The sequence below is a fragment of the Vidua macroura genome, chromosome 1 (genome assembly GCF_024509145.1).
Source record: "Vidua macroura isolate BioBank_ID:100142 chromosome 1, ASM2450914v1, whole genome shotgun sequence".
NCBI lineage: Eukaryota > Metazoa > Chordata > Aves > Passeriformes > Viduidae > Vidua > Vidua macroura.
Genome location: NC_071571.1, coordinates 15,404,352 through 15,548,530, shown reverse-complemented (window position 1 = coordinate 15,548,530; position 144,179 = coordinate 15,404,352). Strand labels below are relative to the sequence as shown.

The 144,179-nt window shown below is 43.5% G+C and overlaps 2 protein-coding genes across 2 annotated transcripts; one reads left to right on the top strand and one right to left on the bottom strand.

Moving 5' to 3' along the window:
* Window positions 1–83,730: 83,730 nt before the first annotated feature.
* On the bottom strand, window positions 83,731–103,805 carry MAP3K8 (mitogen-activated protein kinase kinase kinase 8). Its single transcript, XM_053979722.1, has 9 exons — window positions 103,731–103,805; window positions 100,528–100,654; window positions 99,281–99,641; window positions 96,028–96,192; window positions 94,305–94,566; window positions 91,628–91,734; window positions 87,495–87,647; window positions 86,624–86,870; window positions 83,731–85,146 (listed from the first exon to the last, which is right to left on the bottom strand). Exons 2-9 carry the CDS (start codon window positions 100,560–100,562, stop codon window positions 85,013–85,015), a joined length of 1,464 nt encoding a protein of 487 aa, XP_053835697.1. The 5' UTR covers window positions 100,563–100,654; window positions 103,731–103,805; the 3' UTR covers window positions 83,731–85,012.
* A 3,715-nt stretch (window positions 103,806–107,520) lies between these two features.
* Window positions 107,521–129,168, top strand: MTPAP (mitochondrial poly(A) polymerase). Its single transcript, XM_053978031.1, has 9 exons — window positions 107,521–107,659; window positions 109,413–109,585; window positions 110,147–110,380; window positions 110,719–110,943; window positions 113,960–114,171; window positions 116,351–116,577; window positions 117,769–117,861; window positions 117,960–118,033; window positions 119,717–129,168. The coding sequence occupies exons 1-9, from the start codon at window positions 107,521–107,523 to the stop codon at window positions 120,053–120,055; spliced, it is 1,716 nt and encodes a 571-aa protein (XP_053834006.1). The 3' UTR covers window positions 120,056–129,168.
* The last annotated feature ends 15,011 nt before the right edge of the window (window positions 129,169–144,179 follow it).

Here is a 144,179-nt window from a genome sequence, read left to right as displayed (position 1 = left end):
AAACAGGGTCCTACAGGAAGAGACACAAGAGGCCAGAATTTTTTATCCCAAGAACAGAGCTTTCAGCTCCTCTGTTTGAACCTTTACCAAACTGTAGTAGCAAACCAAGGGAAACAGCTAGCTGGATCAAAACTGAAAATGTTCATCCCCTTATCTGAAAGCTGAGGATGTGTGCTTCCACCTTCTACAGACACATGGCAGTGGGAGGTGAGAGCCCATGTAAGAGTCAAGGTGGCTCAGAGAGCAGCAGCAGTGTGGTTTCAGGGCAGAGAAAGGCATGCACAGTAGTCTAATTGAAGCCTTCTGAGAGTGAATGGTTGTGGAAATTCAGTTACAGTTTTCAGCAGGATGGTTATCTTACTTTAATCAACTGGAAGCAATCACTGTCCAAACTAGTCTCTGTTAACTTTGCATGCAGTTTCTGTTCACAACAACCAAACTCCTGCTTGGAGCCTCAGCAGTTTGAGTCAACCATACTTCAGTAACAATAATTTCAACATTATGCCACAACTTACCCAAGAACAAAAAATTCATCCCATGCCAAACTTGTCCTTGGTTCACCGCTAAACTCCGTGAAGTTATTCCAGCCATGGTCTTGACATAGAAGTGGTTTAAGTTTCCAGGCTGGTCGAATTTACTGCTATGTCTGATATTCTGTTTCACATATATTGAGTACTTGTCTCTTTGATCTTGTGAGCTGTTTATTTTATATCTGCCTTGTTATTGTGGTTCTTATTTACAAGCTGCAGTCTGGCATTGCACGCACACATGCCCAGACATACACAGATGCACAGACCAGATCACTGCTGGACTTGATCAACTTTTACTTCTGAGAACTTTTCCATCTTCTTTCATAAGTGAAATAGACAAGTGTTGTCTATTTCAAACAAGCACTGCAGTTTACAGAAACACTGCTAAGAAACAAAACATTAGGCTCACACACTGCATTTTCAGCTAAGACATGCCTGGAAAATACAGACAGCTTTCAGGCAGCATTTTCAGTGTGAGTGTGCAAATATCTTGTCTACACCACCTGTATGGCATGTTGAGAAACCTCGTGAAACAGAAAAGACAAAAACCTCTTTTAGAGAAAAGAATGAAATGAAAAAAAAATCCCCAAAAGCCTGAGAATAAAGCATTAGCAAGATGCAAGAACTCAAACTGTTAAAAAACACATAAAAAAAGAAAATTTCTAGGGGTAACAACCCTTTAAGTGGTGGCTTCATAATAACAATGACAAAAGTTTGTAATTATATGGTGCCTTTCATCTGAGAGATTCATCAGCACTTAGCCATTACTGACTATTAATTTGACACCACTTCTTCTCACAAGTGCACAGCTGCTGTGTTTGAAGGAGAAGAGATAGGGAAGTGTTCGCCTAGGAGCAGCACATGTCTGAACTGCAGTTGTTCAGACTTTTAAGGAAAGCTTACCTAAGTGTCTGCCCCTAAGCTGAACTAAAACATCTGCAATCCAAAACCTTTCCTGCTTACTCATTCATGTTGTTAAAGATGCCCATACTTTCAGGCACCTTCTAACTCCCACTCACTTGCCTCAAACCAGAGTGATAACACAGGCGGGAAAGGGCTGTTACGGCTGTGAGTTTAATTGTAATTCAAATATACCTGAATATCAGAACAGCTTTTGATCTAGAGGTAAATACAAGCAAATTGCTTTACCTGACTTAAGTGCATTTCAGACACGTAGATGCAGAAATGGATAGGAAAATGCCTTCTCTTGAAAAGATATTAGTGGCATAATGTGCATGACAGGATCCCAGAGACTCCACGTGCACGGGAGGCACGGAGGTACGGCCAGTTAAGCCATCACTCAGGCATTTCCTGCATGCCCTGTCTTTAGGAGACTCTTCAAAGATTCCTCGCAGGCACCTCTCACACTCAGGGCTTTTGGTAATGCTCTCTGGGCATGGAAGCCATTAGCATGTGTGGCAGTGAAGTCTTGTGAATTATTCTGGGGAGCCAGAGCCTCTCAGTGCACATCCTTGGGCTGCCCCTGATTCACCCAATATTAAGCAAATGCCTTTGCCTCCCTGTTTGGGATAATGAATACCTTTGTCAGGCAGCTGTCAACCAAGTTAACTCAGGGCTTTAAAGACAAATCATGCTAAATAGGCACTGATTTATAGACAACTCCCCATCAGCTGGGGAAATACAGGGCTGGGATTCCCAGTACTGTAAAACTCCTGAAGCGTGATGCACAGATACTTGAGCAACTTTACAAAGACTCAGCTTTGGTCTAGGTTGGCTCCTGCAGAAACCCTTCACTCCTATGCACCTGGTTGTTGCAGGGTAAGCTCACTGGGAGCCAAGCCCAGGCTGTCTCCACAGGCAGGCGCTGTTCCATGCCAGAGCAGCAGGATTTCCGGCACCCCGGAGCGTGAAATATTCAACATAATGGTTCAAGGTTCTGCCTCCACCTCCCTCCCACCCTTCAGGGCTGATGCCAACAGCTCTGGCTTGATTGACTTGAGTTGATTTTGCATTCAGATATCTTTGCATCATCATCTCCAGAACCTGCAAAATGCAAAAATGATACCAAACTGGTCAGGCAGGAAACCATCTCCCATCCACCAGCTTTTACTAGTGCTACTCCTGGCCACACTGAAGTGATGCAACTTCCACACTGTAAGTGTGGGGTCTGAGAGGTGCTTGCTTCTCTTCTGTTTCATACTTTTTCTGTTGGGCTGGACAGTGAATGAGAAACAGTGCTGTGTATGGAGATGAAGATGAAGAGTCAAGGGAAGAAATGGAGGGGGCAAATTAACACACACTGCCTATCTCTTCTTGATACATATATCAAATGTGGGGCACAGGAAGGGACAAAGAAGGTTGTTAGAATATGTGTGGCTGCTCTAACAGTGTCCAGACCAAGCAAACATGCCTTGCTGAGGTGCCAAATGAGGCGGTGAGGGTTATACATATGCAGCACTTCACAGTACCAAGGAGATGAGTGCATGCCTGTGGCTGCCTTCAAACCTTTCCTTTTGTTGCTGTATGTCTGTCCACCCTCAGATAACCACTCAACAGTGTCTTGTGCTTGAGGAGCTATGGGGAGGTTTGCTAATGTAAAACATAATACATGGAATTGTCTTGCTGCTCGTTTATCTGAGACAAGAACTATTTTTTTTCAAGCTGATGCTCAGGCTGACCCATTTATGCAAGTTTGTTTCCACATCTCATTCTCATGTCAGAAACGTGGATTAATCTTATAATGTTAAAGTGATTAGTCAACATCACGGGCCAGACTTGACCCTTGATGTATGGCCTTCACTGGCAGGCTGAAGAGCTGTGGGAAGGGGTCACACAGATTGTTGAAACCAGGGTCTTAAAGCCCCAAGCTTGACAGGTTGTGTATGTGTGTGCACGTGTCTGACTTTGTACAGGCTCTGTGGGGAAGGAACTAAAAAATTTCAATTTACTGTTACAGCCATCAGAAGCTATGATGACCTAATACACTGAGTGCTTTGCAGCCCTGTGTGCCCCTAATTTAAAACTTCTGTTATCTAAAAAAAAAAAAATCCCAGTTCAGGGAAACAGAGACAGACACTGTTGGCAAAGCTGCCAAAAATAGAGAAGAGTCCACTGATGCCATGTGATGACAGATGTCTGCAAACTCACCACATACCATTGTGGATCTGTGCCCAGTAGAGTCAAAGGCATGATCCTGAGTAATAATTCCCAGCCTAAGGAAAAACTTGGTGCCTTTTCAGATTGATCCAAAAAATTCACTAGGAAGCTTGATAAATCATAAAAATGCTGACAAAGGGATAAAATAAATTCTGCATTTCTCTATAGGAATTCAGCGCTTCTCTATGGCTGCATTGGAAGAACCACTACCCAATACAGTTAATGTAGTAAGGTCCTTCACATACTGCAGTGGAAGGAATTCTCATTTCTCCCAAAAAAATCCTAATAATCATGCTCCAGAGCAACTTGTTCTAGGGCTCTTGCATCCTACTGCCGAAGGCGGGCACAACACAGCCAAGGCTGCAGGAGTCAGTGAACAGAAGAGGACAAACAAGAGGCCTGGTTCTGTCAGAGCACTGAGATATCTGGGCTCTTGTTTCTCTCTTCCTGATGCTGTTTGTATGTTGGGAGGAAAAGCCAAGAGACCTGGAGACAAAGTTCAGCAGTCCAGTGAGTTTAACCACCTGAATTTTGCTTGCTTCTTGTTTCAGGCACCATCAACACCATCGCTGAGGATCTCTTGTTGCATTCCTTGCCAGTTGTGACTTCTTACTGACTTTCCATTAAATCAGTTCAGTGTGTTTTCAAACACTCTTGTTCCAAGATGCCAGTGATCTTGCCTGTGTGTTTACTCATCTCAGGGTCTGAGAAGAAGTAGTAAAAATACTCAAGTCAGTTTAGGACTGTGAGATCTTGACTTCCCAAGGAGTTTGCCTGCTGGTAGCTGAGCCCCCAACCTCATTAGTAAGGTATGATGATGATTCAGGTAAACCCAAGTGTTCTGCTGACTTGTTATACCAGCTCAGGTTTCTACGCTGTGCCTTTCCAAGTTGCCTGACTGGACAGGTACCAATTCACACCGGCTTCCTTTGAAGCTTTAATTTGCAGCCTGGATGCACAACTACACCCAGGACCACAACTGGATTTACAAGGCCTGGGAAAAGAACTAGAAATGGAGGTACTTTGCTCTCCTCCCACACTACCTGCAGAGCTCAGGGCTACAGTTTGGCACTGACAAGTGTGAATTTGGCCCATCTGGACAGCCTGAGAGATGAAAGCTCTGGGTGGGAATCTGCATGTCCGGCTGGGTTGGAGCGTGCTAAGAACAAGAACAGGGATCTTATATGCTGGCTTTACCAAGTGGCATATGCATTCACATCTCTAATCCTTTTTTTTCCAGCCTCTCCTGACAAACATAAGAAACTTTTACATCAGACCCCCCGACTTGCCATCCCTCCACAGAATGTATTCACCAACAGAAGGGAGGAAGAAACATGAAAAAAGTTTGCATATTTTTGTGGCCAGCTTCAGACAGAACAAGATGTCTTTACTCTGACATCTCTGCTGCTCAGATGTGCTGCTGGATGTCTCTGGTACATGACTGACAAACAGGCACTTTTCCTATGACAAGCTGTGCTTTCCTGTAACATCGTCACTTTTCTTCTGTACAAATCTGTTTAGAATTTTACAGATTTTTTTACAGGCTTCATGTTACCTGAAGATTGGCATGGGACAACCCTTCAATGTTTTTCCACTAAGATTTTATTGAAAAAATTCAGTGCCTGATTTCAATGAATCAAATGCAACTTTCAGGACATTTTGAATCTGTCTCTAATATCTTCAGCATTTTTTCTGTTGACATCTTTGGTGTTGTTTTCAAATGATGCCGTAATGAGGACGTCAACTGTAACTCTTATAAATCCCAGTGCTGCATCTTTCTTCTTCTCTAGTCTAGAGTAACATTACTGAAACTCAACTAAATGGTCTCATACACCTCATGCTCCCATAAAGAACTTTACCTAAACTAAAGTCAAGGGTATATGGAGGACAGCCTTACACTCCTTGTCAGAAGCTGATTTGGATGAAATGTTGAAAGTAAGTATCCAGAAATCCATTAAATCACCTCTAAAATCCTACTGGCTCAAGTAATTGAATTTGTGATTAAAGACCTGTTGCAGTCATCTGACAGCAACCCTTCCATTGACTCCAGTAAGGCTTGCATCAGAACCCTTTCTTACCTGTTTTTGTGTCTCAACATGCAACATGTGAAGGCCTCCAGAGTCTAAATGTGATCTTGTACCTGGATGCAATAAAAGCTGCAATAAGACCCTTGTGGTGCCTCTTGTGTAATGCTCAGCTTTAAACAATACATCAAGGGAAGACTTTTTATCTCCATTCTGTAGGAAGCAGGGATTAAAGTGGGTTGAAAGACTTCTCTTAAACAAAGAGCTTGAGGGGGTGGGACTAATAACGCTGAGCATGATAAGTGTGGGTTCATGACTAAAGAGAAATCTACATTTCAGGCATAGTATGCAGATATGGCTCCTTGGCAGGGCTGAAAGATAATGCCTTGCTTCTTCTGGAAATCAAATGTATCATTAACAACAATTCTAAAAGACAAGGAGGAGGAGGAGGAGGAGGTGTAGAAGGAAGAGAAAGTGGAGGAGGAGAGAACCACTAAAGCCCAACAGTTTTCAGCCAGACGATGCATTTCCCGTGTAGCACAGGAGCTGTTACACTCTGGCACCCTCTCCTCGTATTGGCCAGGAGTGCTTTGGTAAAGCTGGGAAGGCAGATTTCCACATCTCTTTGCAAGAGACGTGAAACAAACTCCCCAGGCAGATTTCTACTGGCAAACAAGCAGGATGCAGTCTAGAAATAAATAAAGAAATCACTATTAAATCATTCTGTGAAGAATATCATAGCTTGGCATGCAGACATCTCTATCTGGAGGAGACAATGCTTGTCAAGTAAACACACACGGAATTCCCAGCCTATTCTACTATGAGGAGCTAGTTATTACAGTGGTCCAACAAGGATGAAACTAAGTAACATTTCTAAAAGCTTGAACTAACCATCTCACCCCACTGAACAGCATTGCACCTGGGCCTGAATTCCTGAAAAACCTTCAGTGTTTTGGATCTGTCAACAGCAGACTTCAGGAGTCCAAGATCCAGGTTTGAAATCTCTTCCTCTAAGTTGGGTATAGCTTGATCCAGTTTCTGGAGTTGGCTGTCTTTACCTAAAACAAAGAAACACCTACTGTGTGCTGGGATGTGCACCCTGCTGTGATCTCTGCCCTGTGCTTAGGAACATAATATGGAAATGCTTCTTCCAGTGGGATGATCTCTAAGTAGCACCCTGCCTACTTGTACAGAATGATAAAGCTGGGAACACTCCATGGTCTAATCCTGCAAAATCCTTTTTAAAAGCCAGTTTTTGTGTTCATAAACAATCTAAGAAATTTGACTTTTCAGAGCTGTTGTGTTTCCTATGCAGATTCCTTACTGGGCTTGCCAAATTTTGTTGCAGTTTCATAAGAAAGAAAAAATATCAAATACCCCAAGCAAAGGCTTGGGGAGATTTTAGTTATGTGTGTAAATAATTGATTGGGTTAGCAAAGAGGTTTGAGACAGCCTTTTCTCAGCAGTGCCCAGTGACAGGACAAAAGACTATCTGTACAAATTAAAATACAACTAATTCCACTTAAACAAAAGAGAAAACTTTTTTACTCTGGAAGGGGTCAAACTCTGGAGCAGGTTGTCCAGGGAAGTTGCAGAGTCTCCATCCTTGGAGATATGAGAACCCCAACTGGACACAGTCCCAGACAACACGCTCCAGCTGACCATGGTGTGAGCAGGTGGTTGGATTGGATGATCTCCAGAGGTGCCTTCCAACCCCAGCTGTTCTGGGACTCCAGGATTTTCTGACGTGCGAGATGCTGACCTCTCCAGACCCTCTGGGATGCTGCATTTACTGTCCAGCCCAACCAGCAGCCCAAAGGTTTGCTTTTCACGTAAAGTCTGTCTGACCCAGTGAAGCTCTGGGGAGGAGTCAGGAATGACTTCCAAGGAGGCCAAGCCCTGGCTCTTTTTCCTTGGCAGAAGCAGCACAAGCCCCCAGAATACTGGTCCGCTCTGTCAGGTGCTGGCAGCAATTCCGAGCCTTGTGCCCACGGCAGTTTGGGCAGAGTTTTTAAGATGAGCCGGGCAGGGCAGAGCTCAGCCCTCCTGCCCAGGCACAGCCTGCCTTGCCCCGCAGCCCTCTCCCCAGGAGGGCAGCTGGGACGGGCAACTGAGGCAGCTGGAGGCTGCCTGTGGTCCATCCAGGAAACCCCATCCAGGAGTGCCATCTGCTGGGTCCCGGCTGTGCAGCCGTGGGAGCTCCTGGAGCTGCCCTCGCACAGGTGTTGGGAGGCAATGGAGAGCTTCAGCTCCCAGCAGGGTTTCTCCTCTCCTCCCAGGCTGGCTGGGCGTGCCTCTGCCGAGGGCCGTGCCAAAGAAGAGCTGGCTGGTTTTACACAACCTGATAGTCACTGAAATGAGAAATGACAGGAGAGTTAGTCCAAGGAAAGTGTACTTTTTAATAATTTCTCCATCATGCTACTCCATGGAACTCAGAAAATCACCCCAGGGGCTTTCAGCTCCTCCAAGCTGAGTGGGAGCACTCTGCAGTGCTAATCCTGTGAAATCCAATTTTTATGTTCATAAACAATTTAAATACCTGTAGCATTTTCAGAGCTATTTTATTTCTATAGTAGGATCCATACCAGCCCCAGTAACAGGGTTCCTTCTGATGTGACACCCTAGGGAGTATCAGATTCCCAATCTCTCCTCCTAATCACTGCACCCCAGACCAGGCACTGTCAGTGGTGGGTCTTGGTGAGGGAACAGTGGATCATGAGTGCCACAGCGTGGGGAAGAAATCCTGTATGGTTGCTGCCCAGAGGCATGGAAAGCTCACAAGTGAAATCTCTGGCAATTATCAATGATCTGCATTTTTAACCAACTTGTGTACCATCTAGACTGGTGATTCATCCCCTTGTGGTTTTAAAATCACAGTATCTAAGCAGCAAGTTGGAATCCAGGGATGGCATTCAGAACAAATCTCTTATCTGCAGTACTTGGTTTGTCAGCACTACCTTAGCCGTGTGGTTTAACAGCTAAGAGAAAGTCTTTACTGAGAAACATGATCATGTTTGTCCATTTGGTCCCAAATTCTGTGGCTCGCTGCATGGACAGGCTGTGACTTCATTGCCTGCAGTTCTTTGACAGCAAGTCCAGGTCTCAGACTGCCAACTTAGAGATATTTTCTTGGAAAAAAAGAAGAAGAAATAAAAAAAAAAATGTTCGTGCTGACAAAAAGGAATAGTCACAGGAAGAGTCATCATAGAATGGTTTGTGTTAGAAGGGACCTTCAAAGATCATCTAGTCCAATTCCTAAATAAGTCATTGCTGGAGACACAATGTGCATCTTCCCACTGGTGAGCCTCCAGCCAGCTGTGGGTAGCCAGGCCCAGAGACCTGACCAAAGCTCTGCAGCCTGCTGCCAGCCCTTTGCCACCACCACTGTCACATCCCCAGCAAAGTGGATGAGGATCCCCTTTTTTCCCAGCTCAGCCTCATGGTGAGCTAGTGTCAGCCTGTCCTGAGAGCTTGGGACAATATGAGCTGTGGAAAGGAACTGCTAAATCTTTCTGAGGACAAGAAACAATATTTGTTTCTTTTGTGGCCTTTTAGAGGAGTACATTAGATATGCTGTGCTGTCTACATATGATTGCCCTCATCCCTGAGAGAGTGCTGCTCACACAGGAAAAAACTCTGACTGTATAAAGAACAATATTTCCAAAACTATGAATAATAGAACCCATTTGGAAATTATATTGAATTAAAACATTTCAAGAAGGTGTTAAAGCAGTGTGGCTTTGGGCAAGGGAGCATCAGCAGCAGATAAGAGGTATCTGGATGAATGGCAAAAGTACAGGGAATATTCTTCCATACAATACTGAACTATGTCTATTTAGTGAATGTTTCAAGTACTAAACTACTGTGCACACTTTCTTATCACTTGTGCCAACAAGATTTTTATTCTATTGATTAATCTCATTTTAAACAAAAAAGTCCATTCTTGATTCACTGCTTTTATTATTTTACAGGAATTAGAGCTGTGAAATTGCAGTTGCAGTTTTTAATGAAATTAAATATTCTATTCTCAAATGGACAGTTTTTACAGGTTTATGCTGATGTAATCTAGATGGAATCCTGTGTTTATAGAAGCTCAGTGGCACGTAGGCTTGTATCAGACATTGAAATGGGCTCTTTCTCCAGTTCTTGGTTTCAGCATCTTGCCTTCAAGTCAACAAGTGGTGGGTGGGCACTGGACTGAAATACACATCAAAAAGACCCTGATATAGAAAAGCTTCAGGATCTAGTTAAGCTTATGCCTGCTTTTTTGAGTGCAGAAAATGTGTAGCAAGGTGTTTCACCAAACTGGACCCCAAATAAACTTTTCAAGCAATGAGGTAAAACACAGACAAATAAGAGTGGGGGAGAGGGAATTCTACTCTTCTTTTCTATAGGGTTTATGGGGGCACAGATTACTTATGATCCAAATGTTCCTCAGGTGGGAGGAAGGGGATCAGAGTGGGCACTGGTGTTGCCAGCCCTAAGCTGAGCTGCATGAGGACAAAGCCTGGCTCTCACCTACTGCTGGAGCCCAAGGAACTGGACAAACTGGGGCTCTGTACAAACTGGGTGGCAGGGCAGTGGAAACGAGGGCGTGGTTGGCACCTCAGACCCATGGCCAGTCTCCTTCTGCTGTGGGAGCCAGCAGTTCTCCTTTTGCATCTGCTGGAGGGCTCCTGAGAGAGGAGCACTGGGCACTGTGTGGATAAGCACTGAGCACTGTGTGCTCTGAGCCGAGGGGCTGGCAATGCAAGGTAGGCCTGAGCACAGTTGAACATTTTCACTCCTCCTATGTTCTCATTTGAAAGTGTGGTTTTCACAAGGGTTATTTTCCCTTCCCAGAAAGTACCCTAATTGGAGGGACTCTCCTGCCCCAGTAAAAAAAACCCAGAATGACCCATAGGATAAAACTCTTGACCTTAAATGGACATGTTCTTTGCTGAATAGACTGTTGATGAATTTTAGTTTCCATTTTCCATCCTGCTCCGAATAATGTCCATGTTTCTGGCATTTCTAGATATTTTTCCCACCTGTCCTCTTTGAGGGCAGAAAGAAACTTGAGGGCAGGAAACCTCTGGAGCCGGAGTTTTGAGGGGTGGTCAAATATTATGGGAAAACACAGCAGGCTTGTATAAAAGTGCTTCAGCTTAACACCCCTGTACTTTTCCACTGTATCACAGAACATCAGCTGATTAGCAGAGCTTCCACATGATTCAGAAATAACTTCTGAACTCCTAGACCTGACACCGATTTCTGGCCATGGTACAGTGGGAAAAATGTTAATGACAAAATGAGAACATATAAGCATGAAAATATTACAACCATTTTCTACAATGTGTCCTACAGAAATACTCCTTACTTAAAAATGCTTTTAAAGGTAAAAATTTATTTGAAGCTGAGTTGAGATCCCCAACAGAATAGTAAAATGTGCTGTCAGAATTACAAATAAAAAGTGTTACTTTATAGACTAATGGATTTGTTTGCTGGCTTTGCATACTCTGCTTAACACAGTCCCTTTGGTGAGAATTTCCTGATAGTCATTCAACTTCCTGGCGACATTTTTTGTTGTTGTTTTTCTTCTTTTAAATAAATCAACAGTCAGGCTACTGTCCCCGTCCTGTGGAACAAAGCTGAATGCTCTGGGTTTGTCTCTGGGCTGTTTACACGAATGACTTCAGAGGAAATGTTCTCACATTGGCATTAATGGAACCACAAAGGTTCATTGAGATCAGTCTGAAAAGTGGACACTGTGAAGCCTCCTCCAGCTGTCCCCCTGGCACCATTAGGAAGAGTACTTCCTAACTGCCAGGGAGGCTCTGGGAGATGGAGTCAAAGGAAGGCTGGATTTACCTAATCTGGCTCCATATGCTTTGTTAATAGAATTCCTTAAAAGTCCCCCTGAGAAGGTCCAACCACTGAAATCTCTAAACCAGGCTGCCCACCCCAGATGATATGTGTGCCCATTAAGCCTGCCCAACTAATGGGATTGGGAAGGAGTGGGAGGATTGCTGGATCAGGCTGAAGCATAGACTGTGCACAGGCTTCAAACACAAAGATAAGCAAGGCAAGCACTGGGCTCAGCACAAAAGTGTTTCCAAGTTGCTCTGACTTTACCTTGTATGTAATGAAGCTCTTGTTGCTACACATATCCAGATGTTTAACTTTATTCTGCAGGTTGCCTCTTTGGAAAAGCTAATCCCTGTTGAGTTATATGCAGTATGCAATGTGCAGAGGTGCACAAGGTATAAATCAGGGATGAATTCACCCCTTTCTTCCTTTCCCTATAAAAATACTGAGTCTAATCCTCTTTTCCCCATTCAGACCTTATTCAAATATTACCAGGACTGGTAATGAGAGTGCTGCAGGTGACAACAATACCTGAGCTACACCAGCACTGCAGTTGAGGATGCAGCAGCATTTACTTTGTGGCTCCGAGGGCAACCAGAGTCCCACTCTTCCCACACCATCACCAACTTTGCACCTCCTAGATCATCTCTGGGTCCTGTTACCTGTTCTGAGGCCATGGAGATACCCTTACCACCTTTGAAAATTAATTATGTCTTCTGTGCAGCAGTGTACTGATTAATAGAGGAAGGTTTGATTAATAGAAGAAACTTGTGTGCACTGGGAAGATGGAACCATTTTGCAGCCAAGTCAGCTGATGTGGGCACAGGGACTGAGGTAACTTGCATCTTTTATGACTTTCTGTTTGATGTTTTTGCAACAGTGCTTTTCTGGTTCTCCAAGTGCTTGGAGTGTTTGTCACAGTCCCAGGGGAGACAAACGAGGCCTCTGAAAGCAGATTCTGCAAAAATTGCATGTGGGCCAGCCATAAAGCCAGTGCCACCAAGACCCTTGGAGCATCCCCTGCAGAGAAGGATCAGCTGCAGGTGTGTGACTATGAGAGAAGAAAAAGTTTTGCCCCTGAGCTCAGAGGTCCCTAATCATTGGGTTCTGCTGTGTGTCAATGTATCTAGAAATAATACTGCTGCTATTTTAACTTTGCAAAGCCCATCACAGTGCCAGAATCTGGAAGGAGGTTAATATCATGTCCCTTACTTACCTCTGGGATCCATGAGGAACCCCCAAAAACTGGCCCAATGCATGTTCTTTGAGAATGTACAGACTTGAGGTTCAAAGGTTTCCTTTGAACTGCCAGCCATCACATTAAAGGACAACAGGATAAAACAAGCAGACAGCCAGAGACAGGGATTTTCATTCAGTCTCAGATACTGCAGCATGGCACAGCACACCAAGGTGAGCTCATCAGACATACTCATCTTGGCAAAATACAGTTTCCTAGTAAAGCAGATATTTTTCTTAAAGTACATGACCCACTCAGATTTTCCTTTGAAGAAGGAAATTTGGGAACTAAGAGTCAGGCTGGCCCAGTGCCTGCACCAATGGCAGGGCTCCTGCCACACTCTGCAGGTGGCTCTGGGCTAACGGAGGTTTTGCAAAGCCAAGACTCTCCTCAGCTTACATTAAGCCTCCCACGGTATCTCCCTATACTGCAGTTGAAAATCCTATTCTTGAGAAGAACTTATTGATTTGGCAGAGGATTAGAAGGTGAGGAAGCATACCTATGTCCTGACTCACCCACACAGCAGAAATCTTGCATTTCCTGTGAGACTTGCTGTCACAGTCAATGCAATTGACATTTTAACCACTGAAGACTCCTCGAGAGCTTTCAATGTCTTTTTGACACTCTGATGTAATACTGCCCTCCAAACAAGCACAGCTTGAAGCATCTACAGCTCATAAATCACTGGTGTGAGAATTATTAGTTAGGAGACCTTCTAGAGAACCAAATGTCCAGGAAGATGCCTGGTGTATTTTTCATTTGAATGCAACCAAGAACAATTTTATCTTCTACATAACTGGAATACCCCAAATGTTTCAGTCTAGCATCAGGGCACATATGGCAGAGACATTTAATGTCAGTACAGATTTAATGCTATGTTCAGATTTCAGATTTGAACTTCTGCTGCCTTATGTTTCAGTGATATTTTCTCTCAGGCAAACTAGAGGCCCATGTCTGCCATCTGGAAAACCCTAAGTGTCTGCCAAGTGTAACATGGATGAGAGAATAATTGGTTGCCAAGAGAAATTGGGAAGTAACATCAGCGAATTCAGCAAGTCTCTTGAGAGACTTGTTCCCTCACTGACTGGCTCTGTAACACACTGAACAGTGGCTGGGGTGGAAATGTGGAAGCTCCAGCACTTATATTGGTGCACTTGGAGTGGGACAATGTGGGTTGAAGCCACAGTCTGATCATCTTGGCTAGTGATGTTCTGCCTTTTATTGGGATTTTCTTGCACCACCTAAGCAAAGAGAAAGCAAATAAGCTGGCAGACAACTCATATAAGGGTCTTCAGGCATTAGAACAGAGATCTCTGTTGTATTTTCTTGCAAGATTGTTATTTTTCTAGATTAAATAGTGCATGAGACTTTCAATGTCAAAGTGCTTGTGAAACAAGTTTGTATTTTATGTTTCATATCATAAAAGTTATTAAGGAGAAGTGTTAGTCTTTCCTGTCTCTCTACGTCAGAAAGAAATTCCAGGGTTGGTTGTTGTATTTCCTGGGGAGTGTTGCAGGGGAGAGATCGGTGAAAATTGTAACAATCTTAGGGAAAGTCATTTTGTGTATCTGGTACATGGAGCGAACCAGACTTTCCCAATTAGGACCGTGGCATGGGTGAAACAAGCAATTCTTCTTTCTCACAGATAGCTGTAGCCCCAGTTCATTAATCAGCCGTCACTCAGACAGGCTCCAGCAAGGAATGCTGATAGCATCGCGGCCGGAGCGAGGAGGCTGCGGCAGGGAGCGCGACGCTGACAGCGCCCTGTGCCGCAGCTGCCACCGCAGGGGCTGCCAGCATCAAACCCTGCCACGGCTCTGCACTTCTCCACATCCTAAAGGTGAACTACAGGCGATCTCAGATCTGGTTCTGAACTTTTAAACAAAGGGACCTTTAAAGTCGCAACAGGACAGAGTCAGGAGCCCCTCCAACCTATATGAAAGGCTGTCATAATTAAAACCAAACAGAAACCGTCTGAATTCCTTATTAGGGACACTTACTAGAATAATTTTAACCCCTGAGTAGCCTAGAAAGCTTTTAATATTTACAGATGTTGTTAGGAGGGTTTATGCAAAGGCTTTCCTGATTAGTGCCACGGGGCCAAATTCAGTGCTGGTGTAAATGGAAATGTGGGATGCTCTGGCTGTAGCTGACCTAAAAATGTGGCTTGTTTTGATTCTTTTCTTTGATCATCTTTTCCAACACCAGTCTTTGTCACCAAAGTAGAGAGAAAAAAGAAAATGGAAAAAAAAACCCAAATAAACAACAAATTGGAAATCTGTTTCCTTATTTACAAATTAGCTTTCTGGGTTTTTTCCAATCATCAGAATTGGACAAACTCCCAAAATATTTATCTTCATTTTCTATTGGAGGAAAAAAAATGTAGGAGGACATCCTGCCACTTCTCATGTGGTATTAAGGGATTTGATTCAGTTAATTCATGTGGTATTCATGGGTAAACATAGATAAACATTCAGTCTTCAGAATTACTAAATTCCTTTATAAGTAGGAACAAATTTATATCAAACACTCTCTGTTGCCAATCCACAAGTAAATTCAAATACCCTTCTAAGCTAATAGCATTTTCAGTATTACATTGTACGTGAAATGTAGGTGTCAAGACCACTCACAGTAAAGCACATTCAGTAATTTTCTTAGACAGGCATGAAGGCAGTTAAACAAACTACACACTTGAAAAAGGAAATTGATCAAGGAAAACTTGATCCATTAATCAATTGGGAATGTGTGAGTGTCATTAATTCAAGAGAATTCATATTATAACTCATTTTTTTCTCTGCATTTTTAGTATTAGGAAACAGTTTGAATTGAAAATAAAGAAAGATTGTGTGTGTGTATGTATACATACCTGCATGTGACTGTGTGTATATGCAAATATTCCTAGCTTCTTATATTAAGATTTTTAGTTGCATATCTTCAATTGATGAAAGTGATAAAATTATAGTAATTGAAGAAAATGATAAAATAATAATAATAATAGGAAGAACAAGAAGAAGAAGAAGAAAGGAGAAGAAGAAGAAGAAAATAATATCAGTTTGCCAGAAAAACCGTGTATGAACTTCCTTTCAGAAGTTATATCTGAAAATCCCCTTCAAATATAAACCAAAGTACTGCCTTTAACCTCTACATCAAAATTACTTGAGTTCAGACAAGCCCCAACAATCCTTCCACAACTAAAGCACTGTTCTTAAGAGATAAGGACATGGATGAAACAGACTCTTGTGATTAGAAAAAATCCTGACTCTGCAAAAGAAATGCCAAGGCATTTGCAGAAAATAAAATTCAAGGCAAAACCAAAGTATGGTTGTCAACATAGATCATTTCCCAGTAACAAGGTTCAGTGCCATTGCCATTATATGCTGCTGAAGCCAATGTCATCCGCTAAGTATTTGCAGTGCATGAAGGAGAGTTGTTGTAGGCCATATAAAAATTAAATTTTAGGCAAGAGGTGCAATTATGCCTTTTGCAAGCCTTTTGCACTGCCTGTGCTGGTGCCTTGCAAATGCATCAAGGGTTTGGTGCTGGCCCAGTGCAGAGTGGTGCCAATCACGAGTCTCTCATTTAAATAAAAGGGTGCAGCAGCTGATGCCAGTCCCTGGTCCCTGCGCTCTGCTCCAGGTGGCATGGAAAGGCACTTCCAAAAATCCCAACTCATCATTGCCCAGTGGCACATGCCCCCCTGACAGAGCTCTACATATCCTCTGGGAAAGGACACATGGCATCTGCACCTTGGCACAGGCTGCACGGGACCATCCATGCTGCCATGGGGATGCAAACCCCATGCCCAGGCAGGGCTGCTCTCCTGCAAGCACAGGATCCACAGGCCCCCTGTGCCTTCAGATCAGTTAGAACCTTCTTCAAAGCCTGGGCAGATGCTTCAGGACATCTCATCAGATGCAGGTTGTAGTCTGGCTGACTTCAAAGAACCACTGGAAATGGCATGACATGACAACTATTTTTAGGCTGCTGTTAGGTGTGCTGTGATGCCACCCATCCAGCTTCAATGCAAGTGAGATCTGCTACTGTCTGTTTCCAGGCGTGATGACACATTTAGTGATGCTGATGTCATGAGACTGAAATGATGGAAAAAAGAGAGAAAAGCAGGCCTATGTGAAGGAAGAAGCTTTCTCTTCCCAGAAGTGGTACATGGCTTATTACCCTTGAGGTTTTCCTCAGAGAACCTAACCAATGTCCTCAGGACCTATTCAGCTGACTCATCCCTCAGCTGGAAACAGGATGGTGGTGAGGCACACTGAAATCTGCATCCTCAGAAAAGTTGCATAGCTAAGATGTTTTCACCAAGCTGACATGGCCCTAAAAGCAATGGACAGCCTGTCCCTGCCCCTTCTATCCAGGTGGCCATGTCCAATGGCAGACCTTTGTGGCCAATTGTGATACTAGTCCCTGTCAAAGGGACACACCTATTCCTTGGTTAGATGGACACAAATGCTCCCATTGGTGCCCCAAGGACAAGCTGTGCTCCACGGTGTCTGCCCACCACCATTGCTGGGCACAGTGGGAAAAATGTTCCCATAGCGTGTGGAAGACTGCTTAAAGTGGCCACAATGATACATTTCATCATAAAACAGAAATTAAAGGAAGATCTTAGAGTTCGTAAATAGTCCAATTAACCTAAATCCTTTATTTTGCCTTAGTTGTAAGAAGCTCTGGATTCTTAGCTACTTTTTCTTGCCAAATGAAATCTTTCTTGCTGCTTCATTACTGACCCAGCAAAGTTAAGTGGTGTCATTTTTATTGAAAAAACATGGTCAACTGTGTTACAAACTGAGAAGCAGTAATGTAATTTGCTACTGCTCTGCTTCAAGCACTAAGAGAGAGCACAAACAAGTTTAGCTGAAAAATGAAGACTGCCAAAAGCTATGTTTCTGTTCTGTATTGAGTGGGTTTTGGAGATGAAAGAGAGAGAACACTGTATTTTGAAACCAAAAAAGGCTTATAAATACAAATCAAAATCTGCCTACTGTGAAGCATTTAGTTAGTACTTTCCTGAATCTGTTGTTGTGCTGGCTCTGTCACGGGGCCGATCTTTTCATTTTGTTTATATTTTCCTAATGCAAATTGTGACTTCTACCCTGGGAACATGACAAAGTCTTTCTTCACAAATGCAAAGAAGACAGGAAACTCAGGGTTCCCACAAAGGAGCTTTGACTCTGACTAGATGTGATAATTTTGTTAGCAGGATCCCAGACATCAGAGCATGGAACAGTGAGCCAGACAATTAAGCTACAGGGGCTCCTGTCCACCCATGGAAAGTGTCTCATCTGAGCAGGGTCCAGTCAGTGCTTTGTCATCGTGGGCCAAGCTGTGCAGCTTTTCCTTGCTTGGTGTGAGTTTCACAGAAGCAGATACAGGATCTTCGCCTTTGTTCCAGCTCTGAGAGTTCCAGAACAGGGCTCCTGCCCATTTGTCTCCAGCTGATACCAAGAGATCCATCAGCTTGTGTAACTGGCTACTCAGCCTCCCTCACCCCTGCTGTGCATGTGGAGGAGTGCAGACACCCTGTGCTGGCCTGTGGCCAGCTGGGACACCAGCAGCAGCCCTGACCTGTGTTTATCTGCTCTGTGTAGCAATGGTGGCAGCCACCACACTTGGACAAAGCCTTCAGTCATTCCAAAGAGCACATTTCCTTGTGATGCTACCACAGTCCCTTTGCTGGTCTCCTTAAGGTCTGGATCCCTTTTAAATAAGGCCTTCAGACCCCAGAGTTGTACCTTCCACCTGTCCTCACCATGCTGACTTCCAGCCCTTAATCTCTCATTATTGCTGACAGGTGGTGCTACAAAGGAGCAAGCTGAGGCTGTGGATGACCACTGAGTACCAGAAAAAAAAAACAACATACTGAGATAATAAGTGTTGTAATGAAGGAATCTCTGGGATTTATGGTTAGCATGTTGTGGGCTGAGCCCTTCTAAACCAAGGAAAGAAAAACAGATCCAAGGCCAAGTAGTCAAGGCTGGATACACTGTGATATGGGGCCTGCCAGTGGTTCAGCTTATCCTCCAGAATGTGATGGTATGTTTGCACAAAAATGTTTAGAATTACCTTCTCCACAGCCGCCTCCTTGATGCTCTGAGACAAGCCTATGCATTCACAGGTAACAACTTTACCAAGTGGGTCAAACAAAACAGGAGTTTGGAAATTTTCTTTAGGAACAAATTGCCCTCCATCTAGAGTCAGACTGGGCCAAAATAGAAGTAAAATCTGAATTGGAAGTCAGCGGGCGCATTAGTTGCCCATTTTGTCAGTCAGACAACTCATCTCTAAGTTTTAAGCCTTTGCTTCATGCCTCAGTTTCACTATGGATGAAAATGTGTAAATTGCTCCAGAACATGCAAAACTAGGGAAGTATTTTTTTTAAAGTCTGATCGTTAGACAGATTATTAGAAATAGAAAGGTTGGTGGAATGGGACCTAATTACTATGTCTATCACACATGGGAGAATTTAAATGAAAAAGTAAATTGCTGAAATGAAAAATAAAGCAAACCTTTGTTCAGTATTAGAAATAGGCAGCTGGGACCCAATTATACAATGTGATTTCTGAGTAAGCGAATCCTGCAGGAATAAATGTTGTGCAAAAATAAATCTGCTGCATAGAAAGTAATATATGAGTTAGAACATAAAGGATCTGGACTTCTAACAAAAAGGGTATTTAGAGACTAATACCGATGTTGGCTGTCATTCAAAGCCAACTCATTGAAAAGTAAATAATAGATTAATAACATTGAACATTACTGAGCAGATGATGCCAGTAAGACTGGGAACAAGGAAATATCACAGGTCTCGTGTCCTGCAGGAGTGCTCTGATGCCCATTATGAGCTGCCAGAGTTCAGATTCCACATGAGGTTGGGGTCTGAAATGCCCTCCTTACCCCATCTGTGCTGGGAGCTGAGGTGAGACAGTGCCAGGCTGTGCAATGGAGGAGCAGCTGGTACCTCCAGTACAGTACCTGGCTTCAGGGAGCTGAGGCTGGAGCTGCCCAGACCAGGCTGTACTTCCCAGCACTTACCCTGGGTCCAGTACAGTGCACAGCAGTTCCTGCCAGCTGGAACTTCCTTCTTCCTCTCCTGGAAACCAAAATCTGGGAGTGGGAGACACTGGCAGAGACTGGCATCTTAGACAACATTGAGCCTCTGACATGCTTTCTGCATGGGGCAAATGCATGAAAGAAAGAAAGAGAGAAAAGAACGAGAGAAAGAACGAGAGAGAGAGAAAGAGAGGGAGAAAGAGAGAGGGAGAGAGAGAGAAAGAGAGAGAGAGAGAAAGAAAGAGAGAGAGAGAGAGAAAGAAAGAGAGAAAGGGAGAAAGAGAGAAAGGGAGAAAGAGAGAAAGAAAGAGAGAAAGAAAGAGAGAAAGAAAGAAAGAAAAAGAAAGAAAGAAAAGAAAAGAAAAGAAAAGAAAAGAAAAGAAAAGAAAAGAAAAGAAAAGAAAAGAAAAGAAAAGAAAAGAAAAGAAAAGAAAAGAAAAGAAAAGAAAAGAAAAGAAAAGAAAAGAAAAGAAAAGAAAAGAAAAGAAAAGAAAAGAAATCTTTTGTCAGTTTGTTCCCAGGCTCTTAAGTCATGGGGTTAGGGCTGCGGTACTAGGCAGCCGACATTTCTGCAGCAGCAAAGATGAAAGTCAGACAAAATAATCCAAAGAAGTGCTTAACTGTGACTATTAAGTCCCAGAGGATTTATCAGAGTTTACTTTCCTCTGACTTTTAGGAGAGACTTCAACTGAAGTCCATTAAGCAAATTAAAAAGCAGAAGGAAAATAAACACAGATTAATGGAGCTAGGAATTTTATGAAGAAAAGCAAAGAGACAGACCTTGTGACAAAGCTCCTGGCCTGCTATTCAGGTTTTAAGGCCCCCAGACCTTATAAATGGAGGAGATTATTCCCTTCACGTTGCCCTGCTGGTAGTCATAAAAGAGAGTTAATAGAATTTTTTTTCCCCCACTGAGAAGTCCTGTAGAAACTCAAGTAATAATATAATCCATAATGTTTCAGTTCAGTGCGTGACATGCAGCTATTTGTTCCTTTGTTTCCAGACAGGGAATCAGGCTGTAAATCTTGTAGTGACACAGATACTGTACTGGCTCTGTGTCATTTTATCTCCTGCTGAAACTAAAGCCCATCTGAGCAGCTTCCCACACAATTAGGGATTTGCCTGTCTGAATAACTAGACAGGATTTCTGTATTTATTACTTCAATATAATGATTAATATTTAATCCACAGGAGATATTACCAATATGTTTGAAACCTCATTTTGCTTGCTAAAAAGTACTTTGAGAACAAGAAGATGAACAAATAATATCATCATGGTGCCTTGTTATTATCTTTAGATAGTTTACATTAAAGCAAATGGTCCTATAAAGGGGAAGTTCCTTTTGTTGCTCCTCTTCCAAATGATTTTCTAGTTCTCATTAAGTTTTTTAGTGTTCATGGCAGAAAACAAAGAGATAGCAGAATGGTAAAACAAGAGTAAATCAAATTCCATCATGCTGTGTGGACAGGCCCTCATTTGGCTGTGTGGTGGTACCAGCCCTCGGGGAAAGTGTAGCTTTCATTGGCTCAGCTGGAGATGCAACACATCAGGAGCAAGTCCTGACCACTCTGGGATGCACAGGAAACCTCTTTGGAGTCTCACCACAAACCTGAGAAAAATGGGCATGTTTCTACTTCTTTTTATTCCCCTGACCTTCTTGCTAATTGTCCTTGCAACATCTAACCCAGTACCAATGTGTAATTAATCTCTTGCCTCTGCTCATCAACTGGTCTGTGTGACAGTTCTCGGTTTGACACTTATTCACAGGCAACTCCCTGTAGAAATTAAAACGTTTTGAACACAAATTTACTTGAGTTTTGTTCATGGGAGGCATTGGGATCTGTTCTGATATTATTCTAAGGGAGAAATGGATACTTGTCTCTGTAAATATCCTATAATATGACCATAAAATATAAAAATACCCCTATTTTAGCTGTTTGTTAAGGGGCCAATTTGAAGCCTTCTCTCAGACAAACCTCCTGGACATGCAGGGTGTGACTCACTGTGTGTGCCGGTGATTGTGTAAAAGGCAAAGGGTGCACGCACACCAGGGCTAAGGGTTAGTGAGTTTAGGTGTGCCTTCCCAGCAGCAATGGGTGCAGTGCACACCACAGCTTCTGCTCAAAGGCTGACCGGCACCAGGGGAAGAGGCCGAGATGTCTGAGCAGCTAAAGCACGCAGCCCTTCCCTTAGTGGGTCACATTTGTCAGCTTTCCAGTTCCCATGGAACCCCTGACCTCTCACTACTGATATCAGAAAGCTGCCAAATGGCAGTGCCTGAAGCCCTGTGCTCTCCATGTGTACACTGATAAAACCTGTTTGTGGCCTGGGCTGTCCAGCACAGCCCCTGTGTACGTGCGTGCCTCTGTGCACACCCCGACAGACAACAGGAGCATCCCGGGGTCACCAGAGCCAGCCGTGTCACTCCCTGCTGAGGAGCTGGCCCTGGGTGTCTGATTCTGCTTTACTGCCTTCTTACACCTCGTTTTACCTTTGCCCAGGGATCCCAGCGTGGGGACCAGGAGCCCTGCAGGAGTAGAGTCTCCCCTGCTGCTGCTGGCCCTGACTGACTGGAGTTCAGTCAGTGAGAGCCGGCTCACGTGCTCCAGGAAGAGAGGCTGGAAGGTACAGGGGCCTGTCTGCCTACACCCTTTCCTTTTGGGCCAAAGTTGTCCCCATGGATGGCAGCTGTGGCACAGTCTGAGTGCCTTCTGCTCCCTTCCAGCCTTTTAAGAGAGCACTGTCAGAGAGAGTGGCATCTCTGTGAGAGGATGGCATCTTCCAGCTCAGCAGCCAGTTGTGTACTACCTGTATGACCACAGCCCCTCAGGTAACTGCTGCAGGATGGCTTGCAGGGGTACTACAGCACCTGACCCCCCCTTCCAGGAGTACCACAGCCCTGCTCCTCCAGAGCCAGCCTCAGCAACAGAGGCAGCAGCCCAAGACCTTCTGCTCTACCTAACTTCACCCCCTGGCTGTGGGGAGCATTCAGGGTCTAACTTGGGCAGCTCAGTTAGGTAGGGGTGATGGATGGATGGCTGGGTCCACTTCCTCTTTCAGTCCATGCAGGGTGAGGGTAGGCCCTGACTCCTGAGGCTGGGGAGGGAGGCATCATGGCCATTGCCAGAGACACTTCTCCCAGGCACCATCACTGCCCACAAACGTTCTCCGGAGTTTCACCTTGAACCTCTTGGCCAGCTGCTTTCCCTTGCCCCATATCCATCCTTTCCTCTCCTGGGATACTAGTGAAACCAGGGCTTTCTGGGTGTTTTGAATGTGGGTCAGCAGTCCTGATTTGGGTGGGTTGTGATGTGGTGCTGGATGAGATAAATGCATGCTGCTTTTTGTGGAATTAGTAGTTAGGAGAACGATCACTCAAGGCTATACTACTGCCAGGCACATCCAACTCTTGGCTTGGGGTCTGCCATCAGTGTGGAGCTCCCAGGCAGGACTGGGAAGGGTTTTGTTGTGTCTGACCAGTAGACATCCTGCTATAAGAGAAAACTGAATGTCTGAGGGGTGCTGGCAATGGACCTCCCATCCGTCGTGTGTCAACCAAACCCTCCTTCTCTGGACAGACAGAAAATCTCTTTCTTTGTTTTCTTTATTTTTTTGGTTTTTTCCTTTCTTTCTTTGTGTTTTTTTTTTTTCTTTTCTTTTTTTTTCCCACAGCAGAATATACAGGAAGGGATTGAAATATCAAAAGCAGAGGTGGGTCTGCCTCTCATTTTCTCCCCTCCTTCCATCTCTCTGATGTGTGATTACAGAGGCAAGGACGCCAGCATTTACAGGAAAACATTCGTCTATGGTTGCTGCTGGCCAGGCAGAAGCAGATGAGGGTGCCTGCCTGGCAGCATTCAAGTCCATGAAGCTGAAGGCAACCTTGCAGTGGGGAGAAAGAGCAGCAACCAGCCCCACAACAATGCCTGGGGCTGCTCGAGTGAATTCTGCTCCAGGCTGGCGTCATGCTCAGGGGCTGTGCTTCTCTCCATGCACATCTGCTGCTGAGTAACAGAGCTGAAGACATTACCTGTGTCAAAAGAGTTGTGAGAAGCCCACAAGGACTGCATGCCTGGTGAGAGGCTTCGGGGATGGTTCCTTTGGCAGGGCTCACCTGTGTTCCTGAGGGGACGTGGCTGCTCTTTGCTGGGCTGTCACACAAGGGCAGCACAGCCGCTCTGGAGAGGAGGAACCACAACTGCAGGGCTTTTCAAATGGGTGGGAATGAGCAGACTGACTTTGACTGCTTCAGTCTTTGCAAAACATCTCACAGGAGAGACTAGGGAGGAAGGTAGAGAGAAAAACTGTTACACATAGATATATCAGGTGAAAAATAAATGTCCAGCAAACTGCACATCAGCTAGTAGGCTAGCCCTTGAAGATTTCTCTCTGTCTTAGGCTTTCAAAGTCCTTCAAAGATCTCCTTTCCAAACTTTTTGCAGTCTCTTATCTTAGCTAGAAGCACCTTGCATGGAAGCAATTCTTCCCAGAACCTCTGACACCATTAACCAATGAAATACCCTGATGAATCTGCATAACAGAACTTGTTTGTTTCAGACCTGAACCATGCCTGGGACTCTGGGCTGCTGTAACTTAGGAAGACAGTGAAGGCACAGTGACCAACAAGCTGGGAAAAAGGAAATGGGGTGAGAAGACAATTCCAATGATCATATAAGCATGTGGTTGTCTGAAGTCCTGAGGCATTTTGTGCAAAAACAGTGCCATTATCCACTGAAACCTGAACACGTTCCAAGTTGAGGGACAAGAGTCTGCTTTCAGATTCGCCCTCCCCACCACTGCAGTTGGACTCATCACTGGGTTTGTGTCCTGTGGCAGGACTGCTGGAGCCTGGCTCACTGTAGGAGCAGCCTTGTTGCTGTGCTGAGGTGGGGTAAGTAATTTGTCAGCACACATGGCCAGCGGGCTCAGGACCCCGTGGTGAGCACTGCACAGTCCTCTGCACACTCAGCACACTCAGCACACTGTGCACTGCTGCTGTCCCAGCAAAGCAGGCACCCCTGCAGTGGCAGGAGCTGCCTTTCAATTCATCCTTCCTGGCCAGAGCTTAGAGAGAGCCCAGGTGGTACCAAGGGACACGACTGCTATCACTGATGTCCAGAGAGTGTTGGAGGGTCTGCAAGTCCTTCTCCAGGACTAGTGACAGGAAGTCCCTCATTGGGAGTGGGCCCCTATAAAGAACAGCCTGCTTGCAACAGGCATGAATTAAATCAGCATATACCTGAATAGTGTCTCTTTGCTTCTCCTTTCCTCAGGAAAGGCTGGACAGTGCACTGCAAGGGAGACCTGTCTGAGCAGGGGGAAGGATCAGCCTGTGAGAGAGTCCTGGCTTTGCTGTGCTGACAGGAGCTGCCTCTGCTGCAAGGGGACAGCTTCCCCCTCCCTGCACTCTGCTCCTCAGTCAATGTTTGCAAACCCAAAGCATTCCACGAGGTCTAAAATAACTTTAACAATATAGTTTGGGTTTTTTTTTAAATGAACTTGATTTTCCATTTTCACATGTGATTTAGGGTTCAGCTTCAAAAGATTTTCCCCAGGGTCTCTTTTGTGTGTGTTGGAATGGGGCATGGGGGTGAGGGTCAGGAGCTGGGTAGATAGCAATGCCCTTGGACACAGCTGATTTATCTGGAATTTTCAAAGACATTGAAAAAGGGAAGACTTCAAAAACTGATTACAATCTGCAAGCTTTCCAATACCTCATATTTATGTATTTGTAATAAAGACACAACAAAACACAGCCCAGAATCTTGCCATGTAAAACTTATATTTGCTCAGTAGTGTAAGCTGTCCCTGGGGGAGTTTAAGGTGCTGCATAAACATAAAATTTTTCTCCTCCATGGAAATGCCACAGTGCCATGGAAGAAGATGTGTGGTGTGGAAATGCCTGCAATTCACAGCTGGGAGGATTCAAGGCAGGGACAGAGAGGGTTACAGAGAGAAAGGGTGGTGGAAGTGGCTGTCACCACAGATGAGCATTAGCTCTGTCTGTTGTTTTCTTTGAATGTTTGGGAAAGTACAAAATTACAAAGGAGTATTCTTTGATTATGCTGTGGTGGCTATTCTTATGTTTAAAAGGAGAAAAGAAAAAAAAAATAGAGCAACATATTTGTTGTCAGTAGATGGGGTCTGAATCAAAATCTTACCTTCTAACACTGCTGACCTTTGAAATCCAATCCAACCGAGTGGCCAAGAACAGACATTTTAAATCTTCACCAAAAGTATTTCATTCAGATTAAAATGCCAGTTCCCAACAGAAAATATACTTTAAGCTTTGTGAGATTCTATTTGTTCCTGTTCTAATGCAAATCTGGGGCAATTTCTATACAATACCAGGAATTAAATCCAAAATTTTGATCTGTGACTTAGTTGCAGATTTTGTGTGCATTCTGGAGATGGTGGATATCTCAAATAGTTGAATGGTAGCTGGAATCCTGCAGCATGTATGGAAATACAGGGGAACTGTGTTCACTTCTAGATATGATTAGCCATGTTCCCTAAAAGCTCTGGTAAGTTCTTCAGCAAAATATGCAGTTGACTCACAGCAGAGCTCTGACTTCACAGGGCAGCTGCCTTGTGTAAGGTGTGACAGAGAGCCTGTCTTTTTCCTTTCACTTAGGGCAAAAACCTAAGTGTCCAGTTTAACTTTTATTTGGAAACAAAGTAAGGAACTTCCTTTCAACCGCATCCATCTGAAATCCCAAAGAAAGCATAAAGTATGTTTCCTTTGTTTTCTTGATGAAAGCAGTTTTTCCATTTATTTCTACGTGGCAGTGTTGCAGAGGAAATTTGAGAATCCTTATGAAAAAGCACTACAACCCAGCCTGCAGCCCCTCTGGTTACACGGGGACTGCAGGTGATCTGTCACACTGTCACATCTGAGTGCTGTAAGTGCTTGAGGACCTCGCCAGCACGCAGGGGCAGCAGGGATCGTGAGATCATCTATAGGCACATTTTAGAGGAACAAGAAATCTCCTACCAAGATAGATACAAATTAAATAGAGGGCCTGATCCTGTTTCCCCATGAATTTAAAGGAAGTGTTACCACTGATTTTAACAGCAAACAGGACTGACCTTGTAGTGTATGTCATCAAACAGCTCCGGACTGCTTGAGAAAATTTCAATACTTCCATTATACGCCCAGTCTTTCAAACTGGACATAAACATACACTTGGCAGAAATCTCAAGCTACAAGTAAATTAGGAATTTGTTTTTAACATTTTTTCCAGTCACAAAGAAAAGAGAGAGAGAAAGAAAGGATTCTTCTGGGATGTTTTTAAGTTACTGCTGCTACACAACAGCATTGATCATCTTTGCACTACCCTACCTTAAAAAATTCATTCATTCATTCTCAGAGGTAAAACCCCCGCTAAAATAATTTAATTAATTGATGCTGCAATTACTATTTTTAGCTGCAAGGAAGGTAAGTGACACCCGGGTGTCAGCCAATGTGAAGAAACTGCTGCTAGCACAGGAATGGTCACTTGGCTGATGTGTGGCTTGTGGTTCATGAGAGTTTGGGAGCCATCAGACCATGGCTCACCCCACTGAGAGCAGGGGCTGTTTGTGTCCAGAGCTGCCACGTGATGCCAGGGCTGGCAGCAAGGTAGCTGGAGCTGCTGGAATCAGTGTTATGTACCACCCCAAAACCCAGCTGTGTGTCCAGCCAGCCATCCCTACAGTGTAGCTGTAATTTTCTGAAAAGGTGTTTGAGACCAAATAATCTGTGTATCTGCTACAGGGATTTAAAAGTGTTGGCATGACGTCCATGAGGTGAGACAGGAGAGCTGGTCCTCTGCTCCATGCTTTCCAGCCCCACACTCCCAACTCCAGTGAACAAAGCTGGGATGCCAGATCCATCTGCACAGTGAAAGCAGGAGATACCCCGGAGCACCAATGCCTCCTTGCCAAAGGTACCACTGCAAACCCAGTTTCTCAGTTTATTTTACTACTTGCAAAATGCCATTACCTTTTTCCAACCAGAGTATGTTGCCAGATTTTTGGATCCTGCAGGTTATATTTATTAGAAGAAGAAGCTGAAAATTAATGTAGCTATTTCCTTCCCCTTTTTTACAGACTTACAGAGAGCGCATTGGGCACAGGATGGCTCATGCTACCAGGGACAATTATTATTTGCTCCCAGTTCAAAAAGAAATTTCTTATGGTGCCCTCCCAAATTGTTCCTTGTGTCAAAGTCACTCTGTGTGGTCTGGCATGCCAGCTGCCAGCCTGTCCCTTCTCTGCATCTGCTCCTGGGCTCCCTGCATCCTCCTTTTACACACCCAGACACACACTCACCATCACTGCTCCCCTGTGCGTGCAGGCCAGGGTCAGGTACTTGCCATCAGCTGCAGAGCAGCTCCTCTCCAGGCTGTGCTCCCTGCCTGCTGGAGTCCTGCTGTTACAGCTACTGATCCTGGAGCTTACATAAAGAAACACAATAGTTTATACACAGATCCCGAGGGAGAGACTGGCAGCTTCATTGTAATTTAATCTAAACCAGGATAAGACAGTAAATATTATTGTGTTTTCATAAGGATGAAAAAGGATGAATAAAGCAGAAGATGCTGAGGAAAGAAACACCTGTGCAATTCACAAAGAGGGGAAATACTGAAAAAGAACAAAGTTTTACAGTTTGACCATCTTCACTGAAAAAAAATATTGTTACAGAGACTGGGGAATCTGTTTAATCCTTTCAAAGAGTTTGATCTCCAAACCATCACCCATATTCATGACCTGCGCTCCTGTATCAGTAATGTTAAACCTGGTCCCATGCACTCAGCTGTGTGTGGAGCCAGTCTAGCACAAAATTAGCATTTCTGTTCATCACTGCTTTCTGTGAGACTAAGATATCTCTCTGGGACTGGGAGTTCAGCCTGGTGGCCTGATCAAAAAGATCAAGAAATGATGTGATTACAAAGCATAAATATCATCATGTGCAGAAATTCTAGGCACAGCAGAGTTCTTTATTGCAGGGGAGAAAAGCATAACAAGAACCAAAAGCTGAGGCTTAACTCCAGGCAAATTCAACTGAGAAATTTGTTATAAGCTTCTAATCAGTGTCAGGAGATTAACAACCAGAATAAAAAAGCAGAAGAAATGGTGGCTTCTCCAGCTCCTGACATCTTTCAGCTGTGTCCAGATGCTTTTCTGGGTCTGCAGTGGTGGAAACCAACTCCTGGGGCTCTGCCAAAGTGGGCACAGGTGAAACCCTGCAGTCAGGGGTCATCAATGGCAACTTGCTCCCCCTCAGACTGGATCAGGATCAGGATCAGGTTTTACCCCACTCTGGATTGGCTTTGCAACATTCACCATGCCATTCTGGACGACAGCTTGCCATCACCAGCTCTGTCTCCAGCCTATTGTCCCATCCCCAGTACCTGCTGCACGTCCTGTCTCCATGAAGCAGGGCTGGGTGCCATTCCATGGGCACAGGCCTGTCACTGTGCCTCTTACTGCACTCCATCATCCCTGTATGCACTCTCCATGGGGAAAAGGAGACCTGGTCAGTTCTGCTGGTGCTGACAGGGTTCCATGGACTCCTAAGAGGAAGACAGGGGTGGGAGACAGAGGGGAAGGACATCCTGGACACCTAACAGCTGGGATGAAGGAAGTCTCAAGGGTCCCATGGTTCAGTTTTTTTATCTAACTTGCATGGCAGTGGGAAGTATCCTTCATGTTTTAGATCCCAGACACTGTAATTGGATTTCCAAGCTTATTAGATAGTGGGTAGTGTGTGTTTACTGCAAAAGCCATTGAACCTGGCCTTCTTTTCCTGGGTATCAGTGCCTTGCTGAAAATGTAGACTTTCTAATAGTAAGGGGTGTGCCACCATGTGGATCTTAAAAGGTATTTGAAAGCCACATTTGGCCTTCAGTGAGGAAAAGATGATCTAATGGACTCTTCTTGGCCTGATGTCTATGAATCCTTTCACAGTTTCCCAGGACACTCAGTGTGTTTGCTCATGACACTCCTGCAGCAGCAGTGGGGCAGGGGCTGTGGTTCCTGCAAGGATCTTCACCCGTGTCTTGCAGCCCATCCCTCTCTCCTGCCCAGGGGCTGATTCCCACTGGCTGGACCATGTCATGGCTGCCTCCAGATGAGACCTCCCTGGGCTAGTGCAAGTGAGATTGCTGCAAACCACATCATGAAAATTACTTTAGATTTGTGCCAAATTCATTTCTCCCTCAAGGCCAGGGGACACTTTTTATCCTGAACTCCTTCTTTCCACATGCTGCTCTTTTTTAAACTGTTCTGGACTGATGTCATCCATGCTGGTCTCAGCTAGAGGAGTAATCTTCATGGAAAATTTGAACAAAATCCCCTCCACATATTTCAAATGGGAGAGTGGTAAAATAGACTTTTATAATTGTTAAAAGTATAATCAGTTCTTTTGGCAATGCCACAAGAAAATAGATGATGTTGAAAAATTAGCAGTAACACAGCTTTTGGCGGGGGGTGGTGGGGGAATTGTACTGTGCTTGGTTGAAGGAATTAAAAAAATAACACATGAGATCTACCATGTCCTGGGATCTGCTCTAACCTTTAGGACAAAGAAATTCAACTCATAAACAGCATTGCTGTATAGTTTTACTGGATTTCACATAAGACAGCAGCTCTGTCATGGCTGTTTGGATCATATTCATGAAGGAGTTTGTAAATGAAATAATAATCAAACACACTTCTACAAGAATGTCCAAACCACAAAAAAAAAAAAAAAAAAAAAAAAAAAAAAAAAAAAAAAAAAAATTTCAAAATTCCGAGCATCAACCTCATTCTCTGAATCACTTAATGTTAGGCTACAAGAAAATCCATGCAGACAAAAATAAACAGAATTTATGGGTGAGCTTGTCAGAAAACCTGGATGATTTTTTGCTCTCATCTGTACAGTCTATGCTGGTACCATGTGCTAACCAGATCCCTTCGTAAACATACTGACCTTGCAGTGCACACTGGTAATTGTTAAGTAACAGTCCCATGGAAGACAAAACTAGCCTCATTCACATAATTCACAGACAATTTTATTCTTTAAAACAGCAAAATATAATGTGGACAAAGAAGAAAAAAATCAGAATGTTTGTGCCGTAATTGAAGTCCACCATTAAAATAACAAAGCAAAGGGCAAAATGTGATGCTGTTGCGACACATGTCCTAGCAGGAGTGGACATGGCACTTTCAGTTTTATGGTTGAATCCATAACAGCCAATTGTTTGTTGGAAGCACTATTGTGTAGAACTTAAAATGTTCTGGTAATGCCTTCATATTAGTGTTTTCTGACTATTAGAAATTTCATTGTGCTGCTTCATGTTGGCAATATTTTATATTTAAGTTCCACTACTATGAGTTTTGCTTGTGTTTTACTAAAGAACAGTATAACACAGACCCTCGGGGGGGAATTCCATTCCCCTTATTAAAAAATTGTGGCTATTTTATTTTCCTTATCTCTGCCATCCATTTCCTTTTGATTCCAAATGCATTGCTGCAAATCACTAAGACATTTCCTTGTCTGCTTTACTTTGGACCCTTTTAATGAAAGCTCCTACATAATCAAAGTCACAGGATTCATTTGATGAAGTGAACTGATTTTGCTGAAGGGTCAGAGTTGGAGATTTAGCATTTCATAAAGGCAAAAGATCTAAAGGCAGGAGAAATGGACAACAGTTTTTACAAGATATCAGATAAACATCCAGTAAGAGAGAATGAAATTCAGCTCTTACAAAGCAGAACTGCTCAGTGTGATCCGTTTTAACTACAACCAGGTGATTGGAGCCAGCCTGCCGGCAGAAAAGTGAACCATGCTTCCTTTGCCTCAGTAGTCTGTTTTCTGTGGCGTGATGTCATGGCCAGGAGGTACTTTGTACTCACCAATGCAGGGCTGACAAGGAGTGGTGTAACATAAGAGAGAGAAAAACATGAGAGCAAAAGCATTCCCTTGTTCCCTTGCTTGTAGATACTACTGAGGCTGCTGCTCAGCAGGCAGCAGTAGCTCAGACTCTGACCCTGAGAAACAATCATTGACTGTGTGCTTTCCTTCAGAGCACGAAGCTTGAATAGCCAAAGTTTCTCAAGAAATAAAAAGTTCTGGTAAATATCTGTGTAAAGTACATTTTTTCTGACATTGCCAATGCAAATTATTTCAATATTATCAAAACAAAAGTCTGTGTTTGGTTAGTCCCCTTGTAGTGTTGCTGTTGCTGTTTGGACCTACCATTCAGGTTCCTCATGTCCTCAGCTCTCATCTGAGGGCCAGACTCCTCACCAGGGTGCACATCAGCATGTGAGCCATGACCAAAGATCTCCCAGAAAGATCCCACTTGGAGGGGCTACAAGAGTGTTGGAAGAGATCTTCAGGAAGTGGCTTCATCCACCTCAGCATCAAGCAGGCTCAAGGCACACATCCCACTACAGGTTTAACATGCTGAAAAGTCTTCTTCTTGAGAAGACTGAAATGAAATTATTTGTGTTATATCCCTCCCAAATTCAAAGTGCTCACAGAACCACGTTTTTGGCCCTAAGATCTCGGATGCTGTAAAGGAGCACAGTGCCTGCCTCTCAAGAAGAGGTAGCTCAGGGAGCAGTGGGATCATCAGTGTCAGTCTTACACTTTTTCATGTTAATTACAGTGTACTTTTAGGCAGAGTTAAACATTCAGAGTGGGGTTCAGCTCACCTTAAGTAGGTACCTCTTGTCTGTCAGCTGTAGGACACACAGAGCTCCTTGTAGTTAATTTAGTGCATAAACACAGGCACCAAGAGACAGCGGGCACCAGGAAGTTTCCTGATATGGCTTCCCAGTGTGGTGTCCAGCTGCAGGTCTGTTTGTACGGTCTCCATAGGTCCTGCACAGTACCACCCAGACAGTGCAGATACCTCAATACCGTCAATCATCTCTGATGGCACTAACTGGTCATATTTAGGCAGCTGACCCAAACTCTCTTAGCCACAATGGCTGATTCTCCGTTGCCTGTAATAAGAGTTTAGATATCTAGTGTTCAGATATCTACTTTTAACTGCCTCCATGTGGGTTGCTAAATCCTACACTAGGGTCACTCTATCAGGAAAAATACAGTCAGTAGCACAAATTTGCAAGAAGAATACTTGCAAATTCAAGAGTGAATATCCTTACCCCAGGCAAAGACCTGCTCCTGGGTATTGCTTAGTTTTTTTGTCCCCAAATGACCTCTTGGATACTGCTGTGGGTTTTTTCCTACAAGGTATAGAGAAGAGGGTTTTAGAAAGAGTTTGAACCTCATGGTGCTCTGACTGGCTTAATCAGTTCCCTGTTAAGCATGCCATGTCCCTCAAAACAACCATGCAGGGTTCTGAGAGGCGTACATCTGGCATGAAATTAATTGAATCTGAGGCCAAGTTCTCCAAAAGTAGGTAGTTCCCTTCAAACATACCTTTGAGTCTTCATCATTCTTACCATAATTTCTGAAGTTTGGACTTCTCAAAATTTGCCATGACTAATTTACATTTACTCTAATAAGTGCATAAGTCAAGAAATTGCAATTTTCTCCTCCATGACAGATGGAGGATGTAAAGCAGTGAATGAGCTGCTAACATCTCATTACATGCAATGACGTCATTATGTGGAAAAAAAAAGCACAACAGGAATGCCTAAAGCAAGATCTTTAGTCACTGAGATCCAACAACTGGCTCAAATTGAAACATTTAGGATGAAATTCAGTGCCTTAATACCAGCAACTCTGACACTACCACGCTGTATGGGCTTGTCATTCTCCTTGTTTCTTTAATGTACTTAAACCCTGTTGAGGTAATGGGAGGGGCATGGTTGGGAACTTCAGAGCTGTTTTAATCCAATTGTAACCTTGGCAAACTTTTACATTTTAACAGATCCTCCAATAACATGCTCCAAGACCCCATAGGATACTGATAAACTTTGTAGGGCCTGCCTTAGATGAAACTATACTCAGACAGGTAGTTAATGGGATGGTTTGTTCTTGTTTGGAATCACACACATTTTGGCGCACACTGAAGTTCTTCCCTGATAAAGCTACAATACTGTAAATTCTGCAAACTCTTGACAACTAGGAAGAAGTCTGAGCATACTTAGACACCATACAACCTCAGCTTGGCTGTGCTTGCTTCAACTCCACAGGGGAGAAAGAACTGTAGAGCAAGGATGTTACATGGAACCAAGGCTGTCTGAGTGACGGTGCAAGGATGAGCCCAGCTCCACACAGCAAACCGCCCTGGCTGCTGGAACATTTGCCTTCCTTCTTCTATTTTATCTGTGTTCTCTTGAGGCTTTATGTGAGGCAGCAGATGTGGATGTCTGGGTCTCTCGAGGGAGCTGCTGGGGCAGCTCAGGTAAATAAAATCCCTAAACTAGTTAATATCCCACAGGGTGAAACACAATCCTCTCCTGCTCTAAGCTACTCTGTATCCTTAGACTGTCCCACTTTCTCCCGGGAGGAAGAGCTACTGTAGTCCTCGGGACTGAGGCCAGCACTCTTAAGTTGTTCAGCAGAGAGAGAGAGAAAAACGGAGCCACTGCCTAAGCACAATAAAACACAGCACCAAGGGAACAGGAACAGATTTGCTGCAATATAATCCCTTTGGTGGGAGCAGCTTGGGATGCTGCCTCCATGGTAGCAGGGGTCTTCATAGCTGGGATGGATGTTCTGGGATCAGAATGGACTTCTGATGGGATGGGATGGGATGGGATGTGATGGGATGGGATGGGATGGGATGGGATGGGATGGACTTCTGTTTTTTCTCAGGGAAGCTTCTCTGGGTGTGTGTTACTGGTCCTGAAGGGTGGCCCGCCCTGTGTGGACAGCAAGGACTGCCATCACATCCAACAGCCTCCTGGGTCCTTTGCAGTTGAGCAGAAGAGAAATATTTACTGCTCCTTGTCACAAAGGATTCAGGCAGGGGATGACATGGAGAATGTACAGACCCTCTGTGCTTCTCCCCGACTCCTGTTTGGGCAAGGGACCTATGGATGGGGTATGAGTGCTGTTTATGGAGTCACTTGCAGACACAAGGCACTCTCATTTTGGAAGGAGCTGCCTTTCCCTTGCAGTCTTGCATGGCCAGGAGTTCTGGGCACTTTGCTTACAGGAGTCAAAGTCTGGGAAGGGATATGGATGTGTGTGACCCAGGGCACCAAGCCTTGTCCTGCAAGAGAGCTCTGCAGATGGGGTGGTACCCTCACAGCTATGACAGCTGCTTTCCTCATCTCACCACACACTATTCACAGCATTACAAAAGCCCAGAAATGGCTAAAATAGAGAAACACTTCTCACCAGTATGACGTATTTTTGAGAACAGGAGACAGGCAAATAACAGGCAGATCTTCAGCACTTTCCCCCTTTACCTTTCCTTCACACATATGCAAGATTTATTATTATAAAGGGAGAAATCACAGAGATCTCTCTCTGCCACAGAAAGACCATATATGAATTCAAGTCTAAATTCACAGAGTAATCAGAATTACTTTTCAGAGCAGTATCTTGTTATTGGCTAAAACAAACAGTGTAGTTACCACCAGGGGAACTGTCAGATCCCAGGAGAGCAGATAACAAAAATTTAAAAAGTTATCTGGGCGGAGAAAATAAAAGAAGGAAAAAGACTCTTTCTACAAAAATTTGCCTCAAATTGAAATTAAAAGGAGTGAAGTGAGAGAAGGTGGGCTACCCTCCCAATTCAGCAATTAATGCCAGGAGGAGGAGGGGAAGATCTGCTGTGCTATGCATGAGCGCATCGATGGCGGCCATGGGACGGGGGCTGTGCTGTCCCTGTCCCAGCCAGCCTGCACTTTTGAACCGAGCGATTGAGTCAGGACCCACGGGAAGATGGGAACAGGATGACTGGACCTTTGATGTTGCCAGGGTGTAATAGCGAGAGGAGACGAGAGAGCCTGCGCTCACAGTAACCCACTGTCTCTCATCAGCAGCAGCACATTAATTTGCCAAGTGAGGATCATGCGGGAAAAGCAGCGGAGCGGCTTATCAGGAAAAAAGCAACCGGGAGGGGGCCCGGGAGAGGAGGGGGCCAGGGGCCGGGGGAAAGAGGGGATTGAAGGGGAGTTCGGAGAAAATTGCTGAAAATTACAGTATTCAGCTTTTGGTGACAGTATATCAAAGCCCAGCTTCTGCCTTTATGATATTTAAATCCCTGCCGCTTCCCCAGAAAAACAGCATCGGCACAATAGAAACATTATGTGCTGGGTGGGGAGGGGGAGCGCCACTGAAACGGGACTCGCTTCGCGTTGGGATGCTGAGCGGGACTTGGAGGGCCTGATGGCTCCACGGCACGGATGAAAAAAGTGTCCGTCTGCAACGACAATGTCCTGAGGAGGCGCTTTGAATGCATCTCCTGTTACACGGTTTGAAGCGTACTCTCTCTCTCATACACACCGAACCACACACACACACTCACACGCTGCCCCCTTCCCTCCCGAGGGAAGCGGCCCAGCCACTGCACCGGGCAGGAGCACTGGAGATGCAGCAGCATTAAGTGACACCTCAGGAAGAGGATTAAAGCTCTTTTTAAAGTAAAGCCAGGGATTTATGCCTTCTCCTTGTTAAAAAACGTTGGTCTCCCTCATGGGATTGGCACTCTCTTCACTGGCTGTTCAAAGCGCACCTCCGAAACTATTATCTTCTTCAGCCAGTGGCTCCCAGGGGCCAGAAGGGAACAAGAGAGGAGCAAATCCCTAGACATCGGTCAGGGAGGGTGGAGGTGGGCTGTATGGCAGAGATCCCCCCATGCCAGAAGGAGGTGAGCTGCAGGAGAGGGACAGGGAAACTCCAGAGTGTGCCTGGGGGCGTGCAGAGCCCCGAGGAAGGTGTTGTGCCCCCGGAGGGAGCTGGCACGGCAGCCCCCGGGCAGGTGTCACACACACCCCCGTGTTCACGGCTGGGCACTGGCTGGCAGAAGAAGCAGTGTCAGAGCTCCTGGCTGCAATCAAGTCACAGCCGAGTCCCACGGAAAGCCTGAGCCAGAAGGGTGCCTCGGAGCAGCAGAGCCAAGGGGCCGAGGGGAAGGCAGCTCTTCCTGGCACAGGTTTGACATCGGGCTGGAGCTGCCTGTGCTGCCTACACGTAATTCCACCCTCAGGGGTGGAACAAGTTAGCAAACGTTAGCTGGTGAATAAGTTATCCTTAAAGAACCATGCAAACCTCAGCGCAGCTCTGCAAGACCCTGGGAGGGAGGCAGCTACCTCCTCCTTTCTGGATGACTGGAAGAGGTTGGAGTGCTCTCATGGCTGCCCTCAGGAGAGCTTATACACACTGAGGGCATCTCTGCTAGGAGCATGACTCGCTCGGCATTTGCTGCCAAGCCCCAGCCCAGGGCTCAGCCCATGAAACCATCTATTATCTTTAAGGCACCATTTGCCAAGAAACAACATCAAAGGCCTTTGTGTTCATAAACCTAAACTGGCTCTTTATGAGAAGGACAACAGCATTTGAGCCTTGTACAGACAGACTTGCTTTGCCACCTCCCTCCTGCCCCTGTGCTCCCAGGTTGGTAACACCTTTCTTTCCCAGGATATGTATGGGGGAGCAGGGGATATTAAGGAATTAGGCTGGAAGCCAGAAGCACTGCCCACTCTGTGCACAAATCCTGCAGCGGCCTCCTGGAGGAAATGAAAGTTTCTTTCATTAGGAAAGACACTGAGGTTACACCAGATGTACATTTGGCTCCAGGATCAAAGGCCAGGCATGTATTTTAACACTTCATTGTGTTTTACAGGTACAGCTACAAGTCACAGAGATAGAGAAAGGTGTGCCTTGTCCCCTCTGAGACTCATGGCAGGTTAACCCCTCCTGTCACCTGAAAGGGGACAAGCATACCCAAGTGCTCCTGACACAAAAGTTGTGAGGAAGCTCGACACCAAAAGTCCTGCTCAAAGCATAACTTTGCAAAGCAGGCACAAGTTAAATTCCTCAGTCCTTCAGCCAAAGAAATCCAAAGGGGAATAAAATGACAGAGAAGATTTCCAATGGGAAGGGCAGTGCCCAAATGCTGGCTTGAGGAACCGTTAAGAAATACAAAAGCATCCTTCCCCCACTGCATTTCATCATCCCTGTATATTCAAGGGAAGCTCTATTTCTGTGAATGCTTGCCTTGGAAAAATAATCTTTTTTTTCTCTAGATTGTCTTTTAAAACAGCAGAAGGCAGCAAATCTAGCTCCTTTTCCAGTCACTTGAAGGGATGGTGAGTGCTCTTCAAGACTACCAAGAAGGTATTTCCAGGAGATGTTTGTGACAGCCCAGCTGATGATCCATGGCTGGCACACTGCTCTGTGAGGCTTACAGCCCAGGGAGGCTTCAGCTTAGGGGCTGTGGTAAGGGGCCTTACTGGGATTATGTTTTGGAAAGAGCACTTCTCGAGCTGGAGATGCTTGTTCAGGAGCAATAAGCTAGCTGGAGCATATCTAGAAGTTTTATTGGAGAAACATTTGTGTCTAAGAAATTTGTGTCATTGCTTATTCTTTTAAAATCAATAAAACATAGCACAACAAGAAGAACAAATCTGATGCTCATGAGGAAAGGGCGGAGAAGGGGCATTTCTTCTGTACTGGTTCAGGGCAGCAGCCCATCTCCTGTGGTGAGATCTCTTCCCTGTTCTCCTGAAGAACCTGGTGCTTACAGAACATCCAGGGAACAGGGTGAGCACAGACCCAGCAAGGATGGATGGACAGAGCCTCTGAACACTGCCCTGACATCCAGCAGTCCATAGCGAAGGTGCTTCTGACCGCGTTACAGGTTTTTTTGCTGCCATGGCTACATTTTTATTCTCTTAATTTGCCTTTTGGAACCTGTGCAATTTTAGTACTCAGAAGTCCTTTTGACAAGGGGTTTTACAGTTTTGCTGCACTTTATTGCTTGCATGAGAGGACACTGGTGCACAAATGATAACATGCCCTAATATTATCACCAGGACAAAGCCAAAGTCTATTTTGCCCTTCCTAGAAGGTCCACTAAGGTTAGGATTCAAACATCTAACATCAGTTGCATTTAAAATTTGGCTTCCATATGGCAGGATTTCATTTTTTAAATTGTTATTGAGATTTTATAGATCAAATTTATGGGGAGAGAGCAGAAGGTAGAAGAGGTGTTAAGTTATGCAGCAATGGGGGGCATGTACAAGGGATTTCTGACAGCATTTGCCTTTGCACTTTTCATGTGCCCAGAGGCTAGAGTAGTAAGTGTTCGCCTGCATATCTGTACATCCTGAATGCAGCTAGAAAAGAGATAGAAAACATTTTTCAAGCATTAATTCCTTTCTTTTATCTGTACAGAGGGAGAAGAGCTGATCTTCTACACAGCTGTCATGTCCAAGTGCATGTAAAAGCACACTGAGCACATTGGAGCTGTTTTAGAAGCTCCAAACATTTTTTCCGTGTTTTTTTCTCTTTCCAAGCACCTTTGTTTCACTGATTTCTGGCCAGAAACACAACCTGGAGTGCCCAAGGGCTGTGGCAAAGCCAGCTGTCATGACATTTCCAACCTACCCAGAACTGCAGGAAATATCCCAAGAAAGCTTGTTTTTAGAGGCTCCCAGAAGGCTTGCATATGTCAGATATGCTTATCCAGACCAAACCCAGCCTTCCTGAAATTCACCCCTCACTAACATTAATGCTTTTTGCCATGTCAACTTGAGTAGTGTGAGATTTTTGGCAATCAGGGAGTAGTAAAGATTTGTTTATTGCTGTTTTGGAATTGATGTTGGTTTGTTTATTGCAATTCATGCCAAAGGAATATTTCATAACAAGTAGTATATTTCAGGCTATTCATTGCTTTCATGATTTTCACTTACTGTCAGGTTTTTGTTTCGAAAGCTTGTGTTGTTCAGCTGTGGCCAAATGCATAAAGCAAAAGGAGGTGAGGAAAAAAAACAAGGTGATTTTGTAAGATGCTATCCCTTTCTTGATAATTTCAAAGGTAAAATCTCAGACTGGTGCACAGCAGTTCAAAGACAAGGGAGGGCTGTTGAACTGTCACATTTTCAAGTATCAAAGTTTTACAGAAATAGTGACTTAATCTAAAACCCTTTATTGATTCTATCACTTATCCTTATTTCTTGGCTCATCTACCTTAAATGAATATTTTCAATCATGTTTCCAGTGCAAATATGCATGGCAAGAAAGCTGAAATGAGTTTTCCATTACCACTTAGCTCTCATCAGGCTTAAATTTTGCTTCTGTGAGCTTCAACTGTTCAAAACTGCACCAAAAATACCTTTAAAGGGTTTTCAATGCCTGACATTAATTTCCTTAAATATGTAAATATTAACCAAATATTTTTGTAGGGTTGTCTGTTTTGAGGCAGTAGGAGGTTGAATAAGTATTAAGCCCCCAGGTAAGATTCCTTGTCTAATGCAAAATAAAGCCACATGGGCCCACTGTTAATACAGAAGGCATAATCTTTCAAAAAAAGACAAGTTTGTTATGCATTCCTTTTTACATGAAGATTTCTAAAGTCATCAAAGTTTATGTCCTTGGTAAAATATCCAGAATTGGAAGATCTGCTGAGAGCTGCAGAACTCATCTCAGAAATGCAGCTCTCTCTGTCCCATTGTCATTATCTGATTTAGAATGCAAGATATATCCTGCATTGGAAGATACAATCTACATTTCCCAGTGTGTTAATAACTTGACCCCCTCCAAAGGTCCTGCTGTGTGTATTGAAGCTGTCTGTTAATTCCCTTGTGGACTGCTGGTTTTGGTATTTAATCTCCAGGAAGAATTTAAGAAGGTCAAAGTCCCCTTCTTTGAGGAATGCCATACAAGTAATAAAACAAAGTACATTTGCCCCTCAAAGAGCTAGAAGTCTGGGAGCTGTGTTGACAAGAGACCTTTGGACTATTTATACTGCTATTAGAAAGAGGCGGAAGGGCAGGGAGATAGTTACTGTAGTTTATTAAGTATGGGAAGATGGTTAATCCACATGGAGTTTCAGCCCCACTGTGACATTTGATTTATGTTTAATATAGTCAGGGGGTCAAGATCTCTTTTCACACCACTGCAATCCTATGGACCCCCTTGGTCTGTGCGTGGTGGCTAGAATTTAGATGATGCTGGATTTCTTGGAGCAAAGATGTTTAGGATGTAATAAAAACTCAGCAAAGTTCCCACAGAAGGCTCTGCTTACAGAGTTTTTGTGTAGGTAGGACATCAGCACTAAGCATCACTAAGCCCAAAGACCAAACAGAAAAAAAATCCCTAAAAGTTACAGTTGACAACACTGACTCAACCTTAATTCCCAGCTTCAAGCAGACTTTCCCCTGTCTGCAGAGGACTTCCAAGACAGCAGCATTAGGGCCTCCACACTGCTGAGAGAAAAAAAACAAAACCCACACCAAAACATTCAAGTACTACAATTTACCAGGTCATACATAATACAGAGGCTCCTTGGTTGGAGACTCACTGGGCACTTCATACCATTTTTTCAAAAGAGCCATGGAGGTACAGCCAAAATTTCCAAGGATCATTTCAAAGCATGCATCTGTTGCCGTGACTCTGGGCACATCTGAGGTTGCTGCAGCGTTCTTGGGCTCATACAATGCCCATGCACAACTGACAGACTAGGGCCAAGAGAGTTGCTGATGTAATACATGGTCTTACCCCAGATCTCTGAATAGGCTAGTGGACTTTCTAGCCCTGCTTTCCAAGAAAAACAGTAAGTACAATAGCACTGTTTGTGTGTTTGTTGATCCATCCTTCAAACCTGATGGGCAGTTCCTATTAGGTTTTGGCAGTAGAAGAGACTTCAAGGCATCCTGCAAGCTGATTTAAATGCATGGGGTACAGAGAGCCTAGAAATACCTCCACAAAATAAAAGCTGCTACACAACCTCAACCAGGGAGTTGTTCAACTCCAGGAAATGCACAAGGAAAGGACACAAAGTCTGAGACTTTGGTTGGTTCAGTGGCCTGTGAAGCTACTTCCCATGAAAGAACACTGGAGGCCAGGGAGAGCAGTAGTGAGCAGCCTTGTGAAAACCTGCAAATTATCCCCAAAAAAGCTGTAATGAAGTTTTCCCAAAAATCTGGGAAGAAAACACCTTTTCAGCCCAGCTTTCACAGGGAGACGAAAGTTAAGGCTGTGAATACAAATTCTTCACAACAGTTCCCACCCCAGTGCGTGGTCAGGAGCCGATGGCAGGGCTGTGCTCCCTGGGGCTGCAGGACAATGTCCCCCTGCAGCTCAGCAGAGCAGCATCCTCCCCCTCCCTCCCGTGCCCTCAGGCACGCCGGGCGCTGTCTCTGCGCGGCACCTTCGCAGCCCAGGTGTGGGCAGATAATGGCTCCGACTTCCCTTTTACTGCCGCTCTTGTTTTATCTGCGCTGAGATACCATCAGTGACAAGGCAAGTGTGGGGAGATTTCTTTGACAGTCCTCTCATGACATCTGATTACAAACGGCCTGGGCTTATCCAATGCCTCCCCTGGCTGATAACTTCAAAGGGACTGGCTCTCCCTTCTCTCGCTTCAGCTGCCCAAATAGCTCCTCTTCCAGGGCTCTGATTTTGGCCAGGCTTTTCATAAAATGCATCAGTGTCACTGTGTTCACAGGGCTGCATCTGAGAAGGAATTTGGGCTTCTGGCCTGACAAGCCTAAACTTGGATGGGCAAATCTGCTGAAAAATTGAGGTTTTATGAACTTTTCAAATTATTTTTGTATGCTCATGGGGTTCAAAAACTCACTTAAGGTCATGAACCTTTCCTCTCCTTCTCTTGTCATTTGAAACTAGTTTTTTTTCCAAGAGTGATTAGTTCTATTAAAAGAGTATTTTCCAAACTGAATGGGAGTTCTGTGCTACTGCATGTCCAGACAGGAGATGTGATGAATCACGAGAGGGAAGAAAACTTTGGAACGAAAGGCCCATCGCCATGATTAGAAAATGTGGATAAAATCCTGGCCCAGTGAAGTTAGCAGCAAAATATTATTGCCCTCTGTAAGACCAGATTTTCGTCAGCTACTTTTTTGTTTCATTGGAGTTTTTCTTCTCTCTTCCTCCTCTTGGGATCTGTGTTTGTTTTCCTTCAGCCCACTCAAAGGCTTTTTTTTTCCTCCTTATTTTTGAATAACTTTCATATTTCTTTTATCCACAACTGTTTCTTAGACTGCTTGCCTTTGATAGAACTCATTCTTAGCCTGCTTAGAGTTCAACTAAGATGTTTCAGGAGCCAAGGACAAAATAAATTTGCCTCTGGAAACTTCATATTTTACACAATTTTCTGTGGCTTTCGCCACCGTGCCAGCAAAAACTAGATGCCTTACATGTATTTTGAAAGGAGCTTGGTTTACAGGGTGAGTTTCCCACTGCCAGAAAGGGTAGCTACAAAGCACAATGCCACATGGTTAGCAGCATCAGGGATACATTTTTTCCCATTAGGCTGGCTTTGCATGGCAGTGAGAAGTGATGACCACTGAAACCACCCAGAGCCAGTGTGGTCCCAAAGGTTGGCACCACTGGAACTGTCCCCAAGACCTAAAATTCTGTCAGTGTCAGAGTTGTGACACTCATGTAAACCAAGCATGGGATTTCTGCCTCTTCCCCATGATTCAGGAGCTGAATCTCTTTTTTTTTTTTTGCCTGTTTATCTCTCAGTAGAACTGAGACCCCCTGGTGACAATGCATATCTGCACTACCAAGGCACACGAAGGCACAACCCATGTCCTTGATAGTTTAACAACTTTGTTTAGCTGTTTATGTCTTCATTTAACAGCTGAAAATTAACTTTGCCATGCTACCAGTTACATTTCCTACTGCCTACAGAGTGCATTTATTGTTTGAGGCCTCAGTTACACCTTCTGAGATGATCAGCCTTCAAAAGAGTTCACTGTAAAAAAAAAATCACAGATTAAGAAAACAATTACAGCACTTCGCCAAATCAAAAGGACACCTCCAACTGTGTTCACCCCTTCATGTCCCCCTGAAGACAGGGGGGCTCTAGGTCCTGCATGCTGGCTTCTGCAGTAGAGGGAGGTTTTGAGAAGCACAGTCCCACCAACCACGCTTGTCAGGTGATGGATGTGGTGTGCTCCAAGCTCCTCTCTGCTTGGGCCTGTTTCAAGTACCCAGGTTATCAGGGCGCTGCCATTATAAATGTAAACTGCAAATGGAACATCAAACAACAGCCCTGTCCTGCACAGCGTCACTGCCAGGGCTTGGACAAGGAGGAGCTGCCTGATTATTTCCAGCTCTCAAACTCTGAGGAAGGGCTGGGGAGTGACCAGGATAAAGAGCAGCATTCACAACAGCCTCAAATCCTTTCTGCAGGAGGGCTAAGGTCATGCTCTACTCCTACACCCAGCTTTGTTACATTAGGTATAATTCTCTTTACTTTATGAAAACAGGTTAAAAAGAAGAACTGGAGATATTTGGATTAATGTACAAGAACAGGGGGATTAAGAGGCCCTGTCAATTAAGATGATCCCTTTAAGGCTCTGCCCTTTCACCCCTGGAGCTTGGCTTTAATTCCTGCTCAGACTGATGTGACTAAACCCTTTCTAATCTGACAGCTGAGAGAGGTCAGAAGTTAAATGTGTCCAGGCAGCAAAAGACACCATTCTCATGGTCTCTGTCCTCAGGAGTCACTCTGACACGGCAGTCCCAGGCAATGAGAATAGCTCTGTGACTCTCACAGCAATGAGAGTGGCTCTGTGACTTTTTTGGCACCTTGTGGTGCTGACTCTCCAAGTTTGGATTCTTGCAAATCTTATCCTTCATGGTTTTGTCCCCCCTGCCCTTCATAATGCTCTGGCCCCCTGAGGATCCTGCAGGGCAAGTAACACCCTCACCGCAGGCCTTACCCTGGCCCCCAGGGTGATGCTTTGGTATTTTCCACATATGGCTGTGCGTTGTGGCAGGCACCATTTGTAAGCAGTGACCCTGGTCCAACTGCAGCACTCGTTGTGGATGGAAAGGAACCAGGCTGTGCCATGCAAGCAGGCTTGGGCATCATCCCACCCTGCCCTGCGGTCAGAGGTGTAGCTGCCATGGGTCCTGATACAGAGAAGATGAGTAGATTGCTTCAGAGACTGTCCACCCACCTTCTTTAGATACCTCTGTTGGAAGGGGTTGTGTGTGTGTCTGTCTCACATGCTGATGGTGAATGGGGCTGACAAGGGGTTGCATCTCTCCCCTTCCCCAGCTGTTGACTAGCCCTGAGGCCAGTGAGATGGATCTGCTTCTTGTTATAGAGGCTTGCAAAACCTAAACCAAACCAGAGCATATTGTTATCTAGAAGTGAATGTCATGTCCTAAGGAGGATGCTGAAGATGGTTTATGAGCTGGGAGATCTTCCAGTTTGCACAGTAAACCACCATCAAAATCCATGCCTCAGCAGTACTGAGGTTAGTGATAGCCAGGGCTGAGTGCTGAGCAGACTAACTTGAATAAATGTCTTATTTCTCAGCTGTATGAACAAAAGAATTGTGACTATCTGAGGTTGTGTTTTACCCTGCAAACAATCCCTCTGGGCTAGGCTTGGGACCTTGCTGGGATCTGTTTTCTCTCTAACTTCTTGCACTTGTTCTGGTTCAGAAGAGGACTTTGAAACCCAACAGGACTGAGCAAGCAGATCTTTCAGGCCAAGCATTGCTGATAAAATTCACAATGCTTATGCTGAAAAAGCAGAAGAGCCTTGTTCCATCTCGGGTAGTTAAAAGGTATTTCTGGGTTAGAGCCATGCAATGGTTTCTTTCCACTTCTTCTGTGGCCAGGCATAGCAGCAGCAGAGATGGGGAGAGTGGGGAGCTATAGGAACAAAAGCAGGGAGGAGCAGAAGCCCAGGCCCCACATCCCTCAGAAGTCCTCTTCTGCTGGTCTGTTCCTACTTTTCTGCTTGTGACTATTTTTCCCTTTCTTCCTCCTCTTTTCTGCTTCCTGGGTTCTCACAGCCTTTGCAGTTAACAGCCAGACATTTGTCCCTTCCCTTCAGAGCCATGGTGTATGCCTTCAACAAGCCTACCACACTGGCTCCTTTTGCTGCAGCTGCAGGGGCCAAAGCCCTGCTTGCAGCCCTGTCTGGCAGGATTAATTTCAGCAATGCATCAAGTTGCTTTTCCTGAGCATCATCTACAGGAGCTGGACCCTGCATGCCTGGCCGGGCTCAGGGGATGCGCAGGGTTTGCTTTCCCCCACCTTGGATGCTGCAGCCCCAGAGAGGACTCCTTGAGTAGCCCTGGGCTACAAAACTCAGCACATGTAGGAGGGTCTGACCACAAAAAGAAAGTTTGAATCAGTGCTTCAATATTTAAAGAACAAGGAACACAGGAACACAGATGCCATTTCTCAGCCACCCAGATGTGGAGAGTGAAGTCACTGTAGTCAGGGTGGGTTTGCCTTACTCTACCTCCGTGCTCAGCAGCTCCTCTCAACACATGGTCTAGATTAAGCCCCATTCTCTTTTAAGCCATTAAATCATCATGAGCTCTCCAGTCCCCCAGTGGACTCATCTTGGAAAATCTTGCAATAGCTCCAATTTCTGCCAAATCATTCAGATCTTAGCTTTCAACTTGTCTTTCACCCCAGGGCTTTGGCTTCCCCATTGGTAGAAGGATAAAGGTCTTGCACAAAGGCCTTGGGAGAGATGTGCGTGGGCTCGCTGATGCTGATCTGAAGCAAAGACAGAGTTTATGTGGGGGTGTGCTTATGTAAAACTCAGAGCTCCAGTTCACCTCGGGGGCCACCCACAGATTCCAAGATTAATTACTTGCTCGTACATTTTCCCCACAATAAGATTCATTTGTGGGGAGGGGAACACTGACTTTGGGGACAGTGAACTTTGCTGTTCTGACAGATGTTTAGTTGGTACTTAAATCTGGTCCAAACCCGCTTTTGAATGGTTTCACAGAGGTGAGCTGATGATCTGGACATGACCTGATCTCTTAGCTCATCTGCGCTGTATAGAGAAAGTGGTCTTCTCAGGAGTGTGGTATGGATTCCTGATCCTGCCATCAGTTTTATGTTCTTAGATTAAGGAAGTCTTGACCACTTTTTAGTTCTCCAGCAGGCTAAGTGCCAGGATTGCACCCTGTGGCTGTGACCATCTCACTGAGGTACACGTGATGAGTGTAGCGTCTGCCAGCCACCTTGGCAGGCAGCCCATGGGAGCCAATTAGCACTGGGCTTGGTTTGTGTGTGCTCACACCACAGGGTGACAATTTTGTCACAGTAGAGGAGCTCAGGGAGCTAAGACATGCAAGTGGAAGAATTAAAACGCATGCACAGCCATCCCTGCCTTGTCCAGGGGAAGCACTGGGATACACACCATGGCTGGGACCTCTAGACCCAGGTAGCTGTGCTAGGGGTACTCCTTGTTATGCCTTTTCTCATGGTGATCCGTCAGTCTTACATATTCCCTGCAAGGCTTATTTTAGTGTCACAAAAGTCTTCTTAAATTCATTAGCAGATGTACCATATTTTTCAAGCAGATCCCTTAAGACTAACTGAATTGTCCAACAAGCTGTGGGTACAGCCTTTCAAGTCCACATTAAACAAACAGCTGCTGATTCAGACAGAAGCGAGTCAGAAATTAATAAAACCTTCCCTAGACTAAATGGTGAAATGCTGCATAGTATGTATGGCATTGTTGGAACCCAAGGTGTCCCTCAGACACTCTTGGATGTTCCGGGTCCAGGGCAGAAGCCTCTGAGACCCTGGCAGGCAGCCAGAAACCCCTGTGGTTTTGAGTTTGACCCATGGAACAATTTACCAACTTTGCAGGAAGAACAAGAAATCACAAAAGTTTAGATATTATAATAGAAGTAATCACAAAGTAAAAGGTAGGATTTTTGAGTGCTGTACAGGGGGGTTTTAGGCCTTGTACAGAGGGGTCTGAGTTTTGTACATGGGGGTCAGGGGTTCTAAGATGGAGGGATTTGGGCGTGCCCTGTCCTCCTTCTTTCTCCTTCCTATTCCCCATGTTCTTGGTGATGTTGGCACTCACAGATTGGTTTAGAGTAGAAAGCCGCTGTTCAATATAGGTAATAGGCATTGGGGAAAAACTATAAACATTTAATACGTAATGTGTGATATAAAAGATGGCACCAGCCCCTTGGGCAGGGGAGACGAAGACGAAGGGAGATGGAGAGAGATGCAGAGGGAGAAGGAATCAGGGACAATGTCAGGAAGTCTGTGTGCCTTGAGATAACATGCAATAAACTGCCTTGAGACCAGACGACTGAAGACTACTTAGTCCTTCTTTGAAGGCACGGGTTGGAGGAGAGACTTTACCACCACCCAGAGTCACCCCAATCTGGGGGAGACTCCGACATGGCATCTAATAAATACACCTGTTGAATGAAGGGGTAAGCAAAGAGAAGAAGGGAAATGTTGCCTGAGATCTCCCCAGGGCTGGCTGCCAGTTGCTGTTTGAGCAGCACATGCAACTGTGAGAGCTGTATTAAGGGAAGGGGAAGGGGAAGGGGAAGGGGAAGGGGAAGGGGAGGGGAAGGGGAAGGGGAAGGGGAAGGGGAAGGGGAAGGGGAAGGGGAAGGGGAAGGGGAAGGGGAAGGATGTGTGGGAGAGAGGCTCTTGCCATTCCAGTGCACCCTGTGCTAACCTAGGTCCTGCTCCAAGAGCCCAGTCCCTTAAACTCACCCAAACAGTCTGAGCACAGCCAGCCCCTGTGACTTTGCAGCCCCAGTTCCCTGGAGGCTGGCCAGGGATTAAGTCAGTAAATAAAAACATTGCGGTTTTTTTTTTTTTTTTTTTCTAGTCTTGGCAAAGAAGATGAATACAAAGGCCTATCCTTTTGCATGCAAGCATGAGCTGACTTTTTTCAAACTCCTGCTGTCACCACACCTTCACTGTGTCTGTAGAGAGGAAGTCAGTGGATGAGGAGCTCTGCCATCCCAGTTGCATGGGGTTAAATGCCTCCATAGCAAACAGTACTCTCACAAGTTACAGAGCAGCATTGCAGCCTGATGCCACAAAAGCAATAGGAATGCATAGACCATGTTGTGAAAAGAGGGGAAAAATATTCATGGATACTTTGAATCCCTGATGTTGTTTAGGACACATTGTCAGGGTCTGTGAGAAGTTCAGTATTGAGGTGCCTCTCTAGAGACACCTCAAACTTGCCGTCACATACATGTCTCATCTGGTCATTTATTCTCATCTAGATCACTTCTTCCCAGCCCTTCTGCCATTGCAATGTCCCTAAATCTGAGTCCCTCACACAGCACATGCTAAGGAGACAGTGTCCAGACCTGGCTGTTTATACAATACTGCATAAAGAAGATTAAACTGTACTCCTCACACATGTACATTTTCCTGTAAAAGAATATTCCTAAAGTGCTTTGAGATCCATGGATGAAAAGATCTGTTAATAATAATAATTTATTACTGCAAAGTTATTGCTAAAGATCTGTCAGCTGTTCCTTTGTGATTACATACATAGGAGCTCTCTGCAATGTTACAGAACATCTCCTCAGGCTGATACTTGGCAAATCATGTCACAGTTCTGAGCCATTTAATTTTTTATTAGTTTTCTGAAAGCTTGTGTTAGCCAGTTTTAACCTGAAAATTGAAGAAACAGAACCAAAACAATAATACCTGGACTGTAAATCTGCACCCTGGTGATTTACAATGAAATGACTGTCTGGATTAGACCAACTATTGCTCTAGCTGCACTCCACATCACCACTGAATGGGACAGAAAAAAATAAATAAAAGGTTAGAAGTGATGTTTTCTTTTTTATGAGGGCATGGAAAATCATGGTAGCTTAGCACCCCTTCTCAACTACAACTTTTCCCCTGGAGCAAGTATGAATCATGTGGACAGGAGCACAAATAAATCTTCCTGCAGACAAAGTTTTGTCTGCAAGGTTTTCATTTAGTTTGCCTTTGCCAACCAGTCAGAGTGTGAAAATACAGTAGCTGTTCACTGAGGTGAGGAATGATCACTTTTTTAACTACAAGAAATTAATTTGTAAAAAATGGTTTTAAAGAAAGAAATAAGGCTTTCTCTTTCTGGCAATACGACATGCTCTGCACAGGCAGTGTGATGGAGATGTTCCTGTGTGCTGCTCTTCAGTGCTCCCGGTGTCCTGGGCCATCGGTGCACTCAGTTCATTACTCACATGTTCTTTTCCTGACCAACTTGGCTTGGATGTGCAGTTTCTGCAGGGATGAGGACAAGGACTCTCAAATGCCTGCGACCCATCATTGATCACAGCAGTTCATTGTTGCACTTTGCCTGTCCTGCAGGGAAGCACATCAGACTGATCCAGCCATCCAGCCAACTTCCAGCAGCTCTGACTCTGGCCTGACTTTGGAGCAGCACTAGGTAGGACATGGAAGATACTACTCCAGGCCCTGAGGCAACTAGAAGCACTTAAGTAGGATTAAACAGGGACAAAATAGGAATGGGAGAATTGATTCTGTTGCTTTTACCAGCACTGAAGTGGAATCTGATTGTAATTGTGTCCTATTTACTGTCCTGATCGGAACAGAGATGAATGTCCAGACAAAATAAATACACTTTTAATAAACTGTTTCTGATTAAAAATAGCAGGGTGGGAGATGGAGAAGCAGGGCCTGTGTGCAGCACTGTGTGTAACTTGCTGATGAGTGCCCAGATTTGCTCTGCAGTGTCCAGCCTTAGCTCAGTGGCAGTGCCGTCATCCTCAGCCATGCAGGTACAGAGCAGCTGAGAATGGGTCCTCTGTGCCACCTCAACAGCTCACACAGGTTAGTAAAGACCATGATCACCTCTCCCTAAACTGCTCCTTAAATTTGTTTTCCACACTTGGTGTGCCCTTGCTCATGGCAGGAGTGTTAGAACTAGATGATCTTTAAGGTCTCTTCCAACCCAAACCATTCTGTGATTCTGTGATCCTATGATCCTATGACTTTGCAAAACCATCCCAATACTTAATTAATTTCTGGGAACATTCATCAGGACCATATGACTGGTCTCTTTCTGAAATTGCATTTTCTCTGCAGTACATTTAAACAACTGGATCTTGGTGGTGGAGAAAAATCAGGAGACTTTCATGAGAGAGTTTTCAAAAAACAACATAAAAATGGCATCTCCTTGTTAACCAAGAGAAGCAGAGGGAGCATCAGTCATACTGTGAGGTACAGGTAAAGAAATAACCCTCAGAGGTGTTTTCTTCAATATGAAGAAAATCTAGGATAAGGACAATAAAGTATTCAATATGATAAGAAATGTGCAGCATTACTGAAGCCTCAGTGCAGAAATTTAATAAAACAAACCATTCTGCATTCATGTTCAAAATAAGTCAGTTATTGTAACACACTATGACACTGCCTTATGGGATATTTGCCCAGATTTCATATCTGAAAGAGGAAAATTATTTAAACTTACTGTAGGGTTCAAAACACTGCAAAATTCTTGACACCATTCTGGAAAGCCAGAGGTCAAAATTACACTGAACCAGAAAGTGGTTGCCACTTCAGCAACCATCATTCAGAATGGTATCAGTACAGAGATGAAGAGAAATCTGATTTCATTGCAATGTATTGTAGGACACAATATTTCTCCATACTGAGCATTCACAACATTTTTACAAGATAAGCTGCTCTGGGACTGTAATACTGGAGGAGTCAAAGGAAAGACCTAATTATTTCTGTTTAAAATCAATAATTATTTAAGTTGTTGGTACGCTTGGAATAATCCAACAATAAATGGAGTAATTATGTCAACAACAGCAAAGCGAATGACTGCAGGAGTCAGCAAAAGCAGAGAAGCCAAACGACAGGGAAAACTGAAAATTCAGTATTTGGGGAAAGTGACCAAGAAGGTGACATGGTCAACATCAAGGCTCTGGGCTGACAAAGTCTGCTGAAACCAGGAGTCTGCAATTGCTCTGCCAATAAACTGCAGCTTCAGCAGCAAAAGTGCTGGAAAGAAAACCTCTGGCACAATGGGTACAGCTCTGCATTTCTGTAAAGGATGGAAATAACCCAAACAAATGGAGACTGCTTCTAGCTATAAAATTACAATTAAATTTAAAGAAATACATTAATTCTACTAGACTCTGGGGATCTGGGATGCTACAGTGACTCTTGGAGCACTCTGATTTCTACCAGAAAATGCCCAAAAATCCTAGTATTTCAACTGAAGGAAGGGTACTTTTGAAGGCATTGAATTTACACTGTGGCTGCTAAAATGGCCATAAGAGTTCAACAGTATAAAAAACCTGAGTATGTACAGAGTTTGATTAGGAACATCACCTTCAAACATCAAATATCTTTTCTCCTTTTTCCTGAATCCTCCCTAGGAATGAAGAAAAATCAGGCAAAAACAGTTGAAAAAAAAGGGTGACACACATTCTGTTTTACATATATATCCAGATTACATTCTTCAGTAAAAAGGCAAAATTTCTTCTAATCAAACTAAGTGTGTAACTGGAAATGCCTCAGCCATAAATTGAAAAGAATCTTGTTTTATACATATGTAAAACCAAAGCTGGTCACATTTTGCTATGAAATAGCTGAAGATAATCTGGAACTTCTAAAGACTCGTGAAATCTCACAATAAAAGAAGAGTGATCTGGACTTAGAAGCACTCCAGAAAAGATTAAACTGAGTCTTGGTTCATTTAGCAGATGAGCCACATTTCAGTTAGAAACAAAATGTATTAAACAACTGAGAATGTCATAGTGTTATGCTTCATCTGTATTAACTGGCAGAAATTTTACTTCCATTTCCAGTAAGCTATGTGAGTGCTGAAAGAATATTTTCAGGACTCAGATTTATCCCTTCACCACAGAGATTCAATATTACAGAGCAAATATCAGAAAATGTTACTTCAGTTTTCTCAAATAAATTTCAGGAGAAGCATGTTTGTTTGACATTAGAGCATTAGTATATATTCTGCAAAATTACCATGCAAGAATGAGTGATCAAAAAGAGATTAAAATATCAACTTCTTATTTATACTTCTATTAGGATTAAAACCAACCTGTAAATGCAAATTAATCTTAATTTGTAAGTTTAATTTTATTTTTCATACCAAAGCAAGAAAAAAAACCTAAAGGAAAGGCAGAATGAAATAAAACCTTGATGATTTCTGGATATATGTCCTCCCCAGACTTCCCAAATCCTGCAGTCCTGCACAGGAAGACCATAGACCTTTGCTGCAGCTGTGATTATGATTCCCCACACTGGGAGGTTCCTGCTTCAGCAGGGCTGAAGCTCAGAACATGTCTTTGCATGGATGAGCCTGCTCACAAGCCAGGCAAAGCAGCTAGAAAGGCCCTCTCTCACACTCCGTCTGGAAAAATAAGCTCTACAGTTCATCTCAGTAATTATTTTAGTTCTCAACACAATTTCATTACACTAGAAAGCATCCAGACAAGGAATGATAAACTAATAAGGGTATTCTTTAGCTGGGAACCACTTCACAGTAATTAATTCCTGGTCTGTGTTTGACCAATGTTACTTTGTGCATAGATTGAGACTTAAAAGGGTATTTGCATCAAAGCACACAGGTCCCTTAGCATGCAGACCCCACTAAGCTCATTTCCTATCCAAGTGCAGTGTTCAGTTTAAAGTTAATTCCTCCACTACAGAGGTTATGGGCTACAGCAATATTCCCTCCTTTAACAAGGGGGAATACTGCTGTGCTGAGAATATTTCCATGGCCAAATAAAATTCTGGAATAACTCACTCCCAGCCCAGAGCCCAGTTCTGCAACCTTTCCTTACCCCTCTTTATGGCCTGACCTCACCACAGCAGAATGGAGCCCATGGCTAAGAACAAAGCATGGGGCCCAGTGCTGCCCTCAGAGGCGCTTAAATGAATCTGCCTTCTTCAGCAGGCTGCTCAGGTACTACCGAAGGTGTAGTTGGACCTCACTCTTTGTAGACTACCAAAGTAGACTAAAAATTATGTACATTAAGGGAGTCTTTTACCTCAAAGTGTCTATTCTTTCTTTTTTTTTTTTTTTTTTTTTTTTTAACCTTGTGTCTTTCCAAGCCCTCAAGAAAGTATTTTCAGAATGACATAAAAAAAATTAAATTAAAGGTAGAAGACAGAAAACCTCAGACATTTTTCTTTGGATTGAATAAGTTTGACAACCCCGTCATGTTCATGAAAAAATACTAAAAACTGATGGTAAAAGAAAGCAAGGCTTTCTTAGCTGAGAGAAAGAATGCCAGCATATTTAGGAGAAGCAAGGGGTTCTATAAACAGATTAAATGATGTGCACTTTATTCGAGAGCTTTCAACACAGTACACAAATTAAATATTTCCAGAAATTCTGTTGGGCCAATGTAACAGAGAAGTATTGTGGGATATTGAAATGACCTTTCAAATTTAAGAAAACAAAAAGGTCTGTATACATAATGGAAAATATGCCTTGATAAACATAAGGTACTTTGTTGACTGTGGTTGAAAACTGACTATTGAAGGAATCTCACAGGGACACAAAATGACACTTTGTTTTACTTTTTACTTTTTTTTTTACTTTTTTTTTTTTTTTTTTTTTTTTTTTTACTTCTCTAGCAAGGTCATGGGTTTACAGACATCTCATGTGGAAAATGGAAACTTGTACCTCATCACACGGGCAGCGTATGCAGTGCAGCTCTCTGGCACACTCACTGACCAGCTCTGTCCCAGTTCTCATGGATGCATCTGCAGAGCAGTGAGCATTCTCTTCCAATGACTTCATTCGCAGCGTTACAGGGTTGTCGGACCCCCCTCATGGAGACCCTGCAGAAAAGATGCAGCCCAGTCCACCTTCAGTTCTTGCAGCTCTCGGGCAGCCCAGACCATCAGCCTGCCTTGTTCAAACCCTGGCACTCACCCCAGATAAGCTAAAGAAATGCTTGGATTTTGCAGTGTCCCAGCTTCTCCTGGTAGAGGCAGAGACAGATTTCTGCATGCACAAAATCTCCACTTCAGGGAACAGGTCTGGCCCTTCACCACTTGAAAGCAGAATAACTCAGGAGTCACGTAGATAGAGAAGGACACCTTGCCTGACACCCCCAGTGCTGATCCATCCCCACACTTCGAGACACTTTTCGTTTAGTCCTTGGCCTGGAAAGTAAATGTTTATCTTTCTTCACACAGTTCAGGGATGCTTCCTGATGGTTTCTCTGCTCAACCTTATGTTTTGCAAAACACACTACATTTTAACTCATATTTCTTTCCTTGTCTACAGCAGCCTTTCCCCCTCCTCCTCTATGGCCCCAGTGTGCTGATACCACTTTGACAAAAGAAGTGTAAGCACAGCTCCATCAGCTTGTTCTGCTGTAACCCCATAATCCTGGCTCTGACTCACTGTCACACTCAGGTAATGTCTTCTCCCAAAACACAGGAGAAACCCTCTTGGTCCCCAGTGCCTTGTAGTGCAGGGCTTTGCATAAGGAAACACAATGATTGCTTTATGAGTAGCTTGCCTTGCTGTGTCTCCATGTCACTGTCTTTGAATGACCACTTTCATAAAACATATGAATGTCTGCCCACAAAAAACATTGCAGGTAAGGGATGAAGAACCACTGTCAATTTCCTGCAGTTCTGGGAGGAGCAAGGAGCTATCTGAAGCGGGTTTATGTTCCAAAGTGGGGGTTGGTTTCCCTCTGTGGCAGTAAAAATGCCTATTCAACAAGATCAAACATCCAACTCATGGTTTTATTATTAAATTACAAACCCTGAAGTAATCAAAATAAAAACTGATTAGATCAAAAACTACTTGCTTTGTACATCACCATGGCAATTCCACTTTCTCCATCTAGTTATTTATGATGATGATGGCCTCTGCAATAAGCTTTGAAATAGATACATAGATACAACAAAGTCAAAATAAATAACAGAAAATGCATGTCTTAACTGGCAACAAGTCCATCATCCTCTGCCCCAGAATACCATCTAGGCTCCAAGAAGAAAAAAGGTATGGCCTCGAGAACTAGCACATGATCAGAATTCAAATGCATTCATAAATGCACTCTGCAAAATCCCCAGCCACTTGTTGTGTGGATCCATAAGGATATTTTTGCTTTAAATTCTCCAGATTCCCGGAGTCCACTCTAAACCATCAATACTGGGAGCCAAAAAGTTCCCAGAATCTGATCCCAGAGGTGTTGCAAAGCAATGTTACTCCAGGTAGTCTCTGCTCCATGAGCAGCTGTTACATGTACACCTTTCTTTGCAGAATTGTCCCTGGGTGACAACATCAGAGCTCCAGACCACATTGAGTGGCAAGGTTTCCTGACCCAGTTCTCTTCTCTCCCTGATTTTCAGCCCCCGGACAAGAGTAGCAGCCAGCCAAACATGGATCCTGTCCTGCCTGACAAAACACAAGCATCCTGGAAGGCAGCCTCCTCCTCTTTCCTGCTTCCCAGTGGGGAGCAGGACTGCTATCTTTGTTTCAGATGAACTTCAATGATGAATCTCTCTCTGTCTCTCCCTTTTTCAATTACTTTAAATGTTGGCATCACAGCTTTACCTATGGATGTAGGTGGTAGGAAAGATCCACCCAAACAGACATCCCTGTGTGTGCAAAAAGGAAGCAGGTAGAACAAAGACTTGAATTTTAGAACAAGCAATGTTGTTTGGCACTGTAAACATGAGAGCTGCTAGATCCCATCCAGAATATATATGACAGGTTCTATGCCCTGAAACACATCTTCCACACGCTGTGCTCCATCACATTCACAGAGCTTTCCCCAAAGCCCAAATTTCTGTGTGCTTGTACAGATGTACTCAGTTCCGGGCAGGGCTGCTCTTGGGACATATGCCCACGTAGGCAGGCAAACAAGGATCTTCACAATCAAAGAAAAGCATTCACAGTTTGTCTGCCTTTATTTCACTGTTTATAAATACCCAGTTAGGAATTAGGGGAAGACCACTGTGTAGTTTAAGTAGCCAGTCTGCTACCACAAAAGATGAATAGTGAATAGCTGAAGTGAAAGATTCCAAGAAAACTCATCGTCTGAAAATGGCTTGCCTGTGTAATTCAGCAAATACTTACAAATAATGAACAAGAAGTAAGGACATGAGCAGAGGCTAGATTAAACTAATCAGGGTTTTTTTCACGTTTAAATATTTATCATGCACTATATATAAAAAAATACATATGTGTACTGGGGGGAATTTACACACCTCACACTCTTGTGCAAGCATGCACAAGCCAGAGCACTGACAGCAGTGTATCATCTATCAGAAGGTCCTGAGCAAGGCTGGTAGAAGTGCAGGAAATGACTGTCCATGGGTTCTGGAGCGCAACATCCCTATGTCAACTACATTTTACTTTCTTGTTTCATCTTTCCCATATGCTACAAGCAGGTTATGAGCATGACCAGCACTCATATTGGAAACTTGATGGCCATGCATCAGCAAGGCACACAGATGTGAAAGTGGGCAAAACCTGAAAACTTCTTCACAGTGTTCCTTGTGATACTGATGATGCCAGAATGGTATCAGGTGAGAGATGAGACAGAGTCATTTTATGAGCACTGCCACAGAAATTTCCTGGCCAGAGACTGTCAGAGATGTTATCTACAAGGACTTCTGCCTCTCATCTTACAGATATTCTCCTCCTGATGCAGTGATTTATCAGCCCTCAAAGGTAATCTGGCAGGCATGGTCACCTACATAACATATGACAACAAACTGTCATAACAATTTCTTCAGAGATACCATGCAAATTACAAGACCTCTGTTTGCAAAACCCTTTGTGACAGCCCTTGGTGAGAAAGCCATCACAGGGTCAACCACAAATAATACAAAAATATTTATTTTCCTATTAAGACGTTTACTAGGTCACCAAACTCTGACAAACTCTGGCATAATTGGGTGAAAACTAGTTTTTTCCAACTGCCAACCAGAAAGAAGAATGTGGGGCTGATTTTTTTTTTTCATTTTTAAATATAGATTGGTTTCAAAACAAAAATACATCAATATGCTTTCCAGATATTCCCACCACTTTTCATCAAAATACCTTATCAAGTTTGACATAAATTGATTCAATTACTCTAAAATTGCTGTGAATTTACATTAAAACTAAAAATATTTTTCTGCTCAGTTCCATCCAAAACATGTATAACACTTGTAAGAACTGGTGGGGGAAACTGTGACTAGGATACGGAAATATTTGAACATCCAATGCAAATAAAGTGTAAATGTAATGGACTCACTATTACAGAAATATCTTGGCATGTTTCCACCTGGAGCCAGCAAGATGATTAACTGGCCACATGCACTAACTATTTGAGGTTGATGTTTGCATCAGTACTGTGTCAATTGGGTGCTGTTCTGCTCACAAAAAAACCCCGAACTAACCCACACAACTGAAGCCGGGAGACTGGATCTTCTGTGCCTGATGAAGCTTGAGATAGGTACAACAACAAGAGCCTCTGGGATTTCCAAGCACAGGTTTGGGCAAGCCTAAAGTAGCCAACAGCTCAGTAAGGGAAAGCCCTTGCTGTGCTGGCTCCAACAGCACCCAGAGAGCTTCTCCAGAGCAGGAGTCAGTGCACCCAGACTCCCACCATTTCTGTTCCCCTGGAAATGCCTCTAACAATCTTCTTGCCAAATTCTGCTCCAAAACTGAGTGGCTATTACGTCTACTAAGGCAACCTCAATACCTCCAACACCTGGCCCTGTGACATAACCCAACCTTTGGTTAGAGCCCTGTGCCATGAGGAGTGCTGCCAAACAAACAAGGACATAGTTTTCTCCTACATGTTCCTTTCTGTGTATGTTTTCAGACAGAATCTGAATTTGAATTCCTCCCTCGGATGATAAAAATTATGTTTGTTCTTTGCCCATACTTTGAATAGTCTGAGCAGGATCAGGTGATCCTGATCATGCTGAAAGGTGCTTGTTGGCCTGGTTCTTCCATATATACTAGTTGAAAGTTTGTCTTCAGCACAACCTATAACCCCACTTCCAGCTACAGGAGCACTCAGAGGCTCTAGGTACTCTTGCCACTCCCTGCATCTTTTTATAAATTCCTCTCAGCTGTGGCCAAGCCTTATCTGTTCTCTGTTTATGATTTGTGCATTTTAAAACAAAGCTGGAAACAACCACTAAGACAATCCTGACACATTTTTGGAGTGAGAAAGCCATGTTATAAATAATAGGAAATCAATGGATTTTTAAAAATTGTTTTAGTTTGGATTTGCGGGTTTGGAGGATTGTGGGGTGGTTTGGGGGGGGGGGGTTGTTTGTTTTTCATATCTATTTAGAACTGTCTTTCCCACGTTTTTCAGGCAGCAAAATTAGATCAGTAGAAGCTTTGTCGAACTTTTTTTTTCTTACAAAATATTCACTTTCTTTCAGAGTCTCTCAAGTTCCCGTGAAGGGCTGAGATCTTCTGGTGGTCCTCAGCAACACTGTGTCTGCAATCATGCGCATCACTTTGCAAAACGATGCCGGTAAGGAATGAATGGAAAAAACGCTCAGAGATCAAATGCAGACTTTAATCGCAGTTTGTTTAAATCTGCAACGAGGGAAGAGCATGCTGCTGAGCTGGCCTGGGGGCCTGGCTGCCCACGAGATGGTGCTAGAAAGCTGCGGATGTGCCCGGAGCGCCCCTCTGCGCTCTGGTGTGAGCAGGACCCGTGGGGAAGGCAGCCAGCAGGCTGAGGACATCAAGCACTTTAATCCTCTCTCTCATATTTTAATATAACCACTTCAGTTTCATTTTGACTAGAAAAGTTCGATCATTGTGAAGGCATACACTTAATACAAAACAATTCTCCCTTACATATAGTTAAAACACAGGGCACTGCTTTCTCATAGGTATACAAGGAGATAGATACCTCAAGAGCTCCCATTTCTAGATGTTACTTACTTAATTCCAGCTTTCTTTTTAAAAATTTTTTCCCTTGCACTGTTTTCAATTGGTTGCAGAAATTAGTCACTCTTGCTAGTGGACATAATGTGCTGGATTCAGATCTAGACTATAATCCAGAATTACTTTTTTTAATGAATGAGAGCTTCCCTGATACTACATGATTGACAGTGAGATCAGCTTTTGTCCCTGTTTGTTTTTTTCACAGTCACAGGAAAATGACAGACAAGATAAGCTATGAGTGAGGAATCCGGCCCCTAAAACTGCAATCTTGTGTTGCCTGGAAAAGCTTTCTGGGTAGAAAGCAGCACCACAGGTCAGACAAATTTCTGTAGCAATCACACAGAGGCCAGCTGAGGTCAGGTCATCTGTAATAGGCAGAAATTTCCATGCTGGAGTACTGGTTCCTGACACAGCTCTGTTCCAAACACATGGCCAATATTTGCTATTACAGATCATTTATTAAAGCTTGGCCAATCATAATAGGAAATTTTATGCATGTGAAGATCTCTATATTTTGCCAAAAGTAGTTCATGCATGAAAAATATTACATAAACTTTCTGAACATATATCAAAATAAATATTACAAACTACAGGAAATATGCTAATATGACTCCCATTGAAGTTTCAGGATTTGTTTAGGATTACTCTGATGGTTATAAAAGTGTCTCCTCTCATATCCTTCAGCTGAAGGAGCAGCTTTGCCTTGGTCATTTTCTCCTCTTAAAAACATGCCAGGTTATTCTTATATCCAGCAGAACTCCTAAAGGCACAGCACAAAGTCTAGACACCTGCACATGTCCAGACCAAGTACACTGCTAAGCTGGATCCCCCCAGGTCAGAAAAACCTTCTGAGCCAATTTTCCAGTGCTGATTGATGCTGCTCCTGCATAACTATGCATAACTGAGCCTTCCAGCCACCATCTGCAGCGGTCACCATGTGTCTGCAAGTCGTGCCAGCCCTTTAAAGGCAAGTGTCAACACTCTTCACTGAGCACGATGACAGCAGGGTTTGAACTTCCACTGTATATGGCAGAGAGGGATGAAGTCACATATTTGCTTCTCTTGATGTCTGTCAAGCTGTCCTTGCTGTGTTTCTGACTGTACTCATTTCACAGCACGATAGTGGCTGCGGTATCATGACATGCTTACAGGGTTTATGGTCCTTTAATCTGCCTTTTATGCTGCAGCTTGGACACGGCAGGGCTTCACCTCACCAACTAAGACACCTACATTCAGCTGTGAACTGAATTGCACCCACAGAACCTGATAGAATGTTTGACTTCAAGGGGTTTGGGATTTTGCCCCAAGACGGATGAAAATGTCATGATATCACAGATAGAAACATCATCTACTACAAATAGTCATGGTTCACTCAAAGTCAACAAGAAAGTGTTTGAAAATGTTCTGACTCTTAAGTCTACCCTGACAAGAAAATTTGCACAGCTCCATCAATCTTTCACAGGAAGTGATACAGAGACAGTGAGAGCTGAAAGATCAGAAATGAAAATGATGACAGAGGTAAAAAAAAAGAGCAATGGAAAACACTGGAACTGGGTAACTCAATGAAACACAAAAGTTACACGTTTAAGGATTTTGTTAAAATGAACAAAAGGGTTTTTGTAACACATTATCTCTGGCATTTAATGCCTCATTATTGCATTGAAGCCCAGCATATATCAGGTTTCCAAGAGTGCTTAGATATGGATAAACAAGATCCATATGAAGGCACAGATCATTAGAATGAGGAGAGGAATCCCTTTCTTTCTTCTTTTTTTTTTTTTTTAATAAATTCTTACCTCATCCAAAGTATTCCATAACTGTGTGTTGTTGGACTCCCTGTACTTCCCATAAATAACAAATTATTTGGCATGGAAACACTTTCCTGTTGCCCCCATGGCCATTTTCTTGGAAAGAAAGAGTGCAGGAGAAGTAAGAAGTGAAGAAGCCTGCCTCCAAGTGATGCAGAACTGGTCAAGCTGACTTTGTGGGATCCATCCCAGTGAGATCCTATGGAAAACAGTGTTGAGGAATCCCAGCTCAACACAGCCAAAAGCTCAGCTAGAACTGGCTACTGCTGTGAAAGATAATGGAAGTGGTTTTATATTTACATTAACACCAAAAGGAGGGCCAAGAAAAATCTCCATCCTTTATTGGAGTGACGGGGAACATTGTCACCAAGACTGCTCCCTTTCCCTCAGTCTTTAGCAGAAAGACTGTTTATTCTCAGGGCAACAAGCACCCTGAGCTGGTGGACAGAGACAGGGAGCAGAACAGATCCCCTGCAGCCCAGGAGGAAACAGTCAGTGACCTGCTGAGCTTCTTAGACCCTCACAAGTCTATGAGGCTGGATGGGATTCCCCTGAAGGTTCTGAAGGGGTTGGTCAAAGAGCAGAAGATCTTGCCAAGCCACTCTCCATCCTTCATCATCACTCCTGGTTAACTGTGAAGGTTCCAAACAACTGGAGGTTAGCCAGCATAATGTTCATGTACCAGAAGGGTTGGAAGGAGGATCTGGGGAACTACAGGCGTGTCAATCTGACCTTGGTGCCAGGTAAGGTTATGGAACAGGTTATCTTGAGTGCCATCACATGGCACTTACAGGACAACCAGGGTTTAGGAAAGGCAGATCCTGCTTGACTGTCCTGATCCCTTTTAAGACCAAGTGACCTGGTAATAAAAGGGCTAGTAGGCAGAGGAAAGGCTGTGGATGCATCTACCTGGACTTCAGTAAAGCTTTTGATACTGTCACCTACAGCATTCTCCTAGAGAAACTGGCAGCCCATGGCTTGGGCAGTGCACTCTGTGCTGGATTAAAAACTGTCTGGGTGGAAAGGCCCCAGAGTGTTGGTGAGTAGTGCCACATCCAGTTGGCAGCTTGTCACCAGTGGTGCTCCCCAGGGCTTGGTGTTGGGCCCAGGCCTGTTTAATCAATGATCTGGACAAGGACATCAAGGGCACCCTTAGTCAGCTTGTGACTGATACTTAGTTGGGTGGGAGTGTTGATCTGCTGGAGGGCAGGAAGGCTGTGCAGAGGGATCTGGACAGACTGGATCCATGGACTGAGGCCAGTGGTATAAGGTTCAACAAGGCCAAGTGCTGGACCCTACACTTGGGCCACAATAACCCCTGCAGTGCTACAGGCTGGGGGAAGAGTAGCTGAAAATTGGCCCAGTGGAAAAAGACCTGAGGCTGCTGGTTGACAGATGGCTGAACATGAGCTGCCAGTGTGTCCAGGTGGCCAAATGGCATCCTGGCTTGTGTTAGAAATACAGCATGGCCAGCAGGACTAGGGAAATGATTGTCCCTCTGTGCTTGGCACTGGTGAGATGCCCAAGTGCTGTGATCACTTCTTGGCCTCCCACCTCCTCTGTCCCTGGAGGTGTTCAAAAAACAACTGGATGTTTCACTCAATGCCATGGTCTGGTTGACAAGGTGGTGATCAAAGGTTGGACCCAAGGATATTGGAGACCTTTTCCAACATTAGTGATTCTATGATCCCATTGTCTGCAGTCTTTTGTGGATGGGAGGTTACCACAGAAAATTCTAATGTGCACAAAGGACCCAGCATAGAAAGTTTAAATATCTCCTCCAAGGTCACATATCAAATTAAGGAGATCCCCTGGGCCCCAGGTGTGTATTTTTGCCAGTGCTGCCTATCTCCTGACACGGAAACACAGCTAAAAAAAAGAGGGTGGTGCCTTGTGGGGCTTTTTCTAAATACATACAATCAGCTATGCCTTTTATCCCTGTCAGCCCACTTCAGACAGCACGTTAAGCACCCTTCTGTCCAGTGTCTGTCCCGCCGCACCCCCAGGCCCAGCCTGGGAGCCAGGGAGAAAGGAACAGGTTATCTTGAGTGCCAACGGAGAAAGGCTCTCCTGCCCTCAAAGCACCGCTTGGAAAAGGGCCTGGCAAAGGGAGGGTGGCAGTGCTTGGGCAGAATGGAGACACAGCCATGCTCACAAATCCCCAAGCAGAATGCAAAGGGGGGGATGAGCCCTGATGGATGTGAGGGCAGCATGGTGACACACACAAAACGCAGAGGAAGCGCAGAGCTGGGCATGGAGAAATCGGCCCGGTAAGGGCTGAGGTGCTGCCAAACCAGGAGCGAGGCCTGCCTCCCTCAGTGCCAGCACCAGCCCAGAGAACACCAAGCTTCCTAATGCAGGCAGGGCATAATGGGGCGGCTTTCCAGCCTTTGACTGCTTAAGGCACACAAACTTCACAGCGGTGGTCTCATGTCACAGCCATCTGGACTAGACTATTTTTAAATAGAAGCAAAATTTTCATAAGTGTTTGTTGACTCCAACAGTTAGGGAGTGTAAAAAACCCGAGCTATTGCAGAATTTGGGATAATTTGCAAGCTTTAGTGTTGCAAGAACATAAATAGAGAAGTGCTGTTATTTAAGGAGGAAGGAAAGTTTTATAAAATGTTTTAGAGGATGGTTTAAACGTCTTTAAATATAACAACTGATTTCCCTGTCTGAGGATTTTCACTTTAGAGTCATACCAGACAGAAAAATTTTTTGCAGGTATGTATTAGATTATCAGATATTAAGGTTTATTTTAGCCCCCAAATAAATTAATTCATGGTAGAGATTTGTAAGCTTTCTAAGACTTTAATTTTTTAGTGAAAGCATTATCAGTGTTTAGTCTTGTAAATGCTTATATATAGAAGAGACACACAAGCATCCTTGCAAAACCAATTCCCAAACACAGATTCCCTGGCTGGTGAGCTTGCCTATGCAGAAAATGTCAATAGGTATTCCTACAAGACCCAGCATGAAAACCACCAGAGTCTCCCAGCCCCCCAATGCCAGCTCTTCCCCACTTCAATCCCAAACAAAAATCTTAATGATAAATGTATTTTTTTCACTTAGTCTTCAATAGAAGTCTTCAATTTGTGCTCAAATGATAGAAAAAACCTGACCACCTTCCCCCAGATCACAGGAAATACAGTGTAAAAGATCCATCAAGGTGAAGTTTGTGAAAACTTTAATGGATTTAAGACCTGCTTCTAAAATCAGCTGCTAATGACAGACTTAGAGGCCCCTAAACCAAGTTACAAAAAATATTATTAGTGAAAAAAAAATCAGAAAACTGCCAGTGACTGAGAAGTCATTGCAGTGGAAACCACCGCAAGCTGAAGCTTTACTGAGATGGCAGTGATAAGTGGTTTGTGTACAAGTTTTATCAAGATACTTGTTCCAGGCTTGTAGAAGACAGGACCAATGGTTTGTACCTCAAGGAAATGACGTTGTACATTGATGATTATTTTTATATGTCTTGTTGTTGCTATTGAAACATGAAAGCACTTATCTTTATGTAGTTTCCTCTATCTGTATCAACTATTTGTAAACTCTGATTTTCCAGATCCTTTTAGAGTCAACTGTTATTTAAAAAGGACTGTAGTGTATAGAGAGCAGACCAGCCAAAGGGCAATTTTAAATTTGCAGGCTGAAGGGAGCTGTATTATAGTCAGGCAGGGAGGAACATACTGGCCAGTTTTTTTATAAACTAATAAAAATTTTAAGAGAAGGTAGCTGATCTTCTTCTTGCTGTATGATTTCTCTTCACCTGGAACAGGCATCCTTTGCTAACAACAAAGCAAAGCTGTTTACAGAAAGCAGCTCTGCTGGGCCTTCCTGATCCTGTCTGCAGAGGAAGGAGGGAGGCAGCAGGATATGTTGCACATGTTTTAGTCCTCGCATTGTTGTCAAGGAAGTGATCTGAACTTCTGGGAAATCCATAGTTCCTCTTTAATATATCAATAGGTTAACAGTGTTGTGCAGGCTGTATCTGGCTGTGCAAGCAAGGTGATGTTTATATGGCTGGATAGTGATAACAACACCCGGATAAGTTCTGATTCCTTCTGGAAATATCATCTTTCCATATGAACGTAAACACAGGTCTTGACTTAATTTATCCTTACTGGCATGTTTTTGTTACAGGACACCAATTCATTCAGCAAATTTGGCCTGTAAGTATGAACTGTCTTAATCTTTGCCCAAAACCCAGTACAGTACTTTTCCTTCATAGAACATTTTGAGCTGGAGAACAAGTGCCCTTTTTAAAACCCTGTCCTCAGCAAATGCTGGAGAAGTCTTTGAAAGCTTGGAAGTCTGAAATGATGCAACATTTTTTCTCCTTTACTCTGCCTGGGAAGGGTCACTTGGCTGCAGGAGGGTTTTGAGGTGGACCTCCAGGAAGTGTCCCTGTGTGCTGCCCTCCCTCCCAGCACCCACACATGGGGTGGGTGGCCCACAGTGAATGCCAAGGACCTGCTACAGGGCAGGTGCAGGTCAGGGACTGTGTGAGCCACTAGTGAGAGAGGTCAGAATAACTTCTTATGCTGTTTTTTGTCCTTTCAGTCCTCTCCTAGGGCATATGCTCTAAAAACCCATTATACCACAGCACAGGAAAGTGCTGCCACCCTGTGAGATGTCGGCACAACTCAGGCCTTCTTCAAGCAGAAATAATAATTAAATTATTTTTCATTGCCACATGTCAAGAGCCAGGGGCAGCCCAGTGGTCTTACCAACAAGAATTGGATCAATACTCAAGAAAGACTTGAAAATTTATTTTTTCTGATTTTAAAGTCTTCAGCAACAGCTGGAATTGCCAAGGGAAAGGTATTTTCTCATATCTTGAGGTTATTTGCCAAATGTTGAAGGAGGGATCCTGTATAATATTCAGTCTGTAGGTTTTCTCCTGTGCCTTTCAGAATGAACACACCACATCCAAGGTTTTGATCCCTGTGGCCAAAACAGCAATAATCAACATCTGTGTTTTGAAACATTTCAGTGATAAAAGGGTTGGGGTTGGGGGTCAAAGCTACCTTTTTACATTCGTCCAGCACTGCTGTCTTGGAATGCACAGGAAAACCTCTGCACCTTTTGGGCATTTTTTTGACCATGAACACATTTCCTAAATACTATCTTGATGTAATAACACAAGCTAAGAATAATCCCAAAGTCCTTGTTTTATAGTTTTAATTAAGATTAAAGCATAAATAAATTAAACCCATCACTGGGAACAGCGAATAAACTTTTTTTACAATTCTGTTGCTCTCTGTATCTCTCCTTATTTTCAAAGGTCACTTCCTTCAGTTTATTTATTTTTATGCCAGCTTTTGTGGCTTTGTCCCTTGCACTCCACCCTGAGTGATCTCACTAGGAATTCCAGGTATGTCTCAACATAAAATTTGCAAATTCTCCCAAGTCTCCAAGAAACCTTCTCCCTGCCCTACTTCCCCAATTACTGTCCATTTGGTGATAAAATGTGGTTCTGTCAGTGTTCTTTCCAGTGTTGTCCCCAGCCACCAGAAACACGCTGTGGCCGGTCTGATCTCAGCCTACAACAACAAATATCTGCTTCCTCCCGTGCTGTGCAGAGAGAACCAAGTGGGGCTGAGTCATGCCTGGAGAAACTCTGGGTGGTGTTATTATAGGGGAAAAGTCATTTGAAGGAAAGTGAGACCAAAAACTCAAGGGAGTAGTAGAAATGTTGTGTATCAGCAGAGGTGCAGAGAGCAGAAAGTGCTGGTTGGATTTGCACAGCAATGCGGTGAATCAGCATCAGGGCCGTGCCTGGAAACCTCTCAGTGCCACCCAGCCACCAGCACCAGAGAGACCTCAGAGATGCATTGGATACCCCATGGGGAAGGAAGAGACTGGAATGCAAGAAGAGAGGTTTCAAAAGAAAATGGAATTGGGCTCTAAAATGGGATGGAAAGCAAGCCACAGTTTTCAGGGTGTCCATCCACAGCACGTTGAGCCTGCAGGTCTGGGATTGGAATCTCAGCAGCAGTGCAGCAGAAAGCTCTCCAGTTCCCTATCCTTGCTGTTCACTCTCATATTCATTCAATTTTATTGTGATGGCATTTTAAAATCAGATCTAGTCGCAGGCAAGAGGGAGACACACTCTGCAAAGGGATGGGGACAAGTGCCAGGAGCAGGACCAAGAGCTTCTTGTTAGAGCTTCAGAGCAGGGGTGTACTCACACCACTCCACCTGTGTGAACTGCACCAGGTGAGGTAACATGGAAGGACATAACAATGTTGCTTTTATTGAAAGTTTTGTATTTTTTTTTTTTCATCTTGTGAATCTAGATCCTCTTGCTCCTACTGCACAAATATCTTGGGCCATCTCTTAAGAGTTTTCTGTTTAAGAAAGTTCAGTTGTAGTGGATTAAATTTACATCACTGGTGGGTTGAGAAGTATTTGCCATTTTCTAATTAACAGCTTAAAGAGTTATTTTTGCACAGAGGATATTTATGTGCTTTGCAGTTCATCTTTCCTCTTTGGGTCACATTAATTCTTGCATCTGAAGTTTGTTCTATATTTTGTGGCAGCAATGCACATAAAATGCTTGTAACACCAAATTGCCAGGATATTTATATTCCTAATTTAATCAATGAAACACAAAGGAGACCATGCTGCGCTTGGGGTTTAAACCAAGCACTCGGTACCCCTTGGCAGGGGAGCTCTGATTCGCGTCCCTCGGCTGTCACAGCCGCAGCTCAGCCGATGGCTGCCAGCGGAGCAGAGCGTGACAAAGCGTCAGCTACAGCTACCCACTGACAGCACGTAACCCCTGTGTGGTCCCTGTCACCTGTGCAGGCTCAGGCGCAGTTTGGAGGCACAGCATTCCCAGGGGACAGCAGGCAGCTGGGCAGAGCGGAGCCGCCTGCCCCGCTTCCAGCTGCGCTTTCCTCTCCCCCTCCACGGGAAATCCCGGGCTCCGGGGCCGCCACTCGCCGGTCCCAGCCGTGCCACTCCCGAACGTGTGGCTCTCGCAAGGACATCACTAGATGGCGACAGAAGTTTTAAGACCGAGTCGGAGTCTCCTGAGGCTTTGCACAAGGCTGCGGTTCTGGCTTTAGCCGGACCCTAAAGGGCCAGCACCTGCAGCCTGGGCTGCTGAGGGGTCTCTTTAGCTCTGGCCATCTCCCCTTTCCTTCCTAGGGAGCCGCGTTAAGCTGCACCTGTGCTCCCCGGCAAGAATCCAGCACGCTGGATTCCTCCCATGGAGGACCTCCCATGTGCCAGCGAGGCGATGCAAGGTAATCAGTCCCATTACAGCTGCTGCTGCTCCTGAACTTGGCTGAGTAACCTGAGCTTGGTCAACGGACCAGAATAATATTGCTGAAGTGCCCAGAGTGGCATCTGTGGTGTCACTCGGGAATATCAGTCGTGGGGCTCACCAGGCAGCTGTCCCCACAGCGCTGGCCCGGGGCATCTCCATTCTGTGCTCAGGCTTAGGCTTAATTTAATTCCATGCAAAAAGGGTGAAGAGAAAATAAATAAATAAAAAAATAAATAAGGTCAAAAGAGGAGAAGCCAAGAAAAATTACATTTAATTTTATATAAAATAAAAGCCATCTTCAGGGGTGGCTTGCCATTCTGGGTGTTAAACTACTTCTGAGGGAAGCTAAGGGAATCATATCTCCTTATTATATGCTGTAAACATGATTAATTTGCTTTTCAGTATAAATGAACCCTGTGATTCATTGTTGTCAGACAACCCACTCAGAGTTTCAGTTCCAACTGAATTTTAAAAAATGGGTTGAGCAAATTGTTGGTGTTTTCTGGCCCATGAGGCAAAGCTGTAAAGTCACAAAAGCGTTAATTTTTGAAACAGCTTTGGAATATTACTGAAGTTGTTATATTACTGCTGCTTGCTGTGCTCTGCTATGGGAGCAGAAGTGCCATCTCTAAGTGATGACTGAGGCTCCAGGTCACCGCCTCACAGCAGGGACAGCAGGACCTGTTGAGGCACTGGAATTTGACCCCTGATCCTCCAGTCTCCAAAGCACATCATCTTCAACATGATATTCATGGACCTAAAGGGACATATTTTGACAGCCTTTATATGTGTCCTTGCTCCAGATTCCCCTAGGAAGCCCAGGAAATAACTGCCCCGCTTAAGAGCAGATTGTCTCTTCCTGGCAGTCAAGGTGGAATGTAGGGACAGGCAGGGTCTGGTGGCCTCTGCAGCATGGAAATGAGTCCTTTCAGTGCCAGGCTGAAACCAAGGATAAAAGCAATTTCCTAGAGGCTTCATGTTCTTGTACCTTCTAAGTGCCCTGTCTGTTTTATATACCCTGAATCCCCACATCACACAGGTGGGTCTGGATGAAATTGGACCCAGTGAGCTAGATAGAAAGAAGAGACCATGGTCTAGATGGCAGTCTTTTGGTTTCTAAGTGCCAGGTCTCAGCCAGAGAGTGTATCTGCTTAGACTTCCAAGTTTTTATCTTCTCAATGGCTTTATGAGCAGGAAAGTGCAGATGGACACCAAGGTATTTGGAGCAGAAGTGACCCACCAGCGTCCTGAGAACCTGCTGAGAAGAGGGAGTTGCACCAGCTGCTGAACCACCCTTTCAGCCATGGCTGGGACATTTTCAGGAGAAAAAGTCTTTTGGTGGCACTGAGAACAGAGAAGATAATTGCCCCTGCAAAAGTGGCTCAACCACTGCAAGGCCCAATAGGTAGGGCATTGTCCTGCAGGAAATGCATTAGTGAGCATCTGCTGTGCCGGGGCAGACAGCCCAGCATGTGCCCCATTACCAGGCTGGTATCAGCTTGGCTTTTTTATCAGGATGATGCTCACAGGTGACAGCCCAAATAGTTGCTCTGTTTTTCCCCAGAAGTGGAAACCCAAACCACATACTCCCCCACCCCCAGTCATTGTTTTTAAGCCAGGTGGTTTTTTTAGAAAATATGTTGTTGGACTGTTTGAGAGAATTTTATGGGGTTTTCTGGTACTGTTTCTCACCTCCTGTGGTAATCCAGGTGCGTTAGTACCCACCAAGCATCTAACTGTGACATGGTTAAGTGTTGGAAATCCTGGAACATCCCAGAAACCATTAAAAGCTCATTTCTGTATTTCTAAGGTGGTTTATGAAAACACAATGCAATCATGTTGTGTCATTCCTGACCTGCTCCTCAAACTGGTAACGGGAGCTGAAATGCAGGAACAACCTGAGAGGGGAGCGAGAAGAGGCACAGCCCAGTGGTGAGAGGGCTGGGCGCAGCAGAGGAGCCCTTGGTGAGGAGCACTGAGGAGGGCAGAACTCTCAGGGCACATCTGGTGTGGGTGAAAGGGCAGAATGTTACCTTGAAAGGCAGGGGCTGGTGCACCAAAAACTCACCCACTGTCTCACTGGGATGGGTTCCTGCCAGGGCCAAGGATGTGCTTCCCATGGTTCTAGAGTGTTGTCTGAGGGAAGGTTGGAATTGCACCACCTGCTTTTCATACCAGTGGAAACCACTCAGAAAGCCCTGCTTACCCTGGCAGGACTCAGGCTGACCTAGCAAGCAGTGTTCTGCCAAAACCAGGGGCTTGGGATCAAATGCCCCCTGCCTGGTGCCAAGGCAAGATCCTGAGAATTCCTCCCTGAAGGATATTTGTACCTGGGAAAAAAGAAAAGAAATGTCCCACAAGCTCCAAAACTGTGCTTTTGCCATTCACAGTCAATGTCAGTCACTCAGATAATCCCTGCATCTAGGCAGGCACTTCCCAGCCAGACTGGAGGCAAATAACCTGTCTCTCACCCCATACACTGGCAGAAATAACTGCAGTGACACCAGCCTCCTCCCTTCAGGCTCCACTGAAAGCTCAGGCCAATCCAAGAAGTTTTAGGTTTTGTTTTTTTCCATTGGTAGCTCAAAGGAGTGAATGTAATTCTCTTTCTCTCATCACTACCATTTTCGTGTGTGCCCGCGCTTCTGGTTTCCAGTTACCACTGAAAGCAGAAGTGAAAAACAGAAAGAAAAGCTTTTCTCGGGGTATTTTAGGTTCAAGCAAAGTCAGGAGGTTTTAGAAACAAAACAGGGGCACTATGAGATAATTTAGTTTGTGCTTAGCTAAAGGCAAATCAAACTTAGACACTTGCCTATCCTGTGAACTAGCCACAAATTCTCCTCCCTCTTGAATACCTGCTCTGTATCAGCACTCACAGCTCAGTCCCAGTTTTGCCTAACAGAAGGTGTTTATGAATAATAATATTCTGGTTTTCAGCCAGAATTTCTGTCTGAAGGTCTCAAAAGAACTGCAAAATTTAAATTTTGCCAAAGTAAGAGCTGAGTAACAACACAGTCACTCTTTAGTACAGATTTGTGTCAGCCACCCAGAGGTGCAGTGGCAGAGATGAAAACAATGCTGAAGTGACTTAGCTAGAGGCACAGCTGTAGCTGTGCTTCAGCAGTTCACCCAGCTGTCCTTCCATTGTTCCCCCAGTTGTCCTCCTATTACAGACCAAAGATGCATGGGGGGACCAAGTCTTGATACAGCCTCTGGTAACTTCAGCCACTCAAATGTCATGGGAACTGTTGGAATAGATTGGACAGAAAGGCTCTGATTTTTGCTGTTGCTCTAAATCATTCCTGTGTAAAATGCTGCCATGCAGTGATGATGGCCTGGACCCAGAAATCAAAGATGAACAAAGAAGTTTCAGGAAAAAAAAAAAATCAAAGTAACAACTGGTAAGGATGGAGACAATGACGCACAGACCAATGTATCTGCCTATACAATTCTTATGAGGGAGGGTGACAAGTTTCTGTGCAAAGCAAACATGTTTGGCAAGAGGAATGACGAAAAGAAAAGAAAAAAGAAAAGAAAAGAAAAGAAAAGAAAAGAAAAGAAAAGAAAAGAAAAGAAAAGAAAAGAAAAGAAAAGAAAAGAAAAGAAAAGAAAAGAAAAGAAAAGAAAAGAAAAGAAAAGAAAAGAAAAGAAAAGAAAAGAAAAGAAAAGAAAAGAAAAGAAAAGAAAAGAAAAGAAGAAAGGAAAAGGAAAAGGAAGAGGAAGAGGAAACTGAAAGGAAAGGGAAACGGAAGAGGAAAAGGAAAGGGAAATGGAAGAGGAAAAGGAAAGGAAGAGGAAAAGGAAGAGGAAAAGGAAGAGGAAAAGGAAGAGGAAAAGGAAAAGAAGAAAGGAAGAAAGAATCATGCATACATGCAGTCAGCCCAGGTAATAAAACAGAGGAGTATCTTGATCTTCCAGTGAAAGGCATGAAATCAGCTAGTACAGAGATAACAGCAGCAGAAATCTGACTTGAAGTTTTAGGGTCAATATTGAGCAAGGAAGAGAATAGTACAGGGGAAGGGATGGAAAGATTTCCTCACTTTGGGAATGGGAAAGAAAGTTATTTTGATGTGTATAAAAATCAGTTTGTTGCACTGGTCATAAAGAAGTTCTAGCAGGGCAGTGTTAGGAATCTGTTATAAATTTCTTAAGGTTAAATTTGCTTTGTGACAGAACTCTCCCAAGAAGGGGCAACAATAACAATCTTGGAGACCAGCAGGGTTTTTTTCCCCCCTTGTGTACTGGATGTGCCAAGGTGCAGGGCCAGTGTGTGGCATCCATCCCTGCTGTGGAACCAGACATGTCACTGCCACATTTCACCCCTTCTTCTAGGGGGAAGCTGTTGTAAGCCCAAGAGGTGTCTCTTTGATTTCATGACAGATGCTTACAGATCACATAGGAGAGAAAAAACACAGAGCCCTTGGTAGCCAGAGCAGCAGAAAATGGGCTGTGGGCTGGCAGGGCAATTCCTATCCAGGTGTCAGTGTTGACAAGCTTGCAGGATATACATTATCCAAACCTCCAGCAAGCAGAACATGCAGAAGCTGTTTGGAGAAGCGCCTCTTCAGAGAAATAAGAAGGTGTGGAAAGATTCCAGCCCTAATGGTATGAGTTGGTAGCTGAGTGAGAGTTTCAGGCATAATCAGGAACCTACAGAGACAAGGAAAAGGCTCTGAGGAGACGAGTTCACCCCTTGGGCATGAACAGTGCAAAGGGAAAGTGAGAGAGGTCGTGAGGCATGTAAGATCAGTCAAAGGATATTAAAACAAACAGCAAAGTATGGGTTAAATGAAGTGGAGAAAGAACTCCCTGGTGGGAACTCTTCCTCTTTTGTGCAAGGGCTGCTGTGTGCTGCTGGGGGTGTTGCACAAAACCAGCCCTACTGCACAGACATTTTCCCTGATAGTATTTTTACTACATCCTCTTAGTTTCTCTGTAGATTTCCTCCAGTTTCTAGGGAAGTCTGGGCATAAAGAAAAAATAGACATAATTTAGACATGATCAAGGGCTGGCATCAGCTGATCAGGTGCTGGACATCAGTTCCTATGTCCAGGATCTGGTTTCAGACACCTTCCTCCTTTGAGCTCTCAGGAAATCCCCAGGCTATAAGGGTTGAAAATAAAACTAGCCTAGATTTACCAGAGAACAGAAGGGCACTTGAAAATATAACACGAAAAAAACCTTTTCTCTGCATTCAGCTAAGTCTGAAAGTGGTTTTTAAAGTAAACTTTCCTCACTGCCACCTCATTTCTGCATTCATCTCATACATAAGAAAACATCAGCCTGAAAGAGACTTTTCCAAGAAAATGGTCAAGAAGGTGCAAAATGAAAGCAGCCTCTTGCTGAGGGGTCACCTCCCTTTCTTCCTTCATGTGGGCTCTCATTGTCCAAGAAACGTTGGTGGTCAGGGTGGCAAGTCACAGGGAAGGTGGGCAGGGGAGTACTGACACTCTGGAGCCCGTGAGTGCTCACTCCAGCTGCTGCAAGTGCACCAGAAACATTGGGGCAGCAAGCAGCAGCCTGGGAGAGAAGGCAAAGCCTGGATCTCATTGCTCCGTACAGGAGAAGGATGAGACCAGATGGGATCTGGGACTCCAAAGACATGGAGACATGAGACAGGTGAAGCCATAGACAGGGATATGGCTCCTAGAGTGGCCAGCACCATGCTGGGAGCATGGAGTGGACCTGAGACAGGCAACTCCTGAGTCCTTCCAGCATAGCACTTCCCAGCGCCCATCAGCAGAGACAGGACAGGACCTTCTGCTGCTCCTGCCCCAGCCCAGGGGCGCTCACAGTGCCCACACTGCCCCGCCCTGCTCAGTGCAGGCCCTCCTGCATTCCTGTGTCTCAGCAGAAATCCACGTAGCTCCTGTCCATGAGGCCAGTTCTTACAACTGGGATCCCTCAGCCGTGGCATTTGGGTCTTCTTGTATTTCTGAATTATTTCAGAAGTATTTCATCCACTGCTCTCCATCCCTCCTGCTCCAGGGGCAGGGAGCTGAAGGAGTTTCTGTGAGAAGTCTTTTAGCTTTATGCAACAGGTTAGACAAAATGATAACTGTTCCTTTCATCTTTTAGGGTTCTGAACCATTTCTTGTCTCTATCTCACACATCTATTCCGTTCATTTTGCCCCACACTAGAGCTTTCTCTTCTGTCCAAGCTGCAGCAAAGCCTGATCCCCAGGACATCTCCACCAACCCTCAGGGACTCCCCAAAACCTCGCTGTGGAAAGCACCTCAGAGGCTGGGGAACTACACTGGGAGGAGGCACAAGACAGGGAACATGCCATTGCTGAAATATCCAGCCCAAACTGGGGAGAGCTACATTCCCCCTGCATTCCTGATGGACAGAGCTTTCCTCTCAGTGAGGGAGACCTTTTAGCAAGCAGGACAAATGCAGGAAGATCTCCTGTTCCTGGCAGCAGGCCTGTGCAGTCAGTGAGTGGTGTGACATGGGGAGTCAGCGATGCATCAGGAGTGAGCCTGTGGGAGCTGGGGAGGTTGTGAATAATCCTGCATGCACCACCCGGCATGGAAAGCTGTGTGAAGCTCACCGCTGGCAGCAGCATTCCTCCTTCAGTGTCTGTGGCTGCCTGCTGACCCAGCAGACCTGAAACAGGCAGGCTCTGTGTGGCTTTCTGAGGTGCAGGCCCAGGACTGTGCTGCTGGCTGCTGGGGACGAGATCATTGTGAGGGCACTGCTGTCCTGGGGTGACTCAGGGCTCAAGGGACAGGAGGCAGCTCAGCTGCCATGGCTGGGCTGGGGCAGGAGCAGGCTCACTGAAAGCAGGCAGCTTGCCTGTTTTGCTGCCCAGATAGCTCCACACAGACTGGTGGGATGTGGGCAGGTGCAAGGCAAGGCACATGAAAGGATCACCCTAGCAAAGGTATATGTCTCAGGGTACCTGAGGGCAGGGTAGCACAAACTTCACTATTCCTTTCCTTAGAGAAGACAAGGAACACCAGCCTGCTCAGCATGGCACAGAGATGTGCTAGCTAGTGTCCTGAAAAGTGGGCAGTGCTAATTAAAGGCCTGAAAAGGTCTTATTTCAAATAAAAAAAGAAACTTGTGTGGATATTATGAGTAAATGCACCAGGCAAATAAACAGACTCAGACTACATCCTGTGTCTCTGGTCAGCTTCTGCATCCCCATTTCCTTTTGGTGTGTGCATCACCCGATGGCTCTGACTCACATGTTGGCACTGGAACAGCTTTGGATGTACTGTCTCGTGTCCTGAGAGGAAATGAGGTGGAGACCCTGACATGGCTTGGAAAGTGGAAATAATCTCTAATCATTCTACTCTGTATTACAGCCATGTGCTGGTGCCCCCACAGGAGACATGCTGGGAGCCACACTCAGCACCAGCTGGTGGGTAACACAGGACCTGATCCCAAAACCATTGGCTTCCCCAGGTATCTGACATCCAAGCCAGCCCAGCACTGTGAGGGCAGCTGTCTTAGGGCAAGCACAGGGCACAGGTCACTTCTGCTCTTCAGCACCTTTTGGTACACAGTGCATCTATGCCAAAGATTGTACCTCTACCAAAGGTTTGTATCCTTCCAGGCTTTCTGCCTGCCTCCTCTCCCAGGAAAACCCTGTAGAGAGAGGAGAGTGGTTTTCATACCACAGAGCTATGATGTGGGCTTTACTACTCAGAAAGGCACTGAAGTCCTGGCTGTGCCTCTCCCAGTGACTTCAGGGGAACAGGGGACAGAAGGTGACAGAGTCAGGCAGAGGAAAGCATGGGGGAACAATGCCCCACAGCATGTCAAAACTTTCCTGAGTGGGGGAAACAAGTCTTATTCTGTTGCTTCATCCAGGCACAAGGAAAATCCTAGGAGAATTGTAGGACAGAGAATAAAAACCACTTTGTGTCTTGAGAAGGTGAAATTTATAAAATCCATTCCTGAAATCTTGCAAGATCAGGTAGGAAGCTCAGGTAATCAAGCACAGAAGAGGAAGGGACATCAGACAGAGGCAAGTTTGCAGGCAAATCCTGAAGGGAGACAAGGTTTGCCTTTTTGTGCCTGCTTTTTTTGTGTGCCAGCCTCTACTCTGTCTCCAAAACATGGGTCAGTAGGCAACAGGGTGCAGGGTGGCCCAGCTTTCTTCTGCTTCCCCTCAGGGTTCAGGTCCACATGGATTAGGAAGTATCTCTAGTCCAAGCCCTGCTCCACATGGGGCAGACTGCAAGGTCGCACTCAGTTATTTGGGCTATTCCATTCAAGCTTTGAAAATATATCCCCATGTCTGTAAAAATAAAGATTTCAAAAATTGAAGTGACCTTATAAATTAGGCTTGAATTTGTGTCTGCAATCTTATGCACCCAGTTGTTTGTTTGTATTTTCAAAACTCTGGTCTGAAACTGTTATGTCACTGTCAGTGCATGACTTCAGCTGAATAATCCCTCAAGGGACTTGGGAGAGGAGCACCCGTCCGGGAATGTTCAGGAGACGAGTCATCCTCAGCAGGCCCATATTTAACAGCTGGATATGTTTCCCTGGTGTCTAAACTCTGCCTCATTTCTTAATCTTTCAGGGGCAGAGGTGCTCGTGCTGGGACAACGTTTACAAATACAACACCAAGAGTATCATTTTGGAGAAGATGATCTATCTTCATGGCTTCTGGTTCTAATTACTCCTATGAGAAGTTTGACTCTGACATGATGACTTTTCTTGTAGCAGCCCTACCCAGTTCAGTAAAACACTTCCTAAATATGAATAAGAGCCTTTCTGATCAAAAAGGCACAATGAAGTCCTGTAACCAGAACTATTGCAAAATCTGGAATAGTATCTACTGACATGCAAAACATTAGAGTCCAAGGGAAGGCAAAATTCCAGCATACAACAGCTGGAGTTAGCTGAAGTTTGCAAGGAGCTGACATTTGGAAGGAGCACTGTATTTCCTTGCATAAATACAGAATTTTCCTCCTTCCCCCAGGCAGCTAAATGATGAAAGGTCTGTACTGCTGCCTATCTCCAGCAGCCTTCCTAACATGCTGGTTTGGTTTCCCATGTGTCCTAACAAGTGGTCTGAAGGAAAAAAAGTAGAAGTGGCTCTGGCCCAAGACCTGCCTATGGAGGGGTTTGCTGGGTGGTCCCTCCTGTCCTCTGGTATGCCAGAACAAGGGGTGTGCAGAGATCTGAATGTGCAATGCTGCCCCAGCAACCACCTGACAAATTATCTTTGGAAGTCATTCCCCCTTCACCATGGAAGAGGGAATGCTTCTAGCCCCATTTACAAATTTCATGGGCACAGAAAGAAATACCACACCTCTTTTTGAGATACGTGTGCTCAGAGACACACCTTGAGGCCTCCTCCTTCCAGGTAATTTCTGACTTATCAAATCTGCACTTAAACACATGAACTACAGCAAAGGCCAAGAGAAGGTGCCACAGTTAATAATAAGTCTTGCTGCAAGGCTGGAAAGTACAACCTAACTGGGGAACTGCTTGCCTAAAACAGTGCAGAAAGGGAGACAGAACATTTTTTACATTATTTGGCTTATTTCCCTTGCTGAAAATGTTGCTCTTTTGGCAAAATGAGTTGCTGATATGTTGTAGCCAAAGATGTTTTCATATTTCTAAGGAAAAACCAACTTAACCTCAAAGGGTACTTGTTCCTTGCTTTAAAACAACCTTTCCTATCCAGAAAATGGTCTGATTTTCCCTGAACACAACCCAGTGCATACTTGGAAATGCCATGGTGTTTGGCCAGCTCGGCCTGAGACAGTGATATCTGGTCTTCCGTTCTTTTGAAACCACCTACTCAAACCCACAAGGACGCAGCACACATGTCCCTCCTCAGAGGGTTTGCAGGATGGGCAGGAAGCCAGTTATACCAGTCATCCCATGGGGTCTTTAGACCACTTTTCAAACACATCTCTTAGTGGAAGCCTTTGCTGGCTTCTCGCCATCTCTGTATGACAGAAAGTACAGCCATGGTCCTCACAGCGCCCAGCCTCAGTGTCCCAGTGCTCCCAGGGGTCCAGATTGTCCTTGGGCCACCAGCATCTGCATGATGGCAGCACAGTGTCACTGGGCTCCTGTCATCCTTGGGGCATGGCCATGCTTCTGGCTCAGCTCAGGACAACAGTTGGAACTGGGCACCTCCAGACACTGTGACAGGAGCTCAGTGGGAGAAGGAGCCAGGTGTCCCTAAAACCTCCACCTGTGCCACTTCTGGCAGATGCCATCTGAGGGGCTGGTGGCCCCGTGCAGAGGCAGATCCATGTACCAGCCTCCCACAAGTCCCTCTGCATCTGTGCCAGAGGGTCACCAGGCTGGCTGGCAGTGTGTGCAGTGCAGACAGTGACTTGTGGAGACCAGACAGAGCTGCAGACAGAGAGCAAGCACTGTGAGAATGGGAGAGAAGCTGCATGGGTGATGGGGTCACCAGGTCAGGCTTGGAAACTATCATTATGCACTAAACTAAGGAGAAACAGTTAATTTGTTGGAGGGGATCTTTGTCCCACTGGTGAATAAAGGCTTGGGAAGGAGCATCTGCAGGAATTGTGGGATACAGGCAGAGGCTCTGCTCAGGGTCAGCACTGCCATGAGCTTACCTGTACCAGGACCACATGCAGCAGCTCCTGCTCACTTGCCATTTGAACAGGCAAGAGAGGAGTTGACAAAGGGAAAAGACCTACACTGGAAATTCACACAGGTTTTGTAGACTTCCTCTTTGGGCAAACTGCGTTTGCTTTTCTCCTTTTTTTTTTTTTTTTTCCAGCTGGAATAGAATTATTTTTCTTTTTCTTCCTAGAAGAAAACTGGTACTGCTAAGTTCTTCTTAGTGCCATGTTTTGGATTTAAAATGAAACTCATGTTGATAACACACTGATATTTTGGCTGTTGCTAAGTAGTGCCCACACAAAGTCAAGGACTTTCCAGTGTCTCATGCTCTGCCAGTGAGGAGGAGCACAAAAAGCTGGCAGGAAGCACAGACAGGCGAGCTGACCCAAACCGGGCCAAGGGATGTTCCACACCACAGAACATCATGCTTAGTATATAAACTGGGGGGGAGCTGGTCAGAAGGTGTCAACTTCTGCTCAAGGATGGGCTGGGCATTGGCCAGCATGTGGTGAGCAATTGAATTGGACATCACTCATTTTTGTTTTGTTTTATATTTTTTTTAATTACAATTGTTATTATAACATCTGTGATAATATATGTGATATATTATCACATTTTACTTTGCTTCAATTATTAAACTGTTCTTGTCTCAACCCACAGGTTTTGTTTTCTTTTCCTTTTTCTTTTCTGAGTCCCTTTTGTTCATGCTTTCCCTCCAGGAAAGGGGAGGGGTTGAGCAAGCAGCTGCACAATACTTGGGTGCCAGCTGTGGTTAAACAATTAGGGAAGGGGGAGAAAAGTTGACCTTGGCTTACTGTGAGAGTCAGAGAAGAAGGCAACCCTTTGCACTGCCAGCAGCCTTGATAAGTCCCTGGGCTGAGCAGTGACTCTGTGGCACTTCAGCTCTGGAAGCCTGATGGACACCTTCCTGCCACCCTGTCCTCCCGGGCTGCACATACACCTCGTGGAGTCCCTCCCTGCCTTTTCTCATTTCCATCTCTCACCCTTCTTTGGCTGCATGACACTTCAGCATGTGACTTGCTATGAGCACCAGGAAGGATTTAAACTCTGCAAACATCACTAATTATTTGACTTTTTCATAGTGACAAAGCTATGCTTAATGCCCCAGCCTGCAACTGGGGCATGGTCTCTGTGCATGGACACCATGGTAGCATCCCTCCTCTGACAATGGCTCCTACAGGAGCAGGGTTCACATTCAAGACCAGATTTGAGGCTGCCATTGCATGTAGCTTTGATGAGGATCAGATACAGCCATTTTCTCTTGCACAGCTCACCCTAGGAGCATCCTCCCCCTCATAGCTTCTCTCTGGACCAACCCACCTGCCCCTGGACACGTTCAGGCTGCCCCTGTGCTCAGGTGCCACGTGCTGCTGCCTTGCCAGGAGGTGTGGGTGCAGGTGAGCAGAGCTGTCACAGCAGCTCACCTCCTTCCTGGTGAGTCACCACGCCCCAGTATCTGTCAGTATGGCTGTGTCTGGTGACCAGCCTGAAGCAGCATGCTTGCACCCATGGGACTATAACCGGCCACTCCCAAAGTCTGGCTGGAATTTTTTTTGGGTGTTGCTGAGTTCAGTCAGCACACAATTTATAAAGACTTGTTTTCACCTTGCCTGAATTGTTAGCTTTGGATGGTAACAATTTTAGAAGTGGACCTTGCTGGGCCTTTCCTGTAAGAAAAGAAAAGGCTGCTTGGGCTCCAAACAGTGATTTGGTTCTCTTGTGTTGGGAATTTGCAAAGCGCCTGGGCATGGGATGCAAAGCAAAGCATAGGAAGCAAAGAAAGCCTTCATGGCGTCTGAGCCTGCCTTGGAAGCTGCTAGTACAGCCCCAAGGGAAGCTGTTCCCAGCCATGCCAATATTCCCAGTTTTGGCCATGCACAGTACCAGGCATCTCCAGTTCTTCCCTGACAACCAATCTGGCCTTCCCAGCTGCAGCAGGGTCACACCACCAGTGACTCTTCCCCAGCTGCTTCTTTGCTTCTGCCAGTTAGCCAGAGCAATGCACTGTTTTCCCCAAGGTCCCAACAAGGGGACTAATGCTTGGCCAGGGGCCTCCTTCTCCATTCCTGTCAGCTCTGCAAATAGGGAGGGCTGGAAAACTGCTCTGTACTTCTACTGCAGCTTCTCTCTAACTTCCAAACATCAGGAAGCCTTGCTGAGGAGCGTCACAGTGATCTCAGTCCCAAGGTCACAGCTGAGATAAGAAACCGCTAAGCCCAGGAGAATAAAAGGCACATTTGACTCCTTAATTTCATCAGCATTGTGATTTACCCTCAGCAGGCAACCAAATCCTCACTCCCTTCTGATGGGATGAGGGAGAGGACTGAAATGGTACAAATGAGAAAATTCATGGATTGAGATAAACACAGTCCAAAGGGTAAAACAAATGATGTGCACACAAGCAAACCAAAACAAGGAATTCATTTACCACTTTCCATGGGCTGAAAGGTGTTCAGCCATCTCCAGGACAACAGAGCTCCATTACTTATGTAACAGTGACTTGGGAAGACAAACGCCATCACTCAGAATGTTTCCCCTCCTTCCCCCAGCTCTATACACTGAGCTTGACATTATATGGCCTGGAATATCCCTTGGGTCAGGAGGGGTCAGCTGTCCCAGCTGTGTCCTCTCCCAGCTCCTGCTGCAGCCCCAGCCTCCTCCCTGGCAAGATGCTGCAAGAAGCAGAAAAGGCCTTGACACTGTGAGCCCCACTCAGCAATAACAGAAACATCCCCTGTTATCAGCATGTTCTCAGCACAATGCTGAAACAGCCCTGGACTGGTTACTGTGGAGAAAATGATCTCTACCCCAGCCAAAACCAGCACAATCAGTTATTGTGAGCAGTGGGTTTCCCTGTGCACTTGTGTTCTCCTTTGCAGTTTAGCATGTCTCAGTATTCCCTCAAGAGAAAATCAATATAAACAGAGGCAAACCATTTGCAAAATCCTGTGGCTCAGCACTGACCAGACAAACCCTGGGACTTGTGCTACTAGCATGGGGTTTTCCCACCATCCATTTTCATTCCACCCCCTCACCTCCAGTCTCAGTTGCTGTGAGTACACAGCTGCTCAGGCAACCAGATTAGAGGAACAATCTTTCCCCACCCAGGATATTTCTAACCCAGTTCATTTCCCTGACCTCATTCCCCAGGTGCTGGTATAAACAAGTGGACCTACACAATGCAGGGATCACTACTGTGGGATAGGCTTGAGGGATGTGGGATGTTTAGGATGTGATGTGTTGCTCAAAGAGAAACTCCTGCTATGCTGCAGTCTAAGGCTCACCTGAGAAATAGTCTCCAGCTATTAGAAAGCTGACAGAGCTGGAAGCAATGCTTGGTGTTCAGCATACCTGAACAGCTGCTTATTGGTTGTATACCAGTCCTCTGAAGTGATAATTATCCTGAAGCCTTCGTACTGCTCAGACATGTGGTTCTATAAAGAGCTATTGCTTCACTCAGCCAAACCTTATTACTTATCTCTGGCAATACATACACTGTAATTATTTTGGATAACCTGGTCACTTACTACTTTCTTAGTAAGAAGATATATAACAGCCATAACTAAACCCAAATATGAAATAGTAAGCCTATATTAAAGTGTCTCTATATGCAGATTTCCACACTAAAATATTTAACTGGGTGGGGGAAAGGAGAATGGCCTTACAGGAAAAAAAATAGAAGAAAAGTCAGTGCAACATTTTTAAAGCAAAGGTAAAAGACTACTAGCAGGTTGCAACTTTGACATGGATCTCATTGTTGAAGTATACAGGCACTTGATGAACATTTCCATAACCCCTAGCCATTGTCTGGTGAAAATAAACACTTTAATTTTATAGAAGGGAAACTGAGGGAGAGATTATAAACCCACCTCCAGTTACCTGAAAAGCTGCTTCCTACTAATTCTATTGATCTCCTTAAAGATCAAAAGCTATCAGCAAAAGAGCATAAAATTGAACACAGGTCTCTGAAACCAAAGGTGACCATCCAAACCATTAGGTCATGTTTCCTTTAAGTCAGCCACAGGGAAAGTCTGACCCCTGAATATCCTGATCACTACAGTCAGTATAAATACTAAGAGGGCTTCCTCACATAGCTCTCCTCCAAGCAACTTGTTATCTAGGGATTTTGTACAAAGCACTAGAGCAAGAGGGTTATTCCCAACAGCATTTTTTGCAGCAATTAACATCAGGAATGAAGTGCTCCATGTTGTACACAACTACTGTGCAATATCCAGGCAGTCCATAAGCAATGTTGGGGTGTGAGAAGGAGATTTTGCCAGAAACACTTACCATCTATTGCCAAAATCCATCAGCAATTGCCTTCACCCTACTTCCCAACAAGTGGGATGATGCTTGTAGTGTACCTGGGCCATGGTAGGGGGTCTTGGCCCAAATGCAGTTGCAGCCCCATGCTGTTTTTGAAGATGAAGGAAGAATGACCACATCTCAAGGCACTGAGCTGGATTTATTCATTTGACCATATCAGTTTCATAGTAGAAATCATCTGTTTAAGCTCATGTGTTAGAGAGGAGCAGCATTAAACAACAAACATGAAAAAGAGACTGTGCTTCAGAAAAGATTCAGTGTACAACATACACAGTATGCCATTTAACACAAACGCTTATAAAGAGTCATCCTAAGCATCAGAAAGAGTTTTATAAAAGTTTACGTTCTCATCCCATGGGATGTACAGAACTATGCAGTTTACATAGTTTTACTATCATCCAAAACATCATGTTTCAAATGTATGAGGCACAGCAAGAACAATATAATTCCATTTCCATAGGAACATAAACACTGCTTGTCACTAATGACACACTTTCCAAGCCGTAGCACTCACAGCAATTATACACATGTACAATTTTAAAGTATTAAAAAGCAAGAATTTGGAGCCTGCCTACTGTTACCAATAGGGAATAACATTTGATCTACCCTTGAAAACTATCATAGATACCTTTGCAGTAGTTGTAACATAGGAAGGAGTTGAAGTCACTGTCATACTTTGTCAGGGCCAATTTGCTGTGCAAATCCCAGAGCTAACTGATACTGCCAGAGAAAGATTCCCTTGACCCACAGAGAAGGGGACAGCCTCCTTCTTAGCTCCCACTGCCCAGGGAAGATGCAAAGTTAAGACACATCTGCAAACAAATGATAATCTGACTCCACAGACATTCTTAATTTTCATTAAGAATGGCTAGAGGCTGACCAAGTCTTAAAGACCAAGAATGACCAAGTCTTAAAGACAGAACAAGACTGAACCAGTCTTTAACTGGTTAAATCAAGGACTTCTTTTTTCCCTTTTTTGGGGGGTGGGGAGTGGCAGGAAGGTTTTTTCTAAGTAATACTCAGAGAGACTGAATCTTACAGCCCACATGCTAAATTATATTATATTTTTTCCTGACATTATTTGCAAGCATATATTATAAGTTTTACAAAAGTGCAAGGCCCAGCACAGGAAGATATCCTGGATTAAGACATTCCCAGCAGCAGTGTTCTTTTTGCCATCCTCTTGTTGGTCAACCAGCAGACACACAAACATCACTGCTTGGGATCAGCTTATCAGAGCCCCTAAGGGTTTAGCTTAATCATCTGTGCAATTAAACACTATTCACATTTGACAGCCTATAATGGCAATAGTTTTATGTACAAATTAGAAAACCAAGTCTTAAAATCAAGTTTTAAGAGGTAGAGGTCCATTTCTGACTCATTAACATAAAATGTTACTGAGTCAGTCATATTCTAAGGCTGGTGGTCCCCTAACAATATTGAAGTAACCAGCTAGAGCTCCAAGGTCTATGTAGAGTGATCTTTGTCTCTTCAGCAGGTCTGACTCTTCCATGCTCCCATTACACAATGAGGAATCTAAAAAGAAAACAGAGAAGCCATGTAATTACTGCAAAAATAGCTGTATCAGTTCATTTTTGTATTTGTCAGTATTACTGGAATATTTTGCCTATTATTTGATCTTACTAATCTGTGATTTAGAAAATTTTTAAGTACAACATAAGTCAAACCTTAAATAAAATAAAATCTAATAAACCAACCCATAACTCTAGGACAAAGAAAGGGAAGCAGTTTGCAACTGCAAACAGCAAGTGTGTTCAACTACTTAAAAAAAAAAAAGTCTCCATCAGCTGGGACAGTTAGGCAGAGCTTTCTCATCCTCTGAGCTATAGCGCTGAAGAGGAGTTTGGTGCAAACTTTCTGCCATCTGAGAATTCTGCTTCCTCATAGAGAAATTTTCATCTAAACACAGGACATCATCTTTGTCTGGGTGTGACAATAGAGAATGAATACAGGACCATCAGTTTCATATTTTTTATTCCTTTTAAATCAAGGTCTGAAAAGACAGATTGGGTTTTCAATGGCAGAATTCCCCTGAATACTTGTATAATGGGTTTCTTGGAAACTCAAGCACCTATAATAAAGTCCAAGTTTTATGGTCCAATAGTCTCTTCATTTTCAAAAGAACTGGTTCAGATGGTCTGAGCTGGTCAAAGGATTATGCACCCCCAATTCAAAATTCAGAAGGTACAATGCCATTCTAAATTCAAAAACTGTGACTGATTTTTTCAGTGAATTTGTTGCTACAATTATTCGTTACAGTACCCAAAACTTTGCACAGATATCTTTAGAAATATTTATCCCAATTAAATAAACCACTTGTCTGGGAAGAGTCTTTCAATCCCTTTTTTCAGAACCCTCCTAAGGTATTTGGTAAGTAGAAGAAAAACATTCTGAAGCCTGTTGGCAGATTGTTGGCACTAAATCTCGCTTGGGCTTGAAAGGGCTGTTTCCTACCTAGTTTGTGTATTATCCTTCATTAAGCACTTACTAATGCACAAGGGCAACAGCATTCTATCCCAGAGTCATTTTTGGTTTTAAAACAAAGGGCTTTTACACCTGACACTCAGCAACATTAGTTATGGTTTTGTGTGTGTGTTTTTCCTTAAAAAGGCAAAAAGTGTTGGATTTGCTGGTGGTTGTTGGACTTGGTAGTTATTTACAAATCAAGAGTGTCCATAAAAAATCTCCAGTACAGTGGCAAATTGAGTCCATTTGGGACAACAACGTGTACTTCATGAAGTGCCCTGAATGATTGCCACAGCTTTTCCAAGAGCCAATCCTTCCAGAGCCTGCAGAAGTCAGGCTAGGTTCCTCCCAACTGAAGTCAATGGGCATTTTACAGACCACTTCATGACCTCGGGGTCTGATCTCATCTGATTGGGATTTTCACCAGTCACTTTCCAGATGTGCTTTGAGTCTTGTTGGTTCCTTACCACTCATTCCACTCAAGATTTGACACAAAGTACACAGCAAGTGAGCCTGATCCCGTTACCTGTGATATTTTCTGGCAGCTGCAGATCCTTCCTCGCGAGCAGCCTTTTCCTTTCAAACAGCGCCGAGTCCAGACTCTGGCACCGCGGCTGCTCTTCTGGGGGTGGGTGTAGAGCCTCGTGTTTCAGTAAGTCTGCTGCAGACAGCCTGTGATTAGGATTCCTGTCCAGAGCTGCTTCTAGCAATTCTCTCATGGAAGTGCTGCAGTCCTCAGCAATATCCTCTAAGGGGGGAGCTTGCTTGTGTATCTGTTGGAATGAAAAACGACCATGGAAACAGTTATTCCAAAAACAGTGGAAGAGGAAGTCACAGATAACCACATGAGTGGTCTGGGAATTCCCCAATTAGGACTCATCACCTCCTTAAGTAGTCCTGATCAACTAGAAGAGAACAAGCAACTACACAAAATCCACTTAAAAAAACCCCATATTTTATAATAAATTTAAAAACTCAAAGAAGCTTCAAGTAAGCCTAAAATCCAGTGCAATGCCAATTCACCAGATTTCTATACCAAACTGGAAGAGTCAGAGAATCAAATCTGCCAGGCTCCAGTTTTTATCTGCAACTTCTAAGGAAGACAGATGGGCTTGTTTCAATCAAGTCTCACACTGATCTAACCCTGTCCTTCCAGTAAACCCAAGGCCTGTTAATTGAAACACAAATCACAGAGACAACTCCAGCCCAGTCTCTGTCTTTTCCTAAGAGATCAAATCTCACTTCTTCCCTCCCTCCCTTCCCACCCCTGAAGCAAAAAGGATGATATCATCTCTCTGACAAATATTTTGATAGTTTTTATATGACTGGAGCTTTCCCAACAAAAGTACAGGAAACCCTCCAAGCGATACTGAGCTGGCTCTGCTAAGGACACTCACAATATAGAGGTAGGAGGGATATGCAGAACGAGGGTATCTGTTCACCCAGGGCGGGATGCCCGTTTGCATGTGAATGATAGTAGCTCCCATGCTGTAGATGTCTGCTTTTGTTGTGTGGCCTCTGCAAAGGATAACTTCAGGGCTCATGTAAATCTGTGAAAAATAGTTAAAAAAATAAGAGATTACTCAATAGGGGAAAACAACAACCAAAGATGACTTAATGACATTTTGTGATCCTGGAAACCCCGCTCTGAAGGGATGCATAGTAGTGTACCTGCAAGCACCATTTGGGAAATAAGATTGTTCTGTTCTGCATGAGAGTACAGCCAAAGAGACAGTACCTGGACAAACTCATATTCCAGGCTTGCCCTCCTCAGACAGGCCACAGGTCAGTGGCTATGGGCTTTGGCTGAGCTGTGAGAGGCTGAGGTTCAAGCCACGGCTCTGCCTTGTTCAGATGAGCAGCAGTAGCCTCATCCCTCCACAGCAAAAGGAGGTGCCTGAATTGCCAGTTTGTTTTGTGGGGCACTGCTGGAACTGCTCCTTTCTGCTTGAGCAATGGTTTGGCATGAGCTAAAAAGAGAGGGTGAACTGTACTGACAGCCACCCAGATGGGGGTAGGAGTCCTCCCCTCAATCCCTTTTACACAGAATACTACAGAGCCCTCCTCAGCAGAACTGACAGATATATACCTTCCTGTCTTCTTTACTCTTCTTACCTCCTCCTTCTTATCCACTAACCTGCACATTGAAGCATTATCCTGAGAAATGGGATGATGAGGAACAAGCCAAGTCTAGGAAATGCATTAATTAAAAATTAGGTGCCCTTTCCACTAGATTACCCCCAGAGCAGCTATGAAGACAAGAATCCCTATTCTAACCTTTTTCCAAACCAAAAATTCTAATCTTTCTTGATAGAAACCAAAATTGTTTCCATCCAAACATTTCACTGAAACATTTGAATTTGCCAAGAGTCTCAAGAAGGATCTTGGAAGCTCCTGCCAGCAACAGGCAGCTCAGAGTGCAGCTGGAGGAGAACCAGACAGGCAGGATGCAAGAGGCACACCCTGCACAACTCTGCCACTGCCACTGGCCTGGGGAGCAGGTTTCAACACCACATGGCATAGCCCACAGCCCACCGGGTTGGCAAGCTACCATATTTGCTTCTGGTTCCTACTTTTCCCTCATCCAATTTCCCTCTAAAGGATTCAAACAAACTTTAATTAGCTCAAGTCATCCTGACACAAAGAATCACATTAAAAGCCATTAACTGACACAAGGGCAGGAAGTTAAGTCACCACCACATGGTTTGACTGCTTATTACCAGAGATTGAGAACATCTGTAGGGCTCACCAAAATCCAAGGAAAACTTCCCAGTAAATTACATTCCCTGTCTGCAAATAGAACTTGTGACTGGAAGTGTGTGCAAAGACTCAGCAGGTATCTGCAGCTGCTACTGACTTATCCATTGCTTTCCTCAGAGCTAAGAGAGAATCAGTGCATCTGCATCCTCCACCTTTAAGTCTCGTAAGGAGAAAAGAAGTTCTAATTTTGTAAAAAGAAGTCTTTGGCAAATAGAGTGCAACTTGAGTGAAATCTACATAAACAAAAAGCATCTGCCTTCAAAAAAAGAATGCTGGCACAAGGTCCTGTCTGCAGTTAAGGTGAGAAAATGGTCAAGATGCACTTTGCACAATGACAAAAAATCAAAAATGAGCTCCAAAGCTCTGATTTCAGACTGGTCTAAGAGTCTATTGTCACCAAAGCAGACAGCTCAAGCCATTAATAACTTCCCATTCTCATTCCTTCTGACTGGTGGGCTGGCACTTGCCTGCTAGTCAGACCAGTCACAGCCCAGCAAAAAACCAGTCCTTTCTTCATACTGTGCTAGTTTTAATTTAGCATTCCTGAAAATGAATCATACCTTCCACACTCAATAAACTTTAGCAGACAACTTTTTACCCTCAAATGGTTGTAACTGAAGCTTACATATTTTAACAAAGTGACAGAAGCAAAACAGAAAGCGTAGCGACTGCCTAGAAAAAGTATTTCCTGCAGAGCAGTTTCATAACAACCACAGTTTAATGTTCTGCATGACTTGTACACAAAAGCAGGAACACCAGTTTTTTTCACACTATACCATCTAAACAAAATTTAACTATCTTTCAACCCTGTTGCCCAGAATTGTAACTACTCATTTTTATAAACACAAAGAAGATTCACTACGTTCAGATTCCTGTGCTATAAAAGGGAATAAAAATCCTAACTCCCAGAGAATATGCACAGGACAAAGGTTACTCCACCTGCCACTTCCCTCAAGGACAGAAGTCCCTGCCAATATCAGATATAAGAGACACAGCAAGCTCACAGGCACAATGCTGCGTGGCAGTGACAGAGCCCCAACCAAGGGTTGCACAATTACATGCAGGAACAGCAGAACAACTGCACCACTTCTTAAGGCTACATAATACAGGGTGCAAAACTCAAGAGGACTTTGGAGAGTTAAGATCTTAGTTTGAAAAAAAAAAAAACATCAAGAAAGCCAGACTACAGAGAGCATTTGTGGGTGACATTGTGGAAAGGATGATGCCTAGAATGAAGACTGTGAGCAGAAAAACCTATAGTAGCATCAGAAACATTAGCCTGTAAGTCTTTCACTGGTATCTGAAAATCTCCTTTCCCAGTGCTGTCTCTCCAACCTCACTTGTGGCTGCAATGTTGCAGCCATTGCTGCTCCCCTGAGACAGCAAACACCAAACATGGCCATATTTCAGGGTTAGGGGGATTATCAGCTTTCTGAGGACAGGACTGCAGGTGTTAAAGTGCATGGAATTTTCCTCCTATTAAATGAAGAACTAAGTGGTTTTCACTTGGCAAACACTGAAGTGTTTTCACTTTTCACTTGCTCTTATTAACACAACCTTGGCCTATCCTTCAAGACCCAGAAGTGGATCCTCACTAGTCTGCTCCACAATCATGGCAATAGCCTGTTTACACACATCTCCATCACTGGGAAATACCCTACCAACTCATATGCACCACCGTTCTTATTAACAGCACACAAAACCCATTTGAACAACAAAAAGCCCCAAACCAAAGTAAAAACCCCACAAAGCTCATGCATGAAGTGCCAGAAAGCATGCTGCTTCCAGTTCAGCAAGCATTTTAAGCTCTTAACTGCCCTGACTAGAAAGACACTGAAAACAAATATTCAAGTGTTTTCTCAATTATCTTGAAAAAAATAAACAAACAAATCTGACCTTCTGTGAAATCTTGATTTATCCTCCCCTTCTAAAAAGTGAAATGGTTTTTGTCAGTTACAAAGGGATTTCCTCTTTACACACGTGGAAGACTATTAAAAGGGTAAGTGCCAACACCTCAGCTAAAGCATTTCCTGTAAAGAATCTCCTCCAGCAACAGAGAGCACAAATGCCACATCTGCAGCAGCTGTCCAAGCTAATTGTTACTGCTTGGTTCTTTGCCAAAACTCCAGCCCTGGAAACACCTCAGCAGGAATGCAGTGCACCCAAGTGGTGCGCAGAATCTCAAAATCACTGGGACCGTTTAAAAGGACCCCACCTCCATCACTGTAACATCTAAGCAATTTTACCAGAATATCATGAACTGTGCCATGCACAACCTCTGAAGAACCCAAGGGTTACATGTAGATGGGGAACAGAGCTTACAAGGGCTAAGAGATGAAACCCAGACATCTGTAATTTCTGTGGTTTTGAAGGGAGGAATCCAAGTACGGTGTTGAACAGGTCACCCCAGTCCATAGTGAGTATCTCAGGGGAAATCTTTGCTAGAGCAAAGAACAAATTCCTGTTTGAAGTGTCTCTGATCAGCAGCTGAAACACTGCAAGCAGCCCTCCTCAGAGCACTGTTTGACCTCAGTGAACAATTGCTAACATATGAGACTGCAGAGAAAGTGACATGGCTTTCAAAGCATTCCAATCAGCAAGTTGAAAATAAAAATATAATTGAGACTCTATTAATGTTTGTAAGTTTTTTATAGATTTTATAGTAACTATTTTACCCATGGTTCTAACTCTCCTGCTTCAAATTTGAGCCTAAACACCACAACCATAGGACTAATACAATATAAGGGCTTTTGTCCCTTCAGCTTCTTACCTCTGTTCCTCTAAGATCTTTGGGATAGTAAATGTCTTCAGTCATTTGAACACTTAGGCCAAAATCCACCAAAACAGCCTTAGTTGACATAAAGACAATGTTGCTTGCTAAAAGAAAACCAAAAATTACATCATTTAAGCGTCTGGCACGTTTGGTATTTATTTTACAACACTCCTGTTTCATTCAGATGCTAGCCTGAAAAGGGGGAGAGATTAGCACAACCACTCTCTACAGCCAATATCCTTCTAGCCAAAATAGGTCTGGTAATGATTTGGTTCAATTTTAAATCATATCTTAAAAATCAAACTGGTCTGGTTTGTGTAAAAGAACCAATGTTTTGTTATTTTCTTCTCTTAAAATTAAAAAAAAAAAAAAAGGCAATGAGAGACTATAGCTGAGGGTAGAGGAAGAAGGCAGAAGACTGGTAGGCATCACAGCACAGTGCTCTGAAGATGTTCACAGGTCTCCAAGGTGCAGATCTTGCTGTGCAGCTCTGGCTATAAACAGCACAACTGTTGCTCACCAAGAGGTTTTTCTAGAGTAACAATTTAAGTGAAGACAGAAACAGAGAGTAACCAGCAGCAGCCACACCAGTCACCTGCACTGGTCTGTGAGGGCAGCTCAGCATGACAGCAAAGGACAAACAATGGCTGTAAAAATAATAGAAGACTGAGCATTTCAAATTCCCTCAGAACTGCAGCAGTATCTAGGAGCTTAATTTACTTTCCTTCATAAAACTCTGCCTAAGGCACAACTTTGTACTCAGAGACTTTGTTTGCAGCTGTATTTCTGCTCAAATATTTAAGAATGTAGTGCTTGGTGTGAGCCTTGAGAAATTCTTGTTTGCTGTTTCAGAAGATGTGGTAAAATGAAGTCTCCAAGTTACACAACAGAAATACATTTCCCTTACAGGAAACTGTGGGACATTTTCTGTCTTGACAGTGCCTACCATGACCACCCAGTGGGAGGGCAGACTTGATTTCAGCAGTACTGATTTCTGGAGCAATGCTTCACACAGCTGCCTCCTTACCAGCGCTATAGACTACGTAAATCTGTCATTTTAGGGATAACTTTGAAGATACGGATTTTAAACACCCCATAATAGATCATCCAAAGGGCCACACTGCCACAGGATCTGCTTCCTGCCTGGGACCACAGCCAGTCTCAGCTGCAGCTGATTTTGGACTGAAGCTCCCCCGACCAAACAGCCTGATGGTTTAACTGCTTCCAAACAAAGGTTAAAATGAGTGGCAGCATGAACACCTCACAAGAACCAGAATGTCCTCCTCCCCTTCCTTGCTCAGGCATTTTTTACTCTCAATAAAATCCCCATCTTCTGTATCAGCAGAACAGATTCAATTGCAGCTCAAAAGCAGTAGATGGAGTGAGGAAGAAATCAGAGATTTTGGGAAAGAGTCTTTTCTATTGATTCCACGTGGGTAGGGAAAACACCCACTGCTCCCTGCATGGAGAGTGCCTCGCCAGGCAGTGGGCAGGGCTCCACCTCAGGCCTGGAGCACCCAGCTCTCCCTGGCACCAAACAGGCAGAAGCACGGCCAGGGCTCACCCAGGCACCTCTGGACAACCACGTCTGCCCCAGCCAACCTCTGCCTCATCATCTGCCCTGCATCCACCAACACAGGGAAAGGCTGGAAAAAGCAAAACACACCACAATGGGCTGGATCTCCTATTCAGTACCTAGATGGAGCAGGCTTTGGGCTGGTTTAGTTTTTACATTGTTTAAATAATGTCTTTGTTACTGCCAATTAAAATAAGCCCATAGGAAAGACTCTTACTAAAAATGAGAAAGGAAAATAAAGGGAAAATATAAGCAGTTTTGTAGCTGTCAGAATCTCAAAGGGTTACATCTAAAGTACTGACCCATACTAAATTTAAAAACCCCAAAAATCAAAAATGCAAAACTGAGATAAAAATTTAGCAATTCTCAACAGTTCACTTCTATGAATTATTTTAATGCTTCAGTCTGACTATTTCTACTTTAAACCCTCAAGTTTAGCTAAATAAACTCACAGAGTTTACTCATCTGCGGGCCAAGGTGGTACTGGGAAAAACAGCATTTAATACTAATTTAAATGCAACACATTAAAATTGAATTTTAGAGCATTTCAATACCAGTATTTAATTTGGACTTAACATCAATATGTTTGGTTATTTATAGATGTTAATATCCAGAGTTTTTTAAGCAAACATATATTGAAATTTGCTGTACTTGTTGAAAGGAAAAAAACAGCACAAATTATGTATTTACTTCCAAAGTGTCTCAAACTGAGGAACACTGCGTAGAAATGTAAAACTTAAAAGAAGGTGCAAGTTGAAGGTGAGCATGGAAACATTCAGGATGAATTTGTATTAAAAGCAGGAAACTTCTGGCTGAACACAGACTGATAACTTCACTCTTTAGTTTTTTATTTAAATTGAGTTGTTCATGAATGCCATAGGATCCATGACTTTCTAATTACCCTCTCTGCTGGAGTGAATTAATAAACAGTGTAAGTAACTATTACCTCCAGAACCTGACCTTGCCATTTGTTAAGCATTATCCATCCCTCCCACTCAGAGATGTAAGGCTATGTGCCCCAGCTCAGCCCCAGGGACTCCAGCAGGGCCCCAGCCCGGCCAGGACCAGAAAGCAGCCCAAGGAATCACACAGACGTACGTTTGATATCATGGTGGATAATCCTCTTTGAGTGAAGAAAGTCAAGTCCTTTCAGAATATGCTTTGTCACCCAAATTATTTCAAACTCTCTCATAGGACCACAGCTCTCCAGCTTTTCCATGACAGATCCTCCCTCTCCAGCTTCCATGAAGAGATGGATCGTCTCATCCCACAAAATAGCGCCGTATAATTCAGCAATGTTTTCATGACGGAAACATGCCTGTATTTCAACATCTGATGGTTTGAACTGTTCCACTGGGACCTAGGACATTGAAACAAAACCACAGTTATCCATAACAAAAACAAGTTATCCAAGTTATCCATGTGTTATCCATGGACACTAATTATCCTACAGATTAACAGAAAAGAAGGAAGTATAGCACTTGTATTCACTTGTTAAAATACTGAGCTTTACTTTGCTCTTGTGACTTTGCTGCCTTTGCAGCTGAGAGACATCCTGTCAAAAGTTGAGAGATATTTTGGAATCATGCCCAAATAAAAAGTGCAATGATCCAGAAAAAGCAATGTAGCAAGAGTTATTCCCGTCAAAATCCAATGATTATGCAAAAGCTTTAGGCAAACTTCCTGGTGAAGGAGATAAAATTCCCACTGCTTTTTCCACTCATCGGCACTACCAGAACTACACACCCACCTGACAGGTGGATCAGTGCTTGCAGTGCTCAGGCCCATTACTGACCTCAATTCAGTCCTTATCAGCACTGGTTTATGGCTTACAAGAAATGAAAGCTGCTTTGAAGGGAGCGCCAGCAGCACGACATTTCTTTAAAAAGTACTGTGGCAGATTGCTGAGACAATAAAAGCAGTGTTTGCTTACACACAGAAAAGCTACTACTGCTCTCTTCCATTTTCTTCCCTTGGACTCGTGTCTCTCAACCAAATAAGAGGCTCATTTATTTCAATGAGAAATACTGTTTGTATTTTCAGAAATATTAAGATACTTTAATTCTGCAGTGGGTTATGCAGGAGCAGCTAACAATCTGTCCCCACGTGGACACACAGGCTGCAGGGGAAGGGCACACAGCTGCCTGCCCAACTCTTTCACACACAAAATTAATACAGGTACTTATTCATGAGCTGGGGGATATAGAACAATGTCCCAACTGAGCTTTTACTGGCCCTGAATATTTACTGCTCAATTCAAAATAGTATGTTAAAAGGCACAGCTGAAAGAAAATGTTAGCTTGCATGAAAGTAGGACAGTGCTCAGCAGTTCTTTTGAGGCATCTCACAACCTTAACCCCACCAGTGCCCAAAACACACTAAGAGTTGCAAATACTGAGTTCTCAGGGACTTTAATGCACTGGAGTAAAGAAAACTGAAGTCTGAGCACTTCAGTTAAAGGACAACAGCCTAAAACTTCTGCAGCCAGCAGGGTTTTACTACCCCTTTCAGCAGGGACAGGATCTCACACTGATATTTTACTCTAGCAGGACAGGCAGAAAATCCACTCTGCACAACAGACAATGTGCCAGATCCACAGACTTCAAGATAGTTTCGAAATGCTGAAATATTTGCAGCTTTAGAGCAAAAAAAAATTAAAGACGCTAACAGAAGTGTACATTTTCCCCACCTTGTTTAGGCAAACAAAACCAAGACGATCATCAGCCAACAGTGGAATTTGATGCAGACATATTTGAAAATACACCGTAAGTAGTATGTCATACAATATTTGCTCAGAGATAAAACTACTGAACTAACATACCAATTTGCATGCCATTCGTTTCTTGGTTTCTCTATCTTGGGCTAAGTACACTTTCCCAAAAGCTCCCCGAGGAATAAAATCAGAACCAATATTCCTGTAAGTCAACTTCCATGGAAACAGGAGCACATCTGAGTCAATTTGATAGCGCCCGTTCTTGGGTGTGATCTGTGGAGTTAAATAAACAACAAAAACCCACAGTGAAGTTAAAACTACTTCAAGTCTAATTAATTTTATACATATAGTGGAAAAAAACCCATATCACTTATGTGTATGATGCACATGATGTGCTTAGCAGTCTTTATTTAGTAACACCAAATGGGAACAGCATGTGAGGTGTGGCATTCATTCACAGCCCAGGCATCCACGTTTCTCTCCAGTGACTAACTTATGAAGTGTAAGTTGCAATTAATTGTCTTGAAACAACAACAACAGCAGCTGGGTTAATGAAATTACCTACCTCTTGTTATTAGATTTACCTGCACATGTTTGTCCTTCCTGTAATCTGTTAACTTGTTATGCCACATACCTGTTACTCATAGGTTATCTTATACAATGTGAGCAAGAGTTTCAGCATTTCCTAATATCACATATACTGCTAGGAGTTTAATTTCCCATCTTGTATTGGAGTTTCTGCTGCTTAGTAAAAGGTCAAAGAAGTCTGCCTTGATTTTACCAGACACTTTCCTCTAGTTTTATACCATAGTTTAAAAAAGAAGAGTGGGAGTAACATTGCCTCCTCTAGGTGGGTAATGTTGGGAGCTTTGCTTCTTCTGTATCACCAGCTAGGCAAGGAGGGGATTCAGAGCACCTAAGTCAGCATCTTGCTCTAAATCTTTCTCCCAAACAGTTCCCTCCCTCTGCACGTGACAGAGAGAGACCAAACGCCTAACTACAGCCATGTGAGTACTGCTTGATCCCTGATGTTGCTTCTTCAGTCTCTCAGCTACAAAATTAATAATATTTCCTATGAATATGCTTCTAATTATTTCAGCTAGTATCTGCAATATCATTAATCTCCTTATTGCTACTTTATCAAGATTCTTGAAGAGATGTAAAATCACATCAAGGATATTTATCATTTCATGTCTGTCACAGGGCCTCAAATACTCAGCTCTTCAGCTATTCTTTTTAAGATAACAGCATATCAGGAATATTATTTGGCTTAGATTTCTATTTAAGTTGTAACATATAATCTTTCATTCTTAATCTACCTTCATGCTTTTCAATTAGGAAAGTACCTTCTTGACTGCTAAAATTGTCATTTGTGATTTGTACCTACAAGAAATAAATTAATTCTTCTAAGTTCCTAAATCTGGGGAGGATAAGTTCTTAGCCTTTAGCCAAGGGGGCATGGGGGGTTGTCCTTCAATAAAAAGTATTCTGCTTAGGATAGAGAGAACAAGCCTTCGCTCTACTTATTAGAGCTAGGGTAAAGCAATCTGTACATGTCTAACAATCTGTACATCTTGCTTGCCTACTTCTGCATTTCAAAGGGTTGAGACTAATCCATATGGGTTACACCTTATCCTGGAGAGACGCTGAGCAGAGTTGATTTGGAGAGCAAGACTGTGATGACCACCACACTACTCATGTTTTCAGGAGGCTTTTAGGACTAGTTCCTAGCCTGAGCCTGTGAACATTTGTCTGTGGCTGCAATGCATCTTTCAGTTCAGTTTTAACTAAAAAAAATCCAGCTTGTGCACTTCAAGACCCTTTGTGATGCAAGCCATGGTGCAGCCAGTGAGGGTCACCAGGCAGTCAGAAACAGTCCTGACCCTAAGCAAAATGCTGTAGATATTTGCAGAGCAATGCCCCTGCTGAATGCACGCACAGGTAATACCCTGCCTCCAACCCTCAGTTGTATAATGGGATCACGTGCACCTAATAGTACTGGGTTCATACCAATTGTATGCATCTGTAGAAGCAATATGCAAGCAAAACAACCATGAGTATGTAGAACAGTGTCTATCCTAAGCATAGGAAACATTTAATATTACTAAGTGTCATTTCAATGGAACAGAGTTGAAAAGTGATGGTTTTGCAATAGTGCAATGCTCCCTCCAAATCAGAGTAAAGCAATACCCTGTGGTATTTCGCACCTGAGTAACCAGCAGACCTCCAGCAACCAGTGTTCACATATAAAATACATGATATACGGGATATTTAACATGATAGATGTAGAGCATCTTAAGAAAATACAGCAGCAACACCAACATGCATGAATAGAATTCCATTGCAACACTGATTATTTCCAGAGCAACTGATCTTAAACAAAAGTTTAATGATCCAGACTAATATCCAGATATGCTTGTAGAACACACAATTTTAGGGAATATAATAACATCTTAAAACAACACGTCTATATACTTGAATTTAGCAGTGTGAGATATTACATAATATTGTAACTCTTAAAATCACACTTGATAGTATGTGCTTTTTCTCCTTACATTACTACAACTGACATTTTGTGCAGATAGAGCAAATTTAGGAACTGTATCATTAATTCCTAGATCTTTATTTTTGGGAGTTTGCATAATGAACGTTTTACTGCATGAACACAAGGCACTAGAAGACTCTTACTGTCTCCTGGACCTGTAAACCAACATAGTTCATAGAATCATAGATAGGCTTTGGTTAGAAGGGATCTTAAAGATCATCTAGCTGTAACTCTCCTACTATGGGAAGGAATGTCACCCACTAGGTCAGGTTGCTCAGGGCCCATCCAGCCTTGCCTTGATAATTTCTAGGGATGGGGTATCCACAATTTCTCTGAACAGTCTGTTCCAGAGTCTTACCACCCTCAGAGTAAAGAAATCTCTACACTTTTAGTTTAAAATCATTCCTCCTTGTCCTATCACTACACACCCTTCTAAAAAATCACTCTCCCTCTTTTTTATGCAAGTACTAGATTTTACAAGCCCCATTTAAGTACTGAAAGGACAAAATGAATTGTAGATTTAGTTTTTTGACTGCTTGTCTCAAGTTTGTATTCAATACTGGGAAATGTTTTCTAACCTCCAGGGATACTAGGAAATAACAGAGTGGATCCTTCTGAATAAAAAGACCTTTCACCATAGCTGCCTGAGACTGCAGGGGCTAGACTAGATAGGCTCAGAGACCCCTTCCAGCCCCAGGGTTCCACAGGAAACCACAACCTGTAACTTCTGGAACTGAGCTTTATTTAGAATCATTAAAAACTTCTAATTTCTACGGTCTATGAAATGCCAAGTAAAAGGAAAACAGATGTACGTACCATATTCAAGAGTATTCCAGATTCCTGTTGTCTGCATCCTTTAAATTGTTTTGCAGTGTTAGACACCTGATTTGCAAAAGCAAGCAGGTCTTCCACAGTCCCGTATTTGACGGAGGACATCAAAGAGACCTCTCCTTCACAAAACAGTAATGATTCTGCACCTTCATCATTTTGATTTGCCTCTTCACACATGGTAATTAAGCTGTCTTCATAGACTGCCATGTCTTCACCTGGATAATGGTTTTCCATTATGGCTATAACCTCAGACATATTTAGATCAGCTAGCAACAAGTCAATCCCCTCTTTGCTATCACTATCCGTGCTCATATACTCCATTACTGTCCACTTTGCAAAATCACTCCTGGAAAAAAAAAAAGAAACAAACTTGAAAACACTTTTCACCTACCTAAATTTATTTTAGCAAAGTAAGAATGAAAAGGAGTTATCAGAAGTGATCAGCAGCTCCTCATTATACAGATTTAACATTAATAACTTGTATTATGAAGAAAATCATAATTAGGATCCTGGGTGAAGACAAAATGGAGAAGTATTTGCTAGTGAAATTTATTTAGAAGTTACTAGTTAACCTCCCCTGTCACTCAGTCTCAGAATTTTTTATGATAAAGCTTTCCCTAAGAGAACAGGTACAGTAAAAATATACCACTGTGATAGATATGCAAAAATGAAGGAGCACCCTCAATACAAACAAAGGAATTAATTGTTTGGAAAAGAATGACAAAGAGAGCTATTAACATTTTCAATTAGTTTATGTCTAAGTTTGTACTGACAATTTATGTGATGTATCCAGAAAGAAGGAAAGGTCACAAAGCAAGGTCATTCCACTAGTAACAGGCATCTGTTAGTATCATTGTACAAAGCACAACTGTCACCACCTGAGATAAAAAATCGGTATTTCTTTTTGTAATTAACTGATCAGAACTAGACTTGAACTGAAATTTTCACTCTGACTTTCAGAAGAAAGTCAGAAACTGAGCTATCATAAAAGCAATGAGTTCTTGAAGTGGTTTCCAACAGTTTGCTCTGTTCCCATTAATCCTAACAAGAACATTTTAGGTTACTATTGCAACTATTTTGCTGGAATGGATTTACAGCAAGCTGGGTTCAACTTCCCAGAAAGTCCCTTTCTATTCCAGAGAGTTACTTATTCAAGTTAAAACATATGCATGGTCAGTCATTAAAAAACTAACACAAATAGTTTCCAACACATAAATGCCAAGAGCACTTACCTTGTATTTAACCTGATTACATCACTCAAAACCATTTAAAAACGTCTCAATAGAATCCCTGAAGTCATCACGTTTTTCTGAACCTGTATTTACCACTGATGATAATTTCACAGTGTTCTGTGGCAGTCTATTAAAAAAAGCAAAACAAATAAAGCCATTGCATACCAGCTCAAGCAGAAGGACTGGTTTGTACTCATATAGATTATTTGCTTCATGGAAAGAAGAGCTAGTAATCACAAGGCTAAGATAACAGGGGATTTTTCTGCAGAAAAAGATGACAACTCAAGAAAGAATCAAGCTGCTGTATCATCCAGATTTCCAAGTAGTAGTGAAAAATAGTTTTTCCATGGTTAGGTCCTGAGTTTTATTCTCTCTGTCTCATGCTTGCTTAAGCAAAGAGTAGGACCTCCTTTTCCTTTAGCAGAACTGACTACAGCATGCCCTCTTTAGAGAGCTCTCACTTCCTTTTATCGTAATCCACTGCACCATCTATTTTGGGCAAAAGATAACAACTAGGCAAAAAAAAAAAAAAAAAAAAAAAAAAAACCAACCCAAAAAACCGAAAAGCAGCAAACAAAACCTTATCTCAAGGCCAAGCAGCAGACTCGGTCCCCTGAGGCCATGGAGCAATGTGTTTGCCCAGGCACAGTTTCTGGTTATGATCACTATCTTTCTTACCCTCACCACAAGGACGTAGAAGCTTTGTGGCACATATTTCTCATGGGTTAAGAGTATTTACGTCAGCTCTAATGTGAAGAAAACCAAGTAAAATGACGTGTCTGAGTTGGCAAAGAAGTCAGACCACGTGCTGAAAATTCAAAAGGCAGGACAGGACAGCAGATGCAGCATCAGAAAAGGCAACCAGAGTGCCTGTTCCTTTTCAAACTCAGACCCAAACCCTGTGAGTGATGGTCCCATTCTCCAAGGCAGGCACAGTGACTTTCACCAGCACTCTACACCAGTTCATCCAGCCCTAATCAACCCACACCCCCAGCATCAGGGCAGCCAGGCTGGAAACTTTGTGGTTACTAGCACTACTTGACTGGGGAGGCCCCAGGCTTTGTATCCTGGGTGCTCAGAGAGATCACAAAAAGGAAAAGATGCTGTGTCTTCTAGCCCTAACTCACCTCAACTTGCTCCATGACCAAGCTATAGGCTGCTAACAAAGCCTGAACATGGTTACTTTTTAATAGAAATGAGATTTCTATTTTTCCCCAGAGCAGGACTTCTATTCATTGGTTTGTTGGTTTTTGGGATTCTTTTTTTTTTGGTTTTTTTTTGGGGGGAGGGTTTCTGCTGAATTAGTGTGGGTCAAAAGGAAAGAAACAGTGCTGTCATAAAAGGAACCAAGAGACTTCATGTGTAAAGTCATGTAAAGTTACAAACTAGTCCTGAGGGACTTTCTGAAGAAAAACATGAGCCTCTAGATGCTCTGGTCTTTTGTGGATAAAGACAAATATGTACCACAGTTAAACTAATTTACTCTCTGACAGCATTTTCATGCAGCTGTACAGATTAGACCAAATGAAGCTTTCTGGAAGTGCCAGCTCTGCTTCGTTCCTCAGAATGTTCCCAAACTAGAGCACAATACTAATAATACTCTTGGCAGTTTCACTATTACCCAAAATGTTCTAAATAACATGAAGTGGCTATAACCTGCATATTCTCATTTCTTTTAGTGCTTGAGAAAAGCTGCAAACCCTTCACCTTTACAACTATCTGAAAGGAAGAGGTAGTAAGGCAGGAGCTGGTCTCTTATCTCAAATAACAAATGATGGGACAAGGTGAATTGGCTTCAAGTTGTGCCAGGAGAGGTTGGATATTAGGAAAAATTTCTTCACTGAAAGAGTTGTCAAACAATGGAACAGGCTGCCCTGTTCCTGGGTGGAATCACCATCCCAGGGCGGATTTAAAAGACATACATGTAGATGTGACACAGTTTAGAGGTGGGCTTGATAGTGCTGGGTTGGACTTGATAATTTTACAGGTCTTTTCCAACCTAAATGATTTTATCTTTCTCTATATCTAGCGAATTCTAATTACTAAATGATTACACAATAAAAGCAGTGTCTAGACTATAAAAGCTGATTTTTTTAAAATTATGCAGCAATTTAGTACTATACTTCCCCTACAGACAAGAAAAAAAAGGTCCATTTTCCAATGGGGAATTAATTCCTTCTATTTATCCCTAAAATCCTGTACTAGTATCAGTGGTGGGCACTCATGTAGTATTCTAAGTTATCCTACGTAATCTAGATTCATGAAGAAATGACATCACTAAGTATGCTTTACTTATATTCTCAGCTAAAAAACTGGGTTTACCTGTAGTGGAAAAATAAAACTGCATGCAAACACTTAAGTTGGTTGCTAAAGCACAAGTCTCTTTCTCCAGTTTTGCCAATATTTCAACATCATCACATGAGTAATTTGTAAGCCAAAGGTTTATTTCTCTATTCTCTGTGTAGCTTTTCAACCCCTTTTGCCTAAGAAGTGTGCTGCCAGAGACCACTCTTCTATCCATCATATTAAATAAGAGTAACTGGATACCAGACTTCTGAGCCCCTGTGACACTTTTCGTGTGTCAAGGATCAACGACGGAAAAAATTGAACAAAATCTACAATAAAAATAAAATTTAAAAACCAAGGCCACATAGACAAGAAACCTCAACAGCCCTTGCCCCCCAAAAAAGCTAGCCACAAACTGCATAGCCTGGCTCAACACAATCATACACCCATAATAAAGATCTCTTGTGCTGCTTCTAGAGAACAATTTTCTGGTCTAAGTGACAAGTGACTGCCCACTAGAAATGAAAAAAAAAAGTGTTTATTTACTTTTAAGAAAACTTATGGACAGAACTTGAAAAACACAATCCCTCTGAAAAAAAAAACTTCTACTGTTAAGGAACAAGAAATATCAACAATTTCAACTTCGACACCATTTCACATATTCACTTGGAATAAGAAAACCCGCGACTCTCCCAGCGCTGGCAGCAGCAGAGCCCAGCCCCAGCCCCTTCCTGCCCTGCAGCCCCAGGGACAGCGCAGGTGCCGCAGCCCCGGCGGCTCCCCCGGCACACGACGCAGCTCGGGAGGCCGAGGGCAGCCGGGAACCCGAGCCGCCTGCGCCCGGCAGCGCAGTCCCATCCCGCTCCGCTCCATCCCGCCAGGGCTCCCCCTGCCCTGCCCGCCCCGTCCCCGCTCACCCGCGGGGCGCCGGGAGAGCCGCGCTGCCCGTCCGCCCGCAGCCCGCTCCGCTCCGCTCCGCCGGCTCCCGCGGGGCGCTCCCGCGGGCGGGGAAGGGCGCAGGTAGCACCGCCCGCCCCTGGCCGAGGGCGGGGGACCTGGGCGGCCCCTGCGCCGGTTTCTATTTCGGTTTCCCGGCAAGAGCAAGCGCTGCGCTGTCCCAGCCCTGCCTCAAGCCCGGCCAGCGACCGCCTCCTGCTCCGGCCGTGGCATCGCCCGGCGACAATGGCTTGTCCCCGGCGGTGGCATCGGGAAACCCCTTTCCTGCCACCTCATGTTTCCGTGCGCACCTAGAGGGCGTCCACCAGCGTCCTACGAGTTTAAACATTATCTGAATTAAACTTCGGCTGACACGCGGGTGGAATTTAGGACAACAACGTGAAGAATTTTGTTAGTGGCAGTAGTATTAAAATACTCCGGGACACACTAGTGTGAGTTGGGTAATTGCTAAAATTGGGTACGACTACTTTTTATTTCTTATCCATAAGGAAGTAATTATTGCAAAACTGTGCTGCCCAATAGCTCCTCTTCAGCCAGTTGTTTTTAAGGAGACAAGTAGCATCTTTAACAAAACCAGCTGCCACAGCACTAAGCTGCTGAGTTGAATCTGTCTCAAGGTGCCAAAAGACCCAAGATGGATTTTCGGTTCATTATTTGCAGTGTAATGACTATTTGTTTACTGAAGTCAATGGCAAAACCATCATTATAAAGTTTCAGGACAAACATTCACCTTAGGCTTCAGTGTTTATTAGTAGTTCATACAACTCCTTTTCTCTTTATATTATCAAGATACCCCGTTTAAATATAAATATATTATCAAGATACCCTGATACTCCCTTGTTTAAATGTTTTATGTTTGCTACCTCTCCTGGGACATTCACAATTGTCCAAAGTATGTCACAAATGACATTCTGAAATGTGCAAGGGTTTAGACTCACTATAGGATTTTCTTTTCCTTAGCATCATAACTATGTATATGGAACTCTGCTAGCAGGGTTAACCTTTGCTCATACACAGTTTCTTTCCCAGACTATACAGATGTTAAATACATTGGCAAGCCTCCATAAGGAAAGAAGTGTATTCTTTGTTGAGTCTGACCTTGTTCAATTGCACCACCCAGTGCATTTGCTAAAAAAAAAAAAAAAAAAAAATACAAACTGTGGAAAAAAAAGGCAAGAAAGCTGAAGATGATTATAGAAAGAAAAAAGAGAGGAAGGACTGAAGAATAAATTAAGCTATAGGAGAAGCCAGACCAAGGAGAGGGTGGAATTGGCAGCACCTTGAAAGTGGGAGGTTAAGGAGGGTGAGTAACACATCCTTAACGTACAGCAGCTCTCACGCTAGGGTACTTTGGGTATCCTCTTTCAGGAACTTGCTTGCGCTATTAGTTTTTCCAAACCCACAATTAATTTTAATGAAACCCTTTTTTATTTTTACACCAACTTCAAAGAGGGAAAGGGGAGGAGGTCTTCTCTCCACATCAATGAATTTAGGCAGGACAAGTCTTAGGATTCCAGAGGAAACTCGCCATGGAGAGATGGAGGAAACACAAGTTTGTACTCCATGGCATGCATAAGTAGGATATAAACTGAAATGCTCTATTTTAAAAGCAATCTACTCTTTGTCTTAATGATATCCTAGAATACAAAACCAAAATAATTAGGTCATAGCAATTACTTACAGACCCTGACTTACTGGGAGGCTGCCATGAGTATATACAGCACTGCACTGAAGACCTACTAACACACAAAGTGCTCTAACATACACTACAGATGTGCCCACAAGTTTTACATTAATGTTTTTAAAAACCAAAGAAACATACATTTTCTTCAATACATGCCTGGGGAACCATGCTGCAGACCAATGACTGCTTGCTGGGTGCCCTGCAGCTCTCTGCCCCAACCACCTCATTTCTGATCCCACATGCTGCCGTCACTGCAGTATCTCTGCCTTCACAGCCCTGGCTCAGGACCAGACAAACAGAATCACAAAATCAGTTAGGTTGGAAAAGACCTCCGAGATCATCAAGTCCAACCTATAAGCAAGCACTACCATGTCAACTAGACCATGGCACTGAGTGCCATGTCCAGTATTTCCTTAAATACCTCCAGGGACATTGACTCCACCATCTCCCTGGCAGCCCATTACAATGTCTAATCTCCATTACAATGTCTAACCCCTCCTTCTGTGAATAAATTCTTCCTAATATCCAATCTGTTATAAATGAAAAATGATCCAGCCAAATTAAAAATAAAAATAAAACTTTATTTTAGCAATAGAGATCTAACTTAGCCAGCCACAAGGAAAAGGACAGTGCCGAGCCCGGGATCGGCACTGGGTGCGAGACACAGAGGTCAGCCTCAGCGGAGGTTTTCCTCTATGCCCACACACCACCATTCTGGTACAAGCGATTTTTCTAGGGAAAATTTTGCCTGAAGCCAGGATTTCGGCATTCAGTCCTTTGTTTCATTCAGAGTCCCATAAGTTGATGAGATTTCCTTCTTGGTGACCAGGTAGAACAATTCGAAGTCCGGAGTTGAAACCCTTGATGAAATTTATGGGAACACTTTATTCACAGGGGGATTTTCCTGATGTCCATCTCGGGTCATTCACGCGATGATCAGCGCCTGGGTGTCTCTGTATGGCTTCAGATAAGGCCTATCTCCTGGAGAGCCACATCCTTTTGCTTGTAAATCGGGTTTCAACACACACCTGGTTTTGCCTGGGGGGGGGCTTCTAATACAAATGGGTACATTCTAACAAATATTTAATATTATATATATATATCATGCTAAAAATGGCACGAATTATACCTGTTACACATAACACAATCTAAAACTACTCTGGCCCATCCTAAGACTATGTCCTCTTGTCCTGTCACTGGTTACCTGAGAGAAGAGGCTGACCCTCACCTGGCTACAACCTCCTTTTCTTCAAACTAAACAACCCAGCTCCCTCACCCATTCCTCAAAGGGCTCATTCTCCAGACCCTTTCTCAGCTCTGTTGCCCTTCTCTCAACTCACTCCAGTACCTCAATGTCCTTCCTGAATTGAGGGGCCCAGAACTGGGTACACTGAGGCATACACAAGGTGTGGCTTCACCAGTGCCAACTACACTTCCCTAGCCCCACTGGACAACATCGCTGATACAGGCCAAAGGTTTTGACTTCCCCTTTTTTAAGTAGTCATTCTGCCAAAACCTACATTAGACCCCCATCACCTTGGCCATCTGACCCTTCAGGTTCACCCCCATGCCCACCCTCCATCTCCTCCAGGCTGAACAGTCCATGTGACCTCAACTGCTCCTTTTAAGTCTTCTCCTTAAGGCCTTTCATCATCTTCGTTGCCCTCCTTTGGATGCTCATTAAAAGCTTTATATCCTTCTTACATTGTGGTGCCCAAAACTGCACACAGGCCTCAAGGGGAGGCCGCTCCAGTGCAGAGCAGAGCGGGACAATCCCCACCCTTGCCCGGCTCTGCCATGCTGCGCCTGATGCCCCCCCAGGACAGGGCTGGCCCTCCTGGCCCCAGGGCACACTGCTGACAGCTGTTTGTTCCGTCTGCCCGGAGCAGTGCCCGCGCCCTGCGCGGCCCGCTTAGCTTTGCTCCCGCCCACCCGAGCTCCAAACGCCCCGGGCACCGCCAGCCCTCCCAGCGCCCGGGGCCGCTCCGCGCTCACGGAGCGGGCTGAGCCCCGCCGGCCGCCGTGGAACGCGGCGCCTGCGCAGAGCCGGCGCGGCCCTGCCGGCCATGGCGCTCCGCGCGGGAGGCCCGGCGCTGGCGCTGCTGCGGGGCCGCCTGCGCCTCCCCGGGCCCGGCGCCCGCGGGCACGCCCGGCTCGGCCGCTCCGGCGCCGCCGCGCAGCCGGCTGCCGAGGAGCCGGGGGAAGGTAGGGACGGGTCGCCGGGCCTCGCTGCATTCGCCGCGGGCCTCGGTGCCGCTGTGCCGGGGGGCGTGGGGAGGGGAGCGGCCGCCTGCCCCGCTCGGCCCCACCGGAGGCGCCGGGGCAACGCCCGCGTCCTGGGCGTGAGGAGCCCCGCAGGGCAGCCCGGCCGGGCAGTGGGGTCGGCCTGTGCTGTCTGGGGCTGCAGCCCAGGAGGCCAGAGTCCGCTGTCAGTGCCCGGGACGCGGGTTGTTAAATCCCAGCTAGAGGTGAATCGAGCGACGGGGCTCATCCCGAGAGACCCCCTCAAAAAGGCACAGGAACGCAGTGTCTTTAGAACAAGCCGAGAACTAGTGAGGGGTGTCTATTGCTGCTGTGCATCAGTGCCATGCTCAAAACTGTGCAAAGGACAGCAGCACCAGAAGAAGTTGTGAGATTACATCATCTCTGTAGTGGCTAAACATGTACAGTTAGTAAATCAGGCAGAAATCACAGCCATTCTGGCCTAATGCAGACCTCCTGGTCTGTGTCACCCATCCATGGGACTTGTCTTTTATGCATCTTGGTCACTTCATCCTTCTCTGTTTCCATGGAAACTGATATTTATCATCTTCATAAATTGCTTCCTTAGTTTTCTGATTAAAAATTCTAGTATAAAACTTGGCCGTTGAGAGAACTACTGTGGTTATTATTTGCAGCAGTAAATAATACTGTGAGAGCTCAGTAAAGTTATAAAATGAAATTTTTTAAAAAAATAAATGCTATCAAGTAATACTGACAGCTATCATGTAATGATATTTAGTTTTCTTGAGGCCACAATATCCCATGGGTTCTTCAAAACCAAAAACAGAATAAAGAGCTCTCTACTGAATATCCCTGTGGCAGATGGTAGCTGCTGGGAAATGCTCCTCAGCTTCCCAATCCAAATGCCAAAAGGGAAATATTAACAGGCAACAGCTTCACGGGTTCTGCTGATGTGATGTGGTCAGTGGATTAGTTTGAAAGCTATGCAGGGAAGTGATCATGATTTCAGATATGGGAGATGTTCCCCTTGCCTGTATGGAAAGAGGGGAAAAAAGTTCCATGTTTCTGGATGTTCAGCATGTCTCGATTCCATGTGAATTCTGGAGGCTGTCAGCAGCAGTACAGATTGCCAGTGGTGTGATGAGATATGACTGGTCTGTGGGTTTATTGCACTGGAGTAGATGAAAGTGTATTATTAAGTGAAATTTTTGAGTAGGTGTTTACTGTAAAGGGAGCTGCTGAGTTGTAAAAATAGCAACTGTTGAATTGTTCCAAAGTGCTGGTTTTGTGGTAGTTCAGAGAGACTGTCATTTCAGTGAGGCTTGCCAAAGGTCTAGTCCTGATTCACAGCCTAGCTGGCATTTCCTGACTCTTTTAAATGTGATAAGTTTTTTGATGGTGAGCAATAAATTAAAGAACAAAAGATTTCTTATATTATGAAGCTTCCTGTGCACCAAGGGAAGTCAGATTTGTTTTCTTCCTACCTTTCCTACTCCTTGTTATTACAAATGTATGCATTTGAGAGAGAAATACACTTACATTTCTTTCTTTCATTCATTCTCCATTGTCCTTCATTCATTCTTCATTCTTTTCATTTTTATTGTCATGATCTTGGAGAGCCAGGACAAACTTTTGTTCAGTTGTTCAATCCAGAGGAAGAGATTAAGTGTACTGAAACCAGCCATACATCTTTCTGTTTATGTAGAAAAGCCTTGTTGCTTCTTTCTTCTCACAGATGCTGAAGTCAGTACCAGAAAGAAGACATTTGCTGAAGTCCAAACAGAACGACTGGATCAAGCTGAACGGACTGTTTTAATTAAGTGCCCATCAAAACTTAATGAAAAAAAATTATTGCAGTACTTAGCCAGTCATGGGAATGTTAAGAGTCATTTCTTTTTTGAAAATCGTGTAAGTAATTAATGATGTAAGCTAAAATCTACACCTAGATGAAAAGAAGTACCAGAAAGAAAATTTGGATAAGGCCTCATACATAAGTTAAGCAAATAATATACACTTAGTGTATTAAATTAGTTTTTATCTGGGCTAATGTTCACAAGTCGCTGAGCAGTTGATTTTTATTCATAAGTCAACTAAACAACACCTCTAAGGAATAGCCAGCAACCTGTTTTGCACTAAATCTTTGAAACTTTCATATAGCACCATTCATTGTTTTGACAATAGCGATAGCTCTTTTAGACGTGTTTCTGGAATATTTCAGTTGTGAAGATGAATATAGTTCAGAACTTTTATATTAAGTGCTTGCTGTCAAGAATAGCAGATCTTAAATACTTTTAATCTCTCATGAAAATCATCTAAAATGTTTTGAGATATGGAACCTAGCATTTGACTTCAGGGCTGTCATATTAATCTGTCTCAGGAGCCCCAGGAACATCTGAGTAGTATCAGTACAATGAGTTCAAGCATTGCATGCATTTATCTCACCCTGTATTTCCATTCTTAATGTTTTAGGGCATCAGTGCTTTAATAGAGTTTTCAGAAAAGAGCAGTATAGCCTCGTTGCAGGATGCTGTTGGGATCCCAAGTGCTTCAGAGCATCATGTTGTCCCATTTAAATCAAGACTTTTTACTTTCACACTGAAAAACCCAGTGAGTCAACACGTTGAAGAGACACCACTTCACCTCTCTCCTCAGTGTCACATTCCAGTGAAAGACCTTATTGAAAAGCTTTGTCTTGCAGACAGCGTAAGTAGAGGTTTCCAGATCTCTCTTAATTAACAATAAGGCATGTTTATTTCAGATTTGCAACTGGTCCTGTGAAACTTATAAAGCTATTTATTTTTATTAAAAAGGTAACATATTAGCATTTTATGTGAGTGGTTCTTGAAGTAAATTAAATGAAGTTTAATTGAAGTAAATAAATGAAATTATTTATTTTAATTATGAAAATAATTTCTCTGTATGAAAGAAACATTTTTGAAATTTTGAAAAATAACCTTCTAATTGCATTGATAGTAAATTGATGAAAATATATGTTAGAGGATGGGTCATTGTATTTTTACAGTGTTTATTTTCTGAACTAGATAAGCAGTCAGATGTACATTCTACTGAATGAGTATCAGCTTACAGAAGAAAACATCAAGCTGCGATTTCTGGCCTGTTCTTTGGTTCGGGATTTTGCACGTGCATATTTCCCTGACAGCACGGTAAAGCCGTTTGGCTCTTCAGTCAACACGTTTGGCAAACTGGGATCTGATGTGGACATGTTTTTGGACTTCCGTGATACAGGAAAGCATGCTACAAAAATGGTAAGGTTGTGCTGTGCATCTTCAGTTTGTTGGATTTCTTCAACCGAGCAGCTCATTTGCTGTTTCACACACAGGAATCAGTTTATTTTTATTTAGGTTTTAAGTGGGCTATAAAGTGTGAACAAGTTTATTTGAATGTTTGGATCTGAAGACTTTCAAAAACTGAATGTGACCTGGACGCGATGTTCTTTGCAATAGGAAGAAAATGACTTGGTATTTACATAAACTTTGCACTATTAGGGTGAATTATGCTATGAAGAAAACCCTCATCCTCAAAAATTGTTTCAGCAGAGTCAGACCTTCCCATTCTATTGTCATATTTTCTTCTCTGTAGCTTCTGTGCTTCAGCCATGCTCTGTTAAAGCTTGGCTTTGTTTTTTAGGGTCCTCTATGTTCTAAAGCAAAGTAAGTTTGTGCATGTGTGCACATCTGCATTTTGTAAGGATTGTCATGTTCTTTTCCTTACCTTAAAGAGATGACTTTATACTCCAGGAGAGATTATGTACTGGGGTGTATATATATTTATAGGCACATATTGAGTGTGGGCAGGTGTGAAAGCTCAGGGCGTGGGATAGTCATGGTGAATACTTACAGGTCACCGAGTCTGAATGAATAATCAAGTAAGTGATTCTTGTGTTGTGAAAACTTTTCTTTTTACTTGTGTGTTGACAGATAGTTTGGAAAAAAATGTTTAAGCTGTTGGGAAAAACTGTTCAAGTTTGGGAGAAAAGTTTTAAGCCCATTGTCTTTTAAGTTTTCCTTAGAAGACAATGGGCTTAAACTTTTGAAGATTGAAATTTCTCTCAGCTTTTCTGTACAATTTGTATATTGCTGTGTAGGTTACTTTTAAAGAAATAATCCTTCAAATGTATATAGTTTTTAGTATTACTGCAGTGATAAATCACAATGAAAGCAAATATGTCAGCTGAAGAAAAGGACTGTTGTGTGTGTGAAGTGCTAAAATCTTTATGTTTAAAGGTGCCTCTTAAATTTTGAAGGAATAACTTTCAAGTATAAAATGTCTATTTTCAAAGCATGTTTGGTAACTAGCTGTTTTCTTTAATAGGTATCCTTTGTGGAGCTTGAAGTTCTATTGTGAAATGTAGAGTGTTTGATGATGAGTGAGTTTACTAGCAGCTGTGATTAACTGTGAATGGCTGAGAGACTTGCTGCTCTAGGGAGACAAAGGGGAGGTAGCTTTAGTTACAAGGTGATTTAGTGGCAGTGGAAAAGGTATGTTCTGATTTCTTCACTTCTGTAGCCTTTCAGGAGGTGCCAGCAATGAGGAGGATCAGGCATTTCAGCCTGATATTTACATGAAATAACTGGTTTTGAGCCTTATGGCAAACTGATTACTAATTGTAATTTAAGAAAAGGGGCAGAAGTGGGAACATTCTTTACCAAGAGTGACTGCTAGACCACAGATAGGACGTTTTTAACCCCTGGGCAGTTTGAAAGATTAGGGAATGACTTAAAACAGGGCTCCGTGATATTTTAGAGTAGCAGTTTTTGTTAAACTGTTGTGCTTCTTGCTTAGGTTACTGTATCAGTTTACTGAAAAGTAACTTTATTTTTAATAATAGTTTCATATTTGCTGTTATTTACATGACAAGAACTGGGGAAGAACCACAGGGTTGGGGCAAGTGTATCAGTACTTCATACCCCCCTAGCTAGCACCAAAGCTGTATATGAAGGTTCATTTAATTGCTAAGAATATCTACTTTATCATTATAAAACAGTCTTCATTCAGTTTTTGAGAAATAGTGAGGTGCTGTCTGGAAAGGCCTATTGTGGTTTTTGTCACAAATATAAATATCAACACCAGCCCACCTACAGGTCAGCTGAGTACCCATCTTTATCTTTCCTGTTAACTGTCTCAATGTTGATAGTTGCAGGCTCCTTTCACTTAGAGCCAGCCCTACTGTAGCATGCAGCCACACAGCCAGATGGGATTAGGGACTGCTCTCCTGGCATGTTCCACCACACGTGCTGCTGGCAGGATGGGAGCAGGAACTGTCACCTCGGTGATTGCCAGAGAAACTCAAGAAATTCAGCCCCTGAACTTACCTTATGGGAAAAGCTGCAAGGTCCATAACTTCTGAATTGTTTCACCTGTCTGTGAGGTCATTAATTTGTGGACAACAGAAGTAATGTACTTGGTATCTCAGTTACTGTTACATCACTGTAATTTTATTTGTACAGTATGCATTCACCCATGGCATGTTCCAAGGGGGAGGATGTCAGTGTCAAGTATAGGATTAGCAAATAACATTAGCTGATGTCTTAAAAACACAAGATTATTACAAAAACAGTGATTTCACAGGTATTTTATTGAGGTAAAAACTACAAATATTGCAAATCAAAATACGAAGACCTACAGAGAAGTTAATTTCTGATGTTAGAATATATCTCACAATATTTTTGTCTTTCAGGGAAGACAAAAAAAAATTACATGAAGTATTTTTTTTAAGTCTTCCAGAATCGTATCTTAATTTTGAACAATTTAAGTAATTTGCATGCTAAATTTTTAAACTTTTTTTAAATGAAAAAGATATTTTTTCTTACACTGCTAATTGATTTACTAATAATGTATTGTTCTTTGACGATTTGACATGGAATTACTAACAGTTTGAAATTATTGATATTTGGTTGTGTTGCCCCTCTGTAATTGTATGCTCCTCTTTGCAGTCAGAGCATTTATGCTCTCCTGGTAATTCCAGAACTATGTTTTTTGCCAGTAATGAGATGTAGTACTGTTATACTTCTGTTTGAACATGTAGATTTATAGTAAGTTGATCACTATTAGCCTGGAAAAATTGAATCACCAGAAGAGAATGTAAAAGAGAGAGCAATATGTTTTTACCTATTTAACCTTGGGTGAACTGCTTTGAATAATTCTTGTCTTTCAGTTCCAGTTGTACAAATTCCTTTGCAAATTGCCGTGGTCTTTCAGAAGTATTTTTAAATGTCTCTTTTGTTTGAGAGCTAACAGCTTGCTTTTAAAATTTTGTGTTAGAAAAAAGGTCCATTTGAAATGGAGTATCAGATGAAAAGATTACCATCGGAAAGATTAGCAACTCAGAGGATTCTTTCTGTGATTGGTGACTGCCTTGATAATTTTGGTCCTGGGTGTGTGAATGTACAGAAGATACTCAATGCCCGCTGCCCTCTGGTGAAATTTTCCCATCAGCCAACAGGATTCCAGTGTGATCTGTCAGTGAGCAATAGGTGAGACCTGGTTTTAAAAAGTTTGCAGAGAATTCTGATGTACTTAAAGTGCTCTGAAAACCTGTAATATCAACTCTTTACTCCTCTCTTTTCTGTGTTCTTAACAAATGTGAATGTTGGCTCTGGAAGTAAAAAGGATATTTTTTGACTTCTAGAGGTTAGAGTTTGATGTCCTTAAGTTGTCTTTCTCCAACATGGGAAACACTTGCTAGCTGAAGCTGAAGACTCAAAAACCAGTCTGTAAAAGAAGGTTGGCTTACAAAACAGGAAAGAAGGCAGTCAGTGTTCATTAGTCATTACTTCCCCTCAGCATATGCACAGCCTTTCTTGATTGCTTTTCAGATTAAGCAGCTCCGGAATGCTAATTTTTAGGGATTTTGCTTTTATTTATTTTGGTGTCCTTTCTTTCTTCTTAAGGGCCTGCACAGCCCTATTTGCTGGGAAGATGCCCCGCATGCCAAGGGAATTCCCGCGTCGGGAAGGGGAGCGTGCGGCGTTCCTGCCGTGCGAGGCCGCTCGCAGCACTGCCCGCTAGGGGGCGCCGGCTGCCCAGAAATGCCGCTCAGGGCCGCTCGGTGACGGCCCGGCGCAGAAATGGCTCTGCTGCCCCTCGTGTGCTTCTGCTGTCCCGTGTTTTCGTCAGAAATAACCCCCTCACTGCAGGAAACAACTCTGGCATAAGTGTACATAGCCGAAAATGAGTTACTGACCCTTTTCATTGTTGTTGGGGAATATAAAAATATGAGTGATTATTATTCAGGATAAAAGTGACAGGACCCAAAGGAATGGCCTCAAGTTGTGTTTGGGGAGATCTAGGTTGGATATTAGGAAAAGGTTTTTCAGAGGGTGGTTGGGCACTGGAACAGACTCTCCAGGGAAGTGGTCAGAGCACTGAGCCTGACAGAGTTCAAGAAGCTTTTTGACAATGCTCTCAGCATGCTCATGGTGTGACTCTGTGACACTTGGGGCTGTCCTGTACAGGGCCAGGAGTTGGACTTTGATGATCCTTGTGGGTCACTTCCAACTCAGATTATTTTGTGTTTCTGTGATACGAGTTTTAGTGCAGTTCTGTGATTTGTCTGCATCAGATACAACCAGATCTGATACACTCAGTTTTCTGAATTACCCAAAGATCTGTTTCAGAAAATGCAGGAGTTGTTAAAGAAGTTTGTTGTTAAAACAAGTTTCTTACAATGAAATTACTTCTCTATATTGCAGCCAAGTGAAAGTCAGCGTGTAGTTCTGTACAAGCTTCCTTGTAACTCACTGCTGATAGTTTGGATGGTTGGGACTGCACATCTTGTCTTTTTATAATTTTTACTAGAAACAAATCTCTCTGGACACCATAAAGCACCTCACAGCTGAAATTTAAGAAGCCTAGGTGTTACAAAATTTTGACCTAGTAAATGTCCCCACAAGGCTATCCTGAATTTTTAGATCAACTTTTAGCACTTCAGGCTAAAACTGAACCAAAGTAAGTTTTGCTTTCATGTTGTACTTCCATTTTTTTTGTACTTTTTCTTGCCCTCCCATTTGTACGATACATGAATGGTTGTATAACAGCATGATAAAGGAGATCAAAAACTGATCCATCTGAAAACCTTTATCCTTCCAGATTAGTTGTTTTTTTCAGCTCGACTAAGCAGTAATCATTTGAAAATTACCAAACGGACTTGTTTTGTGGATTTCATTGTCTCTCTGCACTTAGGTTATTTTTCAGTGCAGCATTTTACTACTTTTTAGATAAAAGCAGTAAAAGAAGTTCTAGTTGAATTTTATTATATGTTAGGATAGAGATATTATCTAACATACCAAAGGCACTTGTGGTTGGATTATGTTTTTTCACCTCAGTTCTGCATAGTTTGACTTCACAGTACTTGATGGTGTTTTCTTTATTTTGGGGTTTTTTCCTCCCACTGTGATGTGGAAATGTGCAAATGCATATTATTTACCCAGAACTGTATCATTCTTGCTGTGAAAAATTACCAGGTATTTAATCCCAGATAATTCCAGGCATTCCAACCTAAACCATTCTACTATTCTGTGATTATCTTCTATTTTTTAAAATGTATAAAAGTTTTTTAATGAAAACTCCCTTCTCTTATAATGAACAATGAATACTGCATCTGATACTTTATAGTTCTCTCATCATTTCCATGTCTTCCCATTTCTTCTTCAGCATTGCAATAAGAAGTTCAGAACTGTTGTATATTTATGGCTGTCTTGATTCCCGTGTACGAGCGTTAGTGTTCGCTGTACGATGCTGGGCCCGTGTTCATGGGCTTACAAACAGTGCTCCTGGTACCTGGATTACAAACTTCTCCCTGACCATGATGGTCATGTTTTTTCTGCAGAGGAGATCGCCGCCTATCATTCCAACACTAGACCAGCTTAAAGAACTGGCAGGTAAGCACAGCTGTTTGTGTTTATTGCAGTTTATTTTTTATTGCACATTTGTTTCATCTAAAGTGATAAATAAACCCAAGCAATTTCTTTATGCTCTCAAATAATAATGAATATTATTAGTGTTTTAAATTTGAGGGAATACACAAGTTTTACATGTATTTTTTAGTGAAAATAACACATCTTTAAAGGCACAATAAATCCCTTTTCAATACAATACCAATTCAATTTAGAGGGGTTAGACTTATTCTGTCCCTTAGATAATGTAATTTACTTGTTCAGTGCTCCTATGCTGAATTTTTTAAAATATTGTTATTTAGAAGACTTGTAGGGTCTTGGAACATTTCTGGAGTTAAGGATTTTGTGCAGATTGATATGATGTGTATTTTTTTATAGCTACCAAATGCTTAAAAGAAAGGCTGTGTTTTCTCCTCCTAATTTGTAATATCCTTGAGACTGTTCAGGCCCTTTGCAAATAATTATTGTATCTCCACAAACAAGCTATTCTGGAGGTTCCTTAAACAGCATTCAGGGTGTGTTCTCTTCAGTGAATCACATGAAAGCATTGAGAATGACACCCCAAGTTCTTGATTCCTTACTCATGTCTTCTGCTTATTGACATGATTCCTTGGAAGCTTTGAGTGCTTGAAGGGGAGAAAAAGGTCTGTGTTCAGTTGCTTTAAAATAATTTTAACCATTTCCAGCAGAATTCTGTAGAAATGTTTATACATAAAACATGTGTTCTGATATTTACAAGAGTGTTCCTAGTTCTGTGAAGTTTTTCAGAAAAAGACAGTAAACGCTCTGGGTCTTTTTTTTTTTAAACCCTCATGTAGGTACTAACCTCAGGGAGTTATGCTGTTAAGTGTGTGATACAGCCCTCTATGCAGAGAAACCCTGTTTGTTACTTGTAAGAAGTATTTTCAGAGATACGAAGGTATCATTTATCTTAGTCCTGTAGGATTTTAAAAATGTGTCATTTGTTCATGATGCTTTTCCTTTGCCCGTCTATGGACTTCTTTCTTTTAAATTTTTTACCACTTAATTTGAATCTTAACCTAAAAGTTCACTTGTGAATTCCCAATTTGATTTGTGTAATATGGTAGCATTGATTTCAGTTTATCTGAATTTTATTAAATACAATGCCATTTTACTATTTATTACTTCAAAATATGCCCACGATTTTTCTTTCAGAAGAAAAAGACAAGCATATAATTGGAGGATATGATTGCTCATTTGTTAGTGATTTAAGGAAGATACAACCTACAAAAAACACAGAAACACTTGGTAGGTAGATCTTCATAAATTTTGTTTATTTCATGACCACCATGAAAACAAACGTTTCCTTAATGTTACTGATGACTCTTGCTTTTCTTTCCCCTTAGATGTATTGTTGGGTGAGTTTTTTGAATATTTTGGAAACTTTGATTTCAGAAAGAATTCCATAAATCTTCGAAAGGTAAATGGATATTAATTGCTCATCATTATCAGTTGAATCTCTCTGTCTGCCATTTGACAAACTGCATATGCTAAGCAACAATTTCTGTCATCTTTAATTATATCTAAAAAAACATTTATATGGCAACCGAGTTCTTTCTGTGAAGGAGGAGTGTTTTCCTCTTGGAGCCCAGTAATTTACAATACCATTAATAACATTTACAGTGTCGTTACTTGGATATGCTGGAAAGCAGAAAATGATGCAAAGCTAGTGTGATTTTGATGAAAAGCCCTGTAATAAAAGTGGCAGTTTTAAAAAGTCGAAGCTCTTTTGCTTCTGTGGGAGGAAATCTTTTAAAATGTCATGATGTCTGTCACAGCAAAAGTCTGTGACAGACCCTGTGAGCTGACAAGATTCACATTTAAAGTTGGGAGTCCAGACCCAACTAGAGCCTACATTAAAACTTAGAGCTGAATTTTGGGTATGCTTTTGACACTGCAGTTTGTATCAGCCTTCAGTAACTGTACTGCAGCTCAGTAAGCATGCCATAGCAAGATAATTCTATGCTAGCACTTCAGTTTGCTTTACATGTTTAAGTCATCCTGTTGATCTGTGTGTGCATGCAGGTATAATAGGAAAACATGAAAATGTAACCTCCATAACTCACACCTGTTCCTGCTGAGCTGCTTCCAGAATGGAGTTTCAATGCCACATTGCTGTGTGGATGCTCATTTGTTCTCTTTCCTGTTTGGGCATTGTGGATCACTGGCTAAAGAGCCCTTTTTGCAGCTTGATCCTAGAAACTGATTTATTAGGTGGATAACTTCTGTTTGCTGTTAAACCTGAAAAAGGCAAGCAAAAACACATTTGGAGCCTGAGCTATTCATCGGAGGTGTCTGGGCTGCTGCTGTTTCTCTGACAGTGCTCTTGGCCCCGGGGCAAGTGTGTGTAAGGAGTATGTAGACACTTTCTGGACCAGCAGGAGATGGTGGATTCCTGCTAGAGCTTGTGCAGAGGTTCTGCTACACAGAACCAGTCAGCTAAGAAACACTGATAAGCATGAGATGGAAGTGCATTTAAATAACGAACTCCATAGTTGTCGGCTATTTGTGCTGTACTATACCAGGTGCCTAACAGTGGATCATGACCTGAATAGCTCTGTGCTTAAAAGACAGACCAAACTGTGAGGAATTTCAGCCAATTAAGCAATCTTGTTCACTTACACTAGCACTGTGAGCTCTCTGAACAGTGTGGGAGAAATGGTTTGAACATTTTAAGTGCATGCAGTATTTTATCAAACTGGGCTGTGCAGGTTAATATGACACACTGATGCTGCCCATTCTCAAGTGGAATTAAGAGTAGGAGGTTGCAGTAGGTGAAGTCTGAGGATTGTTGGACAGCAAATGGGAGAATGGCCACAAAGATAGGTTAAGCTGTAGTTGTGTGTTCTTTACCTTGAAGGATATCTAAGTTGAATGTGGCAAAGAAAAGCACCACTGAGAGGGTTCAGAGAACAGGAGTAATACAGTCAAGTTGACTGTAATTAATCAATTAACTTGATTAATAATGACTGGGTGTTTTGTAAAATGTTCTCTAATAGTTCAAAACACTTTTAATCCTAATGTAATAACTCAAGTGATTCATTATTTGCTCAGCCTATAATGTATATATGCAATTTTGGCTTTTTCTTTACGCTGTCTGCAGGGAAAGGAAGTAAATAAGCCTGAGTCGTCTCCTCTTTATATCTGGAATCCCTTTGAACAAGACCTTAATATCAGCAAGAATGTTAATCAGCCACAGCTGGAGAAATTTATAGCTATGGCCAGAGAAAGTGCCTGGATTTTACAGAAGGAAGATAAAACTCAGCAAATGATCAATAAAGAACCTTGGGGACTGGCAGCTCTACTGATACCATTTGGAAAAAATAATTCCAGCAAGATGAAGAATAGGATGAAAGGAATAGGAAGTGAAACAATCAGAAGCCTCTTGGACTCTTTAAAGTTAAATAATGCAAGCAGTCAACAAAAAGCAGTGGGAAAATGACTTTAAGCACAGAAACACAAAAGCTAATATTCTGTTTTAGGAATTGAATGTGACACGTAGTCCAAAGAACATTACTTTTAATATTTCTACGATGGGGAATGAAGAATCAAGCAATCTCTGTTTTTCATCATAATGATTTTTGTACAGGTCTGCATTCTTTCTGTACATTTTTCTTCTCCTTACTCCTCACTTTTCCATCTGTTTTATGAATGAAGAATATTCAAATATAAGTTTTACAGATGCATTGTGGAAGTAGCCTTCAGTTAGGCACTCTTCTGTAAAAAAAGCTGACAGGAGCAGTAAGGAAAAAAGCCTTTGGGAATTCTCTTGGCTAGCATACAAATGATATGCTAATTAAAAGCTCAAGAAACAACCACCTTTCCACAAAACTACAGTCTGAAAGAAGATAAATGTGTTGGAACGATTGTTTCCAATCCAGTTGTGTTTTGGAAGCCAGTAAAAACGAAGTGCATGTATCTATTTTTGCAGTTGTTTTCCATTCATGTAGATAGTGCCAAGACAAAATAAAGAGAATGGAATTAGATAATCGGGTGTGCAGTTTCATACAGCATTGCACCACCACAGCTCTCCAAGGATAGGGCCACTGTTTTGTGTCGGAAAAGTGGGTTTGCTCTTGTGTTTACCACCTGATTTAAAATGTCTTTAGTTAGCTCTCCTTTGTTTTCTCTACCCAGGTCTGGTCTCCACCCACACTTGTTTCTTATTTTGCCTTTAGCTTCACTTTAAACCTGTATTTCAGGTTCAGGCAGGGGTTCTTGAACACCCTTCTTGCTTCATCATTCTCCCCAAAGCTGCCGCCTACCAGGTGACATCAAAGCATTCCTGCAGAGGGATCTGTCCTATGCAGAGATCCAGAGAATCACCCCAGTCTTGCCTGGGTTTTCAGATATTTAGCAGAATAGTGGCCGTCCCCCTTCCAGATCAGTTGAGCCAGCAGAGTCAATGCTTTTAACATGTTGACTTGAAACATTGAGTGCTCTTTGCATCTGCCACAAAAAGAAGTCTTTTCAGAGGAAGGCAGAGAGGGGAGGGAAGGAAGGAAATGGGAAATGGAGAGCAGGCAAATATCAAACTTGAAAAGTACATTTATGAGTATTTCACCTGTCCGGTTTGAGAGCTACTCATGCATTAGACTAAATGGTAGCACTGTTAGCAATTCCACAGAGTGTTTCTTAACAGGAATTCCATGAAGGAAATTACTGTATTCAGAGATAATCATATAAATGCAACATCAATTTTATGATTACTGTTTCATTTTCAGTACTTTTGGACTCTTTAGTGTTGCACTGGTGTATGATCTTGTGTAGACTTTTTTCTAATGGTGTGATCTGAACAACTTATAAGTGTGTTTTCTCTTTTCTCTGATATATATATTATTCATTGCAAATACTGTGGGCAATAATAATGCATACTTCCAAGTACTTGTAAAATCTGGGCAAGGAAAAGTATCTTCTAGCAGTTGGCAAACTAAAAGGTTAGACCTTCAAGTCAATGCCATAATAGTTTATTCAGAGTTTAAAATAATACTTACATGTGTCCATTTCTGATTCATAAATGTTTTCTTAAATAATGACTCACATAGTGATTATCTTGTTTGCTGAAATTAATTCTCATATTAACTTCTTCAAGATTGAGCCTTGATTTTCTACCTAAATCATGGCACTAGAACTTGTTTTTGGAGGCTAGTATGAAGTTTATTGTAACTTGCTATTGATGCAAACACAAAACCTTTGATAGCAAGCTTGACACAGATTCTGTAAAGAGCCTGCTGCTACCTTAATCTTTGCAGAAGATTAACCAAATGGGTAATAGTGTAATAATAAAAATATGGGTTACCAGGGACAGAAGCATGCAGCAGAACTGTGGCAGTGTGTACCTAATTGCATTATATTCACAGTGATCCACTGACATAGGTAGGAATGATTTTATAGGAATTTTGACACATGTGTACAGGACACTTGTAGAAAAATAATAGTGAATTTTGTATTTTGGTTATATGGTTGAGCCATGTTGAAACACAAGCTTAATTTGTAAATGGTTATAGATGTTCAAGCTGCTTTGTATTCCTTAAAAGGCAGGGCAGAACATGGTTACTGTACATGCAGCGCCTTTCAGCATCACTTTTCTGTTTAGACTGCCTGTCCCTTTTGGGAATAGTTCTGAACCCTTGTCATGGCTGCAGGCCATTTTCTGAGAAGACGAGAAAGAAGCCAAAAGCAGTGTTGTAGCAGTGGAATGCACAGGTTATTTTTTCAGATATCTACTAGTCGAGGGAGCTGGTGACCAGGGAGCTGAAGCCTAGAGGCTGCAAGGATCAGCTCTCATTGGTGAAGTAAATAAGCTCAGTAGACAGCTTTCCTAGAAGAGGCTGTAGCTGGAGGAGGTGGAGGGCTGACCATGAGCTTCCCTAAAGTAGGAGTTATATCTGGGGAAGAGCTGAGTGAAGCGGAAGCCACCTGTGGGAAGAGAACCAAGACTTGAGGGGGTGTATTTATGAAATCAAGAGAGATGGTATGATTATCAGTTCCTGAGGGCAGCAGTCTTAAATTGAAGATACTTAGAAACCATCAATATGGTTCTGTCACTGAAAACAAGAGCTGGATGTATGTCAAGAAAACACTATGATTATGATCTAGATTTGAGAGCTCATTCATATGCTCCAGAAACATCTAAACAATGTCTCTGCAAGAGCAAGGCAGTAAGTTTTAGTTACTTCTCAAACTTGGTGTTGATCTGCTGTATTGTATGGTAGGGCTGTTTGGGAGGTCACAGGTAAGGAACCCCAGTGAATTAAAGACAATTTTGCCCCTCTGCCCCTTTCCCTCACCGGAAATACTTTTTAGTGCAAATCTCAAATTTCCTGGCTCTTAAATGGTAAAGGAAACTGAAAACATTCGGAAGTTCCTTGTCCTGAGAAAATACGCTTTGGGATATTAACTTCAAAGTTAACATTTGTTGCCAGGGATTTTTATTTCCCTAGATGTTTGATGCTCACAAGTATTGCAGGAATAGGTTCTGCTGCAACTGCCACTGTTCCTCATTCCTCTATAACTTCCAGGGAATCTGTAGCCTTTGCCTGCAGTTGACTCCTGGGTGAATATCGTAGTGCCATGCTTGTGGAGATGCAGTCACAAAAGACTTCTTGCTACATTTTCTGTCTTGGGTTCTGTTCGTTAGACTTGGAATCATGGTATATTTCAGGCTGGGAGAGAACTCTGAACCTAGTCCAGTTGCCTTCTTAAGTGGTATCAGCTGTGAGATCAGACCAGGACTTTTTATCTAGTCAGACCTTGAAAATCTCCAAGGATGGAGACTGCACAGCCTGTTGTAGTGCTTGACTGTCTCCATTACTGTGGTGGGCTGGGCTGAAATATGCTGCTCCATCATTGTCACTCTTAGTGGTTTTTTTTTGGATCCGGGAACATGGTCTCAATCAAAATGCTGTCTGCTACAAGTGTTCAAGCTGCTCCTTCACATAGAAAGCCCCAAGTCTTCCCTTCTTTCTCTGTCTTTCCAGAGGAACTCATATCCATCTATCACATGCAAGCCCTCCTACCATAGCTGTTATTCCCACACAGCACAAGTAGTATTAACACCACAAGGAGGTCTAGCTCCTCCTACTTGTTCCCCAGGCTGCCACACATATGTATCTGTACATTTTAGTTGAGTACCTGTTCATAATACTTTATTATTCTTGAGGTCCCTTTTGTTCCTGTCATCCTGTATCCTTTTCTCTCGATCCATGTCCACAAGCGTGGCATAACGGGGGGTTATGCTTGTTCTATTCTTTATTCTAGCTGATTGCTTTGATATGGCCACTGTGCATATCCAGCTTACAAACTTCAGCTTCATGACACTAAATCCTGAGTAAAAATTAATTCCTAAAAGGCTCTGCAGGAAAATAAGAGGCCTTGAGTAGCAGACTGGTGTATTGCACTGGCAGAAAAGCCCCAGAAAATACGGTGCCATGCAGAGATGGTGATGCAGGTGCAGAATCACCTTAGGGTACAGTGCTGTGTCTCTAGAAGCTTGTTGCTTCCACAAGTGCAGTAGTGTGGTACAGGATGCTGCTGCCCAGCAGAGCTTGTCCCACTTGGATCTGACACATCTGTGGTGCTGTGTCACTTCTAAGTCTAGAATAGTCAGGCTCTCAGCCACAACCTCACTCTGATCCATGCTTGTGCTGGTCATTGAGGAATTATGTTCTTAGAACAGAAAGTCTTCCCTCAGAGAAACAAATCTGCAAGTTCATTTTATTTTACACTCTCCAGAGGTACAGGCTGGTTTTGCTTAACAAAAATTTTTACCTTTGGAGAAAGAAAAGGTAGACAAAGAACATTATTTAAATAATTTTGCAAACAAACTAGTGAAAGGTCTGTGCCATGTTCAACTAAGAAATTTTAAGATTTCCAGCCTGGGCTGCTTTGGGGATATAATGGATCAACAATTAGGAAGCTTTTCAAAGTAAAGTCATGTTGTTCACTGGAAAGTTCTCTTCCAAATGCTTTCCCTTGCTTATCACAAAATTACCACCAAGGTTCTCTTCTAGTACTAAATTCTTCTAAACATCACGGGTAACTTGGGGTCAGTTTGTTTAAAACAAGGGTTAGGATTTATTTGAGGCTAACCTGTGCCTGGAGATAAAATCTCCTTCTCCATAAATCCTCTTAGTTGAAAGTCTTGATCCACTGCTTTTGCAGACCTGTTTCTCATACTTTCCTTAAGCAGAGGAGGATTGGTTTGCTTTCTTTTGCGGGACCTCCCTGCTTCTTTTCACCCTTCCGATTGTCTTTTTATTGTATCTGACCTGTAAAAAAAGTAGTATTTCACTTCCCCTAGTATTTTGTGAAGCAATAGTGAATACAGCTGTATTCAAGAAACAGGTAATTTTCAAAAAAGTGATTTTTTTTTACTGCTTTGTTTCTTGTGTAGACTGAATCTCCATACTGCATTTCCCATGGCTCATAGAGGAATCAATTAGCTGGACTTGATGGGTCTTACCTTTATTAAACATGTATTTTTGGGAAGTCTCCTCTGTAAAGAGACTTGTTTAACACAGTCTGTTATATTAGAAAGCAGAAGTTCCCTGCAAATTTTTGCAGGGAGGCGCTCTACCCGTCAGGATTCATTCCGTTTTCCCTTGTTGTTATGGGGAAACCATGTTCAATTTGTTTCACAGAATGACTTCAGCGACAGGTTTTTGTTCCCATGCTGAGCTTTCTTGTGCATACAGATTTGTAGTCAATGTAAACAGTGCAGCCCTTTACAGGAATTTTGCATGGAACAACTCCCAGAATATGTCTTGTAGGTATTATGCTCACAGCCCAACAGGGGAGGTAAAAGCCCCAGAAATTACTAAGGCATAGCCTCTCATCTGTGGTGCTGACTCCATGAGATGGAACAATTTCCATAATTATGTATTTCTTTTTCTCATGTCGGACAGAGAAAAGACATTGCTTTCGGGCAGAGAAAAAGTAAATATGTTAGAAGTTGGATTGTTGGGGTAAAGAGCTGTAGTACTTACATTCTTTCTGAATATTTCTATCTGAGGTTTGGTTTTCTAAAGCCCTTCTCTAGGAGAAATTTCTAGAGATTTTTGGGACAAGAGAAAGAACTGGGAGAATACATAGAGGCTTTGTAGTTCAGGCAATCAGATAAATCGTACTTACTATTAGATTAATTATCAAAAGTAAGTGCATAGGGGATGATAGCACGTGTAACAATCTGGCAATATCAAGTATTACTGCCTTGTCTCTTTGAACCAGTTTTCCTGCCTCAATTTTCTGTAGTCCAGTGGTGCACCATTTTCATAGAGGGATGGGATTTCAGAGAGCATTCTGAATGGAAACTATAGTATCCAATACATGGGAGGGTGAGTACTTAGCCATTGCAGTAGATAAAAAGAAGCACTACCAACCAACTCCATACTGAAATAAGATTCAGAGATTTTTTTATTCCAAAATTAAAATATATAGAATTGTTCTGTGAATCCTTAGGTGATTCATAGTTCTTCCTTTTTAAAATTGTCTTTGGACACCAATCAAAAAAGGGTTTGCTGTAATTGCTTGATGCCTGAGCTTGAAAAGTAAGGTCTCATTTGAAATGACCATGATCTGTTTTGTTGAGACATTAAAGACCTTAGTGATTACAGTTCTGCTCAAAACCCGGTGTTTAAGAGGGTTTGCATTGCAGTTGGCTTATGAATCTGGAACAGTATCATTTTCAGTTATCCTAAGAATGCAAATGTTTACAGTTAGCAACAGACTTTAACACTTCTGACTGTTACAGTTAGGCTGTCATGATTTTAGTCCTTCTTTTTACTGTAGACAAAATTTTCAATCTTTGAATTGTGTTGCAGCAATTAATTTTATATTTCTTCTATGAGATAAATAATAAAGAAAACCACATCCTTTGTATTTGTTCAGTAAGTTACTGTTCCGTTGTGCTGTTGAAATCTTTGATAAGATAAAGAATAATGTATCTGGTGCTTTCCTTCCTCAGATGCAGGCAGAGATTACTGAAATGAGGATGTATTTCAAAGAGCAATGGTTTTGAAGGGTTGGTCTCTAAATGCCCCAGTCTACAGAGCTCACCAAAGAAAACAAACCCCTGAAAAAGTCAATGTCATTGTCAGCCAGCTTCAACTTACCCAACAAACATTTTTAACTTTGGGGATTTTCCAAACACAACAATTGTCAAACCAAATGCTGTCAGGTCATGGTTGGAGATGGAGCACTTCTTGCCTTCCAGAATCACTTTATGATTAATAATTTGTTTAAGTAATTGGTGGTCTGTGAAGAGTATGTCTCCGTCACTTACAAAATACAGTTTCTAATGAAGAGAGCAGAAATAGCACTTTGGATATCTGACAAACTTTGTGAGATATCACTTAATGGGAAGAGAAGAATTTTTTTCTAGCTAGATATCTAAAGTTCCTGAACCCTGTCCTGGCAAAAAACTTGCTTTTTATCCTTGTAATTTATAAAGAGGGAATACAGACATCTCTGTTTGTCTTGATTTAATTTTATCCTACATGTATAGGGTTACAAGTATGTGGCAGTTAGGCATAAGTGATAGAATTTTATGCTCCAAATGCTGGTAAGAGAGAAGCTTCAGATCACATAGATTAATGCAGGCTTGATTCAAAGACACCTAGTCCAAATCTCCTACACTTTTTTTGATCCCACCAACCATTGCAGCAGAAGACCATAAATATTAACAACTGCCAGCTGCTCACTCATGGTAGGGATGACTTCCCGTGGGGTTTATCTTTCTAAGTCAATGGCAACCTTTAATTGCCAAGCTGACCTAGGGACTTCTGAAGCCTGAGAATGTAAAGAATGGTTTGCCATCTTCATATCCCATTCCTAGCAAGACTTCTTCCCTCCTGAGTTTAGTAACTGCAGGACATATCCCTAATTTTTTTCTCAGATGCAGAAATAGTGAACAATTATGCTATAGCATGGCCATTTCTACTCCTCAAATTTGTGCAATGTATGGGTTTGCGTGTGTTTTTATCTAGCATCTTTATTCTGGTTTTCAAAAAAGATTGATGAACTTTTTTTGGTTGTTTTTGTTGTCCTTGGAGTTTAATAAGCTAGAGCCTTCAGAGCTGTGCTTCACTTGTTCCCATGTTTTTCCTGGCAAAGAGTAAATTTCAAAGCTGAGCCTTTTTCTGCTGGATGTTTTTCTTTTCTGTGATAAACACAAAGTATGCAGTTGGTGTCATGAGAGCAGTAGGTGCAGGATTCAGCTGACACTTCCCAGCAGAAAAGTCTCCATCTTGCCAGGCCTTTGAGGAGACATGACAATGATTCATTTTGGTGATAACACAGTAGGAACACAAGTCCAATTGTTTGCTATGTAGGTCAGAATGGGATATGTTGGCATCTCTGTTTGCAGACTTTACAATGATGTCTGGGAATGGGAAGCATGACAGCAAAAATCCTATTCTGATATAACTTAAATTGTTCTGCTGGAAGTAGTCTATGAACAGTTTGCTGTCAAATACTTGCTGTCTAGCTAGCAGAGCTGGACATTGTCTATATATGAGGAGGTTTAATTTTTCACATTAAACAGCTCATTTACTCTTTACCCAAGCTCTGCAATTAAAGTCTGTCTCTGTGCCAAGAAGAAGGCCCTTAGAAATACTCAGTCTTGCTGTTCCAGTGTGAGTTCCTTACAATGGTTGATGTACATGTACATTATGTACCTAAAAATCAGAGGAAATTGACAGTTAACTTGTTTAGCTCAGGACTTTTCTTGCACCCTTGTGCCTTTTAATGTCTGTGCTTCAGAAACTTGTTCAGCAGTCAGTTTGGGTTTTGCTTGTTCAGTCAAAACTGGCTTTGGGAATGTAATTTTTGTAACACATTAAAACATTTTGCTGCACACCCCATTGCACATCATGCAGGAAAATGACATGCCTTTTTATGGGAGTCTTCAGTTCTCCCCTGATGTCTGTTCCTTCTAGGAAAGCCTCTGGTTGTTGAAGATGACGAACAAAGCTTTTCTCTTTTTCCCTATGTGAGTGATCCAATGGAGGGCCCTGGGACTGCTTTTGTTTGGTATGTTTGGATGGTGTCATTGAACTCTTTGGACCAGGCGTGTCCCCTGGCTTGTGCCTTTGCAAACACATCATGTTCTCACTTCCAGGCTTGTCCCTCTGATCCTCTGTGTTCATCACCTACATAAACAGCAGCATTACTGCTAATTCTGCTCTACAGCTAGGAGAAGCTGAGGCACCTTCCTATTTTGAGGAGAACTTTTTCCCAAATGATTCATCTCCTTTAAATTAACTGTCAGTTTCTTCTCATATCAGGGGGAGAAATGTGAAATACCTTACAACATTGCTCAAATATATGTTGTGACAAACATTACAGCCAAAACCATACTTTTTTTTTTTTTAGGTTCTTCACCACATAACATTCAAGGAAAAATATTCTCTCTTTGTCACATGTCTTGAGAGCTGAATCAATTTTTTGAAGCATTTGGAGGTAGTGTTGCAAGATGGGAGATCAGACCATGTACTATTTTTTTCTTTTTGAAAGAAGGAAATAAATCCTAAAGGCTGGACATAATGTTGTCTGTGATCATACTTTGTCTTGGCATGTTTATTAGCACAATGTAGACTTTATGAAACTGTTCTCCTCCCTCTATCAGTCCTAAGCATTTGTAATAATTACTTTCTCTGGGGTTCTGTTGGTTATCTTATGAAAATCTGTCTCATACAGGAAGGACATCCAGTCAGGTGATAATAAGTTTGAAATAACAATATGAGCAATGATTTGAGCTTGCAACACAGTTCAGAAGGGAAGTGGGTGGTAACTGATATTTTTATTTCAGCCTCATCAAAAGAATTCAATTGAATCTATTTTTTTTATTGCTGGCGAGTCTTATTTCAAAATAAAAAACAACCCAACAGGGAAGTTCTGCATACTTGCCCAAAGGTGAGATTTCTATTCTAGGAGGGCTAAAGCCCTAGACAGTGTTTGTGGAAGTATCTGTCACTTAATGCCTTTCCACAGTAGTCCCTAGCTGAGGATCTTGATTGTTCTTGATTATAAAGAAAGACATAAAGAATAATTATGGGAGGGGATCTTGATTTCTGTTTCTGCACTCTTATGTGAAATGCATGCCAACAGAGACCAGAGCACCACATTCTGATACAGAGAAGCATCTGTATGTAAATGAACTTGAGTTTTCAAAGGGCTCCAGTGTTGAGTCCCAAATCTTTTCAGCAACTTTGAAAATTCACTAAAAAAAATCAATTACAGACTAGTTTATGCTGGGAAGAGGAAACGGAGCATGTCCTCTGCTGAAGCATCACGCTGTGATGAATGGCCAGTAGGTCTGGTGAGCCAGTTGTCTGTTCCAGTTTGGTCTTTGTTCCTGTAAATGAGCCAGTGTATATCTGGAAGAAGGGGAAGTTGTCTGGAAACCTGATCCAACTGATCCAACAAATAGCTCCGTTGTTGCTGTGATAAAAGCAGAGGATGACTATTTCAAATGTTTAAATAACAGTGATATTTTTAATTAAATAAGTTATTATAGCCTTCTTTAACACTGCCATTTCTGTTTGTTGCTGAAATAAGTTTAAAAAAAGGAGTATAGATAATATGTTACACTCTGATCTTTCCATATAAATATCTCTAAAACCAGAGTAGGAAGTAGCATAATAGAATAAAAAAACATCTTTTGCTAAATCTTTATCGCACACAATTTGATAACCAGGCATAAATATTGTATTTAGATTTGGATGGTGTAATAATTGCTGTTATATTAGGCTATTTTTATATGCATTTATTTAATGCACTAATCTAAATAAAGCTGCTTTTACGAAGTGCTAGGTTTGATATGATTCCTATAAAAATTAAGAGAAATGGAGTCCCCCTTGATTTTCTCCTTTGGTGAGAAAGGTGCTGCTGAGAAGATGCTCAAAATCCTGACATTATTCAAAGCTGGATTTCTCAGTTGCTCATGAAGGTTTTCTTGTTCCTCCATCACAGTTCTAAGGCATTTTATACACATCTACATACAAGGATATATATATATATATATATATTTTTTTTATTTTATTTTTTTTTTGCATATAGCTAATCAGTGGAGGTAGAGTAAGGAATTTTCCCATAATCAATAAAAAATAAAGATACTAAATTCCATAGTGTCTATACCACTTCATCCTCGAGTGAAACCTGTCAACAGCAAAATGCACATGTTCTCTGGTGGCTCAGCACAGGCTAAGACAAAAAAACGCAGGAGACTTTTCCCCGTGCCTCTGGAGAGAAACTTGTGCTGCACCTCCATGAGCGCCTTCTGGATGTAGCTGCTCGACGGCAGGAGCTTCGCACACCTTTAGCTGGGTTTGCACACGCTTTAGCTGAGTTTCGCACACCTTTTAGCAGAGTTTCGCACATCTTTTAGCAGAGTTTCGCACACCTTTCAGCAGAGCCCGGCACCGCCCAGCCGCGGGTGCCGCCGAGGCAGCGCCTCCCGCTGTCCGCGCTCCCGTGCCCGCCGAGCCGCGCAGCGACGGCCTCTGCGAGAGCGGCCCTAAAAGCGCCCGGGACACAGCCCACATTCCCTGCTCCTCCGCCTTCCTCATGAGCACAGGAAGCTACCAACTTGGTTTTCTTCTGGTTTTTTTTGAGCCGGCAGTAAATATCAGGCCAGTTTCTAATAACTCATGTTCTGTTTATGTTTAATCAGAAAAAGGCTGGCGTGGGCTGTATTCCTAAGGCGACCGCCCCCAGCACGGCTGTACCGCGCCTCATGCCCACACAGCCTCCGTGACGCAGAGAGCTGCTCGCAGCGCTGGGCTCAGGCGCTGCGCTCCTTGGGAAATCCCCCTGTGTAAGAGAGTCCCTGTGCAATAGCACCGACCCTGCAGCTTTCGCTTCGCGAGCTGTGGAAGAGGTAAGACGAAAAACTATCCTCATCCAGCATGATTTTGGAGCTGGGAATAATTATGCTTCGATGCTAGAACAAGCTGCAGCTCTAATCAGGGAAGTTTTAGGGTACATGTGTGGCTCACAGAGACCTACTCATCATCCTTTCCTACTGCCCCTTCTCGGGGATTCCCTGGAAAGTTGCATTCCCCAGAACATCTGAAGTCCCTAGGGATGGGAGTGATGACTCCTCTGCTTTCTGTTGGCAGTGAAAATCACCTCCAGCTTCCAAAAACGGAGAGAGGAAACCTTGATTGCTGTGACGCTCCTGGGTTTTGCTCCAATTCTGAAACCTTGAGCAAAGTGGTCTATTTCTTTCTGGAAATGGAAATTCCAGCTGAGGGAAGTTAATAAATGTTAACATGGAAAGGGCACAATTCCCTCCTTGGCCTGCAAAGTCCATGGGAGTGTTTGCATGCTGTTCAACCCTGTCAGAGATACAATGCACAGCATGTTTTCTCTTGATATAACACTGGAGGGAGAAGATGTTTTCTACATAGCATGAAAACTGTGTTAATTCTGTTTTCTCCCTTTTAAGGCATTTACACAGCTTGAAGAGCTTTCACTTGTATTTTACAACCAGAGGGCCAAGGCAGGCAGATGGCTGCTGTCAGCACGTGAGTGGCTCTGTACTGCACCAAGCCTGAGAGCAGGCACTGCTGATGGACTTCGGGTGAGAACCAGCTTGCTACAAGCACCTGGGTTACAAAACAGGTGCCAGTGAGTTAACTTTCTCATCATCCACTTCAATTCAAAACAGTAAATTTTTTCTGTCATGGAAAATGGTTGCTTCTTGAATGGTAAAGTCCACAAGAGAAACCCCCTCTACCTTTCAGGGAGATGCTTTTTGATATGTGATTCTTGGAACAGTTTGTGAGACTGTCGTGAGTAAATATGAAGCTTAACATTTGTAGGCAATTAGCTTCACGTTGGACAAACACAGGCCTTTTGCCCATCACCCATCTGAAACACCAGTTCATTACACGCTGGAGCCCCATTTTCCCCTGCGTGGAGATCTCTGGGGTCCTCAGGGGTTTGCTCTCTCCCTATGCTGTAGCTGCTCTGCCCCATGTGCATGTACAGGTGCTGTGTCCTTGCAAGCAGCTGCTGCACATGTATCCTGTGTGCCTGAGTGAGTGCCCATGGCAGCAAGTCAGCTACCCCATCACCCTTTGTCACCCAGCCTCAGCTGGCAGTGCCACTGCAAGCCCCCAGCACCCCTGCACACTCACCAGTCATTTTCTGGGAGCCCAGCAGGGAGGTAGGGATACACCAAATGGTGAGGTGCATCTGTGGCTTCCTCTGCAGCTGGGGACAGAGCATCCCACTGGGAGCCCTCTGCAACTCAGATGCCCAGCCATAGCCCAGGGCAGGTACTGCCTTGTGACTTCTTGTGCTTCTCTGCCTTTTGATTCACACTTTTCATTGTGTCAAAACCACACAAGTCAGGGCCTAGGCCGTGTGCCATCCCCTGTCTTCTGGCCTGCTCACACCTATCTCTGAAATTTACTTTCCTCTCTTCCTTGTGCTGTGAAAAGCCCCAGGTAGGCTCTTTATTGAGATCAATAATTCCTGCTCTCTGTATACTTTCTCACCTGCCAGCTTAGTCAGTGCTGGACAGCTGCACCATTTATACCTTTCTGGTGCTAAGTCTACATTCTGGATGAATGTTTTCTCTCTTCTGCACATTCAACAACTGGAAAAAGGGCAGTCAGAAGGCAGCAAAACACCCTCTCTGTTTAGATTTTGAGTTTATCCCCAGCATTAATAAAAAAAACTTTTATCTGTGTAGAGTTTAAACATAACCAGTCCTGGGTGATGGCAAATGGTCTGTTGGAAAGCTCTCCATCCCACAGGGTGTCAGGACAACATGGACATGGCCTTGCAGTAGCCTGTAATGCACTGAGAGAGAGAGTTTGGGTGGTCTGCTCCCAGGAGTAGTAACTCAGTGGGTGGGGTGGTGCTGTAGATCATAATTTTGGATGACTTCAGTGCAGCACAGAAGACTAAACTTCACACTGCTGTTCCTTGTCAAAAAACATTTACTGCTTAGCTGAACCACAGCCGAGCCTCCTCGTTGCTGCTCTGTGGAGTTCCACGTGGCACCACAGGGTGCAGGCTGTCCTGCTCTCAGGGTACATGGCCCTGCACCAGCAGAGGTGCAAGGGGCTGACAAAGCTGAGCACTGCTCCCCACCAGGCATCTGCTCCCAGCCACGCAATGACTGAGCTGATGGGCTCCACTTGAGGGTGTTTAGAAACGTTCCACCACAAGTGCTTGGGGAACTATGAAAAGCAAAGATCTCTGGCTCTGCCAGCAAAAACATCTCCTAAAAGGAGAAGATAAACTACTTTTTTTTATGTGGTAGGCTCACTTTCTAGAAGGAAAAATGCCACCAATAGTGGTGGGAGGGATAAAGGAGGCAGATTGTATCAGGAGGTGATTTCTTTCAGCATGAAATTATGCATCTGTTCTGCCTGCCACAGACCTTGCGGCATCAGCCCTCCCTCCCTTGGCTCAGCTTCTTTCTCTCAGCATGGGGCTGCAAGCTGCTGTGCTAAAAATACATATTTTTAGCGTGAAATAGCTGCTTCTGCAGGAGCACACGTCAGAGACACCAAATCACTCCTTCAAAGCTCTGAACCAACCTGCTTGGACTTCTCTCCTGAGGGTGGAGCATGAGGCCATTGACTAGAAAGGGCATTGCTGACATCCCAGGTGAACTGGGAAATCTTTCCCATCCCTCCATGGATTTCTCCATGTCCTGGGTTTGCCTTAATTGAATCTTTTTGGTAAGGAAACTGAATTTGAAAAAGAGTCTTCCCAGAAGACTCTTTGTTCACCATCTTGTAAGCATGAACCTGTCAGAATGAACATGTAAGAATAATGTTACTATTTGCTCTGTGACATTTTCCTACAAATTTCTCATTATTCCAGGGTAATTCTTTCAAGACCTGCTGTGTACATGTAGTAGCTTCAGTGTTTAATCCCTGTGAAGAGCTGTAGACTTTTCTGTTTGGGCTGAGAGCTGACAAAATCTGGTTCATCACATGCTTCTTACCAACAAAATCTGTAATTCACTAAAAAAGTTGTTCTATCAATCTCTGAATGAAGAGATAAAAATCATGACAAATTGAAGCTAGGTAACATTGGGATCACAGTCTGATAAGGCTGGATAAGACTGGTGGGGACCTCTGGAGATCATCTTGTCCAACTCCAGCTCAAAGCAGGTCAGCTAGAACAGATTGCTCAGGGTCATGTCCAGTTGATGTTGAATGTCTCCAAGGATGGAGACAAGGATGGAGGCAGTTTTTTCCATTTACTTCTCTGGGCAGCCTGCTGCAGTGCTTGACCACTCTCACAGTAGAACATCTTTTTCTTGTGTTTAAATAGAATTTCTTGCATTTCAGCTTCTGCTCATTGCCTCTTGTCCTATCACTGGGCATCACTGAAAAGAACTTGACCCCATCTCCTGTAAACCCTTTCTTCAGGTATTTATACATAAGGGTGTGATCCTCCCTGAGCCTTCTCAGGCTGACTGGTCCCAGCTTTCTCAGCTTCCCCCTCTATAAGAGATGGCTCCAGTCCTGTAATCAACTTCATGGTCCTTCATTGTTTTCTCTTCAGTGTGTCCATGTCCCTCTGGTACTGGACAAAGCACTCCAGGCATGAGAGGGGACCTGCTGGCAAAGCTTTATCTCACGCAGCCCATGACACCATTTGTCTTCTTTGCCAAAGTTTCCCAGCTCTTATTTTCGACTCTCCTGAAAGAGGAGGACTATTTTCTTTCTTCCAATCTTCAAGTATCTCTCCCGATTGCCAAGGTTACAGAGTGACCTTGCAATGACATTGGCTAGCCCCTCAGCACTCATGGGTACATCCCATGAAGTCTGCATGTGTCCAGTTTGTTTAAATGCTCCCTAACATGACCACTGCAAGTGGTTCTTTCTCTGATCTCAGGGTAATTATAGCATTGTACAGTAAGGATGCAATTTTCTCTTAATTCTCTGCAGCGCTCACAGCATGTTGTGGTTTTTTTCCCTGTTGAGTTCTGCAGTATTCTCCAGAAAAAAAATTACCTCAACAGCAGGTTTTCATGTAATTATAACCTCTATATCTACCTTCCTTCCCTCCCTTTTCCTCCCACTCACCTCCAGCACCTTATTTCTAAATCCTCCTCCTCCCTCAGTACCTATGAGAGAAGACTGGGAGCGTAGCGTGTCCATGGACTCTCACTGACTACTTTGAGGGGCACAAGAATTGCATGCTTAAAGCCTTGTGGTATATGCTTGAAAATTTCAGCTTCATTTTGCAGAGGAGGCGAGCTCTGGTGAAGATTTTCCATTTGCCTCATCCTATCCCCAACGCTGACATCATCAAATCCCCAGCAAGCAGTACTGTTGCTGCATCTTCACAGTGAAAAGGTGAAAAGACTCTGTTTAAACATACAAATTTAACTTGTTAGCCAGGGTGTGCTTTAGAATACTGCAGAATTTTCCTGAAAGATTAATGATGTTAAAATGTGCTAATGGCAGGCGAGAGCAGCACTGTACATCCATCAGAGGTGGTGCAGGCTGTGGAGCTGCTCCCTGAGGACTCTCTCCCAGCTGCCCCGTGCATGGGATGGCACAGCATGGCATGGCAGCCCACCTGCCCCACCACTGTGAGCCTGGCCTGAGTTGACTCTGCTCTTGAAAAGCCTTGGACAGGCTTGAGGAAGAGTTCCTAGTGGTTGCTGTCAAGCGTGCTGGTCCTCACGCTTCCAGAGAGCAGGCGTACTCTGAAATGACAGGTTTTTTTCCAAAGTGCTTGTCTGTCTTTTATGTTTGCCTCCTCAAGCAGAAGAACACTCTCTGCATTAATACACCACTGCAGCCTTTTCAGAAATATTGGCCTGGCCTTTGCCTGTCCATCTGCAGAGCCCCTCAGCTGACTTGTGGAAAGGATGAGCCCTGCTCCATTTCTTTGTGCCCACATCACCCAGCAACTCGCCTCGGCCCCAGCCTGCTCCTCATCTTCCTGTCTGGTCTGGATGCCAAAACATGCCTCTTTGTTCCACACAGATACTTTTTTTCCTTCTTAGTTCTTTCAGTGAGACAGGATCCTTCTGTAGTTTCCACCATGGTGTCACAGTTGGATGTTGGACCCTGCTAGCTGAGAAGATCTTCTATCCAAGAAAACACGACCCATGCTACAGGACAAAAAAAAAAAAAAAAAAAAAAGGAGAAAAAATGTAGCAACTAACACTCCTACCCTGGGAGATCTGTTTACAGCGAGTGTGGAGAGCCAGGCTTCATCTCCAGCTTGTTCCTGCACACCCAGATCGTATTTGCGAGCCCAGAGCAGGTTGCAGTTGGCATAAACCAGATGTCTAAAGCCAAGTATGGGCACACTGAACTCCTAAACAGACAGAACTGATGGTCTCTGACTTCAAGCCCATGCCCTTGCCAGTTTGGGATTCTTCTGAAAAGATTTCAGTTCCACGTTCTACTGCATGAACTTGGAGGGAGAGAAATCCTTCCCACAGGCTTGACTAGAAAATGAGATGCATCCCATAAAGCACTTTCATTTTGTACATGTAACAAAAAAATTAATTAGCTGGTGTCCTTCTCTATTAATCTGCATATGCCCAGCGAGTGATTTCTACAGAACCCAGTGGGAAAATCCCATTGCCAAGGCGCACCCTGCACAACACCTGGTAAATGAGTCACCAGAAACTGTTGTGGAGGACACTGATAGCATAGAAACCAAATTAAATATTTAGCTGCCTGCTGCTGGAGGAGTCTTACCATGCTGAGCCAGACTGCTCTGTGGCACTGCTTCCAGAGGAACAGACTGGATCCACACAGCCTCTGTTTTGCCTCTGACGTGACAAAGGAGAAGCACTGCAGCGATCGCTTGTGCTCTGAGGTTGATCACATCTGACTTTCTGCAACCACACTCAATGGATAGAGATTATTAGAGTGAATTCTGGTGCTCTTTGTGTCTCTCCAGTGCTGGGATGTTGATGAGCAGTGACAGTTGCACGTCTGCTGTCCTTTTCCTTGGTGGATATTGGAGATGGAAGGGTAGAGACATGGTGGTACGTGCTGTTTCTTGCAACCCTATTCTGGGAGGCTTTTGTCCCTGAAGATCCTCACTGGATCAGCAGAAATAAGAATTGTGTTGGAAGATGCCTGGACCAACGGAGTATTTATGTGGATCCATAGACATATATATCAGTATATTTATCTGTACTTCTCCAAGTAGATGTAAAGATTGGTCATTTGCTTTTGGGAGGGGAGGGAAGGTCAGAGTGGACACCTTACCCAACTGCACCAGGAATCAGGTCATTCTGTGTTTACTCCATGAAACAATCTCTCTTCAGATCTGTGTCACACTCTAAATGCCGCCAGAGCCAAGCTGCTCCCTGGTAACTCACATCACCCTGGTTCTGCCCTCCCTGATCTTCTCCCTGTGCAATCCCTTCACTTTCCTAATGATGCAGCACAAACCATGATCACACTCATAACCCTACAACAGGGTTTCTGGAGCTCAGTGGGAAATCATCACCATTCAGAAATGCAATAAAGACATAGCAGCCCACAAAGAGCTGAGAAATCAAAGATTCTGTGTCTGTTTGAGCAGTTTGTGAAGGATGCTGTGGACAGCCCATGTGCCTGTGCAGGCTTCTGCTACCAGAGAGATGCCTGGAGAGCAGCATGTGCTGCTGCAAGGTGAGCAGAGGCACCTGAGCAGTGCTGTCAGCACGCTGGTGTCCTGGCTGAGCTAACCCACCATAGGGGACGTCAGTGCTGGCAGCACAAAGCAGCGTCCCCACCTCTCTGAGTTCGCTTACAGAGCTTTAGCCTCAGTTGGCAGCAGCCACGTTGACATGGCCAGTGGGAAGGTGGTTGTATTCCAGGCTTCAGAAAAAACGATGGCATTTCCCTGCCTTCAAAGCCACTGAGCTGTGTAGCCACCATGTTTGCAGATGCTCCCTCTTTAGGGAAGAGAGCTTTTACAGCAAAAACCTCTCATCTGGCATCAGTGTCGTGTGGGACACTAAGCACCAAAAGGACAGTGGGACACCAAAGTGAAGAACAGTACATTTTGCTTTGAAGTTTCTGTAGCTGGTTATGGAGAGAAAATAGTTTTAATATAAAGTCCAGTCTGTCCAGATTTGTCAGTAGAAAATGTCCAGTGGGATTTTAGCTATTTTACATATTTAAGAACAGATGTGAAGCTTAAGTTCTGTTATTCCTGCACATTTCTCAGCTATTCTTTGCCATCAGACATTTCATATGTTTTATAGCTCAATGCACTTCCCCTCCCACTGCTGTAGTCCTGAAGTATTTAAATCATAACTTTGTAACTTCACTTCACTGGAAAAAGAAAATATATTACTGCCTCTCACACACAAAGTAATTATCCCAAAAGCTGTTCTGGTGTCTCTCTTGGTCTTTGTCATGCATGAGGTGGAGTCTTGGTGCTGAATTTTTTTGTTCCAGCAGAAATCATGGTCATTCCCACTGTCCACTGCAGTTGAGTCAATGCAACTCTTTTAGAGGGCTGTAGCATAACTTTGGGTTAAGAAGCAACAAGCCAAAGGGGGAAAGCTGCATCTGTTTAATATATGTTCAAGCAGAGCAAATAGTTTACTTTCTTTACCCATTTTCAGAAGCATAGTAACTTTCTGCTGGCAAGTGAGGTGAGATGCTGGGCTAGCTGTGCCAGCAGCTGTGCAGCCCCAGGGCACAGGGGTTCCATGCTGAAGGCTACTGAGACCCAGGCAGGTCTTGGAACAGGGGTTGGTTCTGCTGATGTGGTAATGACATGCCAGGACCTACCTGACAGCTAACAAGGCATGAGTTGGAAGTCACCAACTCCAAAAAATCCACCAGTAACATAGTGTTGGGAAATGTGTCATCCCCAGTGAGGCGAATACAGAATAAAGCCATGAAAATAAATGGCCCCAAAGGAACAGGGGCATCATGGGGCATTTTTGCTCCTTCCAATGTGCTCCATTTACAGACCACAATCCTGTGCTATATCCTCCACTCAGCTCCTTTCTTGGTGTATCACCAAGGGGTTCTGTGTCTGGCCATGCTGTCAGCCACTGCCACAGCAGTGCCTTTGTAGTGCCTCTTTCTTCCCCCTGATCTAAGATTCTCTTCAAGCATTGCCAGCTACATGATCCCACTGTCATGAAAGAAACAACAAAAAGAAGTCTTTTTCAGCAGCCAGGAAGTTGGCATATTTCTAGCTACAACAAAGAAAGTGGCCATAGCCTGTTTGGTACAGATGACTTCCTTTAGTTAGGCCAAAAAATGTGACTACTTCAAAGCTGATTTATGTTTCTAACTGAAGTCCAGAATCTTAATCTCTCTTACTGTTTCCCCTGTCTGAACTGTGCTTGGCTGTGCGCAGAGCAAGGAATTAGGGTTAGAGGTGGAAGTCTGAAGGAAGAAGGATCAATTGTTCCTATTGCAAAAGTAAACAGCAGTAAGTGCTTAATTGTTTCTGTATTTTCTAATCAAGTGGATTTTTCAGACAGTTGCAAAGAGACCTCAGTGTGTGCAAGTAGCACAGACTGAAATGAAAAATCAATCCATGTCCTCCTCCTGTCTTGAGGTGCTTGCTTTTCTTGTCATTGGTCCAGGGCAAGGACAAGCTCCTCCAGTGCTCCAGGCCTCTGCACAGGACAGAACAGCAAAAATCCCAAAATGGTGGTATCCAGACCCAAACTGGGACAGGTCTAGAGAAATGTCTGGAAATCTTACTGGGTCTGCACTACCTTCTGAGTGCAGCAGGGCAATGATCAGCCCTGAAAGCCGAGCCCTGCCCCCACAGCTGCCACCAACATCAAGGGACCACAGCACAGGGCTCTGATCCCTCACAGCCCTTGGACACTGCAAGAGGAAAATATGCTCATGTGAAAACCAGCCCTTTGGTGAGCACAGGGGTCCTGATATCTTGTTTCCAATGGGTTTGTGTTTTGTGTTTGCTCTGGGAACGTGTGGTCTCCTATGCTGTAAATTCCAGAACAGCAGCACTTCACCCAAAGCAAGGAAAAAGAGAGTTTTCCAAAAGTCACTTGATTTTCAGCATCAGCCACGCTCTGTGTGCGCTGGTCCTGATGCTAACCAGGCTTCATGAGGGTGTTTGGATGGAGGAAAATCACACAGCTTTGCACCACACATCACAGTGTGGTACTCTCCTGTCTGCAGCAGCCAAGTACCATGGAAAGCATCAACCACTTTGGAACAAGCTCGTATCCCCAATAAAGCCAGAGTCTAAGCCCCCGGCTGCCCACATGTTTGCATGTCTTTCTGTCACCCCAGACTACCCAGGAGTTTCCCTTTCAGCAGGATTTTTAACTCTCCCTCCTTGCCCTCCTGGAAGTGTGCTATTTATTTTAGCCCTAGCATGCATCCTTCAGAAACAAATCTTCAAGTGCTCAAAGGCCAAACTGGGCTCTGCTTTAATCCGATTTTTACCAGTCTGGTTGCCTTCAGCAGCAATGAGACCCTGCTACTCATGCCAGCCCTTGGCTTTGTCCCCTCATAAAGATGCTGAAGGATGCATTTCCCCCCAAAGACAAGGATGTTTGATGCTCTGGAGCTGAACTGGGCTGTCATGCTAATGAATGATACCCCTGTGCTTAAAATGGCCTTGTGGATAGTGAGATGGAGAGGAACTGGATGAGTTTCCAGAGGCTTGGTGTCCTGTATGTTGTGCAGATGATTCCCCCTGCCCCCTTCCTATTTTTTTCCCAAGATTTCATGTGTTTTAACAAACAAATGTAACCAGGATGCTGAAGGGATTAACCAGGATTGAAAAGACTTTCTTGACTTGGTGATTTGGGCTGTTAATCTTTGGTCTGCCTTTCTTGGAGTCACTGGAAGGCTGCAGTGTTCCTGTGTGGGATGTAATGGGTGTCACATAAACCCAGGCTGCTACACTGCAGGTTAACTGTGAGCAGAGCAGAGATGAAGAACGGAATTTAGCGTGGGCCAGAGGCACACCCTCTGTTTTGGCAAGAAGCAGTTCACATTCTTACTCTGATTTACACTAGTTTATAGAGAAGGCTGAACTGAGTTCTTGAAGCATGTGGTAGTATTTAAGTTTATAAAACTTGGAATCAGCTTCAAGTACTGCATGTGGAGAGATCAAAGCTATTAAACTATATACTTTGTGTAGGAAACATCTATGATGAAGGAATAAATTCTTCTCAGTAATAGCCAACAGGGAGAACTCTTTGAAAACAAAGGCTGGTGTGATCTCAACCTTCTGTTTACTTGTTTTGCAGGCAGATTGATTATTAGAGCTCCCATTTTAACCTAAACTCTACAAAGGGTTGTGTACTTTGCACGAAGCCACTTGTGCTCCTGGGGCTGAGGCCAGGGCATGTGCAGTGACAGAGTTGGGCTCTCCAGGCTCGTGGTGGCAGGGCAGCAGCTCTGCCTCCCTGGACAGGGGAGGGATGGGGGCTGCACCTTTCTCTCAGTTACATGGGAAATACTTCCCTCCTGGTGCAGTCAGGCTGGTATAACTTGCCTCTGGCCATGTTTTTCCAACAGTGAAAGAAGGAGAAAAAAGTCTTTGCTTGGCTTTCTTTTTTGGGCACATCTTATTGTTACCTAGTGCAGATCAAGAGGAGCCAAGGATGAACTGCAATGCCTGTTCTAGAGAATCTGTGAAAGTCTGAGGTCCTCCTGCAACCCTTGGCACTGATGTTGACCCTGAAGCCATCACCATGGAGGGTCCTTTGCCACTGACGATGGCAGCCCTTTCCTCTGCCATCTTCTTCTGAGACCTCCTCTCTTCCCCTCCCTGCTTGCTTTCCCTCACCTAGGGCAGTTCACCTTTCACGTTCTGGTTATTTATCTGAAGCCTGCTCTCCAGGGCTGCCTCACGTGGCTATTTTAGTCATTTCCTCCAGCAAGTTCCTGCAATTGTTGGGCTGGCATTGTGTGAGTCACCCACCACACTTCCTCCCATGCTCCCTCCCAGATGGGAAAAGCCTCCTCCTGCTAGTTTTCCTTTGTTAACCAAGGCATCCTGAAGCAATTCCACCTTTAACAGCACAAAGGCCATGCTTGACTGTAGCAGCCAGGTGCTTTGCAGAACCAGAGCAGAGACACCATCAGAGCAGAGGACACCATTGAGCTGCCTGGCAAGTGTGCAGACAGGGGAAACCAGCTGGGCTGATCTGCCCCTTCCTTTACTTCCTGCAGGTCCATGTGGTCACTCTGTCCCTGGGGTTTTTGACTGGGAATGAAGCCAGATTTCAATCAGAGAGAGACCCAGACCTGGGCTTTGCTCCTGCAAAGTGACCTTCCTCATGGTCTTTCCTGCCTGGAGGACACTTGTACCTTGCATCCAGCATCTGCTAGCTCTAGCACCAGCAAAAAAGCCCATACCAGACTGTCAGCTTTAGTAGACATGAGGCACAACAAGCTCTGCTGCCTAAAGCCACAAGTGTCTGTAAGCAGAGCTCTTTTGGTGACAGCAACGCTGGTGCTGATTGTCACCACTCTGTGATGGAGAGCAGGGCTGGCGGGAGCCATCCCAGCACGCTGTGTGAGTGCAGGGCAGTGGGAGGCTGCCCTGTGCATCTGGGCACCACATGGCCCTGGGAAATCACAGCTCACACCTGGCCACACGTCAGCTTGGCTTCCCAACTAATGAGCTGCTAGCATGTGAGCACTGGAAATATCTCAAGTATATGCAGGGCAGGTATCTAAATACACATTATAGGCATGTGTGTAAAATCTGAAGGAAACAGCCCAGCAAGGTTTTCTTACATTGTCATGTTTCTTTTTGCCTGTTTGTTTTGCTTTTGGCTGTTTGTATGTTGTCATACAAAATAAAATTGCATTTTTTCATCCTTGAGTAGCAGACTGGTATGAAATTAACATTTCTGTTCCTGTAAGAGTGGCAATCATTGGCAAGTTTGAGCCTAACAACTCCTTCTGTTTATTTGATGGAGAGAAAATGTTTTTCCTGCTTGTGCAATGCTGGACAGTCTAATCTTCAGGGATGCCTCTTGCATGGGCACAGTCACTTCTGTGTTCTGCCTTGCACTGAGTGTGGGTGAGGTGCAGCAAAGAGAACCCTTTGGAGTAAGCCCATATCTGCCCATGGGTGAGTGCTGAGCCCCACAACAGCCAGGCAGGAGAAGGCACAGACAGCTCTCCAGGTAAATGCTTTTCTGAAGCTGTCCCTGGAAGACCAGGGGCCATACATGGGCTTTACACAGCTCCTCCACAGTTCCTTATACAAGAAGAAATCTGGCATTTCTCTGCCGTTAGTACCGGAGGACATTGGCTCAGCTGATGTTTTTTGTACTGCTTGTTTGATCTGCTCTTCAGTGACACATTTCCCACTGAGAAGGTACTAAAATCATCACCCAGTTGCAGGGGATAATTATAATTTCTGCAGGAGGGATCCTGATGTTTCTCATTAGCACCAGTGCTATGTGTGGAAACCTGCACTTTGGAGGGAGCAGATGGTAAACGTGTCCCTCAAGAGCACTGAGAGAGGAGGAAGGCTGGACTGCCACCATCAGAAGCATCTGCCAGTTCTGTGCATGGATAGCATAATCCTGGGACAGTCTGAAGCTTTTCTAACACATGGAGATATAGCAGAAGGTGGAAGAAAAGGAAAGGACT

Bases quoted from the DNA above. Each gene is read 5' to 3' on its own strand.
- MAP3K8 (XM_053979722.1), bottom strand. From the start codon at position 100,562: ATGGTTTTGAGTGATGTAATCAGGTTAAATACAAG. The intron at 99,642-100,527 runs GTAAGTGCTCTT...TTTTTTTTCCAG, and splicing joins GTAATCAGGTTAAATACAAG to GAGTGATTTTGCAAAGTGGA. The intron at 96,193-99,280 runs GTACGTACATCT...TTAACTCCACAG, and splicing joins CTGGAATACTCTTGAATATG to ATCACACCCAAGAACGGGCG.
- MTPAP (XM_053978031.1), top strand. From the start codon at position 107,521: ATGGCGCTCCGCGCGGGAGGCCCGGCGCTGGCGCTGCTGCGGGGCCGC. The intron at 109,586-110,146 runs GTAAGTAATTAA...TTAATGTTTTAG, and splicing joins ATTTCTTTTTTGAAAATCGT to GGCATCAGTGCTTTAATAGA. The intron at 110,944-113,959 runs GTAAGGTTGTGC...ATTTTGTGTTAG, and splicing joins GAAAGCATGCTACAAAAATG to AAAAAAGGTCCATTTGAAAT.